This window comes from Mugil cephalus, chromosome 22 (genome assembly GCF_022458985.1).
Source record: "Mugil cephalus isolate CIBA_MC_2020 chromosome 22, CIBA_Mcephalus_1.1, whole genome shotgun sequence".
Classification (NCBI taxonomy): Eukaryota; Metazoa; Chordata; class Actinopteri; order Mugiliformes; family Mugilidae; genus Mugil; species Mugil cephalus.
The window spans coordinates 13,994,128-14,138,306 of record NC_061791.1 but is presented as its reverse complement, the minus strand read 5'-3'; the positions used below and the strand labels follow the sequence as shown (position 1 = coordinate 14,138,306).

General features: G+C 47.5%; 1 protein-coding gene across 8 annotated transcripts; it reads left to right on the top strand.

Annotated features, from left to right (window-relative positions):
* Positions 1 to 24,096: 24,096 nt before the first annotated feature.
* Positions 24,097 to 108,143, top strand: sox5 (SRY-box transcription factor 5). 8 transcript variants are annotated; one of them, XM_047574788.1, is made up of 15 exons: positions 24,097 to 24,351; positions 35,200 to 35,395; positions 42,764 to 42,986; positions 65,928 to 66,014; positions 71,165 to 71,337; positions 72,581 to 72,649; positions 80,159 to 80,282; positions 83,455 to 83,540; positions 90,343 to 90,507; positions 94,815 to 95,010; positions 99,477 to 99,652; positions 102,502 to 102,604; positions 103,093 to 103,266; positions 104,024 to 104,240; positions 104,592 to 108,143. In XM_047574788.1, exons 1-15 carry the CDS (start codon positions 24,275 to 24,277, stop codon positions 104,887 to 104,889), a joined length of 2,364 nt encoding a protein of 787 aa, XP_047430744.1. In that variant the 5' UTR covers positions 24,097 to 24,274; the 3' UTR covers positions 104,890 to 108,143. The 8 variants fall into 8 exon arrangements, with proteins under 8 accessions (XP_047430744.1, XP_047430747.1, XP_047430743.1 ...); XM_047574791.1 differs by having other exon boundaries at positions 80,156 to 80,282; positions 94,905 to 95,010; XM_047574787.1 differs by having other exon boundaries at positions 80,156 to 80,282; positions 99,480 to 99,652.
* The last annotated feature ends 36,036 nt before the right edge of the window (positions 108,144 to 144,179 follow it).

Below are 144,179 nucleotides of genomic sequence, written 5' to 3'. Positions count from 1 at the left end.
CTCCTCTCTTCTCCTCTCCTCTCCTTTCCCCTTTCTCCCTCAATCTGTCTCTGTGTTCAGTATGCAGTGCTGAGAGGGCATCATTACGGAGCCCGTATTTGAGTCATTTTGATTTAAGCAGCCAGACAATGGCCTGTTGATTGAAGCAACCAGAAGGCAGACAATAGGGTTCTATGCCACATAATGCGCCACCATTTTTTCTGAGCTCCCCGCTTTCAGAAAAGGGCCCCGGCTCTCCATTGTGCCTCTCCCGGAGGGAAAAAAACGGTGCTTGGGGAGGAGGAATATTTTCCCGTGGTATGTCATTATTTTGCAAATTTCTATTATCTCATCATGTTGTCTTCATTGTAATTGCAGCTAATTAGGAGGCTAGTTAGGAGCCCGGGCTTTGAGGCTGGCTCGGCTGCTGAAAGGAGCCCACCGATTATGGCCCCGACAAGAGAGGAAGCAGGAGAAAAGGGGAGATTAATGCTGTTACCCAGGAGACACTGGCTTCCATCTGCGGGGAACAATGCAGTTTTGTTTTCTCCGGGATCCTGCTCAGATCAACAGAATGGGCTAGCTCGAGCTCTGCTCTGCTTGGCGACAATGCCCAATTCTGTCTTACCGGGGCTCAGTCAGAACCCCCACCACCACCACCGCCACCGCCGCCGCCGCCGCCACCACCACATCCCTCCTTGTCCTCTCCTCACCAACCCCAGTCACTTCACCTTAACTCCCTCCTTCCCCCGTCGTTCTCGCCACCTTTCCTCCCCGGCTAAAAAGCTTAGCGCCCTCGGCGAGCCGGGCCAGCGCCAGTGACTGAGACCTCTCACACGCGCCTCCCACCCCCCACCCCAGTATCAGATGAAAGCGCCGCAGTGTGTGGATAGAGTTCCCAGGTTGCGGGAGGTCGTGCCCTTGTCACACATGGAGCTGCGAGGTTTTCCTCCCCAATCCCCGCCGAGCTCCAAAGCACTTAATGAAATAATATACTCTGTCGATTTTGCTCTTTCTTCTCCATCTCGCTCACCGCGCGGACCCTTCCCACCCCAGCCTGCCACCTCCTTCACCGAGCCGAGGCAGGCCCCTTGTCTTGGCCCCTAGACACCTTCTTTGCAAAGAGAGGAGGGTGGGTGGGGGGGACACAATGAAAGAGGGAGCCTAGTTTGGTACAGTACAAACACACGGAGGACAAGCAAGCTAAGAGAAATGAAAGGCCTTTGTCTGCCTTTGTTGGGAGGAGGGGGGGTGGGAGGGGGGTTAAGGACACTGAGACAGAGGGAGAACGAACACTTATGTTTGGAATGGAAAAGACACAGAGCGAGGAAGGAAATAGCAGGCTGGATCACATGACAGAGAGCATTGTGATCCTGAGCGAGAAAGGTTTTGGAGCGGAGCATCTCTCCATCTGGTCAAGGCAAAAAAAAGAAAAAAAAAGACAGATAGAAAAACAGACAGAGATGAAGAAAGAGGGAGCGACGCAGCGAGGGAGCAAGCGGAGACAGAATGAGAGAAAGTATTGAGTAAGTGCCAGTGACATCTGCTCCCGTGGGCACAACAATAAAACTCTCTCTAGATCAGCCTCACACCATATACGCTCGCACAATGCATCGGCCTCAGAGGCACAAATAAATATGTGCTCGTGTGAAAAAGGAAAAAAAAAAAAAAGAAAAAAAAAAGAGAATGCTCTTATGTTCGCGGAGTATGCCCACAAATCTGTTTAACGTTCACCTACACAAAATCTAAATTAGCTCGCTTAAAAAAAGACGAAGCGCTTTTCTCACATCGGAACTTGAACTTCACGGTGAATCGTTCCTTAGGTGCGTTTTTTAAAATCAGTGCACACCTTTTTTCAGGTTGAGGCCGTTTCATTTTCCTGCTTAAAGTTCCCGATCAGCGAATTCAGCGCGGGTTCGCATTTATCGTACCTCCGCCCTGGACTCCAGATGCTTGCTCAAACCTACTACGCGCTCCCGTTTCATTCCCGTTATTCACATGTTTCATGCAATCTGCACGCTTGTTCATAAACCTTTAGTCCAAACGGAAGAAAGTGTTGCGTGGTGTTGTAAGAAGCGGCCTACTTAAACATCTTGTTTGTTAGCAATTACCGCGCGACTCGCCTTGTTGATTCGACCCCTGCGAAATCCATACCGTAATGAGAAGTAAATAGCAGTTGTTTTTTAGTGAAGAATAAGAAAACCGTATGGCTCTGATATGTCGCCATATGAGCCCGAGCAGACATATAAAAATCTGAACATGGCAGCCGCGCGTCCTGTGATAACGAGCCAAAGAAACGCGGTCGCTACAATTAAACGTCTTCTCTTCCACGTAGCGTACAATGAAAGAAGTCCCCTATAAACGCTCGCCATTCACTCTGTCAGATAGGTTGCCTTTTGTACGCGACATGAGTGTTTTTGGACTCGAACCTCTTTTTGATTGGCCGGGAGATGATTGAAGAGAAGAAAAAAAAGGGGGGGATTTTGTGTGTTTTCCAGTCGGGCTTTTCAAAAAGTCAAATAGCCGGAAAGTTGCATGTACCTGCGTAAGAAAGAAAAGCAACAAAAACTTTAATCAAACGGCTTGAAATCCTAACAGATTCTGAAAGCGAGCAGACAAGGTAATTTGTGTTGTTTAGGGACCGCGGCGCACCCCTGCGCCATTTATCTTTGTGGGGGGAAAAAAAATTTCTCCCTGTTGCGTTTAATGTGTAGTCAAAGTGGAGAGGGCGAAACGCTACTCTCTAATTTTACATGTCATCTCCCTCCAAATCACTTCAAACGCGAGCCCCTTGCCAAAGATTTCCTCCCTTTTTCTCCTTGCCTTTTTCCTTTTCTCCCGCCTCTTTCTTTTGCGCCTTTGCTTGTTCCCCGAGTTGCCGTTGTCGCCGTCGCTTGGCGCCAGGAAATCGCGGGCATCTAAACAGCAGCGCACAATGTCGTTAAAAAAAAAAAATAAAAGCTCTAGAGTTTTACTTTCAGATGTCACTCCAATAGCACACATCTGCTACGTGCCGTGCATCTGCTAGGCTCTCCCCGTCTCAGAGAGCTGGGAGCGCTGATTGAACTGAAGACAGAAAACATCCTCATTATCGCGGGCAATGAGCGAGCTGGGCTCCCCAACAGCCCCTTTTAATGCATTCACTCAATTAACTGCAGCCCGGTATTGCGCTTAACGCACGCATGCAGATGCATGCGCGTACGTACGCATGTTGGCGCGAGAGAACTCCGCGCACATGCACGAGAAACGCATTGGCGCATGCTGCTTCGGTGCCAAATGCCGCTGTGTCATAAACAATGGCATTAAACAGCCATTGTGTCGGCGTCTTATTGAGAGGTATCTGCTCTCCAGTCAGTCTGTTCTGTGGCAGCAGCGGATCAGACTGAATCCTCCGCTCTAGAGGACTGATTTAACTAGAAAATGTTCCTCTTAACTGTCTATCTTCAGTTGATATGAAATACATATGTGCATTTTGAACAGTAAAGGTGTAGTTTATTAGAGCTTTTCTAGTAAAGGGCTTAAAAATGCAGCCAGTCACCAATGGAGCAACCTCTCCTTATTTGTATTATCGCATCCCCGCCCCGTCTTTCGACCGGAATTATACACCAATCAGACATAACATTATGACCAACTTCCTAATATTGTGTACTTCTTCCTTGTTGCCCCCAAAGCAGCCGTGACTCATCAGAGAATGGACATGGGCCTTCTGAGGGTGTCCCGTGGTGTCTGGCAACAGGATGTTTATTAGTGGGGGGCTTTGAGTTGAGGGGATGGGCCTCTGTGGATCAGGCTTGTTCCAGTGCATCCCACGCATACTTGATCAGTTTGGGATCTAGTGAGTTTGGTGGCCAGGTCAACACCTTGTGCTGTTTTTTTTTTTTGTTGTTGAGTTGTTCCTAAACCATTTTTTTGTGTGTGTCTGTGTCAGCAGTCATCACCACCGGGATGTATCTCATTGCTGTGGGGTGGGGGTTCCCGGTCTGGTCTAGGTAGGTGGTACATGTCTAAGTAACATCCACAATGACCCTAGGACCAATGCCAGGACATTGTGTCGTCATAACATGGTCAGTGTTATTCACTATGCTGGATAGATTGGTGTATAGTGTAAAGTAATGCTAAAGGAGACCATAACAGCTTTATGTCAGTTTATTCCCTTGTTTAGCCAACCTGACAATTGGAGGAGAAACTTACTTTGCACCAGTTTGGTACATGGATTAACTGTTAATGTGAATGATCTGATCCTCAACATTGCAAAATTTCATCCAAATTCTTCTCAAATGGCAAAATCACATAATCATTTCAACGGAAAACCAATGAGACAGACATGTCCACAGGGATGGGGAGTAGCTGATGATATTCGTTTAAGCCCTTGAAGCTAACATGAGCATATTATTGTTGACCAATATTAGAACTGGAACATGCAAAAGGCTCCTTTAAAAATGGTAATACCGAGGTAATACATTAAAAGAACCTCTGATGGTACCTTTTATCATTTGTATCTCAGATATTTAGCTGGCCTTTTTGTTGGAGCAATCGCCTTCATAGAACTAAACTAAAAAACAAAGTCTGCTCTGTAGGATGTTGTATTCTGGTGGCTGCATTTGAAACTATTTGTTTTGAGTTTTGGAGCTGTTGTCTTTGCTCTTAAGCTTCAGTTCAGCCCGTTCTATGCGTACAGAGCGTGCCTATAGCAGACAGGGTAAATAAAGAGATTTCGGTTTGTGGTTCAGATGCTCTTCTCTGCGATAGCTCTGCTTTGAGATTGAAGTTGATCCAACAGAGACGCAGTATTTTCTGTCAAGGAGACAAACCGCACCACTTTAAACACATCGGTCTCTTTGAGGTGATGTCAGCTTCTGAATACAAGCTGAGCAATCTGTGACAGCCGAGGAAATTTGGACTGGCGCAGAGGGTGGCCAATCAAATGTCACTAAACGACTTCCTCTCCAGTCGTTCTCCTGGCTACGCCTCAGCGTTTGTTAAATCCTGTCAGCACCTTTTATCATCAGGAATCTGTTCCAACTCAGTCCATCACGGCGCAGTGCTTCACAGTTGACCGGAGCCTTGGCTTCTCACCCTCACCTACTGACGCAGTGGTGATAAGTGGTAACTGTGGCAACCGTCTCCAGTGTCAGACTTTAATAGCCACATTTCTGAGCCTGTTGTCAGTTTCAAACAAAACCTTTTCCTCGTCCTCTGCTAATAGCAGCCCCTTGTCTGACTCAGTGTCACTACTCAGCACTGTCCCTTCACTCGCGCCAGTGTCTGCTGTTGGTGCATTTTGTGTGTATGTGTTTGTCCAGGAGTTCAAAAATTAGTACGCTGTTCAAATTCGAATGCTTAGTTGTCAAGTTGTTCCTGTAATTTTGATACCCTGTAATTCTTTGCCTTTGGAGACATGTGCCGCGTTCCATTTACCCCGGAGGTCTGAATTCAGAGCTGGGAATGACGTCACGCCCGAGTTACTGACGTTCCAGTTGCAGAAGTTGGAAAATGTAGCTTGGTGGAAGCTTTGTGTGTTCAGTATTTAATTTTTTTGAGTGCAAAGTGACATTAAAAATCTTGATATTAACTAATATTATTACTACAATGTTAAACTAAATTTAGAATATTCAACGTACACAAATTGTAAATCAAACAGATAACTTGAACAAACTCATGAACGATTTACCGTGATGAAATGTACAAGACCGCACGAGGTTGAAACTTAAAAAAATATTCAAAAGTTTTAAGTTTTAATAATAAAAATATTCTATTAATCACAGTTTGCCATGATGGTGATTCGCACTGTTTTACCAGGCTATTGTTTTTAGCCATTGTTCGTGCGACATGGGCTTATAGTTCCCATATCGTACACTATAACAGCATTTCAACGTATGTATGACGAAAAATACTGTCTGTACGACCGATTTAATGCAATCAGAAGTGCTACTAAACAGAATCATACAGGAGCTTCTAATTACTGTTTACACGCGGGGCGGCCATCTTGGTTCCAACTTCCAACTACAAATGGAACGCGCCATTAGCCGTTCTTTCTGAACCTGAATGCAGAATTCTGGCAATAGCTCTACTACTCCCTCCTCACAAAAATATCAAAGGCGCACTTCTAGATTAGGAAGGATTCGTAAAGAGGCGAGGGGTGGCAGAAGTGAGCAGGGAGGTGCCCCTATGCAGCCAGCTGAGTTTGAGTGTGTGTAAGTTGCATTAGCCGGCCGAGGTCGGCAGGGGTGAGGCCGTTCACCAGGTTAATGGCTACAGAATGAAGTGGGGCACGGTAATAGAGTGATAACAGCCCTGACGTCGAAAAAGAGGAGGGAGGGAGGAGAAGAGAAAGGACTTAAATGAAGGAGAAGGCAAGGAGGACGAATTTTATACACGATGTGAGATGCGATAAGGGGTCACAGAAAGAATGGTTTCGCTACCAATGGTCACCAACCAGGCGTCAAAATTAAAAGGAGGAATGCGATGGAGGAGGGAATCTGATAGACCGAAATCACCTGTGCTGTTTTTGAAATTTACGTATCTATGTGTCCGTGTAGCTGTCCGAACATTGTCCAGATTTGTCCAAAAATTCTCAGCACAGACTGGATCACAACTTGGGACATGATTGTCATCGTAAGCCACGGTGTCCTCACGTCTCCCCAACACGACAAGCGATACACTTAACAACATGTGTTTGTCCTTTATTGTGTGCGTGCAGACACACATTTTGAATTAAAAGTTAGCGATACCGAGCACTTTCCGTGACGTCCGCGGCTCGCCAAAGGTGGCTGTTTGCGCCTCAGTGCCGAACGCACACTGTTTATCCCCACTTTTAAAAACTAGGTGCATTTGAATGTTTGGATTTTTTCCTCCCTCATTACAGAGCGAGATTGATGGCGGAATAACTTATGCATACAAGACAAACAGTGCAACGAGCAAATTAGGCTTCACCTTATTGCCTTAAAGAGCAGCGAGATGCATTCCACATCAAGAAGAGCGACTTTTAATGATAAATTCAAATGTTTTTATGTAAATATCGTTCTATTTACATTACAAGTGAGTGGAACGAGTCCCCCGGTACGCAATTCATAACATAAGGTGAAGACAGATGAGAATCAGAACCTCTGGACGGGTTAAGTGATTAGATTCCTGCTCAAACGTGGCTATGTGTGTGTGTGCGTGTTTGTGTGTGTGTGTGGGTCCGTGTCCGTGGTCTAATGACTGCGCTGTCTGCAGAGAGTGGAACACAGGAGGGAATTAGTCGTCATTGCATATCAAAGGCTTAGCCATTAGAGACACAGGGTAGGGTCTTCCTAATGAGAGGGGTACCAGTGTGTGCTGGTGTGTGCGTAGTGCTCCAATGGGTCACAGTATATTCCTACTTACGCCGATCAGACATAACATTATGACCACCTTTCTAATGTTGCGTAGGTCTCTAAACGGTTCATCGGAGAATCGGCATGGGCCTTCTGAGGGTGTTTTGTGGTGTCTGGCAATAGAGCGTTGTTAGGGGGGGACCTTTGGGTTGGGGGTCAGGTGCATTCAATCCCACAGATACTTGATCAGTTTGGGATGTAGTGAATTTGGAGGCCAGGTGTGTGTTTTTCGTGTTTTTTTGAGTTGTTCCTAAGCCGTTTTTGTGCGCGTCAGGCCGCATCCTACCGCCGCCATCAAGGACAAGTCATTGCTGTGACGTGGGAGTAGCTGGTTTGGTCTAGGTGGGTGTCCAAGTAACATCCATACGAATGCCAGGTCCAAAAGTTTCCCCGCAGAACACCGAATTATCGCAAGATGGGCAATGATATTCACCTCTCCTGTCGGTGGTTTTAATGTTGTGGCTGATCGCTGCATACGCACACCTTTAAAAGTAGCATGCCATGTATATATGTGTGTATATATGTGATACATTGTTACACATGTTTAGAGATTCCCGTCACCAATCGACCTAATTCACAGAAACGCGGTGTATTTATGTACCTCACAGACATGTTCTCAGATGCAGACCAAGTCAGAGCTGCGCTGCCTTGCCAGCCCCTCTGGCAGGCCTCGCCGTGCCTCTCAGTGTGGCACGGCGTGGGCAGAGGTGCCAGTGAGATGCCAGGGCTTTGTGTTCCACTCCGACGCCAGCCATCGCACGTACACGGCACACAACGAGCCCGGGGACGCGGGGCTGGAGCGCCCACCTACACATCCATCTATACATACACGCATGCATACATTCACCCGTGTCCTCCCAGCTCTCTCTCTCTCTCTCCCATATGTCTTTACCTTGTGCCCTACCCCCACACCCCCCTTTTATTTCTCCGTGTAGATGTGTGCGTGCGCGAAGGCTGATTGCCGATGCCCTCTGTGCCATCTGCAGCAAACCCCCCCACCACCACCGCCGCCGCACACACACACCCATCCCACTCATCACAAGGGTGGGCTTAACCATCTGTGTGCCAGTGTGTTCCCACAGTGAGAACAGGGAGATTTAAGGGGGTTGTGGTGGTGGTGGTTGCCGCAGCAGACACACATGTGAAGATGTAAAACAAAAAAAAAAAAAAAACATGTGACATGTGAGCACACAACAACGTGCGGTGACGTGTCGTGTCATCCGCATCTTTCAGCGTAATTGGGTTGAATTTGAGCAAGTTCGAGCGTACGCCGCTGGAGTGCTGCTTTTAGGATTTAGCTGCGGCTTTGAAGGAGCTGTGGACCAGAGGGAGGGAGGGAAGGAGAGCAGGGGTCAAAGGTCAGAGCCTGATCGGAGTGATAGGATTCACACACGGAAGTGCTAAGAATTGCATCAGAGCATGGGTGGCTGTTATTTCACCCAGCAAATAAACATACAGTATAATGTACATGAATGTGGTTAAATTGATAGTTAATTATATTCATGTTTGTGGTGCGTTTAATGTCGTGGAAGATTTGGTGCAGCCTTTTTAGTTCGGTTAATTGGAGCTGGTGTGAAAGCAACGATGAAACTTTCAGCGCAGGCTAAACAGCTGGACCAACTTAGATCCAGCTTCTGGCCAAGAGTCGGTTAAACAGCACCATGTCATTTTTTTTTATAGCCTGGAAATTTGACTGTTAATGTCCGTGATTAGTTAATTTGAGCTTTCGCCACATCTCTCGTCAAACAAGTGATCCCAGAGAATACGAGCTGCAGTCAAGGCTGTCTTGCCTGTCAGTCACCCCGAGTTTGATTTCACCGCATGGGTCCGTGGAGCAGCGCTGGCGACGCGGGGATGGGAGTCGCCGCAAGTTTTCTAATCAATGAGTCACCTCTCAGCGCGAGCGACTTAAAGCCTCCAGCTCTGGGTGCGCTGGCAAAGGGCCAGGCCGCAACTTGAAAGCAGCGGTAGCCGCGCGACGTGAAAATGTATGTGTCATAAACTTATATGCGGCTGTGATAAGGAACGTTTGCCAGCTGCTGGAAAACTTTGACTGAGAAGAAACAAAGCCTTAGCTTTTTTTTTTTTTTAATAAATGGGCAGGCATTGGTAATGTTTCCTGTTGGTTCTAATGCGCAAAACAACAGCCACGAGACGGCAATGAGTGCTACGCGCTCAGCGGAGGCAGCCCCTTCATCTTCTTTTCTTCCTCCTCTTCGCTTTTAGAACCTGGCAAAACTTCTCCTCGAGCAAGTACAAAACGAATTGTCATTTCGGTCGGCCTTTTCTCATGCAGTACTCCACAACGCTCGCCTTAAACTCCACGTGCGAAAGCGGCCGCGTCCGCGCGCCAAGGTGTGAAAAGACTCCTGTTCTGGCTGGCTTCGAAATTCTAAATATTACTCATCCTTAAATCACCGCGCTCCGGTAAATAAACAATATGGACGCGATATGATTTTCAGACGCGGTTGCTTAAATGTGCCACATGCCTGTGGTTTGACGTCGGTCGAACCCAGAGCACGCAGACGCCTGGCCGTCCATTTACTCATTAAAGTATTCTCATGTAAATGGCTTCTATAAAGAGTTGTGGTGTGGTAATGGCGGAGTGTGTGTGCGAGCGCTCGTTCACGGAGGCCGCTCTGGTTTGTTAGATGTTTAGGAAGCTCACCACAACTGGAGTGGCTGTGGGCCAGCTGGCTGGTGGCTTTAAACCTCAAACACCACTGCTCTTGTTCTCCCATTTCCTTTTCTCTGATTTCTCAACTAGTTCATTCCCCCCCCCCTCACTCCCCTCCCCTCCCTACGTTCACTTTCTTTGTCCCCGTCTTAGTTTGGCATCTCGCTCGGCTTTCATGTCTTATCTCAAGCCGCCCTCCTCCCACCATCAAACGGGCGCACGCATCGCTAAACGCGCACGGTTGCAAAAATAACACCAAAAAAAAAACAAAAAAAAAAAGCAGGCATGATGTCAACACTCGTGCGCGTGTCCTCTTGCCCCCACCTGGCCCTCTGTAAACTGCACACACACGCACACTGACACACTTCTGTCTCTATTGTTCTTAATCACGGGCTTGATGGTGAAAAAATGGAAAGGAAAACTCTTAAACCTCACTCCCAGTCTGTGATAAGATTAGATTCATTTATCCTGCTGTGGCAAGAAAAAAAAAACTGGATTATTTAGTTTAAGAAAAAAAAAAAAGACAGAATTAAATTAAAACTAGTAGGCGTTATTGTTAAACGAGGAACATTGGAGGGCTTAAATATATAGGCTCAGCGTAGCCCTCAGGCAGTGGATATCTCTTCTCCTCTTGTTCTCGCCAATGGACTTAAAAGGCACATATAAACAAGCCTTCCAGGATCACAAAGCCTGTGTAGAAAATCAGAAAATCATTTCCTCTTCACTTTCCTCATGCTCTCTCTTTCCCTCTCTTTTTTTTTTTTTTTCTTCTTCTGTTCTCTCCGTCGTCCCCCTTCTCCCTTAGAGCAAGTACACAGGGGGCTGCCAGGCCGCATCAATCCAGGGCTGAGCTCGTGCCTTGACGTGGGGAAACACAAAGTGCAGAGATTTGGTGCATAAACATGTGCTCTTAAAAATAAAAAAAAAAAATAAAAAAAAAAAGACGGCTGCAGCGAGCAGGGAGAGAGGAACGTTGCCAAATCCCCCCATTCAGCATCAGACCCAAGGAGGCAACATCGTGACAGCTTTTGAGGTGGGGGAGAAAGTGTTCGGGGGTGAGGGGGGGGGTGAGTGGTGGATGGAAAAGAAAGGGAAGAGATAGCAACTGAGCGAGAGATTGTGATGGAGGAGGAGGGAGATGAAGAGGTTGAGAGGGAGAGAGAGAGAGAGAGAGAGAGAGAGAGAGAGAGAGAGAGAACATCCGCTCTTGGGGATAAAAACAAAGCTCAGGGAGTCTGTGAGTGATAATCTGCTGTATTTCCATATTTAAATCGTTCGCTGTTCCCTATCTGTGTGATAGAATGAGACCAGGGATCAACTCTTAGTTTGACCAGTTACATCTGTCACAGTGATTCATCTCTGGACCCTGTGGGCAGATAGAGTAAAACACTTTTCACTTTTTAAAATCCTTCACCTCCTCTATCCTCACTTATATACACTAAATAACTTCATTACTATCGTATCTCCATTGAGGTTAATTTCAGCATTGTTCCAATTTATTACAAGATGTATGTTTATATATACATATAGCCACACACACACATATATAGCTCTGGTAACGTGAAGTTACTCAAAAACCAACAGGTATCATTTGTGATAAAATCATAGCAGACAGTCTGTATAAATCTCTATGTCAGTGGAAAAAGGTGAAAATTCGCTCAAAACCGGTACTAATCTGAAAAACAATGAATATTTATGGTGATCATTTATGCAAAATGTATTTTAGAGGAAAGCAGGACGTCTCACTTGGAGAAAGGACTGCACAATTGTAGTCACCTGACTATTAAAAAAGCCACTCTAAGTCAGAAATCTACATCTAGATAACCCCAGTGCTAGCATTATTGCCATAGACACAATAGGGCCTCCACACAACACAAGAGGTCTTTAATGCTACTGATTGTGGGACCTGAAGGTGTAATTGTAATTAGCGTTATCAACTGCAAGAACCTTTCTCAGATCACATTCTTAATTTCAATGAAGCAAGGTGCACAATTGCCAGATAACGCTGGTCAAGATCTCCAGTTGTTTGTGATCCATGTAGCTATAGGTAGCACATATATTGTAATGATAGGGAGACCAGAACAGACCCCTGAGGGACCCCGCAAAAGGGACAAAGAAGGTCCTGAGCCAGATATTTTGGTCAGTCCATGTAAATGCAGCTAATCTTCAGTGTCAGTATCTTAATTTATCTTTTAATTGTCTGTGTGCTTGTGCATTCCCGTAGTTTTGCCTTTCCAGACAAAGACACCGAACCTCACATTGTTCCCATTGAGTGGGCCAACACTTTGGTGTGTGTGTGGGCGAATCTGAAGCTTTAGGTTGAAAGGTGTTACGTAAGTAGGTACAATCCATGTACCGTAGCATGGATGTCATGTAACTACATTGACTGACACCAAGCAGCCTGACTCTTGACCTTTAAAGGACATGTACAAAAGGAGAATGGCAGGAAAAAAAATACAAACATTGTTGCTAACATGCTACTGACAATTGTGGTAATCATTTCTGTATTTCTGCCATTCATTGAAGCACTGAAAGCCACAGCCTTGATGCTCACCCACTGCTTAGAACCAACAGACCCCCACCCCAGGTAGTTCATTCTTTGCAGTCTATTCTCTCGGCACATGGAGTTTAGTCAGCCAAAGCCTTTAGTGTGCTTTTAATTGAAGAGAAAGAAATGCTCAAGGAAAAGTTTCCATTGTCTGCGCTGCAGTGAGGTAACCGGACAATTGCAGCGTGCGCACTTGTGTATAAACACTTTTTGTGTCCGTGTACACACACAGATGTGTGTCTGCAAGATATCTGGTCATTTCTTTTTTTTTTTCTCTCTTCTTTCTTTTTTTTTTGTAAATCATTCACTTTCTATTTATCTTCCCAGGCTAGTGTTTCATTAACCCTGCTGTGTCACAGACTCCCTTTCATTCATTTCTTGCATTGTCTGCTCCAGCCGCTCGCTGTCTCACAGCACCGACGATTACTAATAAATAAGTGACACCAGAAACAGTCTATTTTCCCTCAGCCATAATTAACTGACTTGATGTTTCCAAGGAGAGGAGCTAATTAGGAATGAGTTAAGATTCGCACAAAGAGTACAGATCGTTAATTAATTTTCCACGCAGCCATTGTCGGCGAAGAAAACAGCTTTGTTTACAGTGCGATGTTTGCCACAGCGGTTAGGGAGCTGAGCTCACTCCAGGGGCATAGCAGGGAAAGGTCTGTAGCAAGCACATTGCATGTGCATTGCATGTCCAGTAACCTTGAGCTGAGGTAAAAAAAAACTTTGGCTGTCAAGACTGTGGGCAAGTCGGACAAATTCTGGACTGTGGTGTCAGTCAAGCGAGCTGTCGGATCGGTGAATCTGTTGCACGGCCCGTGTGCTCCTTAAAATGCACTCTCGGTGTACGGTAGATTGTTTTTTCCGAATTGACATCAGGGCTCAACACAGATGTAAAAGTAAACACGGAATTGTTTTGTCATTTAAAATGTTAAAGCTTTGTTTGTTTCGCATAGCTTTCGCAGGGGGGTGCCGTCTCTTTTGTAATCACGTTTCGGGATAAACATTAGAACCTGCCCGGAACAACCGCCAGTCAAACCTGCCACCGAGCAGCTACGGTGAAGCAGTTCCTCAGAGTTCCTCTGGTGTCTGAGGGGAAAAGCAGACTTTTAAAGAGCCATGTCTGTGAAGGAAGACACCTTAACCTCTTCCAGGTCATGGCATATACAAAAAAATAAAATAAAGCTGAAACAAGGGCGACTTAACTTTTAAGGTTTCTTATCCAAGCAGCTTCTTCAGTTCTAAATGACTGGTGGGGAGCTGGAGGAGACTGGACGTCCTGGCCATTACGAATTAGACTAACATTCATCGGTGCATTGATGCAGGATCGAAACAAGATACTTACCAATTACAGGTAAGTATCTGGCATTTACAGACCCCAGTCATGTGAGTTATGAGTTAAGTGGACATCGCACACAGATGTTCCTAATAAAAGCTCCGACTCCAATTCAAGTTGCTCTTGTTTCGGGTTTGTTTTTGAAAAGATTAGTTTGACATTTCTGGTCAGTGCTTATTCACTTTTTGCTGATAGTCAGATGAAAAGCTTGTTACCACATCAATGGGCCAAACAAGGAGTTGAAAGCAGAAGGTCATTAGCTTATTTTAGCACAAAGACAAGGGGGAACGCAACCGCTGTGGCTCTCTCCTGGGCTAAAATGTCCACTCGCTGCTAACGCTTGCTAATTTGTTAAACTATAAAAATGTGACTTTCTTGAGTCTCTTGTGGTTCCTTGCCAACATCGTGGTGGCAGCTGGACCACAGGAAATAAGCTGTTTCACCACAACAAGCATTCCTTTAAGGGGACGCCTCGATACTTTTAATTCTATCTACATCATCAGATACCATTGTGGTTGTTTTCTTTATTTGTTTGAAGTGACTTCTAATACTTCTGGTACTCCTATCTATCTCATCTCTGCCAGAATAAATTTCTCGCTATCAGATGCAGGTGGGAAGGATTAGAAGCCTTGGTCTAAATCAATTAGAACAAAAGAAGAAATGTTCACAAGGTTTTTGTCGAGACGTGACACGAAAATCGGGTCTCGCCGTTGCCCGGAGTGTGACACACATCAGCGTCCACACTCCCTCGCTGTGACTCCTCCAGACAATTATCTGCCCCGTTCACACACGGGCTCTGTCAGACATTACAGACTTTGTACGCGCTGTGATTTAACCGGGAGCGAGTTAATGTTTCTATTAGATAAACAAGAATCTGTATTTACTGTGTGTACTGTATTTACACTGCCGTCATCAGTGGACGCCGACACGTAAACAGCTGAGCATTTATTCTATGAAGATATGTTTTAAAAGTTTGTAATACAATTTTAATTTCATGATAGGGGACAAATTGCGGGGTAAAAATTTAATTATGTCTTTCAGAAGTATGCATTATACTCACACCTGGATCTCAGAAAACAGTAAACCTGGTTTATCGCTACTGACACCGCTTCAGTTATTCACTGGTAACAGAGAAACAGCAGCGTGTTTGTCCGTCTTTCTGGACTCCACCTGTTTACCTGCACGCATGTGTTCGCTTCTCCTTGCCACGCCGGGGCTGATGGGTTCGGGACGGTAAAAAAATGAGACGCGTACAGATAAAGAGAAAGGGCTGCTTGTAAAGTGTAAATGAACACGCACACGTCGACATCTATGTCACCGCATGTCGGTTCAAGTGCCGCCGGAGGAAAAAAAAGGTGTGTGCGTGTGTGTGTGTGAGTGTGTACGCGGATGACAGGGGCCTGAGCCCCTGCCTGTATTAAGAGGGCCCTGGCAGCAAGAGATAGTGGCTCTATCTTAATGGCTTCTGCCGCCTGCCACTCAGCCTTCAGACGGAGTCCTCTGCCTGCACGTGTCCTCCCACGATAAAGCCACTTCACAGGGGCTCTCCACGCTGGCCTCTCCTCTCTCCTCCTCTCCCTGAGAATGAGAATGAGAGAGAAGAAAAGATGGCAGAGGCACTGATATATGAGCTCACCCTGAGGCGGGCAGGGAGGAGGAAGGTGGGTTCACACGCCGCAGGTCTAAATGCTCAATTATCAATCTTTGATCGTATCGGAAAACACTTTGGAAAAATGACCTGGAAGATGCAACCCTGATATCCGTTACAACAATGTCAGTGGCATATATTTGCAGTATTTATAGACTTGATGATCTAACAATTTGACTTAAAGTGTCTCTTCAGACACCAGTCAGGTTTTCCGTCTAACTTTCTTTCCATTGACGTGTTTAAGCCGGCTACTGCCAAAGTTATTACTGTCTGGTGAATGACCTATGGTTTGCTCAGTCCGCTGTTATTCCACTGGTGGCTCATCCTGAGGGAGAAAAACAAATTGCTGGAACAGCAGGAGCAGTGGTACATAGTATCCAAACCTAAATGTTCCTCCCCAGAGTCATTCTGAGCCCGTTTGCATTATTGAATACTTATGAAATGCTGCATTCACACTGCACCGGCGGTACTTGCAAAACCGTCGGAGCAAGAGAGCAAAAAGTTCACGTCTGCTCAAATAAGCAGAGCAAATAAGTTATTGCAGCGTGTGCGCCTAAAATGCATTGCACTGAGTGCGCTGTAACTTTTCTCGATTGCCAGAACTGACTCACACACTTTTCTTCATTAAATGCCTAAATGCGGCCTGTGCAGCGAGAGTGGCAGTTGGAAAATAAAATCTCAAAACGCAGGTTAGATTATTGCGTACAGGTGAAGATACCGCTGCTTCTCTTTCGCCAGGCAGAAAGAACTGCAGGGAGGTTGTTTGTCCGTACGCCCCTTTCTTGTGATTGTGATATCCCAAAATACTACGAGGAAATTTATTCCGATTTGGCACAAACAGCCACTTTGACTCAAGGACGAACTGATTAGATTTTGGTTATCTGGACTTGCTGTGACCTCACATTTGCCTCAGAAATGCCTTGACGGACAGTCTTCCAAATTGGCACAGATGGTTACACATATTTTGCCATACTTCGAGAATTCATGCGCTAATTATAGTGATTATTATTATTATATTTTGCAGCAGTGTCTAGTGACGTTTCATTTTCCAGAAGCCATTATAAGGCTCTGCAAAAACACATTTATGAAACGCCTTCAAACTCTTCACTACAAAAGACTAGATGAATCTGTACACACAGGAACATACTGTAACTTGACTAGTTGGTTGACTAGTTTATTGTTGAACTTAGAAAAAGTAGGTGTCGGATTGAAGTATCCTGAGTGAAACATGAGTTGAGGTTGTTCTATCAGTCGCTGTTTCTGAAAAATACAATAGAATCAATCGTTTCTGTAACTGACAAGATATGCGGTTGTGTTCCAATGGGGTGGATGGACGGGTCAATAAAACATTGGGCTGTAATAATATTGATCACATTGTAACTATGATGACAAAGACCTGCCTTTAAAGAGCGGTTGCAGACAATGGTTTTGCTGACTGAGGAGTCGGAACGAGACGCCTCCATGTGTTATTATTTAACTCATGAACCCCCAAACACATTAAGTAGCTTAATGTAAAGAACTTGCTTCCTGGTTCAAGACCCAACTTTATAGCCTACATGGATGACAAGTGCTAGGGGTCATGTTCTGATGAAGACCAGATGATCAGGAGTCCCAAAACAGAAAACAGTCGAGAGATTGTTTGGTCATCTGTGGTTTCCAGGGTTAAGAAGAAGAAGAACATTCCTTTTCATGATATGCCAACTATGATGGGGTTAAATTTAAGGGAAAGTCTTTTCATTATGTGTATATATATATTTTTATATATTTATGTATAAAAATAACTTCAATTTCTGATCTGTGACCAGACAGAGATAAATTGTTGAATACTCTCATCTGTCATTCATAGACAGAATTAATGTCTGTGATAAAAGACTCACTTCTTCCTTCATAGGGATGGAACATCAACACCAGACATAAATTGTGCACTGCAGAATTGTCCAGCGAACGGTGTCGTACCAGTTTTAATGATCAATCACTGGTGTCAATCACTCGTTTATAACTAAATTGTTTCTGTTGTTCAGTGTGAATAGCTATGATTTCAAAAAAAGAAAAAGAAAAAAAAAAGAAAACTCCAAATTTTGGACTACCCTTTCCGAGAACTTTGGTTCCCAGCGACGCAGCTCAGCAATATTCAACAAACCCCACTCCTGCTCATTTTCCTCCGATTTAAATGCAAACTATGTCATTTCCAAGATGCGATCTTGCTCTTCCACAGAAAAACCCTCTTAGGTCCATAACTACTGATTTGTCACATTGTGTCCGATGTGTGTGTCGGTGCATTTGCATAATATGGTGTGTGAATGTTTGTGAAAATGTGTGGGTGATGTGTGTGACTATTTGTGTGTGTGTGTGTGTGTGTGTGTGTGTGTGTGCGTATATGTCTTCAGGCTTCGGGATTGTTTACTGCCGGTCTCTCCCTGCCCTTGCTCACGGTCGGCCCCTAATGCACTACAGCTGTTAGGGTCCCGACACAGGGGCCTCCCATCAACGCTTTCATTGTAATGGACTGTGTGTGTGTGTGCTGTGTGTAGATGCTTGCTCCTCCGTGTGTTTTTTCCTGTTTGTGGATGATTGTGCGTGTTTTTTGAGCATGAATACGTGTAGTTGCAGCATTGTAAATACTGGCTTTTTTTCTTCTTTTTTTTTTTATTTTTTCTGCGATAGTATATTTGGTTCAGTGATTGTGCTCTCTGCATCCTGTCTTCGCACAAAACGCTTTGTGATACTTTCTGTATTTCTCCGACACAAAAACAGAATTCATATTATGGACTCATGAATCACTCAAAAAGCCTCTTTTGGATCAGCCCAGGTGAAACACTCTGCTTTCATTTTCTTGTCTCTATTCTCTCAGTGAACACAATATGTTCCGGTGGCCTTGTTCAATCATATTCCTCAGTATGTTAACTGCCAGTTTAGGCTTACTCTTGGGAGGGTGGTTATTCTCGAAGAACCCTGCAATACCACACTTTTTTATATTTCTGCCTTTTAGCTATACGAGATTTGAGGCACCCTTGGTCAAAATTGCCTTACTTTTACCAAGGTCCTGTACTTTTATTAGCTTATTAGACCTATGGCTTATTCATAGATGTCGCCTGGAAGGGCCACACGGTACAAATTTTAAAGCTTTATGCAAAGTGTGACTTACCAAACCTTGCCGTAACAATCAGCAGCTGCCAAGCACTGTGAAGAGTAAAATATTTGATGCCCATAAAGAAAGAAAAGATAGCAAAGTGTCGTTGGGTAGCCTTGGTAGCTAACAGGAACGGGGGAGGTCCAGCTCAGGCCTGGAAAACAAAGGAATCTTTCTGAGAAGTAGTCATGAGAATGCTAGACAGAATAAATCAAGACGGCCACTTGACTACGAAATACCGTCAGAAAGATTTACCTGAGCCGCAGAATTGGTCGTGCATCAAGGCCCGCGCAAATGTGACCTTCATGGAAAAATCTGCTGTTGTGTCTTCATCACAAAATTTAGTTTACTTGCAAAAGAGCATCTAAACAAGCCTGAGGCATTTTGGACACAAATCTTGAGGTACCCAGACTTTTGCGTGGCACTATTTATGTCCTAAAAGATGCTTTATATGCAGCATGGCTTCCTTAGAAACCCTGACATCCGGCTGATTGATAGAAACTGCAGAAGAAACGTTTCTATGCATAGGGCTCAGGCAATAGGAACATTGATTGTTGCGCATTTGCATTATCTTCTACATCGTGTGCGTCTACTATAGAATCCATTGTCCAAGTCAGAATTAATCATGGCTAAGTTCATGGCAAGTAAACTCTCAAAGGCACTATCCATTGTGTGAATGGTAATGTCTTGAATATCTTTTCAAAATATGACAAACACAAGACTCGTCCCCATTCTCCCAGCTGTCTGCATGGGGGGGTGGTGGTGGTGGGGGGGGGTACGGGCAGGTCAGTGCTGCTCAGTTATGTTGACCGATTGCTGCCGACTGAGCTGCATAATGGAGAAATTAAGTTTCTGTAATGCACAAATGAGGTTATCATTGGTTTTGCAGCTGTTTACAGGGTCAAGGAGAGATGCCGTTTTCAATCGGGACTCAGTGTAGCCGGGAATGCGATTAGATTTAGCCCTTTCAGTGTATTCTCTCCATTTGACCATGGATTAAATTAGGTAAATAGAAAACAAATGCCACTGATTGTTGTTGACGTTGACATGTTCATATTGCTGTGTTACAGAGAGTGGGAGAGGGGAATGGGCATGGAAGTACTCTTTGTCTGTGTGTGGGCAGTTACATAGAATTCATATGTAGTTATTTAGATTCTAGTAAGCTAAAGGTGGTCATTGGTAACTGTATTTACAAAGTCTATTCAATAGCTTTGTGTGGATGTACTCTCTGTGTTTGGTGTGTGTCCAACACTGCTTCGAATACTTAATGAAGGATGCTTATATATAATATCCATCATGTCTTATGTGCAAATGAATAATGATCTTACATAAAAGCCTTGTTACATTGACTTATAGCCCTCGGTTCATCAAGCCATGGTCTTGTATAGGTCTGCAAAGAATAGGTCTACCAAGTCAGGGAAAAAAACCCAGATGATAAATTATTCTGTTATACGGCATTTGTACGGTACTTGCACCGAACAGCCTTCCCTCACCTCAAGGGGGAGCTCACTGGCCAGTACAGAGATTGCTTTCAGAGAAGACGTCACAAGTACATATCGGTGTGAGAAGACCTTGCGAGATTAAACTTTCAGTCAGATTTTAAGGCAGTACATTTACAAATAAAGTGCTGAGAGAAACTTGGATTTTAATGCACTTCAGTTGCACTTGGTTAAACCATATACTTAGGATTAAGAAGAAGGATTAGTACAGTCAAAAGCTAGCAATAAGTAAATAGCTAATAAATTAATTAATTAATGAGCCTACTGGTAAACTGTTTTTAACTGCTGTTTTGGTGGTTCAGATTGAGTTTTCGGTCTCAACAATTATTTATTGAATAATAACTTTGTGGGACCATTTTGTCATTACCGGGCTCATTTCTGATAGGCCGCTCAATTCTTTGAACATTAAGACCTTTAAAGGCTTGGATTTTGGATAAAGGTTACAATCAGGTTAGGGTTAGGATTTGTGACCCACGTCAAATGACCCGACAATCGACCTGGGATTTTGTCGACTCGGTTTGACTTCGATGTGAACAGGAGTACTGTGTGGACCTGCTACTTCACACGATGACGTTGATGTACCTGCCCGTCACATTCTAATTTTGTCACTGGATGGCCAGTCAGACATTGTAGAAGGAAGTTGTGGACTACTCCTGTAAGAGACCGATCTCTAAAGGGCAGAGATTTTTGTCCATCCTTTCCATCAAACAAAACAAATGTGTTGTTACACAGTTGTTAATGGAAGCACACCAGGGAATCTCCGCATGCACGGATGTGGTTATATGCAACTTATACAGCATTATGGCGCATTTTTTTTATCGATCATGCCAGCACACTGGTAAGACGTGAGATCTGCATCCATGGAGAAGAGGAGATTTGGCTACATGTATGAGAGGGAGGAAAAAACAGATCTGATAGTAGGAGGTCAGACCCAGGACTTCTGGCGATGTGAAAGCAAACCAGAGGGGGATCGATCCAGGTCTGAAAATCCCAGTATTTTCAACGTGAAAGGGGTATAAAATGCTAGGCGGCAACTAGTAAGCTGTGTTAAGTAAGTTTTAAGAACTTTCTGGGGAAGTGCACGTCAGGTTGCGCTGTAAGCTGCAATGTATGGTTTGGAGACATAGAAGTGTCTATTAACTTAGCTTAGTATAGGGATGCAGTAGAAGGACAGGAGTGCTGAGTGACCCTACCTGTTAGCAGCGGTCAATAGTAGGCTCAGCTATAACCCCCGTGAGCCCCCAGTTCCATCTTTCAGCGTATTGTTCAGAGTTAGAGTGGTGAAGAGGTGAAAGGTGGCGTAGAAGAAGTCTTTGAGGTCAGTCTCAAAACTGGGTATGAGTCCTCCCGCCGGTTCACCTGACCACGTCTTATCTTATACCTCCTCATTGGGTCGCGACACAGGAAGTGACATTCACTTCCTCAAGGCAGATCAGTCAAACCGAGTCTAGCACTCATGTCAGCATGGGGGACAAACCCACCAAAAACAAAGACCGTAAGATTAGGGTCCGGCTTAGTCACTTAGTTTAGTTAGTTGGTAGGTTGGACTAAAGGGTAAGGAATGCATTATGTCAGCGGAAGGTCCTCACAAAGACAGAAACCTTGTGAAGACTGTGTGATTGTACAGTAGGTGTCTGCTTTTCTACGCTAGGTACAGTGACAGGACCGCCCCCCCCCCTTCCTCTGTGTGTGTGTGTGTGTGTGTCAGTGTCTGAGCGTGTGTGTTAAAGTATCACAGAAGTGGCAGTCTGTCAGCTCCGCTTTTCTGTGCGCTCTCCAGAACAATAGCTGGATTGGCCGTGTGTGTGACACGTAGACCACACACTCTTAATAGTGACTGACAGCACTAAGGGCTGAAAGCAGCATGCACCGCTGACAGACACACACACACGCACGCCCTGTCGTACAGTACACACACCTGAGGACACAATGGGTGTGGTGGATCGGCGAAGGTTTCAGTCAAGTTGCGTGTGTGTATTGTGCGAGCGTGCGCGTTTGTGCGCGCGCTCGCTCGCTCAAGCGTGTGAGCCCCAGCATATGTTCTGCTGAAAGTGTTCAGCTGTCTTCTCGTGACAAAACTGCTCCACGTCGCGGAATCAAACGTCTGCCTCCCGCCGGATCAAAGCTAAAAGAAAAGGAAGTATAAATCACTCGAAGCTTTTATTGTGCGCCACCAGTCAAAAGCTTGGACACACTTTCCCGTCGAATCGAGTGAGACGCGCTTTTGACTGGTGTCTCGTCCCTGCTCTGTTCTGATCTGCTGGAGGATTAGCATTATCCACAAACATCATATTAGCTCTCATTCTATTTACCTAATGCTACAAAGCTTAGCATAACAAGGTTTAATAAAATAAGAAAATGAAGTGGATATAAGTGGATGGAGATTGTTGTCTCAAATAAGCCGGCATTACTGTTTTACACTTGTTGGAGTAATCAAATAACATTTATCTCAACATTGACAAAGTGGATATGAATTCAGGTTCATTAGATTAGATATTTGGCAAGTGGCCTTGGGGTTCAAATTTCCCTACAGAGACATTCATGTCAAAAAAAAAAAAAAAAATGTAATAACCACTAATAAGGTTGTTTTGGATACATTAGACAGCGTATTTAGCAGCACTAGTAGCTGAGGCACACACCACATGGCCACATGGCCTCCACGGTCATATTCCCAGGCGGATGTTACACTTTCTCCACGCATTTCACGTCTCTACTGTCTTTCACTTAAAAAAAAAAAAAAAAAAAAAGAATCTGCAACGCGATTAACCTTTTCAGACAGCCCTCCGGGGGAACTCGACAACCCCTGGGAGAGTACAAACGCCTCAACCTTGGGATACCTTATATTAATCTCGTTTCAAGGTTTGTTTTATATGCACTGCTCTGTTGCTTTATTCTGTTAGCATAGCCAATCATGTGAAAAGCATGATGTGTATCAAAGTTGAGCACAAAACGGCCTCACTTTGCTAACAGGGTGGAACCAAAGGGACAGTGAAAGAGGCTGGAACAACATAACTTAACCAATTAAGCACGGATGAGTCCGGGGCTTTGCTAGGGCTAATATGAAGCCTTAGAATGTTAGAAAGAGCGTTAGAAAGTTTTGTGGACGATCTGCGCAGAACCTGTTTGACTCACTGAATGGAAATGAGCACACAAGAAAGAATAATGCCAAATAATTTGTGCACGTCAATGTGGCGAATTTGTGACTTTTACCTCTTACATATGTTTTTTCTTTTTTTTTAAATGGAATATCCTGCATTACGAATGATATTTCTAACAAACCCGCAACAGAAAAGAAAAGCAGGATCATGTTTTTATGTGTGATTAAGTTGAAGTGTTCGTCTCCTGATTTAATGCAGAAGAATTTCTGTTTTTGGCGGCACGACCTCACAGTTTGTTGTTTGTTTTTTTGTTTGTTTTTTTATACAGTTGTCGTCTCATTTAGGTGTGTGCTGCGTGGCGCTGGCGGAGGTGGCGTGTTCCCGTTTGCGTGCCGTGCAGGTCAGCGCGGTTCGGTCATTAATTTGTAATTGTTGCATAATAAAGTGCGCGCGGGGCTCGTGGTGGTGGTGGTGGTGGTGGTCTCGGTCTCCTTGCTTCGGAGTGTGCGTCCGGTCGTCTGGTTGTGAGCGTGTGAACGCCAAGCGATGTGTGTGTGAGAGGTGGAGGGAGAGATGGAGCCGGGGAAGGGGGCAGCACTGCTGTGCGTTTACACCGAGGGAGTGATGAGCCCCGCTGGTCAAATAGCCCCTCCCCTCTCTGCACACACACACACACACACACACACACACACACACACACAAACACACACACAGCGGCTGTGAGGCTCTGCTGCTGGCCCTTTAAGAGCTGAGCCTAGATCTCACAGCTTACAGCGAGGGAGGGAGAAGAGGAGGGACGGAGGCAGAGAGAGAGAGAGAGAGCGAGAGAGAGAGGGAGAGGGAGGGTGTGAGGCTGGAAGTGTGTGAGTAGAGAGAGAGGGAGAGAGAGCTAGAGAGAGAGAGAATCAGCCGTGTGTGTGAGAGGTTGAAGGATCACTTCTATCCCGTCTTGTTTTGGGAGACTAACCTTGTTCATCTGAGCATTGTGGGACTGTTTTATGTTGTTGTTGTCGAGAGAGACGGACCCTTACTCCAGCATGCTCACTGAGCCTGAGCTACCTCAGGAGTGTAACAGGTACGTGACGCTTTCTCTCACACACACACACACACAGGCACGCACGCACACATTGCACATTACACATGACAGAGAGCGGGACACAGATTAATGTGCAGAGGAGGGCTGCGCGGAGGACGGGGGGCTGGAAAGTGGAAAGGTGCTCCGAATTCAGGACTCGGTCTGAGTGAGTGTGTGTGTGCGTGTGTGTGTTCAGCAACTGTCGGAGCGAGTCGGCTGAGTTTGAGTCTGGGGAGAGTGTGTGTGTGACAGAGATGGTGAGGGAGAGTTGATGATCAACTCCGAGCTTTAGTTAAGAGATATCATACGCAAAGCCGGGGCGAATCGAGCGTCGGTTTTTGTTTCGGAGCGTGTTTGTCCCAGCAGGGACAGAAGCGACTTTTCTCCCCCCCTTTACCTCCTCCTCCTCCTCCACCACCACCTCCACCTCCTCCTCCTTCTCCCTGTCTTTCCCGAAGTTGCGCTCATTCAGTACGATACCTATAAAGACAAACTGAGATAAACAGTTTTGGTGCGTGTCTGTGTGTGACAGAGAGAAGAGAAAAGAGAAAAAGAAAAAAAAAAAAGAAGAGAGAGGCTCAGAGAGAAGCGTGTGTCAGAACGTGTGATCTTCTCCTCACCATCTCATCTCCGCCGCTCACCACAACTTTATTTACTTCTGCTTTCTCTGCTCTATCAGTCCCCCCCCTTCGCTCTGACAGCGTAGAAAAACGATATCGCCGGCTCTGAAAAACTGTACAAACTAATCACAATTTCCAAGTGCCTCCTCTCCTCTCCCGCCGCTCTCGCTTGCATTTATTTCATTTCGTGCCTTAAATCCAAATCCAATACGCGCAAACCCTCCGTAATCCCGTCGTTGTTGTTGTTGTTATTTCTCCCCTTTTCTTGCCTTATGCTAATGTTAATCTCACTGTACTCTCGCCGTTTGTTTGCGCAGGCCCGCTCCGTTTCCGAGGTGCGAACCCTCTAACCTTGCCCTTTCGCGACACTGTCAACACAAGTGGCTTTCGCGTGTGGAATAATGGCTGTTTGATGCTAATGCGGCGAGAGACAGATTATGTTATAATACCCGACGTTTTAATACGAACACACACACACACACACACACACGGGGACTGGGCGCGCGCTCCCTTCTCCCTTCTCCCTTCTCCCTTCTCCCTTCGCCCGCTTGACTTTTATTGCATTAAAGTGCCGCTCTGTTTTGGCCCCCGATGAAACTAATCTTTTGTTCCGAGATAAACCGGGGTCGGCGGGGTGGGTTGAGGAGTGAGTGAGTGAGTGAGTGGTGGTGGTGGTGGAGTGTGAGGGGAGGCGGTGGTGGGGGAGGAGGAGGTTCGGGGGGCCCCCCTCGAATTAAGAACACATTTAGATGTGGCAAAAAAAAAAAAAAAAAAAAATGTGTTTTTAATAAACCTTTTCAATCCGGCAAAGTAAGTAGTTGAGGAGAGGAGGAGGAAGGGGGGAGAGAGGGCAAAAAAAAAAAAAAAAAAAAAGATAACAACAGCTAGGAGGAATTAAAAATTTAAAGGATTACACCGAAAAGCAGAATGTATGGAGATAAATGCAGGGATTACAATGACTTAGGAGGGGAGCGCTTAAAACTCTTGCTTTCCAGTAATGCACTCCATCACTGTGGCCGGGGTGTGTGCGAGAGCATGTGTTAGCGAGCGAGAAAGGGGTATCTTCCAGTCAGTGTTGTGTGTGTGTGCACTTGGTGTGTGTGTGTGTGTGTGTGTGTGTGTTCGCTGAGCGCCGGTGTCTCGGCGGAGTGGAGTGTGCGCGAGCTGCCAGTGCGTCTGTGTGCGCTCCAGCCTCGGCGGTTTACGATGCTCTCGGTTCCTGCGTCTCTGTAAGTGTCCGCTCGCCTCCTTCGCCCCATGCTTCTCCTTCTTCTTCTTCTTCTTCTTCTTCATCTCCTCACCACTTCCTCTTCTCACACTTTCCTGCACTTCTTCCTCTTCTTCTAAAAATTGTGCAGCGGTTAAAATTAACTTCAAGTCACTTTTTATCAGGCAATGAAGAAGAGTTTTTTGGCGGCGAGGGGAGGGAATCTTTACCGCAGCCTTTGGGTTAGTTCGCTGGGGTCATGCCCATCTCCATGAATCTAATTTTTTATCGAAGCCAAGGATCCCCCCCCCACCCACCCACCCCCTTTTTTTTGCCCGTCACGCTTTTGACGAAGCCGTAGTAATATTTTCTGATTTACAACATTTTCTGTTTTTCTTTTCCCCTTTATTGATTTAATTCCTTCCGGGGTTTATTTTTTTCTTTTCTCTTTTTTTTTTCTCTTTTTCGGGAGCGTTCTGCCGTGTAACAGAATTTCCAGGCGAAAGCTGCAAACAGTGGAAACAGACTGCCTTTCGTGAGCGCGGCCTCGGCGTGTGTTTGCGCAAACAGAAATATACACACACACACGCACACGGGACGAAAACAGGAGAAAGCCAAAGCAACCAAAACACAGAAGGAAAAAAAAAAAAAGAGGGGGAGAGAAAAATAGACATTTGAAGAAGATGGTGCTTCTGCTGCTGCTGCTGCTGCCGCCGCTGGTGTTGGAAAGATGAGGGGAAAGGGAACGGTGGGGTCGAGCTGACACATTCCTCGCCACCAGACGGGAGAAAGTGGGAGAGGGAGGTTTGCAGAAAAGTGCCAGGTGATGAAGCTGAAGGGGTGAAGGAGGAGGAGGAGGGGGACGGAGGAAGAGGGCTCTGTCGATGTGGTGTTAAGGCAGTGGTGGATTTTCACACCCCTCCATTTGTCCCCTTTATGGGGGTGTTTGTGTGCGTGTCAGCGCGGTTGGAGAAGGTTTGGAGGAGGAGGGGGGGAGGCAAAGTGTCAGCGGTGGGGACTGGACTGAGTTTGACTGGTGCAGACTGTTTCATTCGTAATTAAAAAAAAAATGAAATGTCTCCAGAGGTGGAAGCTTTTATTGACTTAAATGCGTTTTTTAAGTCGCTCTGACAGCTGTGGTGACCTTTCAGATTAAGAGCTGACAGTTATCATTTCATAGTAAAATGGGACGTGTTAAACTGGCCCTTTTGTTTTACTTTTCACACTTTTTAAAAAAAAAATTTTTTTTTTTTGCCTCTTTTACCGTGGCCCTGCTCCCTCCGCTAAATCCCAGTAAGTCTCGCGCCGCTGTTGCCAGAATATTTACCGGCTTTTACTCTGCGCTTATGGGCCGATGTGTAGTTTTTAAGGCCGGCGGGGCGATAACAACTTGCCTCCAATTGAAGTGAGCAGTGCTGCTTCCAGTGTAAGTGTCGCTGTACTTCATTTAAAAGGGCGAGATTAAAGTGGTGTGTGTGTGTGTGTGTGTGTGTGTGGGTTTGACGGAAAAGGGAGAATGTGTGCGTCTGAAGGGGAGAGAGTCGAGTAATTGAGTAGAATGTCCGTGCTCTGCAAACTAATGCTCCATTCTGCCCCTCTCCTCTTCCCCTGTGGCCCTGTCCCGGCCTCCCTCTCTCTCTCTCCCTGCTCGCCTTCCCTGCTCGCCCTCCGTCCCCCCACCACCACCACCTTGGACTGGAGGCCATTGTCTGGGCCATATTGTCTGTCCCCAGAGAGCCTTGATAACCGTGTCTCCATCCACGGAGCGAGAAGGAGGGGGCAAAAAAAAAAAAAAAGAAAGAAAGAAAAGGAAAGAAAGACAGAAAAATACCAGAGGAGAATGCTAAAGCCGCCCCCCCCTCTCCCCGACCCCCACCACCACCACCACCTCCTCCCCTTCCTCCCCACTTCCTCCCCTTTTCTCAGCACACTCCCACCCGCCCCTCCGACTCTCTCCCACCGCGACCTCCCACCCCGGTGCGATCAGCTGACCCTGTCCGATAGCCAATGGAAGACGGGAGGGGGTGGGTGGTGGGGGGATATTGGGCCGCATTTGTTCTTGTTGTTGTTGTTTATGGACGGGGGAGAAGGAGGAGGAGGAGGAGGTGGGGGGTCAAGGATAAAGGATAAAGGGAGAGGATGGAGTGATGAGGAGTCCTTTAGGATGTTAAAAGTGACTGGGGGAAGAGGGAGAGGAGAGCGTGCGCTGAGAGTCCCGCGGGGGGAAAAGTCGGCGGAGGTGTCCCTCCCGGGCTAACTAGAGTCTGGTCAGATGACGTGAGGTCACGGGGGGTCGGGGGTCAGGGGTCAGGCGGAGGTATTCCACCGTCAGCGGAGCAACGGAGGATTTGAGCGGCGAGGCCGCCGCTCTACGCACGTCCCCGTCGCTCTACTTGTCCCGCGGCCCTTCGGCTTCCATCTCCGCGGCCATCCATCACTCCAGGCAGCTTGTCTTACACCAGTCCCACCATGCTGCTCTCTCACACACACACACACACACACACACAACACACCCCGTTCACCATCCTTCCAATCTACAATAGGAGACAGTGTCAGGAGCTCGGAGCTCCCTCCCAGAGCGCCACAATGAAACCTCTGTCTTTCCAGGTAGCGCGGGAGGGAGGGAGGGAGGGATGATAGAGAGCGTTGAGGGGAGGTGAGGGTGAGGGTGTGGGGGGGGCACCATTTGGTTTGGACCGAGGTGGGAGAGTTTCAAAGTGCGGGACGAAAAGAAAGAAAGAAAGAAAGAAAGAGGCCAGCTGGGACTCACAGTGTGCGAGTGTATTTGTGTGTGTTGTCATTTATGTGAGAGAATGAGCTTGCATTTGTGTGTGTGTGTGTGTGTGTGTGTGTGTGTGTGTGTGTGGTTTACAGGGGCAGGCCAAGTCGCTGACAGTGAGACAAATGTCGGGACTCCTTTATGGATTGCTTAACAAACGCGGCACAAATAGTGGCCCCGGCCGCAACAATGGAAAAACACTGTCCCCTCGCTCAATAAACATTATGCGGCGTCCCCCCCCACCCACCCCACCACCACCACCACCACCACCCTCCCACCCCACTCGCAAAAACACCAGGGGAGCGGGGCCGCCGTCCACCGGATGCACTTTTCCTCTCTCCGTCTGTTTCTTTTCACCCCCCACTTCTCTCCCAGATCTGTCTCTCCGAGTCCCGTCTTCCTTTTTTTGTTTTTTTCTATAGGGAACCTCTCAAGACTTTCCCACGAGCTCAGATAGATGGATGGATGGATACATGGCTGGATAGATAGATGGATAAATAGATAGATTTCCTGTTCCCTTTCCTGTTCCGTGCTAAAAAGCCAGTAATGATCACATTGTCTGGTGACTCAGTGTTAAGAAATAAATAAAGGTCTTAAAGAGGAAACATGACAGGGAAAATGTGTGGAGTGATGCCTCCCCGGTGACTAAATCTTTGGGTGGATGAGAGACTGGCAGAGAAGGAGAGGAAAGGAGGGAGGTAGTCCCAGAGGCTACATGAGTTAGCCCACGTCTTCAGCTTCAACCCCCCTTTGCTCTCTCTCTCTCTCTCTCTCTCTCTCTGTCTACACACACACACACACACACACACACACAAAACACATGACTTTTTCTCCAAGCGTGTGTGTGTGATTAACAGCGGTGACATTAGGTTGTGTGTTATTGCCTTTTGTGGTTAAGCTGGACAGGAAACACGGCTCGGGCTGCCGGCCGCCGATTTAGGGCACCTCACAGAGGATGCTTTGTGTTTGCGAGGCTCGAGTGTGTGTGTGTGTGTGAGCGTGTGTGCGCGTAAGGGTGTGTCCGTGTGTGAGCGCATAGAGGCAGGACCTGTGTTCACATTTTCTCCCCGTTACGCACTGTTTACACCAGCCGAGAAAAAGCGATCGGGGCAAACGCAGCAGGCGTTTCTTTCTTTCTTACTTACTCACTTACTTTACTTTTTTTTTTTTTACAGCGTTTTACTTTAATTCAGGGAGAAAATTCGCGAACTTTTACGACGTCACGGTGCACTTACTCTCCGCTGAAGCAACTCTGTAAACTCTCTAATTTGGTTTTCCCCTGGATTCTGGACGTTATTTTCTCCTGGGACGCTTCCAGATTCAGTTATTATTTCGCAAACGCTGACGGGGGAGGCGAAGGCGAAAGTTCCCCGAAGTGCACCTGAACCTCGGTAATAATATTTAAAAGTAACCAAGGAAAAAAAAGGGGGAACACCGCTGACCTCCTCCGGGTCCTCCCTCCCTTTAATCCCTATCCCTCCATCTCAGCTTTTCCTCTTGTGTTGCTGCCCCACTCTTCCCACTGTTCAAAAGGACAGTCTATAAATAGATATTAGGCAATATCCTTAAGAGTCTGCTCGGAGGAAAAAGGGGAGAGAAGGAGGGAGAGAGCGGAGGGATGTAGCGGCATTCTTACAAACAGCTGATTGTGTAAAGAGGGAACAGTGAGTAAGACAACACCGAGGGGTTGAGGGACACGGAGAGGGAACGAGCAGCGGGACAGGAGATGTTAGAGGAAAAAAAAAAAAAAAAAGTTCAGTAGCGTGTGATGGACGGAGAGACAGAAGTAGAAAGAGATGGAGGAGCAGTTTTGAAAGCCCTTTATACAGGCGGGGAGGGCATAGTGGCAGTAAAGCGAGTGATAGCGCGACACGGTGGAAGCATTTGTTTAAATTCCTGCCTGAGGTGTCACGCGGATGTAAATGTTGCGGTCGCGGCAAGGCAAAAAAAAAAAAAAAAAAGAACGCCCTGGGCGCCTTATCTAAAAAGGCGCATTCCGCTCAACTATTTTTGATATGCCCTTCCATTCCCTTCGGAGAGCAATTTCAAAGATAGCTCGCGTCTTCCACGCAAATAGACCCGCACCTGAGTGACAGGCGGGCAGCTCTGAGCGCTCTTAAGGTGGCTGGAGGAAAAAAAAAAATAAAAGAAAAAAGAAAAACACACAAATGCCACTTTGACTCTTGACAGCGCTGTGGAATTAGCCTCTGCGCTTATTTTATATTTATTTTTTTATTTTTTTTCCGCCGCGGACGTCGGATTCGGTACCGGCCGCGTGGTTTCGTGCGGAAAAAAAATAAAAAATGGGCTGCGATTTAAAGGGAGGCGGCGTGTGCGCACGGAGGGAGCGCGCACACTTCACTGTGGAATTCTCCAGAGGAGGCTCCCACGCTCCCTGAAAGCTTGTTCTGAGTAGAGGAGTTAACAAGAGCAGTTAGCACCATGATTATGTTAGCAGCCAGACACACACAGCGAAGGAGCCAGGCGTGTGTGTGTGTGTGTGTGTGTGACATTTCTGTGATGGCTGCTTTGTCTTTCCCCTCACTCTTCACCGAAGCTTAAACAAATCTTTGTCCCCGTTTAGCTTAATTTATTTGAAAAGTGTGCGTTCCGCTCGCGTGCCCGTAAGCCCGCTGTGTTTAAATTTGTGTGTGTGTGTGTGTGTGTGTGAGCTCGCCGCCGCTGCTGACGTGCCAACCTGAAATGGACTCGTTGCTTACACTGAGCGATGGCCAGGAGACGGTTAACCACCGCTGATGGCGATTATTCGGCCGGTTAATGGACGTCCGCTCCTGTCCGATTAGTGACTTAGCGGCTGTGGACATATGTGATATGAGAGGGACTTAGTCGAGGAGCCGCTAATCGTCAAAAAGCCAAGGGGAAGTGGCGCTCTAATCTCAGCTTAGCACTCTCACCGTGTGTTGTGTGTGTTGGGGCGGAGGGGCGGTGCGGTGGCAGGGCGGGGGGGTTCTGCAGCAGAGTTTCGGAGAACGATTACCCGATCTGCACATCAAAAATACGCACAACACGCGTGGCGCTGAGATGCAGTCGCCGCGCCGCTTTGTAGGAAAGGGAAGGCCCCGGTTATGCTAATGTTGGCTAATTAAGACCTGGACGACCCCGCCGATTTAGCAACAAAAAAAAAAAACTCGTCTTCTTTGGGTCCTTTGCGCGACTTCCGCGCTCCCGGGGCGGCCTCCACCAAAAACTTTAAATGAAGTAGCCGGCGTAACCTGCAACGCCCCGCTGTGCGCCAATTGTGTAGTAATTCGACTTCAAAGGAGAAACGGGGAGGCGGGGGGGGAGAGAGGGGGGGATTTTACAGCCCCGGAGAGGAGCTGCGAACGGCCTCCCCATTCATGGACACCCACCTCTGAGGAAGCGGTGGCGGAGTCGCGGATGGGGATGGGCAAAGAGGAGGTGGACTTTTTATTTTTATTAGATTTTTTTTTAAGGGAGAAGAAGAGAGAACGACGGCGTGACACGTTTGCCGCAGAGAGTGAAGTCCTCTCCTTTTTTTTTTTGGATGCTTGTGTCATCCTCGGTGTTAATGTGTAACTGCTCTTGTCTGTGCGTTGCCAAGCCCGTCCAGATACTGCGTGTCAGTGCGGCTACTGTGGCCGAACGACGCACAATAAAATGTTAAAAACCGGAATAAATCCTCCCCTCCCCTCCCCTTTGCCTTCGGAGATGTCTCCGCGGCCGACCTCAGGTCTGTGTTTGGGGTCACGGCTGAACGGAGGTGTGCGCAGGAAACAAGGGGAGGTGTGTGTGTGTGTGTGTGTGTCTCAGACAAAAGGCCTTAGTGTGAGAGAGTGAAAGGAGGTAAAGTAAACAGGCAGCGATGAAGACAGACCTGCAGTGTTCAGGCCTCTGTTCTATGTATGCGTGTGTGTGTGTGTGTGTGTTAGTGTGTGTTAGTGTGCCGCGTGGCTCAAAAGCCCTGCAGTTTGTACAGCTGGGCCTGCCGCTTGCATTGGATGGTGTGTGAAACAACACAGCCTCAAACACACACACACATACACTGTCATGCAACATTCTGCTCAATCATTAAAACGTAACAATCATAAACCTCACCCCAACCCAGTTCTAATTATAATATCAGCTGGGATGCGCCGATAGAGGCGCGGTGCGCGCCGCCTTATCTCTTGGTTGTCATCGGAAAACAAATACAAAATCTCGAGCGGTCATTTACGGCCTCGCTTTTTCGCTGAGCAAGACGGAGCGCCCAGGACAGAGAGATAAAGGAGTCAGCTGCAGGTACACATTCCTGCCGATTCCTAGAACCGCCCGTGCACGTGTGTGTGTGTGCGCGCGGGTGTGTGTGTGTTTATGCGTGGGGGGTGCACATGTCTCTGTACACACTGTCCCTCGTAAAGAGAGAAAAAAAAAAAAAAACACGTGCACGAAAGCAACATTATTGTAACGGCTGTAGTGAGCGGAACCGCGGCTGGAACTTTTTGGTTTTTCTCTAACTTAATGTGAAGCACTACACGAGCAGCTCACGAGCGGATGAAACTCAATTTTTTTTTCTTACTTTTGTGTTCCTTAAAACATTTTCGAAGCGAATGACTCTCAGCCGTATGGTAATTATAACACTAATTTGCAAATTGGCTTAAATCATTAGATTATCTATGAGATCTACAAATGTTACAGGCAAAATCTTCCTAAAACCATTAAAGGTGATTAAATTATATCACGTTTTTTTTTTTCTATAAAATTTAGTTTTTAGTTTTTAAAATTTAATTTCCGCCGTGACCTCCCCCTGGACGCGATGAAGCCCGTCGCGGCGCGGCGCTCTCCTCGCCGCCTCGCAGCGAAGCGCCACTCAGTATTGTTTGCCTTTCCACTGTCATAAGGTAAATAAGCGGTGAATTAGTGGCGGGGGCCGCTCCTAGGAACAATGCCAGATGTACAGTCCGGAGGAAATCCAATAGAGTCAAGGGTGTAATCAGTTTACCGGAGACGAGCGGGGAAGAGAGGGGAGGAATTCGAGGGGGAGGAGGAGGAGGAGAGGGGGGAGGAGGCATGGCGATGTAAAGCGGCTTGTTAAATCGAAGGGGGTTGAAAATAATTAGAGGAAGTAGGCGCCTGTTGCTTACTTCTTGTTCCCCCCCCTTACTCCTCTTCCCATCACCCTCCCCCTTCGAGCCCTCGCAGACGCCGCATCCCTCCGCCCGCACCTCCATCCCTCCATCCCTGTCATGTGTTGCCTCTGTGCGGCTGAGCGTTAGCAGCCTATTACCCAGGGTCATAGTTGCAGTGGCTTCAAGGCTGACAAGTGCATCTGAAAGCACTCAGGCGACGCTGAGAACCACATTAAATTCTATTATTGCCGCGTAGTCACTGCATCCCTATTCAGCTGAAGTACAGGGAGGCAAATTTACCTTGTGAGAGACAGAGTTCACCTAATAGATGTGGCTTTATATCCTTACCTTCTTTTCAAGGGAACAAAGCCACGGTAACAAATTCAAACAGCGGGGCTGTCTTGTTGCTGGCTCTTTTTTTTTTTTCCTTCTTCTTTTTTCTCTCCCCTCCAGTTCCTCTATTGTCCAGAGGTTTTCATAAACACATTTTATTGTCACCGCACACACTGCTCTCACTCCCTGTCTCTTTCTCTTCTTTTTTTGCACACCCCCCTCTCCCCCACCTCCACCTAGCCGCTCTACGTTTTTCTCTGAAAGCCCATTGTCAAGGCATGGTCATTTCCTCCACAATGCCGGTGCAAGCGGGCTCCATTTGCGGTAATGGCCCCGTCTTTTGGTAACGCGAACGCTGAATGGCCCCCATGGTAAACATACTGTAAGACCTTAGAGTGTGTTTGAAGGTCTGCCAAGAAGCTGGGTGCTCAAAAAAAAAAAAAAAAAAAAAAAAGAACGACTGAAGGGGATATTGTGAGGAGGTGCTCGGTCGTCTGCGCGCGGGCAGAGTGTGCGACAAAAACAGAAACTTGTCCAAAGGAAACAGAAGCGAGGGAACTGGTGCAGGTTGATGAGATGAATGGGATCTGGTGAACGCCTGTCGGGGGAGCTTAAATATATCTTCATGCCACCGTGTTGGAGTGAAACACGCGGCAAAGTTGGATGGGGACACCTTCCTGATTTTTACCTCCCGCACTTCCCGGCGCCCTCGCGCCTCCAGTTGTTGCGCTTCGTGTACCATCTTCTGAACGCTGCTCACTCTTCCTCCTGTCTCCCCTCCCCTCCCTCCCCTGTCCTCCCGTCTCCCATTTCTTTTTCCAGGATGTCTTCCAAGCGACCAGCCTCTCCATATGGGGGGACAGATGGAGAGGTAACCATGGCAACCAGCAGACAGCGAATGGAGGATGAGGAGAGCGAGGGACTGGGCGGTGTCATCCACCTCCCCCTGGCCTCCTACTGCGGCAAGGTGTCCCCCCGCTCGCCCCCCAACCGCAACCTGGACAGCCCCCCCAACACGGTAAGGGCTGCCGTCGCCGTCGCCGTCCGAGCTGGTTTGTTGCTGTTCCGGGCGAGAGAAGTGCCACCCTCTGGGTGGCGGCGGGCCGAGTCAGGGTTACGCTATGACCCAGGTGTACCCAAAAAAAAAAAAAAAATGTTTGTGAAGCTTTTGTTTTTTGTTTTTTTTTTTGATTCTTGCTAACTCTTAGCTTCACGAAGGTTACGGCATTCGTTTTAAAAAGCTGAGACAGCTGTTGATTTCATTTCGCAGGTTGTTTAAATTGGTGGTGTTTAATTCGGCCCAGTCTGACGGCACATTCTCCGAAGCGAAACCAGCTGAATTGCAACTTTTCTGACGCCCTGAAAGTCATGCGCGGCCGTCATCGGGTTATATTTAGCGCGCCGTCGCGTTACAACGCGTTCATTTTGCTAGTGTATGTAATGAACTGGCAACGCGAGTAGCGTGCAACGCGACTGTTTAGCTGTTGTCACTCACAATCAAATGGCGGTTAATCTGTTTAGAAACGATGAACGCTTCTTAGAACTCATTTCAAATGATCTTTTTTTTTTTATCCAAGGAACGCGGCGATGCGGCTGCTAGCGGCTAACGTAGCTCACGCTGGATGGTGCTATAGTTTATATATAAAAAATATATAAATAGAGGCAAATTAAAAAATGAATGGAAACCAAAGAATATGTAGCAGAACAGGGAGCAACAGTATGATCGGGCCTGGCTAAGACGTGGAGTCAGTTATCTGTGTTGAATCAGCCATTATCAACGGCCTATCCCTCATTTCTAGATCTCCATTGGCTTTCTGCCCTTGGTGTTGCTTCGCTCAAGTGTAGTCTACCCCCGTTTTCGTGTGTGTGTGTGTGTGTGTGTGTGTGTGTTTGAGAAGCCCGGGGAAGAAGGAGAAAGACCTCAAAGGCGCAGACCCCAGATCAGAGTATAATCACGGTAATCCTCACCTCCAGCCTTGTAAAGAGTCTCTCAGCACAGAGGGGAAGTTCCGTCCCGAAACGCGGCCTTCTTAACTCCCTCGACCTTGTGCCTCCTGCCTCCTGAAATCAAATGTGTTTTTTTTATTTTTTTTGTGAAAAATAATTAGCGCCGTGTTGCTTTCGTGGAACCCCTTGTCTTTTCTGCTCAAGTGAACAGATTTGTGTTCCTTTCGCGTACCGAACGAACACACGCACGGTCCGGATCTTGAACTTCGCCGACGGTGACGGAAACATAAAAAAAAACAAAAAAACACCTCCATCCACAATGAGGGACCGAAATGTGCGGATAGTTACTCAGTGATTGACGGGAGACATGAAAAGAGACAGGATCCTTAAAAAAAAAGGAAGAAATTGACTTTCTCTGCCGGTGAAAAACAGTTTGGCGCTCTGAGCTGTTATTTGTTTTTTTTTTGTTTTTTTTTTCCACGGTGAGAAAAAAAAAAAAGAAGAAGGTTCAAGGCTACCGTTCGGGTGCGCACGTGTTTTTCGCTTTCATGCGCGCGCCACCAGCCGTCGCCTCGAGCCCGTTTGATGCACAGTTGCGTGACTGCAAAATGTGAGCCATTGGAGTGACTCATGTTCTTGGGGATGAAGTGTGACATTGTGTGTGTGTGTGTGTGTGCGTGTGTGTGGCGGCGCCGAATGTATGTATGGCGCCCTGTGTTTTGTGCCGTCGAGTCGCGTCTCCCGTGGGATTGGTGTTAAATATCGGGATGGGTCGGCTGACGCGAGCTAAAAACGGGGTTTCGTTTTTTTATTTTTTTTTTATTTTTTTTAAGGTGACTCTTTCCCTCTGACTCATTACACATCGTACACACGTGGTGTGACTTACAGGCCGCGTTCAGATTACGTGACCGCGTATGGAATGACGTGTCACCGCTGTACATACATTATTTCTTATCTAGTTCAGGCAGCAAAAGGCAAATGAGCGCCGCTTTACCTTCTCCCAGGCCCTCACCTTAATACACACCTGTTCGCAGCAGTAACTCCGTAGAGCAGAGATTCACCGCTGACCTTTCCCCCTCCCTGTGCGCCGACAATAAACTCTCGCGTGCTGTAAAACAATGAAACGCCGCGTAGGAGCCGTAATGGAAAGCTAATTTCGTAATTAGCCGGCTGATTAGCCCGCGGGCCGCTCCCACGGTGGACTCTGCATGTGTGGCAGGTGCCCACTGTAAACCAAAGTCCTGGGACCACGGGGGAACACCGCACGCACGCGCGCCAGCGCACGCTCTCTTATCCTGCGCGGGTTATCTCTAACCTGATGAGGACACAAATAAAACAGAAATATATGTCCTCCTTAAGTTTTTATATGTCCAAAATAACAACTGGTAACGTGATGCGGATTATGAAGTCAGCGTGTGTCTGACGGAGGGGAATTGAGGTTTATGCGCCTGCCTGCTTGTTGTAAGGTGTGTGTTATTTGGGAAGGGGGGGAAAAGGAGGTTTAGAACGAGGTGGGGGAGGGGAGGGGGTGCGTTTGAGGGCAGTCATCGTAAAGTGATAGGGGGAAGTTAATGGCGACCGGTTGACTTGGAAGTGAGGCAGCAGGGGACGGCGGAGGGAGGGAGGGAGGGGTGGGAGCTTTACAGCTTTATCTTGTCGTGGTGAATTAACACGGTGGCGGAGAAGCGCCCGGCTACACACTGACCTCTTCATTCCGCCTGCCTGTTCGGCTTTGGCTCGGGCGCTTTACCTGCCCAGCTCCAGCTGCACAGAATGAAAACAGTACTTTATAAAAAGCCTGAAAGGTGTTTCACTTCTTTTTTTTTTTTTTTTTATAGCAACAACCCAGGCGCAGGAAAAGCTCCGCTCGTAATGGTTTGCAAATGAATGCAGTTTAGCTAAAAGGTTGTTCTGTTGCAGTCCTCAGTGAGCAGCGGGCCCCCCCGATTGGCTGTAGCTTGGCTCGAGGTCGACCAATCGGCACGCGGATCCAGCTGCGAAGTTATGAAGAGGTTCACTGGTCCCGATGTCAGAATTTCGCAACCAAGTCCAAGAAAAACGTCGAATCATCGCACACGTTTTTTGTTTTTTTTCTAAATCTCGCTTTCGCCTTGATCTTTTCAATATTTACGTTCGCGGAGCAGCGAATAAAAATAAACAAAATGTTTTCGCGTCGAGCATAGGCGAGCGTCTTCTCTCGCCAGCGGACGAACGCTAATTATTTCATAAACGGGCGCGATCTAAAGCTAAGGCTCCTCGTTCAACAGCCCCCCTCCAACGGGCCTCCCCTCTTCTTCCCTCCTTCTCCTTCTTCTTTTTTTTTGTGTTTTTTTTTTCCCCCTCCCTGCGCAAATCGCATGTGTGATTGCTCGGGCGCGCGCCTGTTTATTTGTGTGTGTGTGTGTGTGTGTGTGTGTGTGTGTGTGTGTGTTCATGTGAATTTGACAGATTTTTAACACAGCCACTGAGCAGTCTTGAGACGCGGTGGTCACACTTAATTTCTCATGCCAGTGATGCACTAATGAATCAACACACGCTCGCCTGTCAACAGTGAGGGGTCGCGGTAAAATTCACTGGCGTGCATTCGCGACAAACTGCTATTTAAAATACGGAAAATACAGCTGCGCGTTTTTAGATAAGGAGGAGGGCGCGTGCGTAATTCCTTTTAGACAATAAGCGAAATAGACAATTTGGGGACACTTAAATTTGGGATTATCTCAGTGTAAATGTTTTTTTTTTTTTTTTTTTTCGTCCTTATTTCGGGGTCAATTGTACAGTTCAGGAATGTTGTTGGAACGCGAGGAGTAAAGTGCGTTTGCATCGCTTGTCCCAGGCCTCAGGGACCCCCAAAGTAAAAACTGACAGAGTCTGTGTTTAGCCGTGGCATGTAAAGGGATTTGCTTCGTGTGTGTGTGTGTGTGTGTGTGTGTGTGTTGTTGGCAGTGTATCGGAGGCGTGTTGAGCGTATATATTTTGGAGGCTGGCAGCCCCCACCCCTTCTCGCCCCTCTCGGCGACATTCTCTTTTAGCCGAGCAGCTGTTTCCAGTTCTTGCCGCTGCCACATTGTCCACGCCAGGCATCAAATGCTGTTTTCCACCCGTGCACCTTGCTCACCTCCAGACGTGTCGAGGCCAGAAAGAAGGGGAGTTTGTTCTGTCGGGCAAAAGGGGAGGAGGATGGGAGGAGGGGGGGGGGGGGAATTAAAAAAAAAAAAAAAAAAAATCTGAACAGCAGCATCTGTGCTGGCATTAGGAAAAAAAATAGCATTTGGATTTTTTCCCCCCTCTCTCTCTCTCTCTCTCTTTTTTTATATATATATATATATTTGGCAAGAGTTAAGTGTTTTTAAACCAACCTCCCCTCACAGATGAGCTTAAGAAGACAAAAGTTGTTTAATTCGGTTCCATTGCAGAGGCAGTAAAAGGATAAAGAGAGTGAGGCGCAATTTTTACTTTGTTCCAGTCATTTGGAAGAGAATTGACATCTGCAAACTAAAGGCAGAACCGCCCACACTGCCAGCCTGCCACATCCAGTGCGTATAAATACATATATGCAGACACTCACACGTTTGCACACACACACACACACACACCTACAGGCTATGTGCACTCGCGGTGTCACACGTATATGCACAGAAATGGCAAAAAAAAAAAAAAAACACACACATGCACCCAGACATTTACAGTAGCCAGAATTTCTGTTTGTGCTCATGAATAAATGCATGTTGATGAGAAAAGTTCTGCAACCTGCGCCGCTCACGGGGAGGAGAGGAGCGCGGCGCGGCGTGGCCGGGCGGCGCCGCGCTCGACGGTGGAGAATTTCTCGTTTTTGATCCCTCTGTTTTTGGCCAAGCGAGGCCCGTGGATTAAACGCGGCATAAGCCATTTAAGTTGCCTTCGGGATCCCTGCCTGTCTTGTCTGTCTTGTCTGAGCTCGCACATAAATGATGTCTAATAATGTACGGGGGTCTTTGAAGGAGCCACGGCTCCCTGCTAGTTCCCCTTTGATCGGGAAATGACCTTCATTGTTGGACGCGGCGAGATGACATCTCCCTGGCAGCTTCTCCACGGAGCGAGGAGATCCGACAACCCCTCACCCCACACACACACACACACACACACACACACACACACACACACTTCCATCTCCCTCCCATATTCTTGTTCTGTTTGTTTTGTTTGCGCGACATCTCTCTCGAAAGAAAGAGTGCGGCTGTTTTAAGTAGGCGCTGGATTAGATAAATGGGATGTGACAGGTGTGACCGCTGCCTTCAAGATGCCTGCCTTCCTCCTGCTCTCTCTTTTCCCCTCATATCTCTCCGTCAACTCTCTCGCTCTCTCGCTCTCTCTCGTTTCCTCTAATAAAGCCCCTCTCTTTATTTCTTCTCCTTCTTTCTTTCCTCCTCTCCTCGCCGCGTTGCATTTGCATGCCGTTCGAACGCCGCTGACGCAACTCGGAAACGGCAAATCCGCTCGTTTTGAAGTGCGAATTTCCCTAATCTGGAGGGCAGGAGGGGGAAGCGAGGGAAGGGAGGAAAAGTGATAATGGTCGGCCGTACCTCTCATACAGAGTTTGGCCCCTCACCACGCCAATATTGAAAGCTTACACCTGGTCGTTTTCTTCTCTTCAAAAGTACTTTTGGGCGACTTCACCTCAGGGTTTTCTTCCTGCTCAGACACTTTGTGTTTGTTAATGCTTTCGACCTGTGATTCAGGAAGGAATCGGGACTCTTCTAGATCCTGGGTGACTTCATTGTGGACTGTGATCTAAGGATGAAGTTCCACTTCCACCAGCAGCCTGCGAGTTAATGATTAGGAACAAAAACAATCCCCTCCTTAATACGCCATGATTAATGTAGCTGCAGCGTGCTGCCTCCCCCCCGCGCGCTCACACCCACACGCAGGGCCCGACCCTTCACCGTGGATCCCAGGTGGCACGCCACATACTGTAGTGAGATTAGCCAAAGATTAACCCCGTGGACCATTGACCCTCCCGTCTGCAAAGAGCTGAGCTGACAGACCTGTTGGCTGATTGACTCACTGACTCATTTTCTTTCTGTAATTAAACAGCAGGCCACGCGCCCCCGGCGCACCTGAGCGTGAGTCGAAGCGGGAGCGCAGCGCTCGCGTCCCGCGTTTACAGTTACACGTCCGTGCGCCCGGTAACACGCAAAGAGAGGAAGGGGCGACGTTTGCTCGGAGCTCGGGAGCCGACCGCGTCCTCCCTCTCGGTGTCACCGTTAATTGGGCTGAGCCGGCCTTGAGCCGGCCGCGCAAGCAAACACGGGTTTTACCGGGTCACAGATTAAGACGCTGAAAGTTACTTACGACTCATCCATTCTAACGTAACAGTCCTGCTCTAATTACCGCGTCGGCCGCTGTGATGCTCAGTTCCCCTGGTTTGAGAAAGATTGTAATTCATTTTGGAAGATGTGGTCTGTGGCAGCCCGGCCCGCAGACTAAAATAGGATTCTCAGAATAATAGAAACTCATGTCGATACGACACAATACAGTTTGATGGCAGTGCAGTATAAATGGTCGATTCTACCGTGTTTCTCAGTCTCTTATTATATTAGTTTCGACAAATGCTGAATACTCTAACCTTCGTGAAGCTACGATTTAGTGCAGGACTGTTATGTTTGAATGTTTTTATTTTCACCAGTGTACCTAATGAACTGGGAAGTTATTTTTTTGTAGACTACATTCCTGATTTCCAAAGGTCATTAAACTAAACTCATAAAACTCATAATTATTCATTAAGCCAGGCTGCCATAACGAGCTTTACTTTAAGCCACTGTACACATTATATTTTGTTGCCATCCTTCTGATTGTCGCGTCTTTCTTTTACATTTCCCCGCTCAGCCCTCCCATAAGTTTATGGAAATGATTTGACAAACCTCCAGAGCTTTGTTATTTCAAAAGGAATGCATTTTTTTTCTTTTTTTTTTTTTTCAAATGTTGCCGTTTGATGGAGTTGCATCCTCAGCGTTAATCGTCCCCGAATCTTGGGGACGAGGAGTGAAAGCGGCGCCGAAACTCGGGCCTCGGTTCCTCGGTGCTCCGCCGTTGGACGTCCCTCAAAGGGAGCCACGGAAAAAGGCTTTGTAACGAAGAGTTAGCGTGACACTTAAGAGTGGGCGCCGAGTCCTTTCATTGCCGTTTCATGTGCTCGTTCTGTCAAGTACCTCCAAGTCCGTTTAAATGCAGATTCCAGAGGATGTGCGAGAGAGAAAGTAGAAGTATGCCCTAAGTTGGGATAACTGGCCGGGGATGAAGGTTGTTGCGTTGGGGTGTAAGAAGGGGAGATAAGGAAATAAGGATGGAGATAATGAGTGGGTTTACACCAGCCCCTCCCCGGTCTCCTCCTTTATGTCTTAAAGTTTAGGTGATTTCTGAAACCGACGGCTGATCAGTTTCTGCTTGTCTCTACTCCTTCCAGGAGCACGATGGCACTAAGGGGATCTCACTGAGTCCTTACCCCCAGCACAATGCTACCTCACCGGGCAAAGAAGAGGGCGGAGGCGGGGGTCGTCCCTGCAGCGACGGGGGCTCGGCCGCGGGCACCCTAGGAACCCCCGAGAGGCGTAAGGGCAGCCTGGCAGACGTGGTGGACACACTGAAGCAGCGCAAGATGGAGGAGCTGATCAAAAACGAGCCAGAAGGTCAGTGACGAAAGGAGACGTGTGATCTCCAAGTCCTCTCCGTTTCCCCGGCTCCACACTTTTATCACACTTTTGTCCTGTCTCTTTCTTTCTTTCTGTCTGTCTGCCTCGTAGTCTCCGTGTCTATCTCACTCTTTCCCCCCTGTTATGAGCCCACTCACATTCAGATGAGAGGCGAGCCTTTGTTTTTTCCAGCATACAGACAGACAGCATCAGCTGCTTGGGTCTATTGTCCACCATGCTTTGCATATTTATCACAACCTGACAAATAAGATGTGTGTGTGTGTGTGTGCGTGTGTGTATGCTTGAGCGTGTGAAAAGCCTGTAATCACTCTTGGATCTAGTAACAACTCTCAGTCTATTCCCAGCTTTATTTTCGAGGTACATTAAAAAAGCTAAATAATCAGCGAGGGTTAAATGCTTTTCCCCTTTCCTGCTAATATTGTAACCTCTAGGCTAAGCCCTCAGATAAAGATTTCACACGCTGTTGAGGAAGCTAAACTAGAGTCTTGCCCAGGGCCTGCATAGCTTAGCTCGATTAGCCCCCACATGTCGTTCTCAAATTTAGCCTGGGGCTAACAGTTGGAGTCAAGAAAAGAGATAAAATTAGCCCGTGGCCGCCGCTAATTTCCACCGGGCAGATAAATGGCAGCTTAAGTCGCTATGAAATGCATGTAATAGTGATAATGTGATACGGATGTCACTAACAGGTGTCCGTCTGCTTTAAGAGGATGGGACGGTATAAATAACACGGGTCATTGGTGTGCTGCAGAGGGATGCTGGTGTCTGCTTTTAAAGCCGTCCCTGAGGCTAGTTGTGGTCTCCTGACTTGCTCTAGAGCAAGCACTTAATCAAAACAGATGAATGGTCTTCAAATGGAAAAATGTTGGGCCCGGTCCAAAATGGATCTACTGTAAAGAATACAGACGCATTAAAACAACAAAAATAAAAAAGACAGACTTAAAGATCGACGGATATGGATTTTTTAAGGCCGATACCGATATTTGGAGCCGATACTGCTAACCAAAAACATGAATATTTATTGAACTCAAAGAATATTTAAAGCTCTTATGCATCCAAAAAAAAAATAAAAAATAGGTAAAAAGTGGTAGAGCACAAGCAGGGGCGATTCCAGGGTCCTTCTCAGCCATGTATGGTTAGCTTATAGGCAGAATTTCTCTTACACCTTGGCTTTAACGTCAACACATATTCCCACCAAAAGCTTAACAACAGCACACCAGCTCCAATCTAAACTGTGAACAGTGGTTGATTGACAACCTACACTATTAGTTTGCCAGAGAGAGAAAAAAAAAACGTCAGCTAGCAAACTCCTACTCCTACAACAACAACAGTAAAAGTTAGGACTGTTGCTAGTGACTGTAATGTGTTGGTGATGAGTGATTAAGTAAATACCATAAATCTTTGTTTGGTAACAGTTAAAAAAAAAAAAAAAAATTCAGGGGCTACAATCATTTTCCAGCTTCCAGCTGCATGTGCTCTGTTAGTGGGGGAGGGGTCATGTATGGGCTGCACGGGCCAGTGCCAGTAAAAAAAATGCAAATATCGCCCCGATATATCAGCCGATCTGTAGACAGACTTGAAGGGCACACATTCACCCGAACTACGGAAGTATGGAAATGATGTCAGAGGGAGAAGTTTTGGCAGCAGGATGCTAAGTTTACTCAGACCTCAGTCAAATAAGACCCTGCCAAACTGCACAAGATCAGACTTACCTCAACCGGGATCTGATAGCACTTGGGCTGAAGGTCAAGTCTTTTACAACCAAGCGGACCTCTTAAGCGAATACGTTCTAAAACAACCACCGCATCTTCTTATATTCACCTCCAAACTTTTCCTTTTACCGTCCAAACTTTCGCATTCAAACATCCCCGAACGCGCAGGCCCCGTTCCCAGACGACGCCGAGCCCGAAAAGGTGAAAGAACAGCGCAGCAGGGCAGCGTGCGTTCGCCTTTAAGTGTAGGTGCGCCGTGTGCGTGTTTGTGTTCCCTCAGCACATCAACAGGCTTTCATTTCAAGCAGCGATGTGCTAAACTTATTTTCCAGGCTTTTCTGTAAGGTTTTCAAAGCGGCGGAGGCTGCTGGTCAGCTCTCACCGTCTGGTTGTTTTTATTCCAGTCGATAGAGAGGCCTGTTGTGGCACATTTTACGCACAAAAAAAAAAAAAAAAGAAGAAAAAACTGGACTGTTTGTCGAGCCGAGCTGTAATTGAGGTGTGTTTTGGGTTGTTCGCTGCTTCACTGGACCTCATGAACCGGCTGCACAGGAAAAAAACAACAATAATGGATCTTTATGAGTCAGCCAGTGCAGAGTGAGAGAGTGGAGGGAGGGAGGGAGGAAAGAGTGAGGAGGAAAAAGACGGGAGGTGAAGGAAAGGAAAGTGGAGGAGAGAAAGAGCAGTGTCTTCACAGACCCCATTAGCACAGTGCCACGGTGGTGCGGCATCCAAACCAACCCGGAGCATTATCTGGCCCTACGTTTAAATGAAACGCGCTAACAAAAGGCCCCAGCGCCTCCAGACCCAGCACACACACACACACACACACACACACAAAACCCAGGCCAAGCAAAAGAGAAAGGAAGAAAGAAAAGAGAGTAAAAGAAGAAAAGAGGAGCTGAGAAAAGATGAAGAGAGGCAGAGGGAAATGGAGAGAGGGGAGGGGGGGGGGGGGGGGGGGGGGGGGGGGGGGCGATGAGGGGCGGTATTGAACGCGAGATAGAAATCCCTTTTCTGTGCCCGGCTAGCTATTGTTTGGCTGTGTGGCTCACAAAGGCCATTAGCAGCAAACAGCAGGTTGGGATGAAAATTTAATGAAGGCTTTAATCATTATGAAAGGCCCGGAATATTACTGCTCCCTCTGTCTCCCTCTTCCTCTTAGACGCTCATGCGCCGCTGCTTCCAGCTGGATCAATGATACGCGCGCGCACATTTCGGCGTAAGAACATTAACACCGGGAGGGATGCGAGCGAGGGGGCCAAAGACACAAAATGGGTCAGAAAGCGATAAACATCTCGAAAAACTGGAGAGGGAAGCTCGACGTATCGAAGGCTGGCTCAGAGCTAGACATCACACACACACACACATGCGCGAGCGCGGTCACACACACGCTCCTTAACTTTGAAAGATTTAGTTTTAGTGTCTGTGGCTAGTGTTGCTCTACTTAGGCGAGATGAATGGAGAGCGGTAGATACTAGGTCAGTGGGCGTGCTGCTGAAGCCTTTTGGGAGCGTGTACACTTGTGTATTTGCATATGTACTTGAGACGCGCGTTGTTTTGTGTGTGTTAGGGAGAGGGTGCGCGCGCGCGAGCGAAGGTGCTCGCCTCTAATAAATGACTCGCCGGGTTGTCCCCCATGGCCCGGCCCGACCATGCTCCGCCGCTCTCCCGCTCTCGCCATTCATCTCCTGGCTCTCTCCGACCGGCCACCTGCTACCCGGGAGATCCACCCCGACTCTCCGGCAGAAACGCACGCGCGCCGTCAGTGTGTGTGTGTGTGTGTTCGTGTGTTCGGCGCAGAGAGAGAGGCCGCCGGGGCGAGGGGCCCGTGCTGGAGTGTGCGCGCGTGTCATTACGCGGAGTAATGAGAGCGGAGAGCTGGGGGGGGGGGGGGGGCGCCGGGTCGAGAGGAGAGCCGGGGCTAAAACCAAGTGCACGCACCTGGGTGACTCTGAAGACACACACACCTGGATGGCTGGCTCGGGCTCGCCATTTAACCCCTCGCGACCCCTGTGGCACAGAGGAAGACCCGGTGATAATCTATTAGCTCAGCAGTGGGAAAACACCTAGATAGATAGATAGATAGATAGATAGATAGATAGAGTCTGTAAAATAAGGAAAGAAAATGAAGGAAATTAAAAAGGAGAGGAAACATCACTAAATGGGGCACAGATGTTCCTCTCGGCCCCTGGAGTGGCGCCTCCACTGCCCTGGACTTTCACCAGACACTCATTCCTCCTCTCTCCTCCTCTCCTCTCTCCTCTCCTCTCCTCTCCCCTCTCGTCTCGCTGCATGGCAGCTCTGACTGTAAGTGGCTTCGCGCATTAAGTGCCAGCTGAGCTCCGTCTCCGGAACCCGTCTGTTGACCCTCTGCTACCCAGCCGCAGCTACCCGTCACCAGGGCTCTGCCGCCTCTGGGACGTTTTATGGCTTCGTCCGCTGCCGCGCGGCCGCCTCAGCTGCGACCCGCGGAATAAACAAGAGATTCTCGGCGAGGCGAGGGCCTTTTCTGAGCGCGCGTGCTTTCTGACCGAGCGTATTTTTTTTTTAGTTTTCATGATGCATCACTCGGTGTGCGATGTGTAAGCCCGGCAGTTGCTGTAGAGCGTTAGGACTTCGGAAAAACAAGAAAATCTGATTTCAAGAATTAAATCCTTAGCGAACAGCATTTTTTTTCCCCCTCAGTTTCTTGATGTTCTGAAACTTTTCACACTCAGATTTGTCCTTAAAGTTTCTATATCACATCATTTTATCTAAATATGGTTTAAAAAAGACAAACGTATCCAAAATATATTAAAAAAAGAAGTCGATTAGGCTTTCTAAAAAGTCAAATACTGCAGGTTAAATTAGGTCCATGAGGACAAAAGTTGCATGATGGACGTGAAGACAGTAGGAGGGTAAATACATCCCATGTTTCCTGAATTAATAAGGTCAGACGCGGACGTCCCCGGCGCGCTAATTGATTGATTTTTGACCTCCGCCTGCTAACTGAGCGAACCGCAGTCCGAGTAATAACTCCGCCCCTGATTACGCGTCTTCGGTGTCCGTCGCATCATCGGGGTCAGCAGGCGGCAACATTGCGGCACCTCTGGGGTCAGGCCCCTTTTTCGCCGCCGCGTTTTATGGCTTTCAATTCGGACGCACGTGCGGGGAAACGAGAGACGGGGCCGGACGGCTGCGTGCACGCCGGACGACGACGACGACGACGTTCACGGCCGCGCGCGCAACCTCGGGGGTCGGCCGAAACGGGCGTTTCACGGCTGAGCGTGCTCTCCGCTCCGGGGCACCGGTTTCCGTACTGAAAATGCCAACTCAGTGACGGATGCACACACACACACACACACACACACACACATACAAACACACGGCACTTCATCTACTTTCAAGGCATGGAGGGAACGCAGGGGTTGCTTTTAGAGAGCATTGAGGCATTTTATAGGACAGCACTTAGGCGAGGCCATTGTGCCACACAAGCACACGGTGGCCGGAGCTCCCTCACGCCTCTGTACACTCCAATGGGTGACAATGGGAAGGGCGGATACATTCTGCCAAGAAGAAGGAGAGACAGAATGAAAGGGATAAAAAAAAAAAAAAAAAAAAATGCAGAAGAAGTGGAGGGATCGAGGCAGTCTCTCGTTCATCCGTCCATCAGCCCTCCAACCTCCCCCTCCTCCTCCTCCTCCTCTTCACTTTGCTTAATCCTTCTTCTTCTTCTCTGGTATCTCGGAGGGAGGGAGGGAGGGAGGGAGAGGGGGAGGTGGGGGTATGTCAAACACGCACACACACACATATGCACACACACTATAAACATCAACAATGACATATACAGCCCTCGCGAGTCATCACATGGACCTCCGACTTTTAAGCACAGATCCCTGAGGGGAATTTGTGGACTACACACACACACACACACACACACACTCGAGCGCACACACAGCAGCAGGTTCACAGCCCTAGCGTGGGAGCGGGCGAACGTCTTTATGTGATTTCCACCCTTTGTTGGTAATTAGTTAGTTGTATAAATTAACATGAAGTGCAGCAGGACTCTCACCGCCATTGTTTGCCGCGATTATTCTTCTCACTCTGGGAAAAAAGGGAAAGGCAAGTGAAATGAAACAGAAGGGGAGGTTGAAAGAGAGAATTGTTGTTGTTGTTTTTTTTTGTTTCCCACTATTTTATTCACTAAAAGCAAAGAGATGAAGCGAGAAAAAGGGGAGGAAGAAAAAAAAATGTGTCCTCCTGTTCGCCAATTAAAGAGCTTGAAAGTGCGCGGCCGGCGTTCGAACTTCCCGTCACCCTCGCGGAGCCGGCTCTGCCTTGAACCCTGGCGGTGTGTGTGTTTTTTGTTTTTTTGATTTTTTTTTTTAACAATTTCGCCGCTGATTCCGTGACCCGGCAGAGGAAGAGAAAGCCGTCAGCGGTCAAATTCAGACATTGTTCGGACGGCATCGTTTCGCTTCCTTTTTTTTTTTTTTTTTTTTTTTTAATTTCTCCTTCTTCCCAGTTATCCGGGTGTCATTGTGTCAGTTAACTTCACAGCGTTTGTTGCGGAGGCGACGGGAGGTGGGGGGGGGGAGGACGAGAAAAAAAAAAAAAAATCATCATGGACATGGCTCACAATTCAAATCGAGTCAATTCGGACTTCTTTTTTTTTTTTTTTTTTTTTCCTTTTTCCTCATTCTTCTTTCCCATTCGTGGCATGAGAATCAGGCAACGTCATGGGGCGAACCTGAGGCCTATTGTGGGCCTGGCCATTGTTGGCTTGATGAAAGGCGCATTCAAGTCACTTTTCTTATTGAATTGTTTCGCGTCCGCTTTTCAACGTCGCATTCTCTCTCCAGCCTTGTGCGAGACAATCGGTGGGGATGAAACTCCTTTCGGGCCATTCTTCCCGGTCCAGATGAGCGATATTAAGGAGATGAATGGCGCGAGTGTGTGCGTGGGTGCGCGCCGTGCCTGTGTGTGTCCGTGCGTTCGCGTTTTTTTTTTTTTTTTTTGGCGAAGAGGGGGGGGCAGTGCCCCAGCTTTTGTCCGATACATGAGCATAAAGGGGCTTAGACAGAAGGGAGAGGGTCCTGTGGTTTTTCTGAAGGTGTGTGTGTGTCCGTGTGTGTTATTGGCCCCCCCGGTGTGGCATTAAGTTAAGGACAAAGGCTGGAGGTTCATGAATCAGACGGAGCTTCCATGGCTTAGCTGTTGTCGGCCGCTCGCGCTCTGACCGTCTTACAGTGCGGTGTGTGCGCGTGCAAGCGTTTGCGTGTCGCTACCTGGCGACCAGGTGGGCAGCTGAGGTGTTGTGTTTTTCATCGGTGCGTTTCACAAGCACTATATGTTTGTGTTTCTGTGTGAGTCAGACTGTCCCGCATAAAGGCCTCCTGTCACCGACTCCCAAATATTAGACAGGCCCCAGTGTGTTGGCATCCGCCCATTCACTTCCATTCAGCATCATGTCCCATGACCAAATCAGTGGAATCCATGATTTATCTATTCAGCTTTCTCATAAACTCTCTTCATTTGCACAGCCCCGGTTGTTGTTTTCCTCCCTTTTCTGTTATGTTCCTTTCTTGGTCTTTTCTCCCATTCCCATGGAGCGTCGGAGGAATGTTTTTATGCTGCAAAATGGCTGCAAGATTAATGAGTTTTGTGCAGAGTGCGCTGACTTCCATTTGTCCCTCAATTGCTTTATCAAAGGGATATGAAATGCAGAGAAAAATCTCAAAACTTTTCATTGAGGCACTTAAGCAACAAAACCACTCCGAGAAACACTGTGGGAAAAAAAAGCAATTGATGTTTGGAGTTCAACCAGTTTTCAAAAGGCCGGATGACTGCACCCTCCAACACTTATTTTATTTTTGTGTTTGTTTTTTTGTTTTTTTTTTACTTCGCAAGAAGAATTGTCAAGTTAGCCAATAACTTCAACAATCTTCCATTAAGTAGTTTACTGACATACCAGCAGTTACTTTGTGAGTAGGTGGATGTTGCATTTTGGAATGAAATGCTTGGTTTCTCTTCTTGACACCGTGCCACGGCGAAATATAAAAAGGTGTCGCGTCGCTGCAAGGTTTCCAGACGTTGCCGCCAACATGCGGATTTCATAGCTGCGTGCGCGCGAGCAAGCGAAGGCGTTCCTGAGTTAACTTTAAATGACTGGCGGAATAGGTTCGAGAAGTTGCTCGACACTGATGCGTTTGTGGCCTGTGATGATCAGCTGTGGTATTTGTGCTTGAAATGACTTGAAATGTGCAGTATGTGAGTGTGAGAATAAGATCACTTCGATACGTACTCTGTATCACGGGGTCGGTGACCCCTAGGGGGCCCCCTGAGGCACTGCAGGGGGCGTCGCAAAATCTTTGGTTGATTAGACATTTTTTATAAAATTTTGAAATTTTCCCCCACAAATTTAAAATTTTCAGTACGGATTAATATGAATCCAACACATTTTAGTAAAGTGATAAGGTACAGGTCTTCAACAGGGGGTTGGTGACCCCTAGGGGGTCTGCGCAGGCACTGCAGGAGGCGTCGCAAAATCTTTGGTTGATTAGACATTTTTTATATAATTTTGAAATTTTCCCACACAAATTTAAAATTTTCAATAACCATTAATATGAATCCAACATATTTCAGTAAGGGGATGAGATATAGGTCTTCAACAGGGGGTCTGTGACCCCTGGGGGGTCCGTGGAGGCACTGCAGGGGGGTCGCAGAAACTTTGGTTGATTAGACATTTTTTATTAAATTTTTAAATTTTCCCCCACAAATTAAAAATTTTCAGTACGCATTAACATGAATCCAACATATTTTAGTAAAGGGATATCTTAACATTGAATGCAAAATGATAATAATACTGTATAAATAGCACTAGCTCGAGTTTAATATAGAACACATATAATAGGTGGGGGGTCCCTACTTAATCTCATCAGTCCTTGGCCTGAAAAACGTTGAAGACCCTGCTCTGCATGAATGAAAGTACACCATTGCTCATTGCCTGCTAAATATCTGAAACAATATACCTTATGGTGTATTGTGTCGAAATAAAATTTCAAAAATGTCATTGTACACTTTAACCCCTGCTTCATACATATGAAGATATTAGAGTTTCATTTCACATGTCAGTTACACAGAGGAAACCAGCACAAAAAAATAAATAAATCTGGATGTAACAAGATGCTCTCTAAATCGTACAAATCAGCCGGGCTAAACACCAGGCATGGCAAGACGAGCTAATTTCCTGGCACCTCCGGTTTAAAGTGAGATTGATTCCACCCGTTTTATGAGGCGTGCATCTGCACTAATCTTCGTTCATGCACATGCTTGAACTCGCTTATGTTTGCTTGTGACCCACATAGAGGTCCCGTACTGCAGGTGCACGTCTACGCCTTCGTGGCACCTTCGTGGCAGCGTGTAAGCTTACTGCCGGCTATAATGTACTTTAAATAGCCTGTAAGTAATCTCTGTGATAGAGCTTATTAGCCGCGACTGTTTTTTGCAAGAGAATACTTACAGCGTATACTATTTTTATATACTTTACACACATACACACACATATATATACAGGCCTGTCTGGAATTCCACATGCCTCATGTTAATATATAAATATATAGGAGGAAGAGACTGCACTCTTCTGTATAATCCATGTAAGCTTGTGTACAAAGTAGCTCAATCTGCTTACTGCAATTTCACATCTCGGCTTCGACACATGTGAAAGCATCAGAGCTGTAGTCCCACATCACCCATGTCAGCAGCGTCCAGCGCAGGATTTCAGGCCTGACATGGATGTAGGGGGGCTTTAACAGCCTGATTAGAGGCATGGAGTTGGTGTGCGCCACCGCCGCTGAGCTCTTGTTAGAATGCGAATAAAAACATATACGGTACAGTGGGGTTGACACCACGCGCGCGGTGACGAACGCCCGCCCGGCTGACCCGATCGAGGAGTCACAGCTCCCCGATGATGAATCCGGGGCGGCGAGTGGACGCGTGCCAGCGATCCGCGTAATCGCCTACCACCCACCCGCCCCCGCCGTCCCCACTCCTTCCTATACGGCGGATGCTAAGGTGGTGCAGCTTTTTAGCGCTTGAGTCACCGAGTCAGTCATTCGGCAGTCGACGCGGCGGGGCCGCTCCGCCGGTGTGACGTCTGCTCGGGCGGCCGGGGAGCCAGTCAGTCATCCGGTCCCTCGGCCGCGTCAGCGCGTCAGGCTTTGAAGCCGCGGGGTCTTTATTAATTAACCTCTGGCTGCCCCGGGGCGGAGGGCGGTGCTCGCAGATGAAGTGGTGGTGTCTGTGTTGTCAGCCTCAGGGTTCGCGACCCGAGCCCACAGCGCGACCCCGGCCTTATTTGAGCCAGATGTTGGGAGACAAGCATCTCACCCCCCCCCCCCTCTCTTCCTCAGCTGCGTTCCCTTCCTCCTCCGCTGCCGCTCGGCTCGGCCGGGCTCCGATGCTCTCTGCCTGCGCTCCTCTGCCGGCTTCTCCTCTTTTCTCGCCATCCGTCTCTCTCCTTCTCTTTCTGTTTCCCAGTAGGATCCATCCATTCACCTCTCCCCTCCCCTCCCTCTGTTGTCACCCCTCCCTGCTCGTTTGGCCCACTGCCCCTTTCCGCTTCGCTCAAGGGAAAGAGTGCAGCGTGTGTGTGTGTTGCCTGGCAGCGTGCCCGCTCTCATCGTCTTCTCCCCATCCACTCAGTTTTTTTTTTTTTTTGCCTCATCTCTCCCTCTCATCCCTTCCTTTCCATCCATCCCATCCTCTAGTTTCCTCTCTGCCACCTCCGTCTTATCTCTCTCTCTTTCTACCTCCCCCCATTGTCCCCATCACTCTCTCCACCTGCTTCTAATCACTCCCCATCCACCCTGCATCCATTCATACTTCTCTCTCCCTCTCGCTCTGTCTCTCATCTCCCCTCCCTCCCTCTCCATCCTCCCTCCCTCCCTCCCTCGTCTCTTCCTCGGCTGGGCTCAGGAGCAGTGAACAGGTGTTGTCTCCTTTTGATTTGGGTGCGTTCGGATTAATGCTGTCAGCTCAGCTGTTAAAACAACTGCCACCGCCAGATGCCAGTCAGTTTGGGGCTGGAGTTGTCACCTACACACAAACTCGCGCGCGCGCACACACACACGCACACACACACGCACACATTCAAACATCCAGACACACTCAGATGGAAGCGTGCGCACACGGGCTAACACACAAACACTTGGCCTCCTGGCTCATTGTAATACTGACAAAGCAAATCAGCTGTTGTGTGCCTCTCTTGTCTGTAACCCAGGTGTGTGTTGCTGTAGGCTTTCCAGAACATCACTGGGTATATGACATGTCACTACAGTGATCATTAATACAGTCAGTTGCACGCAGCCCGTTTGTCTTAATTATTGAAGCTCGTAGAAGTTCTGTATTATTTTTTTGATTTTGCAAAGTTTAAGCGTTGAGGAGATGTTTTTATTTTATATTCAGGTTAAATTGTTAATTGTTACATGGATTTCCATATAAAGCATAGGTCTTCAACAGGGGGTTCGCAACCCCTAGGGGGTCCATGGAAGTGCGGCAGTGAGGTCGCAAAATATTTGGTTGATTAGACACTTTTTTATTTATTTTTTTTTATTTCCCCCCACAAATATATATTTATAAATAAATAGACACTAGGCTGAGTTTAATATAGAACACATATAGTAGGTAGGTGGGTCCCTACTTAATCTGTCCTTCAGTCTGAGGGTCCTTGGCCTGAAAAACATTGAAGACCCTGATATAAAAACTAATATTTAACGGAAAATTTACATCATGAAGCGGGAGCACAGAGTTTGAATGATGAGGGCGTTTCGTAGACAGAAAATACGACTCCGTGCAGTCCCCTAACCTCACAGGGTAATCTTGACTCCCTGAGCGGTTGCTACAATTCTTCTGGTTTGCATCACTTTGAAGCGAAAGGAGCCCGCTAGATTAAATACTTCCATTTGTCACTCAGGGATGGTGAAGATTTACAATTCTTTTGACTAGTTCACTAAATACTTAAGCAGCTGTTTGGGAAAACATCATGAAAAACGCTAGTCACAGATCTCAAACCGTACTTCTCAGATCTGTCAAATCTGAAACGTGTACAAATATTTAACAGATATTGTTCAAATTTTGAATAGCACGCTTGTTAAAAAGAAAAAGTCCAATTTCCAGCACGTTTTTAATGGACAACAATGGGTTTAGTTGAGTATTTATTGAGCAAACCTCCAGTGAGGCTGCCTCTATTAGCTCGGGCTGCAACCGTGTTTGCAAAACTCTCCATTCCTAAGGCGACGCATTATTCCCACGTCCCCCACCCCTCCCTCACCCCGCTCACTCGTTCCTTTCTTTCCTCCAAGTCGCTCCGTCCCGCGGCCGCTCCGGAGGCTCTTTCCCGCTCATCCCTACCTGCTTTATTTTCAGACCAAACTTTCGCCTCGTAAGTGCGAGGCCTGCGCGTGTTTGATGTCTGCATGCGTCACCGTCTTTCTGGCAGTGGACGCCCCCTCCCCCCTCCCTTCCCTCCTCCCACGCTCCTTTCCCGCCCGACAGCCGCTTTAAATTTAGAAAGCGGCTCCTTGTTGAAAATTTGTGAGTAAAGTGATGATTAACTATGAATATCAATGACCAGCGGTGTGCGAGTGGCGCGTAGCGGCGCTATTTGAGGCGGCTTCAGATGTGGGTAGAGTCTCCAGTCACAGAGCTTCGGAGGGAGCGTCCCTCGCACGCTTTTTCTTCCTCCCTCTTTTTAAATTGAACTCATGTTTGTTCGCGAGCTTCGCTAGAGGCCGGAGAGTCTTGTGATTGTAGTTCAAGGAGTCGTCGCCGAGACACTGGACACTTGTTTGTCGGGTCGGTTCGCCTGACGCGCTCCCGCGCCCGGAAAAAGAGCACGCGCCCCAACGCGCTCTCTAACATTGAGCCCTCTGTGCGCGCCCTGCCCTAAACCGACGGCTCGGTTTACTTTGCGGGAAACACGGGCCAAGCGCAGCGTTCGCGGACCCCTCTCCGCGGGCCCGCCATCTGAACCGTATTTCACTGCGGATCCCGCCCTCCATTTTGTTGGTTTGCTGAATTACACTAATAAGGTTATTTCCAAGGTTATCATACCCCGCTGTAGTCTCCAGTCTCCGCCGAGCCAAACGTAGTTAAGACAATTAGCCCTCTCAAAGAGTCATGGGTGTCCTGCCGGAGGAACGGTGGAAGGAGGAGGAGGAGGAAGAAGAAGAAGAGGTCAAACGCAGAAAGGAATGTTTTATAGACGCGGGAACTCTACAAAGGGTGGCAATAAAAAAGATATTTACCAATAAAGTTAATTCGAAGTGACACAATTCACATGTTCCGATAAAGGCACGAGTGATGTGGTTAACGCAGGCTTGATCTAATAAAAGACAGACCAGAATATGTTAACAGAAGAGCAGGCCTAATTTGATAAACATCCTAAATCATTCATTAGTTACTGTAATTATTAATTATTTCCAGTGGATAGCTTAATCTGTGTTTTGCCAGATATGCCACTCTGTTTTAGGCCGAGAACAGTCTGAAATTTGAGAGCGCTGAGTTGCAGGAGTCGGGCCGCTCCGAGGTCCGTGTGGCGCTTTGACTTAAAGCTAACGTCTCTTTTTTTTTTTGGAAGGGATTATCTAGCGTCGAAGTATGTGTATTGAAATGACAGATTTTCTCAAAAGTGATCTTCGCGTCTTAGTGAATCCCAAGTGGTCACAGAAATCGCTGGAAACAGATTAGAATTTAGCGATCAGAATCAACCAGCTTTCTCCTACAATTCCCAGAATGCAACTCAGACTGCCTTACAAACCCTGCACTTGCAATTTGTTACACTATAAAGCCTCGTCATTACACACATATATATGTGTGTGTGTGTATCAGTTTCTCTTCTTGCCAGTCGCTCCTCAGTTTGTTGTTAGTGGATGCTCCAAACTCTGGTTGCCTAGGTAACCCCCTTGTATATTTCCCAACCAGCAGTGTGTAATAATGTGATCATAAAATCATTGCTGGTGAGCGGACAGTTGGTATCGCGCTCTGTTGAAAAATAAAATGCCACCCGCGACCACTGGTCCGGAAACCGTCACACTTGCGATTAGCTGAACTGCAGTTCGCCCGTTTCGCCGCTCCTCCCCCGTGCGCGTTCGCTTCAGTCTCAAGGTAACCTTAATTAAATTATGACATTTATTGTATTATAAGCTGGAAAGCCCCGTTCTCCTTACGAGCCGCGTTACACTCCTCATGCTGAAGTGCCGCGAGCATCTTCCCAACAAACAGGGCTCTGATACCAAGAGCCCCGGTTTGACTTTTGGCCGACCGGACTTTTATTGCATCTCATCAGCTTTCCCCTATTCCGCTTAATGCGCGTCTCGACACGGTGCATCATCAATTAGCATCAGGCGTTATTGACGGGGCTTTTCTCATCAACTGGTCGAACCTTCCTTTTTTTTCTTTTTTTTTTCCCCCCTCGCCTAAGAACGACGCAGGCCTTGCCAGGAAAACTCGGGCGTAGGGAAAGATTTACAAGGAGAGACACTGAATGAATAATGGGAGCGCGGTGACAGGTCAGCCACGCAAACAGTCAGCCCGAATCAAAACGCACACATGCTAGTCAGCAGAACATTCCAGCGTTGTTTGGACTGTTGTTGCCACCGGTGTAATGGTTCTCACATGTCTGTCGCCCTGTCTTTGAGCGGCACGCTGGGACAATGCGGGCTATTCTTGAGACTTTTCGCAGCGCGCTCCGTCTGAAGCCGGTCGACGGGCAGATGGAACAAGCGTTCACACATCGAGGGGGGAGGCAAAAAAAAAAAAAAAGGGACGGATACCGAGGCTCCGGCAGACGACAGAAGCGCGTCGACGCCGTTAGCCGGAATGGGCGGGCCCTTCCTCCTCCTCCTCCTCCTCCTGCGCCACTCTAAAGCCAAGCCAGCTGTCAATCAAGGGGCCGACACGGGGCCAAAACTATGATAGCATCAGAAATAACAGTCTTCACCCGTCAGCCTTCCGAGCACAAACACACACACAAACACACACATACACACGCAGAGGAGGTTAAAGTCGCGGCTCAGCGCTGTTTGAATAGGCTTCCAACATGCAAAACAGCATTAGTGTGTCAGGAGTGTCTTGCTGTTCTGTCTGTCTCTCTGTCATTGCTTTGACAGGCAGACGAAAAATGTCATGACTCGCAAGAGAAAACGCCGCTGCGAGTGTGTGCGTGCGCGCGCGCGCCTCTCTCCGTCTGTCTACGGCGCAGTTAATGCGTGGGTCCGTTCCCCCTTCCACACACACACACACACACACACACACACACACACACACACACGGCAGGCCCGACGCACAACGTCTTCTTTTGTTGTCACGTTAAAGTGATGCAATAAAGCTGTGCGGTGACAAGGACGGCCCCGGGGGCTGCCGCGGTGACAGAGGCGCTGAGTGCGCGCGCGTGTGTGTGATGCGTGGAGTGGAGACAAGAGCACTGAAGAGGGGTTATTGCCACGAGACAGATTGCAAGTGTCATTTTCCATTACAGCAGCCTGAGTGTGTACGACACACACACACACACGCACACACACACCGGTGCACATGCCTTGGCCCACTTTAACAGGATGCTTTTGACAGGGAGAGATGTGCATTAGAAGAGCGGCGGCGCCCCCGACTCTTTAACCCTCTCCTCCTCCCAGGTTGTGACACAAACACGCGTACGCTCCGTTTCTTTTCTTTTTTTTTTTGTTCCTCTATTGATTCGTCCGCCCTTATCTGATTGGTCGGCTCTGGGTTTTTTTCCCATTAAACTTTTCGCGAGTAACGCAAATTGCGTTTGGGTTAGCAAGAAAGCAAATCGTCGCTGAAAACCTAATTTCGGCGATTTACGCGGTTAAGTTGAAAGATTACATCGCGATCCCTCTCTGACCTCTGAAAATCTACAAACGGAGGAGGGGGGGGGGGTTTCCTTTGACACCATGAGAACAAAAAACAAAAAAAAAAAAAACAGGTCTGTATATTTGTCAGAGCAGCTGTTCTGTTCCGAGCGCGAATACATTTCAGATACAGCGTGACCTATTGTTGCGCGCGGACCTCTATTATCTATTCAAAAGTCTCTCGTGAAGGCTGTGTTTGTTAAGCGGGCAATTAGCGGGCGGTATTTGGGGGTTATCAGCGCCACGGTTGACACTCGGTCTCTTCAGCCTGTGAAGTATGAGGCAGTAAAATGAAAATGGGATCCGTGTTCGGTCCCACAGCTTGGCCCTAATAAGGCGCGGTGGCAGCGGCTATCAGGGCCCGGGCTGAATTGGTCCGCAGCGGATTCAAATGTCTAGATGCTATCAAGCAGCATTTAATGATAATGGAGGTCACCGAGGCAATTGGGAAAATGCAGTGTGCGCGCACGCGTGTGTGTGTGTGTGTGTGTGTGAAAGGAACGTTTCTCCGTCTCCCGCAAAAAGAAAAAAAAAAAAACAAACAAAAAAAAACACACACACCGCATTAAGATAGCATCGCTAATTTCACCAGCTCGGCACAAAAACAACACGCAGAGGAGGGAGGAGAGGAAGGAGAAAAGGGAGAGAGAAAAAAAAACACGCACGCAACACACAAATGAGACAACAAGGAAAGTTTCTCTGCGACTTTCTCGAATGTCGCTCCAGATTTTGCCCTTCATCGTTCTTTCACAATGTCGCGCCCTCTCCGCTGCTATTTCTGACTGCCAGTGTGTGGATCTGGCTCGCTGAGATTTCATGCCAGTGTAAAAATTGGCTGAGGGTTTGGTTCAAATCAAATTGGACATAAGCACCCACAACACCATCTGTTATGGAAAGGCAGTGGAGTGAAGGGCAGAACTCTGTATTCAGATAAATGGATTTTCAATTTATTAAATTGTTGACTGACACCCTTGTAAATGTTCGCTTTATGTGCAGCGGCCTATTCTTAGAGCGTCGCGTTTAATGGAAACATGTTGCCATACGTCCATGCTATCCCTAATATTAGAAGGAGGGAGAAGGAGGAAAAAAAAGAGAGGGTGCATCTGTTGTTTGGTGTGAGTTGTATCTCTGCTTTTTATGTTTTTGACAGCACGGCCGGCTCGCTTTTTATTTTTTTCCTTTTTTTTTTAATTTTTTTTTTAACTAAAACTTTAAGTAGACTAAAATAAAACCTCCTCCCCGGCCTGACTTCAGGTGTTTTGGCAAGTGGTATTGTGTGTTTTCCGTTAACAGGTGTGTCGCCCCTAAAATGGAGACTCGGCTGCGATTGTCACAGTTCTTTAGGGGAGGACCATATGTCCCACCACCCCCCAAAAAAAATAAAAACTTAATTTTACAAGGTGGATCACAGTCTCTCAGAAGTCGATGTCATGCTGCTCGGTGTGTGCGAGTGTGTGCCAGACACTTTCAGTTTTGTCTGTGTGTGTGTGTATGCGACGGTGTCCCCCTAGCCTAGCTTAGCCTAGCCTAGCGGTCTGGGTGTTTATTAATAACTAAAGTTGGAGCAGCTTCTGAATGAAAAGTCGCCTTGGACGCGGAGGCCGACCGGGGACAGTCCACACGCGGTCTTCCTCGATCCTCTGCTGCAGTGGGAGTGCTGAGAGGGGGTTAGAAAGTGAGGAGGAGTGTGAGGAGGAGGGATTTTTAGTGTTTACACAGAGGCCCGGCCGCCGCAGCAACTGTTGCCAAGCGCCGTTCTCCCCAACAACAAGCCAGTAATTGGTACTTTTAGCAGCTAACCTTGCGGAGGTGGTGGTGTGAGGTGGGCTTGGACAAAAAGCTTTTTGATACATCTCCCTCTCCATCTCTCAAGCCGCCGTATAGCCGCATAGTGCCCCTTCTTCTTCTTCTTTTTTTTTTTTTTTCCCTTCCTCCCCATAATCTTGGCACGGCCCTCGCCGCTTTGGAACGATTGGCCCGTCTTTAGAAGGAATCGATGAAAATGTGTCCAGACACATGGCCCAGCTCAACCAGACATGAATTGATCATCAAAATATCAACATCATCATTTCGTAATGGAGCGCGGTTGGCCGTGCCGGCGCGAGGGGAGCGGCCCGGGCTGAGGAGCCGCGGCGCCGCGAGGGTGTGAATAAGTGAGGAGCCGTACTCCAAATTTCCGCCCCTCTGAAGTTCCTTTGAACGCATCCGTGGCGCGGTGGATCCGGCGCGTTAAAGTTGGATCGTTTTACGTCTGAAAGATTCAGTTTGCTCGTAGCATTAAATAGTAACGCTACCTCTCCCCTTCTCCTATTAAATAAAACTCTTCAGTGTGGTTCTGATGTTTCAGGTGAAATATTAAGACGGGCAGCTTGTGTAAAAATAGTTGAGCGCAGCTTGAGCATTTCCTTTTTTAATCATGAGTCTAGTGCAGGTGTGCCTCTCAGACTGGAGCCCATTAGTCTTTCTATTACAGTGCATGACCCAGATTACCGGGTAAACGCTTCGCCCTGACATTTTTATTTATTTATTTCATTATTTTTTTTTATTATTATTTTGTTTGAAATCGTCGTGACTAACCGCGTTCGTTAACATGCGAAAACTTTCCGAGGCTTCGCATCGACTCCGATACATCAGAGCCATAAATCCGCGGGGCGATTCCGATCTCCTCCCTTTAATTCGGTTTTCGATAACCTCGTTAAGGTGTCGCTGATTTATGCTGATGTGGTTACGGCCTAATCCGCGGGTGACATGTGAACGTACAGCCTCCGTCTGTGTCATGGCCGCCGGCTCGCGTGTCGCCCTTACTCTCTCTCTCTCTCTCTCTGCTTCTCCTTCCTGCCATCTCAATACTTCAGTGTTCAGGGTGGCAGTCTTAGACAAACTCCACCAGTGCTTGTATAATTGCTTATTCAATGCTGACCCCTGCTCAGTTTGGGAGGGGGGAGCAGAGGAGGAGGAGGAGGAGAAAGAAGAAGAAGAAGACGGGAAAGGCGGGGAGGGAGGGGGTGAGTAGCTGGAGCCTCCCTGTTGCTGCCAAGGCCTGAGTCAATGTGGAGCCTGTTTTTCGGGATATAAGCGCCGGCCACGGGTCCCAAGCCAGGGCCCTTTCCTGTGGGCCCTCCTCCTCCTCCTCCTCCTCGTCTTCGTTCTCCTCCTTCATCCTCCACCCTCCTCTGAGCCCGGCTGGGCCTGGCGCTGGCACAGAGGCCCCTTTGTTGTGTACCCAAGGGCCCGGGCTCTCTGTCTCTCTCTCTCTCTCTCTCTCTCTCTCTCTCTCTCTCTCTCTCTCTCTCTTTCCACAGAACAACTCCTCCTCCTCCACCTCCACCGCCCCGCGCTCCCCTTTTCCTCTGAAAAAAAAAAAGTCTTCACAAATATGAGATAATAGGAAAAATAGCGCTGGCTGCTTGTGGTGACTCAGGGAGAAACGTCTGAGTGAAAAATAGAAAGTGAGAGAGAGAGATGGTATTGTTTGTGAGGTTGGTCAGAGTCTCCTCCCATCTCTCTCTCTCTCTCTCCCTCCTTCCCTCCTTCTCTCATTCTCTCTCCAGCAGCTTCCAAACCAAAAGCTTACTGTGGATCCAAAAGCCGGATGGGGGCTCGCTGTAACACACACACACACACACACACACACACACAGTTTCCCTCTCCGTCTCTCTCGGCAGGTGGACGGGGTTGTTTTGGCTCGGCTGCAGGGCAGCAGCTTGACTCCGTTTGAGCCAATGAGCCAAAATAATAGCCGCCGATTCCAGGGTTATTGTCAGCGTTTTCCTCCCCTCTGCTTTTCCCAGAATCCCTCACAGCCACGCGGGATCCGAATCAGAACATCACCCTCCGATGAATTTGTGCGCTTACGCATGAAAATACAGCGGCGGGGTTTTTATTTTTTTATTTTTTTTACGGTCAAAGCCGAGGCAGTGTGGATTTTGTAGCTGCTCCGACCTCTCTGATCAATCGCAGGGACACGCAACGTCTCAAAGGCGACTAATAGGGATTAAAAAATAAATAAAAATGACCTCATGCTGGGGTTTTATTCCACGTAAACACAGCTTTATTGCGTTTCAGCCACCTTTGAGGCGGCGTCAAATCTTTACATCCTCCCGGAAAACAGTGCAGCTTTTTTTTTCTCATGAGGTAGACGGGCATCCTCCCCTCGCCCTCGGCTCGCAGCACCCCGCCCCGCAAATATGCGGCCCACGCCCCTGCGTAGGCACCGACCTCCACCCGCTTACCTCACACAACGCTAACACACACACACACACTTCCACACACACCGGGCAAAAGTGTTGCGCCGTTCCACTTTATCGCGCGGTCTTTGGCCCCAATTAGCCAGTGGCGGCGGCGGCGGAGCTGGACGTTTCCAGCTGTTGAGAAGTCTTAGGTTTTATAAATGAGAGGGAGCGCTTGAAATATCGCAGGGCGCCGCTCGCACAAGTCAGGTGCATTTTAACATTTTTTGAATAAAGCTGAGGGAGCTTGGCTATAGTTGTAGGCACTAACGCATGCTGGGAAAGCTAACGCACGGGAGGATGATGTTTTTCATGAGGTGTCCAAACGCACCTTTTAACTGACTCACACGACCCGCGCTTGTGTGGAGTACGTTTGTATTTTATCACGGGTGACAGTGGAGGTTCACTTCTCGCAGCGTTCACATCGATCAGCCTCTTCTCTTCTCTTCTCTTCTCTTCTCTTCTCTTCTCTTCTCTTCTCTTCTCTTCTCTTCTCTTCTCTCCTCTCCTCTTCTCTTCTCTCCTCTCCTCTCCTCTTCCTCCCCCTAAGCCCCCTCCTGCCCATTTCCGCGCATTTTGCCATCCGCCGCACAATGAAAGAGCCTCTTGGCTTTTATTAATAGTTAAAGTGGCCCCGGCCTGTCACTGGGGACAATGGCTGCAGCCCTGTTAATAAATAAAAATAATAACTAGGAGATGGAGACAGAGAGGGAGTGCAATGGAAAGAGAACAGGCGACACTGCCATTTGTTGTTCCCTCTCACTTGTCAAAGCTCTTTGGCTTAAAAGCCCCTGTCATTGTTGAGGGAGGGGGGGTGGAGGGGGGCCGGCTGAGGAGGTGTGGGGGGGTGGGGGGCGAGAGACGGAGAGAGAGAGAGAGAGAGAGAGAAAGAGGCAGAGAGAGGGAGCGCCAGGGGCTAATAGCACCTGTTGGGGTGATGGTGAGACAGCTGTCACGAGGGGGGGAAAAACACGGGAGTACACTCTTTCTTCTGCTCCTTCTACGCATGTTTTCTTTCACTCCTCCCTGTTTTTGCAAAAGAATCTCCATCCATGCCAGTTCTCTCCTCCTCCTCCTCCTCCTCATACCTCCATCCCACTGCTAACCGATTCCCCGAAGACTACGGCGGCCCCTGACAGAAAGCACTAGGGCACATCAGGGACGTCGGCTTTCTGGATAAGTGGCTCGGGGTGCAAGGACAGACCAGGACAAGGACAGGAAGGAAGAGAAAAGGAAAGAAAAAAAAAAAAGAAAGAAAAAAAAAGTGAGACTTCTTGGACCGGCTGGAACTTCAGCATTGATCTCTTGGCTGAGAGCGTGAATGTGTCCCTATTGTGATCAGCGGGGCGTGAACGCTCTCGCCTTGGAGCCAGAGGAAAGGACCTGATTCAGGCCTCAGGGGAGGCCAGAGGAGAACACACACACATACACAGACACAGACACACACACACAAACCGAAGTACAGTACAGTATGTAGGACACGCTGCAGTGCTTTGTGTGTGTGTGTGTGCGAAGGGAGCGTGCGCCTCTTTCGCGCGTTATCATGTGTCGCTTTAAATCCCGAAAATCTCCAGCCGGTTTCTCGTTCCTGCAGCTCCACTCCGCCGCAGACAGAGGAAATATAGAGGGATGAAGAGGAAAGAAAGAAGTTTTTTTTTTTTTTTTCGGATGACAAGCAAAAGTACTTAAGATTTGTTGTGGCGGTGTGGCAGATACGTTGTGTGTGCGCGCGCGCGTGCGTCCGCGTCTCTTTTAGAAGCAAAGCAGAAGCATTAAGCGGTTTCGACTCAACACACACCGGACATCTCTCTCCCGCTCTCTCCCTCTGTGGAAAGCATTAAAACATGTGTGTGTGTGTGTGTGTGTGTAGGCTACATGTGTGTTTGTTTGTGCGAGCAAGCTGTCTCATACCAGAAAGATTAAGATTTTTTTTTTTCTCTTCTTCCTTAAATCAGTCTCGTCGTTGCGGAAAGAAGAAAAATAATCCGGTGGGGACGAACAAACTTTTTTGCCTGCTGTCAGCAAGTCGGAGCGTGTGTGTTAGTGTGTGTGTGTGAGCTCGCTCGAGTGTGTTTTGCTGGTGTTTGTGCACTCGAGTGTGCGTGTTTGCGTTGGCTGATAGGGTTAATCTCCCCACTCAAAGTGTAAAACCCCTTTCCTTAGCTAGGCCTCGCATCCCCAAGTGCAGATGGCTCCCGGTAAATAAACCGCTCCCTGTCTCTGCCTCTTCCCTTGCTTCCCACTTTCTTTGTCCAATCGTTTCAACCCCCCACCCCACCCACACCCACCTTTGTTCGCGTCAATAACAGTCAACAGGGTGACGCCTGTGGGCTGATGGCGGCGGCGGCGGCGGCGGCGGCGTCCCTGTGTACGTTCATGCGCCTGGGTGCGCTTTCTCCCGGGCCCGTACATGTGCGCACATCCAGGATCTCTCTCCTCGCTCGCCTGCGTGACATTTCCATTTCCCCCGCCGCGTGCGCGTCTGCATCTGTGCGCGAGTGCGACCGTAGTTAGCAATTAGCGAGTGTGTGTGTGCGCACGTGTGTGGCCGTGCAGGGGTGTGTGTGTGTGTGTGTGTGTGTGTCTGTGTGTGTGTGTGGTGTGTTGAAAACAAAGCGGCTAGCTGATAATGTGTCCATTGTGGCGGGTGCATTAAGGCCCTCTTTGTCTCAGGGCCCACAGGGCTAATGATTCTCTAGCAGCAGGTGAGAGGGAAAAAAGCCTCTCTCTTTCTGTCTCCCTCTCTCCTCCACTTGTCTCCCTCTTTATCTTGCGTCGCCTCCTCTCTCGCTCCCTTCCCTTTTGCTCACTTGTTTTTGTTTTTCAGATTTCCTCCCTTTTCGATTATCAGCTCCTCTCTCTCTCTCTCTCCCTCTCTCCCCCCTCGCTCTGCCTCTCTCTCCTGCTGATGCGGCCATTAGGCTGAGCTGCCGCTGCCTTTATTACAGCAAATGGACTTTAAATGAGCTTTATTGTCATGTTGGCCAGCCAACTGAATCCCTCTCTCTCTCCCTCTCCTCTGCACCCACCCCTCTCCCCTCCTCCTCCCCCCTCCCCCCCTCCCCTAAACAGAGGCCCCCAGCATTGAGAGGCTGTTGTCAAAGGACTGGAAGGATAAACTTTTGGCCATGGGCTCAGGGCACATCGGAGAAATTAAAGGTATGGTACAACGAAATGAAGCCAGAACCAAACTTTAGTCAGCTTTAAAAAAAAAAAAGATAAATCATTAACCCTTTAAGACCTTCTACCTGCGCATAAAAAAAAAAAAAAGCATGCGGTATTTGAATTACCGTAACTCACCGATAGACAGAATTAGAAGTGTGGCTGGCTTTCTGGGGGGAAAAAAAGGCTGCCATTACGGTAATGGTGATGCAGGTTGGGGAGACACAGGAAGAGAGAGTTGTTTGGAGGAATTTGTTGGTAAAAACCAAGTTAATTAGTTGTCACGAAGGTCTCCCAGACAAAAGCACAGCCTCCCAGCGTTCAGTCACACTTTTTGACAACTTTATCAACCATTCTGAGTTACGGTAATTCAAACGTCGCCCGCTTTAACGGATCGCCGGCGATCTGTTCACCTGAAACTCAAGATAATTCCCTCACACCACTGCGAGTTAGCGGTTAACTGGAATCTAAGGCCGCCTCCATTAAAGGTTTTAAGCGAAGTAAAGCGAAATCAGTGGAGTTGGATGTAAATGAACCGAGCGCCGAGCTGTTCCCCCCTCCCTTCCCCTTCGCCTGGTGCGTTTGACCAACACGTCAGAAAGTTAACGACATCTCCTCTGGTCCGTCGGCTCCGCGTTAATCTGAGTGTTAATCGCCCGTTTCACCCACGCCGACCCTTCTGATCACCCGAGGCCGAGGCCGGCCCGACGGAGCGGAGGAGGGAGGGGGGACAGGGCAAAGAGTGGCACAAAGAGGGGAACAAGAGAGCTGTGGTGTGAACACGCGGGTCCAGGAATCAACCAGAGAGAAAGGAAATGAAAAAAAATAATCAAAAAAAGAGATGTGAGAGAAGCAGAGAGTGGCTATTATTCCCTGTAACTCCGGGGCAAAGCCGTCGTTCTCCTCCAGTAATTGAGCTTCATTAGGAGGCAAAAGCAATATGTAATCAAAGAGCCTCGCGGAGCGGCGTGGCCATCGAGAGGGGGGCTCCATTGATCAAACCCCCTTTTTCCCAGCTCCCCGCCGCGCTGACATTTCTGCGCAGGGGGCGTCCCGCTTGGCGCACCACGCACCGGCAGCTGGGGGAGGCGGGGAGGGGGGCAGCATACGTGTAGAAGGAGTGCTCGGATGTATGCTCACGTCCGTTTGTGTGTTACGTAACGACATGCAAGTGTAAATGTAAAGAAGAAAAAAAGTAAAACTAGAAATGAACAGAAAGGCTTTGCTGCACACCGGTTCGAGTGTGTGTGTGCGCGTCGGCGCATCCCTTGACGTTTTTTCTTCTTTTTTTTTTTTCTCTCCCCATCGAATTCCATTGAAGAGCTTTTTGCGGGGAACAAAGTGATTCGGAGCCGCCGCCTCCCGCTCCGTCGGCCTTATTGAGAAGAGACGCTGGTAAAAGGCCCCATGCGGTTCACACGGCGGAACACACACATACAATTATGGAAGTCGTCGCACTAGAACAAATATCCCCACGGTGCGGTGTCATTAGCGGCGGCTCTGCCGCGCCGGAACGTGAGCGGTGGCAGGAAAGGCGGTTAATCTCTTGAACCCTCGGTTTTTACCTTTAATTTGCCCCCCTCCTCGCACTTCCTTACACACCGCACGACATTTTTACATATGCACTGTCAGTTTGTTAAGCACTTCATTAAAGCCCTGTTGCGCACATATATGTTCAGTTCTTATATAATTTTCTATTAATCCTCTTCCTCTTTCTGTAACGTTAAAGTAACAGTGCTGCGCTAAATCTTACCTTCTTTCCAATCTGTTGATTCCACATTCTGGAGGCTCTCCTTCGCAGCGCCGCTGAATCGCATTGTGTTGCACTGACACAACCCCAGTTCGGTAAAATAAAAGAAACACTTTAATGTTTAATTCAATTCGGCTCAACAGCACCGCAAATTACATCCCGACCAGTGATCACACAGCCGAATTACCTCCTCTCAGACGCCGCCTCGACACAAAACCGAACATCATAACAGTCGTGACGCTGGGATTCAGAATTAGATTAGGGCGCGTTCGTTTTCGGCGCGGTTTTAGTGCACCTCATAAACTGGCGAGGGAGATTCCTCAGTTCCCAGATCTCGCAGTTTGCACACACACACACACACACACACACAACCTGTTAGGAACAGTCTGAATCTTTAAGGTGAAGAGTTCCTGGCTGTGTGTCGTCGCTCGAGGGAACTAAGGGAAGCAAACTGTAGAACAGACTCTGTTATAACCTGACGTTCAGTTTAAGACGACTCACTGTAGAGGCCTCACTCTTCCCTCATTGTGCTCTGTGTATTGTTGCGTCGTGTGGAGCAGCAGCAGCAGCAGCAGCAGCAGTGAGTTATTTTCTGTTGGGTTACAAATCACGTAGCCAAACAAATCAAGTAAAGTTGAGCTACGGGAACAATGAGGTTACTACTTACTAACCAAGCATGTACTTTAATGAAACCTTAATTCCGTTACCTTGATTCTATTAACTAACGCGATTATTTAATCGCGTTATCGTGCCCATGTAGATATGCTTATTAACAATGTGCCCCACATCCCATGTGACATTTCCTTTCTTTTTTTCCTCCCCCCGCGTCTCCTCTTCTCCCTTTCATCCTCCTCGCATCATCCCCGCGTCCTCTCCCCTTCCCCTCGTCGCTCGGCCCGTCTCCTCTCCCCTCTCCCGGAGTTATCAGGGGCGGCCGTGGTCATTAATTAGCGCGGCCGACGCAGTGACAAGTATTACATTGTTACAAATTGGTTAATTACCCCACGTGTGTGTGTGTGTGTGTGTTTAGAGAGAGAGAGGGAGGAGGCGTTTGTTCGGCGGGGTTTGCAGGTGAGCGCTCGGGCCGCAGCGATCCGCCTGAGGAGGAATGTGTGTGAACCGGCGGAGGAAACCAGTTATCGATCCGCCTGCCTGCCTCGCAGCAGCTGAGGAAACAAGCCGACGCCGGCGTGATTTATGGGGCCACCGCGGAAATTCTCAAAGTCTCGAGTTGTGGGCGCAGGGAGAGGCGGGACGCGGGACGAGGCGCGCGAGAGGTTCTAGATCTCAGCCCGAGAATTGTGTTGTTTTCCTGCTTTCTGATAAAAGATCAACAGCTGAGAAGGGGGGGGATTTTGAGCAGCTTGTAGTAAAAAGGAGGAGGTGGAACGCTCTCGATTCTCCCGGCCTCTGGCTCGGCCGAAGGAATGTCCTTCCACCCCGGCACGCACGCTTCCACGCTGTCTGGCGGAGAAGCTCTCGGTTTTACTGTGTTTGCGTTTGTGCGTGGATGTGAGTGTGTGTGTGTGTGTGTGTGTGAAGGGAGGGTTAACTCCCAACAAGAAACCCCTCCAAAAAAAGACTCCTTTGATCCATCGTTTCACCTTTGCAACCCCCCCTTTGCCTTTTTTTTTTTTTTTTTTTTTTTTTTGCCCCTTTCCTCCGCTCCCCCTCCCCCTCGCCATTTGAACAGGCTAACGTTTTTAACACAAGGCTCTTTCTTGTCTTGGTCAGCTTTGGCTACACACACACACACACACACCACACACACACACACACACTTTCTGGCTCTACAAAGGTGGGTCTGTGAGTTAGGACAGCGGCGTGTTTATTTTTCCAGCGGCCAGCGCTCCCGACAGTTGCCTTTATTGTTCATTGTTGGCGGATGGATGGAGTGCGGGGGGAAGTGGAGGAGGAGGAGGCGGAGGAGGAGGAGGAGAAGTGGGGGCGAGGGTGGTCGGTGGGCAGCGGCGGAGGCGGTCGGGTGGCGGGGGGGCTGGGCCGGGTGAAGTGGCAGCTACCAACAGGGAGGACAAATGGATGGCTCTCACCTTCTGGAGCGGTCAAAGGGCAGGTCACTCCCTCCGTCTCTTCTTCTCCTCCTTGTGACTTCCCCCTTTCATCTCCCGTTGCGTTCCTCTTCCTCCTCTTCCTGACTTCCTCCTCTCTCTCCCTCTTTTCTGCTCTTCCTCATCTGGTTTGACTGGCGCAGGAATGCGGCCCTGTTAAAGGTAGCAGCTGAAGAACAATGGGGGATTGTGCGACTCCGCACACGCGCACACTCACGCGCACGCACACACACGCACACACACACACACACACACACACACAACAAAGGCATGTGGGCAAACATCGGTACATATGACCAGACATGAGCACACACACTCGTGCTGATTGTGCCTCGCTGTGCCTCTCTCTAACTACATCCTGTTGAATGATTTAGGCCTTGTGTGGGAGTGTGTGTAAACGTGGATGTGTGTGAGTGTGCGTGTGTGTGTAATGGAGCTGGTATGTCAGGATCTAAGGAGTCAGAGGTCAGGCCATGCTAAATGTGAGCAGGAGGTCTGCTGACTGCAGGGTAAACACAGACCAGACACACTCTCCTTCGCCCTCTTTTTTTTTTTTTTTCTTTCCTTCTCCTCTCTCCCTTTTTCTCACAAGCACAAACGCAGCTCTGTATCCGACGGAGCAGTCTCCGCATTTACCCACAATCCAACGTGCGAACGCTAAAAGTTTAGTTTCCAAACCCCGCCGACAGGTCTCGCTTCTTTTCCGACCTACGATTCCGATGTAGCGCTGTGTTTTCCGCTGCTCCCCCCCCCCTCCCCGCTTACAGAGGCTCCCCGAGCCAGATTTATTTTCTTCGTCTCAATAAGGCAGTAAAAGCAATGATGGATGTGACTTGATTAATCACTTCTGGCCCCTTTGTGCCCAGGAAAAACGAGTCAACATCTGGTTTTACAGCTCGGCAGCGCGCAAACACTCTTTACCCGGGCGCATCGTCCGTCGGCGTGCCCCCTCCCTGCCGCTCAAAGCCCCTGACCGGCCGTATATTAAGTCAGCCAACAAGCCATGGATAGCTTCACTCTGTTTTATTGTTCTTTCCGCCTTCGGTCCTCTCCTTCATGCCTCTGACCTCTGACTTCACCCCCACCGCCCTCAGCGGCCTTTGCCTGTTGCATTAACGTCTTTCCAGCGTGCGTCGCTGTTGCAGAAACTTACTTGCAGTTTGGTCGGGAGCCGAACAGAGAATCATTTTAATCGCGCCGGAATTTGAGACATCAACTTTTTCCCCTTTTAAGCGGTGGTCAGGTTTCGCGGCGTAACCCTAGCTGAGCCTCGCAGCCCTCGTCGAAGCGCCACCACGTAACCTCTCGCCCCTCCTCCCCCTCTCCAGGTACCCCGGACAGCCTGGCGGAGAAGGAGCGCCAGCTAATGGGCATGATCGGCCAGTTGAGCAGCCTGAGGGAGCAGCTCCTGGCGGCCCACGAGGAGCAGAAGAAGCTGGCCGCCTCGCAGATGGAGAAGCAGAGGCAGCAGATGGAGCTGGCCAAGCAGCAGCAGGACCAGGTACGGGAGCACGCTGCATGCGAAGGGCCTCGTTTGGAAGCGCTGCTGCGCTCTCTACGCGCAGGTTCTGCAGCCACCTCATAAAAGCCGCGTTTCACAGGATACGCTTCTAACACTGTTTATCATTAATCCACAAAACGAACTGCGTTTCGCCAGTAGTCGGGAAGTAAGGCACACAGTGGATGGCGGATTTGGAAATTACGAGCACCACAAACGGTCATCTTAAATCCTCGAAACGCGGCGAATCACAAAAGATCCTCTAACCTCTTCGTCACAAACACATCTCATATAATGTTCAGGCAGCCAGAGACATGCGCCTTTGGCAGCTTGAACACAGGGACCCGGCGCAGGAATCAGCCGAGGGTATGTAATGTTGGAGCGGATGTAACAGAGACACACACACACACGCACGCTTACACTTTTACACACACTCGTAGCTCCCGAGGCGAGAGGCAGCCAGGTATTTGCATACAGAAGGGTTTCCCTTTTTGTTGTGCCTCTTTTTTTTTTTTTTTTTCCCTGCTCCTGGAAAGCTTGGGACACACACACACACACACACACACACAACACAGCGGCTCTCAGGAATACAGCTGTAAGGACAAATCACCTGTGACAAACACAGTGGCTTACAGTGCCCCCGGCCGCGTCCCACAGGGTGAATGAGTCACTGTGAGAGGGTTTATGCCTGCGAATGCTGCGCAGGTCTGTGTCTCCACTCCGCTCCGATGAGCTGGAGAAGTATAGAAATGATTTTAATCGAGTTACTTTAATCAGATGTATCATGTGCATTATATCCTCTCTTTTAATGCGATAGTATTTATTTTAACGCCCGTTTTATAGAGTCGCATCATTCATCCAATCAAAACCCCCTCAAGAGATGCGCAGGCTAACGAGCTAAAAAGGAAACTTCTTACGTTTGTAATTGAGGAAAGCGAATCGTGTGCGGCTTCTGTGTCGACCCCGCCGACAGTTTCCTCGCGCGCAAGTTCATTCAGAGGCTCGTGTGCGCGGCGGTAAGTGTGTCGCCGTGACTCTGTTGAGTCCAGATGAGATGAGCTTTTTAATATTTCATACCGGGGCATCGACCCTCTGCCGTGCAACTGGGGCCTCGGAGACCTGCAGATGTGTCGCATCTCCCGCAGGGCCGGCGTGCACACACGCACACACACACACTCCACACACACATACACACACTCGTACTGTATGCCCGCTCTGAAATACACGTTGTGTGCTCTGTCCTCAGATTGCCCGGCAACAGCAGCAGCTTCTGCAGCAGCAACACAAAATCAACCTCCTGCAGCAACAAATCCAGGTGAGGCCGGATTGTGTGTGTCTGTGTGTGTGTGTGTCCATCTGTGTGTATTCCGCTGAGTGTCTGTGTATGGTCCACAAAAGCAATTTTGTGATTGTTGCAGCTTTTCTTTACTCAGTCATCAGCATTTGGGGTCTGAATCAACGCCGGCTCCTAACAGAGGTCCCTCCTCTCGCACACGAACACACTAACACACACACACACACACACACACACACACATGCACTCTACCTGTGTAATCATTTCAGATTGGTCAGTCTGCTTGGAAAAATCAAAAGTACCGTGTCTGCAAGTGCAGCATTTATTATATGAATCAAACTTTGCGCGTCAGCCGCGTCAGTGTTCTTAACGCAGTCGTTAAGAACACTGGAGGGGTTTATTCCATTGCGGCTGTAAGTGAAAAGGTGTTTGTTTTGTTTTGTTTTTCGCGGACAGAACAGTAGATTGTCAAGTGCAACAGCGAATCCAGACGAGGGAACTCACTAAATGTTTCAGTTTCTTCTCAAAGAACGAAAGCCGTTCTTCTTAGAAGCATGAAACTTATAGGTGCATACTTTATGACACATGACGTGCTAATTAAATGCTCCCACGTGACACATTTACCGTTATTAAGCACGTAAAGACGCAAACATGCCTCTTGAGTCATCCCTTTATCAAGAACTGCAAGTGCGCCTTTGCTTTTTAATCAATATCATTGTGTGCGATGTAAAAGGGATCCTTAAACGAAGCGAAATAAAGCCGCGGGGTAACTGAGACGTCCCCACGAACCCTTTCGCTCGACAAAATGAGCGCGTCTGTACTGCCGCGCGTCGCTTAAAAAAATGGAGGGTATTGTACTTTTGGGCGCTCACACTGAAGCCTCTATTTTGGCCCAGGTGGCTTGGACCGAATAGCCCGGGCCTTTGTAAAGGCAGATGACACTGAGTTTTAAGCTGAGAAAGCCGGCCTTTGTATCATAAAGAGACACCCTGTCCAAGAAAGAACACACACACACACACACAAACACACACATTCGCCTTCCCCCCCGAGAGTTTAGCCATACTCGGTTTGTGTGATAAGAGACCTTGTGATAGCATGTGTGTGGGACGTGTGTCTGTGCGGGTCCGCGGTTCCTTGTAAAGCAGCTGTGTTTGTTTGCTTTGTGCGAGCAAAAAATTCGGAATTGTTCGCGTTTTGTCCCTTTGACAAAAAAAAAAAAAAAAAAAAAAAAGACAGAGAGAGCACATGTTTGTGTCTGAGGATTTCTCTGTGCCTTCCCGATGTTCTTTCGCCCGTATGTGCGCGCGCGCGCGTGTGTGTGTGCGTCCGCCACAGCTGTGTGTGTTAAGCTATAAACACGTCCGCTCATGATTCACTCCCTCACGACCCCGCCGAGACAAAGCTCTCTTTTCCCATGACTTTGCAACCTTTTCCCAAACAAGCGTCTCTCCATTGAACGGGCCCCAACAATAGTTTCTCACAAGCAGGGGCAGCTGTAGGCGAGCCTCGTTAAGAGAGGGACGCAATCAACAGGGGCTCATCGCGGGAGCACAAAAACGCGTTCATTCACGTATGTATCGCACACATCAAAGTGCAAAAAAAAAAACATAACACAAAAATATACGCCTTCAGTGGGCCGCTCGCGCGCAAACCCACACCGCCGGCCGTCGCAGAGAGCGCTGCACTCTCGCCTGATGATCAAACACACACTCATCATCAAAGACTTGGTCGAGAAATACACTGCTTAATCATTCATGAAGAGATTGTCCGCACAATCCCACAATACAATGGCCTGCCAGAGAGAGGGCACCAGGTTGTGTGTGTGTTGGTGTGTGTGTGCGCGTCCGTGTGTTTTGTGTCTGTATGATAAGCCCCTTGTGATTGCATTTCCCCCTAACGAGGCTGAGTTCAGCTGTCCCTTCGTTTGTGTGTGCGTTTGCGCGCGCGTGTGTGCGTCTGCGTCCTTGGCTTTGTTGGGCCCAAACCCCCAAAGGCCTGTGAAGAATGCTTTCAACCGTCCACTTGGAAGAGGTGATGAAATGAAACGAATAATCAAGCTCATGAAAAAGAGAGGAGAGTGACACACATCCTTCATGAAAGGAGGACAAATTATTTATTGTCCTCGTGTCCGGTTTCCTATTTTTTTATTTATTTCCTTTTTTTTTTATTCAGCTCGCCCCGAAACCCCAATCAAGCTAGCAAACACGCGCATTCGCTATTTGGGCCGACGGCGAACACGGCGCGAGGAAGTTCGCTCGCGGAGACGGGCGTTGACGGCGACGCAGGCTGATGATGCGCGGCGCGATCGACGCGCCTTCGTTGTGTAGACGCTCATTAGTGTTCAGAAGTCAGTGGTTCGCTGTGTTCTCGCTCCCACTAATTGATTCTACCTGAAATGGTCGGTGATTTAGCTTCAATTAGGATCCATTAATCTCAACCCCCCACCACACACATACATATGTTTACTGTACATGTACTTACACACGCGTTCTGTCTTAACAATGTTTTCTTTCGTGAATTTAACCGTTACCTCCATCCTGACTGAAAACGCTAACAAATCTGACCTTAACTCATCCTTATAATGAGCCCCGACAAACCTAAATTTCAAATTTCACCTAAACTCAAATCCTGACTGAACTCATCCCGACCGTGTATAGTAAGGACAATTAAAAGGGGCCGTTAGTCCACAAAACTTTGTGTTTCTTCCGAGGGTATAACCCAGCTTGCTCTCCCAAGAATTCCCAAACAGGAACAAGTGTGTGCACATAAAGACGCACACACTCATACACACACTCACACACACACACGCTTACCCCCTGCTAGGGGCCTTCTTGTTAAGCTAGAAGGGGTGAGCACATTTTCACAAACTTCCCTTTACTCTCCCTCTCGCCTCGTCTCGTTCTAATTAAACGACTTGTCTCCGAGGCTCCCCCCGGTGTTGCCGGGGACGACTGTTGCCGCCCGCGCGGGGGAGGGGGACAGGGGACGAGGGACGAGTGGGGGGGGGCGCGCGACAGGGATGAAAGGAGCTCACCTGCCGAGCGGCTCGGGGCTTTACCTTGAGACGACGCGCGCGTTTCCAGGCGAGGAGCGAGACGCGGCTGCGCGGCGCACGTTTGAAAACAGAGGGATGAGGGATGAGCGGACGCGAGTGTGTCCTGCCTAATGAATCGAAAGTCACTCAACCAAACACTCTCGAGTGCCCTGTAGGGCCACCTCCGCGCGCCGTCTTTTCATCTCATCAGGAACGGGAGACGCTGCAGGTCAGAGGCGGACGGGGAATGAGGAGAAAGAAGCGCGGATATCAGAAAATGAGTAAAGCCGCCTGATGCTGTGACCGGTTTAAAGGAGGGGCCGCGGCGGCTGCTAACAAGGTCTCCATTAAGGCCACCGTGCGCCCGCAACTCAGCCGCACCGGTTTTTCAGCAGGCACAAGCGCGGCCGCCGTCTGTGTTTTCATTCTGTCGGAAGGAGGGAGAGTGAAAACACACCTTTTCACACGCGCCCCGTGCGCCGCATACATGCACATAACACACCTCTGTGTGCTTTGCATAGGAGCAGCTAACCCAATTGCCTGTGTAATTGTTTAATCACCCCCATTACACCGCAGCCAGTCTAATTTGTGTTTTCTTTGTACACACACATTCACTCATAAGCTGGACGGCGACCAGCCTTTCCCTCAGAGACCCACCCTCTCGCACAATGCCTTCTACCTATTCTCCTGCAGCCCATCCCACCGCCACCTCGTCCTGCCCCTAGCGCCCCCGCAGCAGACTGTCCTAATAGCCCCCCTTCCCCCCCGCCCCCCGTCCCCGGAAAGTTAATGGACTAATATTAAAAGAGCTATTTCCCTCCTTCTCTCTTCTCGCTCAAATTAATTATTGGTTCTATCGCCCGCGCGTCCCCTCTTCAGCAATAGGTCATCCAGGTCTTGCATTAATTGCCGGAGCATATGGTCGCCAACAGATTTTTAGCTGTGGGACTCGCACTTTAGCGGGGGCTATTTTTTCGCGCGCTCAGATGCGAGCCATATTGTGCGGCGCTGGCAGCCATTGTTCGGCGCATTAACTTCATAGAGCTAATTACTCCCCAATAATAACTTTACCTTGGAGTTTTTAGCGCGCCGCGTGCCAACCAACCTGTTTCGCACCCCATATGTTAATTAGCGGCCACATCTTCATTATGCCGCAGCGGCGCTTTAAGTTCAAGCTGTGCCGCCTGGCGCGTGGCGAACGCAGCCTCGACTCGCTGCCAATTATCCAACTCTTGCCCCCCCCCCCCCACCCTCCCCTCGTCTCTCTTCCGCTCCTTCCCCCCCCTCCCCGGTTCGTTCTGTTCTGTCTATCTATCTGCTGTTTATTTCCAGAGAGGTTGTCTCGCCAGGGCGAGCCGTCGACTTCCCTCCTTCTTCCCGACCTCTTTAACCTAGAGAAAGTTTTCCAGAAAAAAAGTTTTGCGATCGCTCCTCACGTGCACGCGATCCTCGTAGTAACGTTCTTTGTTTTGGGTTCAGTTATCACTGATTAGAGGATTTTTCTTTTCCAGTCGAGTTCCACTTTTTGTTTGCTTCAGGTTTCTTTTTCGGAAGCGGAGGAGGGGTTCGCAGATAAAAAAGCCCCTTATTCTCCACGTCAGCAGCCTACAGTAGCGGCAGTGTGATGTTTTGTCTGAGCGTATCGTAGGTTTTCATGTTCGCTTTGGGCCTGATGTGAAAAAGGAGCTGGCGAGTGCATTATTCCCCAAAGTGCCCGCCGTTTCAGATGTGCCTTTTCCTTTATGTGGGATCTGGAGTTTGTCTGATAGATCTGGCCCGGCTCTCCCTTTCTTTTTCTGGCTCTCTCATCCTTAACTTTCTCTCGCTGGCTGTTCTTTTCCTTCTGTCAATTCGTCTCTTTGTCTCTGATTCTTAGTCCCTCTCCTTCTTCTTCTTTGCCGTTCAAAGTTTACATTATGATCACAAGGCCGACACTCACACAGAGAGCTCATGATTCACTTTGGGGTATTGCATTATTGTATATTGCATTATTGTATATTCAATATTAGGAGAAATATTAGATTAAGTCATCCATCGTAAACAGGATGGAATGCGCAGATCAAGGAGACTGATCTGCTCCGCCGTCACATGACCTCCTCCTAACCCCCCGCCCTCCACCCGCTCATCACTCCATACACACACACACACACACACACACACACATACACAAACACAGGCGTGTTTCTGGACTTTCTCGTTTCCCGTGTCATCCTGAACTTACCCCGACCCACGTTTTCTGCCTTTTGTGTGCGCCTCACCTTCTGGAGGTCAGTGTGTGTGTGTGTGTGCCAGCGATCACGCTAGGCTAGCCGCGCTGCTCATCAGCTCAGCAGCTGTTACGCACGCATCTAACTCGGCTACTGTAGCGGCAGCATATGGGAGGGAATGAGGCCCCATAAAACGGCCTCTCTCATCCCCTCTATGTGGTCGTCTCTTTCTGGTTCCTCATATTCCTATCTTATTTCGGTCACTCGTGCAACAGTTCTGTCGGCTGATTTCCATTTGAAAAGAAAGTGTCTGTGTACAGTATGTATGTTTTACAGCTGCCACAAACATATCTGTGTCCTCTTCTCTCTTCTTGTTTCCTCCCCTCTCCTCCCTCCGGTACATTACAGTGTAGCGAGCCAGCTCTAGTCCAGCATATGTCCAATTAGGCCTGAAAGGCAAAGCAGAACTGTTCTGTCTGTGATTCGTCCCCGCGGGGGTCCTGTCCGAGCATAGCGCTGGAACGCCTTCCCCTTCTGATCGCGCGGCGCAGGCGGCGAGACGGTTTATGGTTAACCAAAATGGTGGGGTAATTATTGTTTTTGGTGCAAGGGGAGGTGGGGAGGGAGGGGGGGCGACAGGAGCCGCTTGAAGAGAGCGCTATTCCCCTTGCGCTGTGATAGTTTGATTACAGTGCTGCTGGCTGCCTGCATGCCGACACACAGGAGCAGGAGCAGGAGGAGGAGGGGGAGGAGGAGGAGAGGGGGGGGCGGGGGCTCACTCGCACAGAAACACACACATAGGTATTAACCGTACGCTATAAAAGCGCTGTTAGCACTGAGTGACAGCAGCCCTCTCTCTTTTCTCTATTTACCTGTCTCGAGCACTAACCACTTCAAGTGCCCACGTCGCCGAGATATTACCTGATTGTACCGTGGCACCGCCGCCATCCGCGTGATTGTGCAGCCATTTCCAGCCATTTCCATCCTTCCAGATCAATTTTGCACATCAGACGGCTTTTACCTGCCCATTATCCTATTCAGCCATTACCTCTCTGGTTAAGAGAGGAGGAGAAGAAGAAGAAGAAGAGGGAGAAAGACGAGCCGCGGGGATGAATCAGAGTGCTTCGCGGCCAGACGAGTGCAGGTCAAAGACCTAAAGACCCCGGCAGGAATTTGATCTAAAGGGCCACTCTGACAATTTGCGTTAACTTGTCTTTTTTTTTTTTTTTTTTAAATCTGCTTCTGGTTAAAAAAAAAAACAAAGTATGCTCAAGGAAGGGCAGGAGAATGGAAGCAGATTTGTTAAGTAAGTGATCTCATTGCAGGACCTGACTTCTCCTTTTCTTCCAGCACAGTGTAGGCGCAGCATTGTTGTATTGTTGCCATCCCCAAAGACTCAAAAGCAGAACTGGTGGCCAGTGAAAACACCACAGTGTATCTTTCTAGAAAAACAAGTTGAATAATGAAACCGAGAGGACCTGATACGCTTACGGAGCGAATGGGTCCCAGTAGAATATTGTGAGTCCTGCTTTACTCTACGCTAGTGCACTAAAATATTTGTTTTATTCAAAGTTTTTTGGAAAATTGGGCTCCTTCACTGTCTCCTCTGCGTTCGGTGGGACGACATCCGTACATTCCTCCTTCTCTCACCTTTTCCCTCTCTTCCTCACTTCCTCCCCTCTCGTCTTCTCCTGTCTCTCCTCTCAAACTGTCAGTCAGTCCATCACACACACAAGTCTTTGTGTGTTGTTTTTGGCAGAACGCTGTTTAGTGCAACCATCTGTCTCCTACTCCTCTCTCTCTCTCTCTCATTCTCTCTGTGTCTCCCTCTCTTCTTCTCTCCCTCCTTCTCTCTCTCTCTCTCTCTCCTGTCGTCCCTGCCAAAGTCACCCATCGGAGGAGCTTTTTTTTTTTTTTTTTTCTTCTCCGCGTCTCCTTTTAAAATCCTGGAAACCTTATGAAGTCGCGTGGCTCTCTGCCGACGGGCGCGCACGCGGGGTTGTGTCTGTGTGAGCGTGCGTTGTGGTGGTGGTTTGATGCGGGGAGGAGGGACAGGACGTTATCTTCCAAATAAAAGGAAAAGGCCAGCTGTTGCTGGAGTTTTCCTGAACTGTCCACATGACTTATTTTTGAAAATTGGAAACCTGAGTCTTAATGTATGCGTTGGTGAGGACTGAACGTGCACACAGGTACTAATGTTCACATCTTATCGTTACTTCCTCCTTCTCCCCCCTTTACCTAATTTTACCCCCTCCTCCCTCCATCCCCCCTCCCCTCCTTCATCAGCAGGTCCAGGGCCAACTCCCGCCGCTGATGATTCCCGTCTTTCCTCCGGACCAGCGGACCCTGGCGGCGGCTGCGGCCCAGCAGGGCTTCCTGATGCCCCCTGGCTTCAACTACAAGCCTGGCTGCAGTGAGTGACGTCCACACACACACACACACACACACACATTCATAAATAGGTGCAACTCTCAGAGTGAAAGTAACTTTTATGTGTGATGTTTCACATGTTTTTCACCAAGCAAAGGTAGAGTCCGACCGCTTTCCCACACAAGGAGCCTGGTTGTTTCCCAAAAGACGAGCTCGCCCCTACAACAACATCTCCCTCTTAATAGAAAAACCAGTCCAAATACACCCTTCCTGTTTACACTCTTAATCTCTCTCTCTGTATCTCTCCCTCTCTCCCTCTCAGTCCTTTTGGCTCCTTCCTTTTGTCTTGTCTATTTTTTGATGTATAAAAGAAACAAAATGAAGGCGTCCTGCAGGACATGTTTTTTTTTTTTTTTTTTTGGCGATCACGCTCCGGCTGTGTGGCAATGTGTTGTTTACCATGATAGAGAGAGAGATAGAGACACACACAGAGAGAGAGAGAGAGAGAGAGAGAAAGGGAGGTTGGTGCTTGCCAGGGGATGCTGGGAATAAATGCACCGTGGGGGGGTTAGCAGAAGGGGGGGGGGGGGGGTGGTAATGTGACCTGCCCCAGGTTCTCCTCACATTAACACGGGACGCAGCCAGAACATGCTTCCAACACAGCCCACACGCACACACACACACACACACACACACAAATGTCCAGACAGCCAGAGATTGCTTTGTGATATCGCAAACACACACACACACACATAAAAAAAACTCAAATATGTAAGCGCGTGCACGAGCTCGTGCACGCTCAGTCCCCCTCCTCCCCCTTCCTCCCCCCTCCTCCCCCCACCTCCCCACTTAGAGTTTCACAGCTTCCCAAACAAGTCCATTCCATTTTAATTAGTGCCATCTTCACCCACGCCCACTGCCCACGTAAATACCCTGTCAAGTAGTGGGCTTGTCTTTTCACTGCCTCAGCCAACTCCAACCGGACTGGCACGCTGCAGCGGGGGCCACGCCGCCCCTGAGAAAACTCTCTGGCAACTTTCAAAGTTGCGGCGCGCTGATGCAGTTTGGCGCTGCGGCTCTAAATAGGACATGTGTAGCATTGTGCTCTGACATATTCTCACGGCACTCCGCAGCATTGAAGATATGAATAGATTTCGTCTGAACAGTATGGACCTCTGTGCGCGACAGTGGCCGCCTTGTTTTTTTCGGCGCTTTGAACAGTAATGCAATTTGATATTGACACACGCACGCTACGACTTAGGATCCAGACACGGTTGTAATTTTCTGAAAATGCTGATTTTGAAAACGGATTTTCCATTTTCCTCTTTTTTTTTTCTCCCCCCCCCATCTGTTAGGCTATAAATAAAGCCAGAGCAGGCATGAAACCGGTGCGTAGCTCATGCCTCAGTCACTGAAGACGAGGTTAAAGCTTTAATTCGCCACTTAACGTCTTATTTGGTAATGAGGCCGTAATGAATTTAAAGAGACATTCCAGAGATCTTGCATCTCGCACTCGCGGAGTTGCCTGACTCATAAGACGTAAATCGGCTAATTTTCCGCCTCTAGTTGTTTAAATTGGCGGAGTGTCCCTTTAAGAATTTTAAAAATGCGGAACTGTGCACAAAATTACAACACTGATGGTGTTTTTTTTTTTTTTTTTCTCCCCCTCGATCCGTCCCCCCCCCCTCTTCCGTGTGTCTGTCGGTGAGAAATCTCAGCCTCGTCCGCCGAGGTCGCTGTCCCCAAGCCAAGAGCAACATGTTTGCTTTTCTCCGTCCTTCTCCCTTTTGTTACGGCGACCCTCAGGAGGAGCATAAATATCCACTGGGCTCATGTTTGTCTAGGGAGCAAGGAGAAAAGACCAATCTCCTAGAATACACAGTCCTGAAATAATTCTTTAATCCCTCCTGCCCTCCCTCCCCACTGGAGAGAAGAATGTCTCAGCTTTGCTTTCAGTTGCTTTTTTTTAATTTTTTTTTTTTATAAAGAGCCAAGTTATATGGGAAAATATGTTAGAAGGAAAGTCTGGCTTATGCCAAGCAATGCGACGCGTGCACGCGCGGATTTGGCACGCGCACACTCGTGAGAGGTTAGCGATGCAGCCGAGAGGCAAAGTTCGGGTCAGAAATGCGAGGTCAGGCCCTGAGAACTTTCTCGAGTTTCCTCCGCAAGGAGGTGGTTTAAATACCGGAAAAGCGAGACCTGCTCCACGTCCCGTACACTTCAGCTGGCGGGCTCGTTCAGATGCAAATCGGGGCTGTGAGGCAACCTGTTTATGCAATGCGATCGTAATTAAACACAGTGTCTCCCCCCTCCCTTCCCCTGGTCCCTTCCCCTCATCCTTGACATTTCTGTCCCTTCTTTTCTCTCACTCTCTCCGAGTAATTACAGCACAGCCTATCTACACCTACTAACTAGTAATCCGTCCCTTTCTCCCGCGTTTTGTCCAACTCGGGCCTCTCGGACAGGAGGGGGGGTGACGAGAGAGGGAGATGGACTGGAGGGAAAGACAAGAGCGATGGGTGGAGAGTGACTTGTAAAGTCAGAGAGATGACAACAACAAGACGGGGGGGGAGAAAAAGTGGGAGAAAAAGGGAGCACTGAAAGCAGCACTCTACCCACAAAGCGGGAGAACAGACAGTTGCGGGTGGGGAGAAGAGGTGGGAGGTGGAGGGGGGGGAGCAGCAATCGGCAGTCGCGGCTCTTAATTACGGCGCTGGGGCCGGCTTTATCAGAATCCCTTCACCTCGCTGCTCTTTGTCAGGGGGTATTAAGGAGGAGGACATACAATCAGGCTTTTCATTAGGGCCCTACCGGCAGCGCACACAAAGGACGGCTTTAACAGCTGCAGAAAGGGACTCAGGTGGTGGTGGTGGCGGCGGCGGCGGGGGCGAGAGGAGGAGGGAGGGAGGGAGGGGGCGACGCGGGTGAGGCGAGAGAGGGATGAAGGTGGGATGAGAGGGAAGAGGAAAAACAAGGGGATGAGGGGAAAGGGAGAGGGGAGGGCTGAGGATGAAGAGGAGGAAGGGGAGATGGGGACGTGGGTAGAGGAAGGGCAAGAAAAAGGATTAAAAAGAGAAAGAGAATAGAGGAGGAGGGGGAGTGTACATATTACAGACTTGGATTAAGTGCAACCAGCCACTTTTTTAAAAATTTTTTATTTTTATTTCACATTAACATAACATGCGACGCTGCGTCTGTCTTCTCTTCTTCAGGTGACCCCTACCCTCTGCAGCTCATCCCCACAACGATGGCCGCCGCCGCCGCCGCCACGCCAGGCCTGGGACCCCTGCAGCTCCAGGTAAGGACACCACACCACACCACACCACGCACAGCTGCCCACCGAGCGAAAACAAGACCGCAAACACAGCCACGAGGGGCGCGGCTGTCACTCTCGGCCCGTTCGCGGACACTGAATCAATCCCTCGGAAATGTGGGTTCAAAAAATCACACAGGGCTGACAAATGCAACATTAGCCCCCACTCCCCACCGGCTTTGCCGTGGAATAGGAAGCGGATGGGTGGATGCTTGTGAAGTGCTGCTGATGTGGGGGGAGAGGGGTCAGGCATGTTCAGATCAGATCGACTGCCGGGAGTCATCTGTGGTGCTGAAGACGCGTCCGTCTCCTTTAACAGCGGAGAGGCATCCGCACCTTTAAAATTCAGATGATCAGGGTTTTGCCGTTTTTTCCCCCCAAGCCCCTGAACACACCAAGAGGGAAACGTTCTGACAGATAAAATATGTTTGGATGAATTAACTGAGTTATGCCTCTCAAATATAATTTTCTGAACATTAAGGTGATTTAGTTGGTTAGTTTAGTGATTTTTTTAAAAAAAATTAAAATAACAATTAACATGATACGCTCACATTAACGTGCAGGCGCCCGTGCTATCGATAAACCGCGTGCTCTGCCGCCTTCTCGTAAATCTCGAGAAGTAAGAAAGCAGAGCAGACACGGCGGCAAAGCAGGAGGAGAGGTGGAAAACATAAAACGGGAGGCAACATCTGTTACCTCAGTTAGAAAGAGGACGAGTCTTGTTCTTTTCCTGTCTGCGTATGTACAACAAGGCGGCCTGTCATTCGGCCCCCCCCCCACATCACTATGTCTAAAACACACATGACTAAATCTCACATACCTCCACTCAGATCCCCCCCCTCGCGGGCATCCTCCTCTCGGTTGCGCCACCTCTGCCTCCTTCACATACATTATCATAAAACACAACGCACTCACACACAGACGCGTGCATCTGGGAGAAACAGCTGCATTGACACAAATATTTCCATGTGTATAAAGACATTTTCACACTAGGAGAATGATGGGAAAATACGGGTTAAAGGTTAGGCCGAGTGCGTGTAATACATTTGCACCTGTCAGCCAAACGTGCCCCCCTCCCCCATATACTACGGGCCGTGTAGCCCCGCTGCCGTCACTGCTTTCATTATTACTCACTAACTCTACATCTAACTGTCCATATGTTCCACTGTGTTCGGGCTCAAAATCTCCAGTTGAACAGCTTTGTCCACCTTGCAACTGGATTTGTTTTAGCAGCGGGGAGGGGGTAGCAAGTGCAAAAATCCTCCCAGAAAAACACACACTCGCGCGCTGGCACAAACACACACACGCACAGTTGCGCGTCGAGATTAAGGCTTTGTCGGAAAGGAGCGGATTTGCCCCGGCTAACACGGGTACAGATGTCTCAATGTGGAGATGGATTTCCTTTGGGATCCGTCTCCGCGGCGCCCTCATTTGATAAGGAGGTGTTTCTGTCGCCGAGACGAGACGTGACAGTTAGCCCGGGCACCGGGTCGCCACGGCAACGCAGAGGTTCGGCGGAGAGGACGCGAGTGAACCTGCTCGGCTGAGACAGACATGCATGTGGATAGAGGCAGAAAATGCAACATTTTCAGATGCAAAAAGCGACGCACACAGCTGCATTTAAGAGAACGACGGAACATATTTCAATATGGAGACACACACCTAGTGTAATCATTTGAGAACGCACAAGGTTTGGCTTAAATGTTTCCTTGTTGCTCTTATGTCCCACACACCGAGGACTATCAGGTTGAAAGGTTCAAAAAGCGTAAGATGCTGTAAGTCCAGAGTTCAAGACTCACACTCATGTCGCACTCTCAGTACTTCAGACAAGCTTCAATAGACTCGTTTGGGAAACTGGTACAAAGGCACTAACGTCCAGACACATCGTCATTCACACCCCTTGGACACCTTTGCATGTCTATAATGGTCCTTTAATCTGCACGATTAAAGGACCCTCTACACTGATTTACATACGCGTTGAAGATGTTTAGGAGAATTGTCAAACTGAAGCTGACTTTCTGTCTCTGCTGAGAAGCTCCAAAAAAATTAATATAAAATCCCAGTTTGTGTCTCTAAACCACCGTACCCCCACTAGCTGAGATAGACTACCGGATAAAAAATTTCATTGTCGAAAGCATGAGGCAGAATAACTCATAAACTACAAAATGCCACAATTGTATTTTAAGGCAGAGTTAAACTGGACTTGATGTGTCAAACTAGTGAACTAGAATAAAACAGATACAGATTCACAAACCATGATATGAGCTAATAAGACAAGTTCTGATGAAGTGCATTTATCCACCGGATTTGGAACTTATTAGAGGATCTTGGTTTTACACCATAATGCGCATCACAGTCCTTTTTTTTCAGTCTCTTCGTTTGACTTCTATGTGCTCCACTATGTGCTCTGTAGACATTAAGCAAGTTTGGAATAATGCATTTTGCCCCGGTTGCGCCGCGTAAAAACCGTACACATGGAAAGGAAGGAGACTACGAAAAAGCTCTCAAAAGCACAGCTTTGACTTGAGTGCTGTTCTTAGGAAAGGAAATGTATTAATCTCAATGATTTAAAGCTTTTTCTATGTCTGAAACGTCCTCCATAGAAATAAATCAACAGAGTAGCTCTTCTAGTCAATGGGAGCTTAACACAGAATCCTCTGCAGAAGGTTTTTAAGGCAATGGAGGCTTTGGAGTGTACAAGGTTGGCATTTAGCATCTTAATCTGTGGGATGAGTGTGACATTGTGCATTAGAGCATTTTAATCTGGCTCCCCATTGACCCTTGATATCATTGATACCATCCGCATCACACAAATGGACCGAGAAGGACAGACAGAGAGCTGAAAAATGAAAAGAAAAATCCACTTATCCAGGCAAGAGAGAGAGGGAGAGATTGGCGATAACGATGAAAAGGCAGAAGTACCAGAGGATGATCAGTTAAAAGGATAAACAGGGAGAAAAAGAGAGCTGGGGGGGGGGAGGGGGAGGAGGAGGGCGGTGGAGGTAAGTAGAGGAGAAAAAGTGTGGATGTGTGACAGAGAATAAAAAAAAAGCTCGTGTGCGGCGCGGTATAAAGAGGGTCAATGGCGTGGGTCAGGCATCATATGGAGAGGCAGATGTTGGAACATATTGTCCTGGATTACCGCACTGTACACCGGAGACATAGATGGACGAACAACGGACGCGCAAGCGGAGGAGAGGAGGGGGGGAGACAGATGAGAGGGGGTAAACGAGAAATCAATTGAGAAACTCGTTTCTCCAGAAAAACCTTATCTGGAAGGGGGGAAGATAGCGAGACGTTTTCTCAGACTCGGGAATTGGCTCAGCGTCGGTATCGCCTCCTCGTCCTTATAGGGAAATATTTGCGACGGCGACACAAGATCAGTGAGAGATCAATGGGCAGCACAGATGGGACCAAACCACTTCTGGACACAATGAATGGAAGTCCATATAGTCATTGGAGAAAAATGTACTTCAAATTAACTTAATTTTATTTCTAAATTCTTATGAAATTCCAGAATAAAGTGCTTTTTGGTGCTTTTATTCTCTTCTTTTCAAGACTTTAAAAGAAAAGACAAAATAACCCAAATACGTTGAGATATGTTTGCAGTCAAAAATCTATTGTACTCACACAACTAAGGTTCAAAAACCACGTCTCAGTCTCGCAATCAGTCTGTTTTAGAGGGTTTTTTTGTCTTTAAGGACCCAAACTCCCCACCAGTGAAAAAAAAACAAAAAAAAAAACACACGGTCAGACAGACAGATAGAGAAGAATCCATTAAAATCCATACAATGCTCCCTGTGTCCGCGAAGACAATAGAGCTCAGGCGGCTCTGAGGCGCCGCTAACTCCGGCAACAAAGCTCGGGCGAGCTCATAATCTGACTAAAGCTGCAGATTATTGACCAGGATCCGCACACAAACACGCTCAGATCCCCGCTGACTAAGATGACAGGAAAAACCAGCACAACAAGAGAATGGACGCAGCTCATTGTGTGTCGGTCAACACGCGCACACACACACACACACACACACGTAGGCGAGCAATGTCAATAGTACTAATACCAAACAATCAGCCCACGTCTTGAGCCGGAGAACACCGATAGATAGTGTCACCTTTTCACCCCGTCAATAGAGATCAGGCTGCTTACGCACAAACATCCATGATGGCGGGCGGGGAGGAGGAGGGGTCACGTGACTCGCGCTGACCGCTAGACGCAAACATATGTAGATATTGCCGGTCTCAGGTTATAGGGGATTAGGAACAGAAGGAGCGAAGAGCAGGTCTTAGCGGATGCACACACACACACACACACACACACACACACACAAATCAACCGTATCCCGAGCTAGTGAGTGACATTTCAAATTCCTTCGTCTCAGCCTGCGACTACAATTGTAGTTCACTGTATGTGTATGTGTGTATGTGTGTGAGTGAGTGTGTGTGGCCACGGCTGTGTGTGCGTTCGCTCCTCCAGTCACCCCAGGGGGCTCCGCGCTGTCACTTCCTGTTTGTTGACATCCATGTCGTTGTGGCGACGCTCTGGGCGCGCTCCACAGCGCCTCTGCCCTCTGCGCCGCGTATGTATGTGTGTGTGTGTTTGTTTGTGTGTGTGTGCGTGTGTGCGTGGCGGTGCTCGTCGGCCTATTGAGCCGGCTTTGAGTGACGGGAGCTGGCCTTGTAATGGAACTCAATTCACTCCGCAAATAAAGAGGCCTTTGAACCACTGGTCCGAATATGGCAGGGAGGACACACACACACACACACACACACACACCGCCTGTGGTCCACTCGCCGCGGGGGGGTTTGGCTAGTGGAAAAGGGGAGGTGGATGGATGTGGTGGAGTGGGGGGCGTTCATGCTCGGCTGCACCCCCTCCTCCTCCCCCTCCACCCGTTCCTTTCCAGGAGCCACAGTGCAGCTAATTGAAGAGAAATAAGCGAGCGGCGGCCGATCTGATCTCAGCGAGGCCGGCCCCTCGATGCCGCGTCCTCGTAACTCATGGCTGATCACCTGCTGACATCCTGCAGCAGCAGCAGCAGCACACGGCGCGCACCTCAATCATCAGCCCTCCCCTTGGCGTTTACTCCGCAACAGATGCTGGCACTCTGGGTTTAAACAAATGAAACGGCACCGAGAGATGGGACGAATCTGTACTTAGTTATTACAGGACAAATGTTCAGTTTAGTATTTTTGAAACTTCGGAGCGGATTATTATAGTTGGTAATGAAACAATAAGGCGGAAGACACCTGTAAGGCGTCGACCGTAGAAAAATCACAGTTTTACTTGATTTGCTAATTCGTTAAAAGCAAAAGAACTAGATCAGAAACTGCAGTTGCACTGTTGGACAGTGAATATTGTCGCAGCCACATGTGAGTGACAGTCAGAGACGTTTTTGCCGACAGTTTAACGTCTCATTTTGTGCAACAAATAAAAAAAAAAAAAAGAGATAAATGTCTTTATTTAAGATAGCGGAGGAGGAGGAGGAGCTAACGTGGCTGTGGAGGGAGATAGAGAGGGAGATGGAGAGAGAAATAGCAGTGACAGCATCTCTTCCTTGTCCATTTGCATAAACCAGCCTTTGTTTGACGCCGGTGGCCGGCAGCCAAGCCCCGACAGAAGGACGGAAGTTAAACTCAAAAAAGAAAAAAGAAGAAAAAAGAAAAGAGAAAAAAAAAAAGGATGGTCCGCTTCCAGAAAAATATTCCACCAGAAATAAATAATAACAATTATAACTATTCAGAAAACAACACATCAGTTACTTCTCGCGAAAAAACAACCGCCCGGTTCCTCATCAGAGGACGGGATGACAATTCGAGGGACGCACAAGACAGGCGTCTTCTCGGAGATTTGTATTAGCCGACATGAAAGTAAGGGAGCTGTGCAGGATGATTTTGAGGAGGATGATAGAGAGGCAGAAAGAGGCGTTTATGAATATTGAAGCTGCGTCCAAGTTGTGAATATTACGCTGTGTCTGTTGCTGTGGAAATACCAGCCAGAGACTGTTTTGTGTGATACAATGGTATTGCATAAATATCCCAGAGTATGTTCACACCATAGCAGCTCACACCATAATGCTTTTATTTAATTGGAAATTAATTAAATACATAAATAAGAATAGGGAAAACAGTTTTTTTTTTTTTTTTTGGTTCGCACCGCAGTTATTGAATCGATTTATCTTTATTTCGGGACGGTTTTTACAGCGTACGCTTTTGCGTCTTATCGACGATGCGCCGAACAGCATCACAGGGCCACAAGACACTTCTGGCATGTCCCATCTGGCTTCACAAATTTCTCTCCGCTTCCTCCTCCTCCGTCGTCACTTTTTTTTTTTTTTTTTCACCTTGAGCAAGAGCCGGGCTCTCCGGCGTGACCTCGATAGCCGGAATGTTTGCCTTTTTCTCCCACGATGCACCTGGAGGGGACATGGCCATCTCTGGGCCTGTCAGAGAGGCTGTTAGCGCTTCTCCCAAGGGGTGAGGGAGGGAGGGAGGGAGGGAGGGTGACAGTGGAGATGTCCCTCTCTATCTCTCTCTGTCACACAAACAGAGGCCGGGCCACTAATGGCCTCTTCTTCCAGAGCTTTTTAGCCGGCTCCTTTTTTTTTTTCTTTTTTGTTCGCTCTCAAGTATTCATTTATTCATGTCAACCCTTTCTTCTCCTTTCTCCTCCCCTCTCTTTCACCCTCTCTCCCGTCCCTTTCTCGCTGTCCCCACCTACCCCCATCCCCAACTCTCGTCCCTCCGTCCCTCCGTCTTCTGTCCACCTGTCCGTCCTGACTGTGCAGCAGTTGTACGCCGCTCAGCTGGCGGCCATGCAGGTCTCACCCGGGGCCAAGCAGCACGGAGGCAGCCTCCCACCCCAGGCCAACCTGGGCACACACTCCCCACCCACCAACACACACTCGCAGAGTGACAAGGGCCGCAGCTCCCCTCAGACGAACAAGTCCAAGGTAAGGAGGACGTGTCCTGCGTGTGTGCATGTTTTTTTTTGTGTTTCCAACTGTTTGGGTGTGAGAGCCTGCTCACAAAGCTGCTTGATTAATATTACCAATTTATTTACCAAGAAATCTGTCTTTCCATAAAATAAAAAAAATTGGACTCATATATATATATTAGTTTGGCAGCTTAATTGTTTGTGAAACTGTACACCTTCTAGTGCCGCCACACAGACAGAGGTGGCGAAGTGTTTCCTGCACGAGTCTGTGTTCCCCTGCGTTGCATGGTTGGAAAATGTGACTCCCAGTTCGAAAACGTGTCCCGGGCGGCGATCGGCTCCTCCGTGCTCGCACCTCGGCGCAACTTCGGGGGGGGGGGGGGGGGGGGCCGACGAAGCCCCGCGAGGCGCCTCAGATCAAACAGGCCGACTTTATCGCCAAACTCCAGCTGGTGTCGGGGATGCATCGGCGTTTCTGTCGTTTTCTCGGCTGGCTGCCCAATAGGGGTGAAGGGAGGCCTTGTGTCCATCCAAGTGGAACTCTATGAATAACTGGTCGGCCGTTTGGGGCCCACCCACGTACACAGACACACACACACACCTCCGTCCACCCTGTGACCCCCCACAAGTGCAGTGGTCAATAACAAATAAAAACACGGGATCAGATTCGTCCAACAATAGGAGTCTATCAAAAACCTATAGAGTTCGTATAAAGTTTCCCAAATCTCCTTCCTTTTCTTTGCTTCCATCTTCGCTTCTTGTTCACCCCCCTTCGTCAAAGCTCGATGTTGACCCCAGAGCTTGCCCCCCTGCTTCTTGTCCATCAGGCCCTCCCCATATGTCCATCTTCCCCAAACACACACACACACACACACTACTGACACATGTCACACTCATCGTATTACCATATATATGGAGTTGGGCCGACGGGCAAGTGCTGTGGCCTGTGGTGGGAGGAAAGTGGTGAGTCTTAATGGGCCTCCCCAGTTCAGCGGGAGCGGCCGGGTGGGGAGTGGGCCGACGCGGGACCCCGACCGTCCCCGTGGAGATAAAGTTTCTTTCTTTCCTCCCGTTTTGATTTCTTTCCGTCGAGCCCGGCCGCTGAAATGCCCCCGCTCGCTCCGCCCGCCGCTGTTTCCCGTCCCTGGCTCCCTCTCCGGTCTGGTGGCATGTATATTTCAGAGGCGTTCTCCACCCCACCTCCCCCTCCGTGGGCTCCGTCTGAGGTCTCTAGTCGTTTAGAGGCCCACGGCCCGCCTCTGCTCACAGCTGTTTGGACTCAGGCGCACACCGCTTAAGTGCTTTACCCTCAGGTGAGACACGGGCGCGCGCGTTCACAAATGCACACACACACAGTCGGGTGTAGAACAAGGCAGCGACTAGAAGTCATCCAGGCCTCCTCACACACGCACAAATCACTGCAGCTTTCTCATGCATACGGACTCACACAACAGTGCAAATGATGCGCCATATGCAGCCCGTCCGCTCACATGCGTAATATACACGCAGTGGTCAAAAGTATCATAAAGTGTTGTATTTAATGAGACATAACATTAGTCTACCTCAGCTGATCTGCTTTTCTGATCACACGTCAATCGCACATTAATTGATAAGAGTAATCTAAAGTATTTAATCAGAATGTGTTCTAATCATTTAGAAGGAGACATCTAGACTTGACTTGAGCTCCACCGCAGTGAATCTCCTCTCAGCGCCGAGACGTCAGGCCTGTTCCCATTAAAGCAAACAATGGTGGCTGTTCCCTCCGAACGCAGACGATTTGAAAGTGTGAAGTGCGCTTCCGCGTTCGAGGAGTTAGCTTGAGTCCTTGCCACGCGAGAGACGAGTGTCACGTCCGCCCGCTCCGCGTCGGCTGCCGTCTAATAGAATTCGATATGACAATATAATTACGTACCGAGCGGCCGCCGGCGGCTGCGAGGGAAAATGAGGGGACGGATGAGAGGGAGGCGCGTTTAAAAGGTCTCGACATGGCCACAGTAACACACACACACGCACGTGCACCTACACACACGGGAGCCCCGACTGCGATGGACGGCAGCGGCGCGAACGCTAGTCCTGTTAATTGAACCGTCAGCTTTCGTCGTGATAAGATGCAGAACCCTGATGTTGCTTTCGCGTGTCGGCGTCCGCAGGAGAGGAGCGCAGCCCACACACACACACACACACACACACACACACGAGCTTTATCTCTCCCCTTCTGCTTCCTCTCCATCTCTCTGTGTCCCTCTGGCTCTCGCTGTCACTCTGCATGTTTTCTGTCTCAAAGCTGGAGACTGTTTCATCAGCCAAGAGAGACACAAAAGCAATTGTATTAATTCAAGATTCCAAGCCTTTGAGAGGCTTTAGAGGCCTCACGCACATACGCGCGCGCGCGCACACACGAACGCGCTGTCATGAGATTTAGAGCTTGTTGAACAATGTCTCGCAATGACACACACACACACACACACACACACACACATAAACAAGTCGGTCCAAGCCTCTCAGCTCCACTGTCTAAACTAATTCCTCCACACTGGCATAATGCAGGTTGGCCACCTTCCCACCGCAGGATTTGGCTTGGCGCGGAGAGGAAACTCCCCCATCCACTGTACAAGAGGCGGAGGCATTATCTATTTGTAATAAATATTCAAACGCGTTCGCAGCCAAAGCCCACCATAATATGGGTCAGGATTGAGAAGATCCCGCTCAGTTTCCTCCTTTCTCTTCTCTTCTTCTCCGGCCCATTGTCTCACTGAAGGCATCTTTGGGGGTCCTCCGTCTATTTAGAAAGACCCCCCTAATGAAGGACAATCCGGTTAGGCCTCATCACGCACGCAAACTGGTGATCGCACACACACACACACACACACACACACACACACACACACACACATGCGTGCATCGGGCGCGTACGCATGCAGGGGCTTAATTGGAAGGGCTTAATTGAGTTGTGAGGGGCTCATAAGGCTTAGCGCGACTCAAGGAGTGGGAATCAGGGAAAGTCGGCCTTAATGAGTGAATGCGCCACACACACGTACACACGGCACTTTCTCTCCTTTTTGGATCCCACTGTATAACCGACGCCGCCGAAGCAGCAATTAGACTAATGACCAGAAAATAAAGGCGAATAATGTCTCTTTTCTGTTGTGAGGTCTGTAACGGATCCCTACCTGGAAAGCTGTGAAAGTTCGCTTCTGTTCTGCTTTAGAATTTTTTTTGTTTTTTAAAAACGTAAACAAACACATTGTGTGTCTTTAACTGGCCCGGCCCATTAAGCTGTCCCTCGCCCCACGTCGCGTCTGGCTTTTAATTGCGCCGTTTTAATTACGCGGAGTGGCGCGCGTGCATCTGGCCCCTCCGCGATCTAATTCCTCCCTTCCTGTCATGTGACCCTCCGAGGTTCCCCTTGATTGGATTAGGCCGTCGGCGGGGGTGTTGTCGCCGTGACGGTTAACGTGATAACGTTGCCACATGCCGGTTTACTCGACGGCCGGGGTTACGGCTGCGTGCGGGCCGGTGAGGCGCCGCGGACGAACGAGATAGCACCTACGCGGATCAACAATGTGTCCCTCAAAAGAAAAAAAAAGAAAAAATGCTTCGAAGCTGTATCGATTGTCTGCGGGGTCTGTGAGCGTGTGCAGTGCTGCCGTTCCCTGCGCATATTCGCAACCATGAAGGCCCCCCCGCCCCCCCCCGTTTCTAATGGACCAAATACACATCGAAGTGACAGACAGCCCTCTGTTCCGTTCGCCGCTTGATACGCTGAGGCGCCGTCTCCAGACCCTCACACGCTCTGAGGACCGTCTGAAGGAGGTGTCGTCCTCCGCGAGAGGCGGAGGGAGGCGTCTGCCGTAGCTTTCGAGAAACGGTTTCAAGGTGTCTGTCCCCCTCGTGCGCCGTCGGCCTCGTCGCTGGCCTCGCTCGGAGCGTGTCGAGGAAGCGGCATCACAGTGCATGTTTACAGGAGCCTGCATGCGGCCGTGTGCACGAGCATGTGCCCCGTCTGAAAGGGCTGTCTCTGGAAGTCCGTGATTTTGCATGTGAATGTCAGTGGTTTGAGCCCCAAAGACGTCAATATATATAAATATATATATGCATATATTCTCTGTACGTGCTGTTGGTTTGTTTGCTTATCACGAGCCGTTTGACGACGGGCAGTGGCATGCACCTTGTCGTCCGTCCCGCCAGGCTTGCCTCAGATTGCTGTGCATGGTCTCCCCGTTTGGTCGAAAGCCTCCGTTTGCGAGTGGTCTCGTTGAGGGAGTCAACCAAATTGCTACGGTGGTCACAGCAGGCGAAACTGTGCTGTTTTGGTTTTTGCAGGACAGTGAGGGTGCACAGCCACTGAACCTGTCGGCCAAGCCTAAGGCATCCGAGAGCAAGTCACCCAACTCCCCCCCAACTTCCCCACAGGTTCCCGCTGCTGCTGCTGCGACCAAGCTGGGTCCCGCCGGCTCCATGAAGCACAGCATTGCCCCCTCCAGCATTGGAGGACCACCGACCAGAGTCAGCTCAATAGGTAAGTGGATTTAAGCGCACATCACACACTCGCATATACATAAAAATATATATAATAAAAGTCTAATCAACCAAAGATTTTACAACCTTCCCTTTAAAGACCTGTGACTTATGCTCTTGCCTCTGCAGTCCTAGCTGGCCTCTTAGGTTGTTGCACAGTGACGTATCCCTCCAACAGTCTCTTATTTGGGAGCGGAGCCAAAAGTGTGCACGCTTGTTACTCAAAATAACTGTGAAGAGCAAATTAGATCAGCAAAGTCAGTTTTGGTGAATGTTTCTTTAACCCAGAGGTTTGTTTTAAAGCTGATGGGTAATTAATTCGGTCATATAAACAATGGCTAACACTGCGGGAACAAGAGCGAAGTTGACCGTAATACAAACCACAGCGTTTCACATACACACGCCTACGACAATAACACGCGGAACGGGGAGGGGAAAAAAAAAAAAAAAAAACATGTAAGTGCGTGCTTATTAAATAGCAGACGCACACTCATATGAAAAGCCTTCGCAAATTGTTCCCTAATGACAATGAACATCTCTAAAGAAAGCAGTAATAACTCTGTTAGCAGTGGCGACGGAGACAGAAATAGTGCTTTTCCTCGCAGTGGTGCCATTGTTTCCAGTGCCAGTGCCATAATCATGCCCGGCCATATGCACACGTACATGAAATATGACATAAATGAATCACTATTTTGTACTCTTAATCCATTTTTCACGCAACACTGATAGTTCAAATATTACACATATGTAACAGGCTATAATTAGTGTGTTTGTGTTTTTCCTGCGTGACGCTATTTGCCCACGGGCTGCTTTATTGTTATGTGTTTATTAGTGACTGAAAGAGACAGAGAGAGGGTGAAGGAGGGAAGGAGAGAGGGAGAGAGAGGGGGAGAGATGGGGATTAGCACTTTTTTTTTTTTTTTTTTTTTTTTTTCTCCCGTGCACTGAAGCGGGGGAATAATAAAGAGAGGAGTGCATGACAGACAGGAGGTATCACCAATGAGATTAGACAAGCCTCTTACATGAGCCAGGACAGCGCAAACACCCAGCATTAATGACACAATGACAGCACACTCTCAAGCGCTCGCTCAGACGCACACAAAGACTCCGCACACGCACGCAAACACAATCCCCACCTCCTCCTCCTCTTCCCAAGCAAAAGGCAGTTAGTCATTTTTTTTTTTTTTTTTTTTTTCCCCGACTTCCTGGCTAATCTCACTGTTTTTCAACAAATCGGCGGATTTAATATCAGATTAGTGGATTTTCAGTCCCAGATGTTTTTGTTGGGAAAAATGGATTACAGTGTTTAAAGTTTGTGTGTGATCCCCCCGCTGAATTATTTGCGCGTGGAGTTTTGTTGCAGCTCGCGGCCCCATCTGTTGCCGCTGCGTTCAGCCGATCACCGGCGCGTTTGTTATTCCGGTCCGTAGTCCTGTTAGGGCTCCTGCTGGAAGTTCATACGGGGTGGAAAGTACTCGAAAGTAAAAAAAAATAAATAAATAAAAGTTGCGTCCGTCAGTGTACACAGAATTATATTCTACATACACACTTTCTTTTACACCTTAAATAAAATGAAATGGACCTTGTCACCTTGGACCTTGTTTTTCTGCTTCACATATTATAAAATAAGCTGCAATACTTTGCTAGTTTTACCTTTAACCCTTAAACTGGCATCGTAACCACACAGTTCATCTTTTTTGTAGTAGTAGTAGACAATAAAATGCGTAATTTCTCATTTTGAAGCTGTTTTCTAACCATTTAATTTGTGAGATACACAAATTTGCCCATGTGTGAACACATTATAAATATACAAATCTGTGGCTTTTATACTTTTTGATCTATAGTGCTTTTGAACAAGGTCCATAGCTCGACAACATACATCATACAGCTTCAGTATTTATAATGTATCAATCTTTACAATCGTGTGAACATTTTAATAATGATATGCCAAAACACTCAGTTTGCAGATATAGATTAAAAATAAATGATATTTAATCGTGATTAATCGCATTTCATAGTGTGGGAAGTCAAAGAGTTAAGGTGATTGATAGATTTATTTAAAAAAAATATATATATGATGCTTTTCCAAAAACAGTTAATGAGATGTATCACAAATTATAACATTGCATGTAGACTGATGGAGATTTCAGAGTCAGTTTCATATTATATTCTGTGACTCCTAGAGGTGCATCAAAAAGGTCTAAGTCAGTGGGTCTGTGCAAAATAATCTAATATCCTCTCACAGCTAGAGAACATGAGATCTAATGGTTTAGTTGTGGAAATATTTTGCTGAGACTGAAAAGCTTCGGATCTGTTTGCTCCTATTCTCTTATAACCTTCAGCCCATAGGTCTTCAACAGGGGGTCTGCGACCCCTAGGGGGTCCACAACGGCACTGCAGGGGGGTCTCAAAATCTTTGGTTGATTAGACATTTTTATATATTTTTAAATTTCCCCCCACACATTAAAATTTCTTTAAATACACATTAACATGAATCCAACATATTGTAGTAACGGGATAAGGGATAGATTAATATTGAATACAAAATGATTAATAATGTGTTTTTATGAGTAGCAGTAGTCTGAGTTTAATACAGAACACATATAGTAGGTACGGGGTCCCTACTTAATCTCTCCATCAGTTTGGGGTCATTGACCTGAAGTATCCCAGACCTCAAATATCATACACTGCCCTCAAAAACCCATCCAACTTCTTAAAAGTTGTCCAACTCAACCTTGCGTAGCACTTACCCCGTACTGTGTCGTATATAAATATGAAGCATTTTACCCAAAAAAAAAAAGCCTCAGTATTGAGAACATGATCACTTGGATTCACCGTGAGTGAATACGCATCCAAGTGAAAGCTGTTTGTCTCTGCTAACTTTTCCACATCGCACCTTCCCTTTCCTTTTTGACACCCACCGACCTTAAAGGCATGTTTCTCCCACTCCATCTGCCCATCCATCTACTCATCCCGAACCAAAGTGATGGGCTGTCAACGTCTGTAACTTCCACCACCATCACACATTTGCGTGTGTGTGTGTGTGTGTGTCCCTGTCATAAACTACTGCAGTTCCCCCTGACCTCTCCGTGTTTTTTTTTTTTTGTGTGCGTGTGTGTGGTCACAAATGCATTTGCGCCTGTCAGAAAAAACTTGTGTGATTAGAGGGAGAGAGAGAGGAAGAGGGAGAGAAAGAGATACCCCCACCACACACACACAAACGCACATCCCTTCTATCTGGGTCACATTCACTTCTGTCTGGATGGTTGGCATTGCTGTCAGTTTAAGCGACACACACAATCATGTGTGCAAGAATATCTATCTGTCCCCTCCCTCGCTTTTGACTCCAGATTAAAATTGACTGCCATCCGATTCCATCGCCCTCTCCCTCCCTCTCTCTTTTCTCGCTCTTCTCTCCCCCCCCCACACACACACCGCCCACAACCACACCACCCTTTTTTTTTTTTTTTTTTTTTTGGCCCCGCTCGCATCCAGATTTTCCGGTTATGACTTCTGAAAGAGTTCACGGCTCTGTCATTACCAATCTGAAGCTGGTAATCTGGCCTGAGATGGCATTAGCGGCGCGGATTAGCGCAGATAAAGGCCTCATAAGCCAGCCGCCGCTCTTTGTTAAGAACTAACCCGGCTGATAGAGAGGGGCGATAGCGCTGCGCACACCCTCGCTCGCGCTCACACACAAAACGCAGGCAGAGCCAGATGCCTCATCGGCGACTAAGCCGCAGAAATAATACAAATAATAGGCGGCGAGGAGGAGGAGGGAGGGAGGAGATCTGATCTTTGGTTGTCAGCAGAGCAGATGTTCTCAACTGGGGGAAATTAGCAAGACTTTTTTATCCGTAATAAGAGTCATCTGGTCACCTCTCTTCAAAGTGGAGCTGTAAGAGCCGGGGCGGGCCGTCAGATGTGCGCGCGGTAATGTGACTTAAGGAAGATGTTGTGAGCGGTGGCGTGACTGCGGCTGTGGTGTTTGTGCGCGTTTAAAGGCTGATGGCAGGTGGGGAGGCGGTGGGCAGCTTGTAGCGAGGCTGGCCAGCGGCACGCTCTGACTCACATTTCCCGGCTCAACAGTCAAGTGGTCAGTGTGTGTGTGTGTGTGTGTGTCTCAGAGAGAGTGACACACACCCGTGCACATGGCAGACTCCCTTTAACAAGTGTATGTTAATGTCTTTACCTCATGGTTCAGGAGAAGATTTATTCCGCATGGAAGCCTCCTGCCAACATCCCAAAAATAAACACACACACTCGTATTAATGCTCATCCAAGCTCTGCTGAAAAGGCAAATTGATATATTAAATTCCCCTTTAATATTATTTCATTTTTCTCTATTTGTGTTCGACACAGACACGCGACGTGACGTTTTTTTCCACCCTCTGCCACCCAAATTAACTCTGTCCGGGTCTTTTTTTTTTTGTGTTTGTTTGTTTTTTTTTGGTGCGTGCGCCTCAGCAGACTTGCTGTCATCGCTGTCCTCGACAGCCTACCTGAACGACCACGAGGCCGTGACCAAGGCCTTCGCCGAGGCCCGGCAGATGAAGGAGCAGCTGAAGAGGGAGCAGCAGGTCCTGGACGCGAAGGTGGCGGCCGTCAGCAACCTCAGCCTCAACAACGGCCGCTCGGACAAGGTAAAACAGCCTCACGTGTCCTGCTCCCATTTACGACAGATGAATTTTCCTTCAAATAAATATTACTGTCATAATGACACAAGTTTGCACTTTGACCAAAATTTATTAAAGAACGCTTCCCAGAAAAAACAGGGTTTCAAAAAACATCTGCTAAACTATTAATTGTGTGTATTTTTACGACAAAGGATTCCCACTCACAGGTCTAAACATACGCAGCCTCTTATAAATAAATACAAATTAGTGCATTTGATCTCAGAAGAGAAAAAAAAAAGAAAAAAAAAAGAAATAATGATTCTAAATTCTTGGGACCAAATGCACAAATCCTCCCAAAGTCATCACAGGCTGTACCGTCTCATTGTCGGCGTGTAATAATTTGTCTTGCCATATGCCATCCCTGCCGCACCATGTAGGAGGTAAATCGGCGCACAATGCGCTCGCTGAAATGTGCTGAAGCTAAACAGGGCCAGATAAGGTAAAACCAGAGGCATCTCGGAGGTAATGAGTGTGTCTGCGAGGCGCACTGCGGGGCTGTGTGTGTGTGTGTGTGTGTGTGTGTGTGTGTGTGTGTGTGTGTGTGTGTTTTTGCGGCAGAGCCGAGTGTCAAGGAGACGGTAATGTGAAATGACGGCGCCGGCTCCTCGGCAGCGTGGCTAAATTGTGGTTATTTGTTAAACACACTGGGAGTCAGCTGGTGCACACACACACACAAACACACACACGTAAACACACGCTTACATGCAGGGGAACGGTTCTTGGAGCATCTGCACCGCTGACATTCAACAGCTCTATCTGTCTCTTCAGTCAAACCCACACTGATCTCTGTATTCAGCCAGGTTTACAAACACACTGAGACAAAGTACTGACACTGCTACTGTATTATACAAATATATATGAAATAGCCAGTGAATCGTGGAAATGTAATTTTATTTATTTTATAATTTTAGCAGAAGCGTTCAAATTCTTTACCGGCCCAACAGATGATACTAAAATACTAGATGGATGTAATTTTATTTGTTAATTTTGAACATTTCTTGTTAAATCAGTGGCCGTAATGCAAAAATAATTCTGTTAAATGAGGTGAAAATTTTTATTGTGATTTTTATTTTCACCACCAATTATGACGATGGAAATAAGGAGTTATTCACGTTATTTTTCTTTTATTAAAAGATTTCACATTTTTCCAGGTAAAACCAACCGTATGAATAGATGTTTTCTGATTTGGGTGTGCAGCGTCCGTACGATAATCTTTTTTTTTTTTTTTCAATAATATGTCTAAAAATATTCGTTTATTTAAAAAGAACCGTCCTCCTCCTCCTCCTACTCCCTCGCGCTGACTCGCGCTCCCTTGGCCCTTTGGCTTTGTGCTGCGCGAGTGTGAAGCCGGCGAGCTCTTTACAACGGTGTCATCCCTGACACACTCGGAGGATTAGTTTTGTCGCTACTTTGTGTCTTGGCTCCAGTGTCAGCCATTCAATCCACTTTTCTCATGTACCGCACCGGGGCTTAATGTCAGACTAGGCTGTCATTCTGTTCATCTCTGCCTCGAACACACACACACTCGCGCTGTACGGCAGCTCATTTAATCTAAAAATCTGATCGTTTTTATCTGTGCTCTTTCACTTCATCCGTGGAGGTCTCAATGAAGCATTCATGTCTCTAAATTGAGGAAAATTCCTGAAATATTTTTAATTTATTAAAAAAAAAAAAAAACGACTAAATAATTCTAATTATTTGGTGAATCTTTATAAACAGACAAAAAATTAATTTTTTTTCAATGGTTTGCAAAACAAAGAAAAGAAAACTTTTTTTTTTTTTACTGCGTGTCTGCGGCTTTTATTCCCTCGCTGTCTATTTATTCCAATCTGGGGGGGAAATTATCTCTAACAATTAAACTCTATTGGTCTAAAAACAGAGAAAATGCATTTCATTATCGCTCTGCCCTCCCCCCATCCAGACAGCCAGCGCGCCGGGGTCACGTGTAAATGGAGAGGGACACTTTTTGGAAGGTTGTTTGAGAAGACGGCGGTGTTTTGGGTAGCTAATCGTATAATTAAACTGTAAAACGTTGGCGCTGGAGCCCTGCGCCGCGGCGCGTGTGTGCGCGCGAGCGTTCGTCCGCAGTCAAGTTCCAGTGCCGAGTGCGCCGGCTGCTTGCATTAAGCATGTAAATGCTCAGTAAATCAGCCTTTTATTGGTTGTAATAAATACCCAGGGGGCCGCGCGGCGTGGCCTCGCTCTCGTCCGCGCCGCACTCTCTCGTTCTCTCTCTCTCTAATGCGTCGACCCTCGGGGGCCTCTGCAAGAGAGAGGCAAGCCGCGGCACTCCACTCTCGCAGGTGGCTGCCAGGAGTCGCTACACACACACACACACACACACACACACACACACACACAGAATACGCAGCGTGCACACAAAGCGGTAAACATCCAAATATGACTAAATGTAATCCTCGCGCATCCAAACGTACACACAGATGTGTTTTCAAGCATGCACTCAAACAATTTGACGCCGACATTAACATTTCCACGAACCGACACTGAAGTGATGCAAAGCACAAACTGTCTGTCCGCTCAAATCACCGCCGCTGTTTGTCTCTGCGCGGCTCTTTCGCCGAGAGACTGATTCAGTTCAATTGTTACAATTTGTCGCCGTTTCACGTCTCGGGGTCGAGAGAGTCGATCATCTGAAATTAACAATGAACGCGGGCGGAACAGGACCCGGCCGGGCATCGCTACGGGCTCCATTCAGTCGACCGCTCGCTCCTTCATTCAGTCATTCATTGGTGTTTCTCACGGCCGCTGACTCAGCCACTGACCGACTGCAACTGTGAACTGTTTGTGTTGTTTAGGACAAGGCCGCCTTGGAGAGTCTGAGTCAACAGCTGAAGCAGCAGGCGGAGGACAAGTTCAGCCACGCCATGCTGGACTTCACCATGAGCGGAGACTCTGACGGTAGGGAAACACACGCTGACACACACACACACACACACTGTGCACGGAGGCATCAAGGAGACAGAAAGTGTGTGTTTTTTTTGAATGGAAGATGACTAAATATCATATTTTAGGAGCTGATTTTTAATACGTCTCAATCTGTTAATGTTCCCATTAGGGTTTGAGGACTTGACGATACGATACGTATCACGATACTTTAGTCGCGATACGATACTTTATCGCGATATATTTCGATATTCTACATAGTTCACTGAGAAATTTTAAATGCAGCTTAAAATACCCGTCATATACATATAGGTGACAGTGATGATTCATTGGACAAAAAAAACAATATTAATCAAAATGATCCATTTCCAATTTAATGCACTTGTACAGAAAAAGTGGTGGTGGAGGAGCGGAAGTCGTTCAAGATCAGTATTTTTCCCCACCCCTGTTTTCCATGTATGCGGCCTCTCCTAACTCTCTCAACCCTGCGTCTACCTCCCCAGGTTCCCCCAGCGTGTCAGACTCCAGGATATTCCGAGAGGCCCGGGGCCGGACCACCACCGAGCCGCACATCAAGCGGCCGATGAACGCCTTCATGGTCTGGGCCAAGGACGAGAGGCGAAAGATCCTCCAGGCCTTCCCCGACATGCACAACTCCAACATCAGCAAGATCCTCGGTAAAATACCCCTCAGCGAGCGGAAGACTTTTTCTCGAACGCGCACCGCACCGGCGGTGGTTTCCTTTTCCGAGCGGTGGTATTGTGCAAGCGGCTGTTAATGAACGGCTGGGGAGAGCACGGCTCCGACAAATGATGATATAATTCATTATGCATTAAACAAGCAGCGCGAGGCCGCCTGACATTTCCCCCAGACCGCCGGGATCGGCCCTGACATTTTAAAGAGCTCCTAAGCGTTTTATAACACAGGGAAATCTGGTTTTAATAAGCTCTCCTCTCTCTCTCTCTGTTTCTCTCTCGATTGCTAACAGATCGCAGAACACAGAGAGAGAGGGAGAGGGGGAGAGGGAGAGAACGGCCGAGTGCTGACAGCTTTTACCCATTAAACATACAGTAGTCAAGTGCAAATTCAGACCAGATATGAAACACACAGGGGAAGACGCGCGCTCAAGATTACACCCACACTCACACATGCTGGGGCCCGACATAGAGCCCAAAGATGACAGCAGGTTATGTGGAGTCCTCATTAGTCCAGATGAGGACCTGTCGTCCCCGCTGCGCTCCTCATTAACCCCCTTTTCTCTTTCCGGGTGCAGCGCGCAGCATTACCTCCGTGTCTTTAGCGGATGTGGAAGTCAGCATACGTGCCCTGTTCTTATAGAATCAGAAGCCGTTCTAACAGTCTATCTTTTTTGTTTCCGCTCATTGAATCTTTGTTACCGTTAGTAGTGATTAACCTTCCTCCTCCTCTCTCCAGGCTCGCGCTGGAAAGCCATGACCAACCTGGAGAAGCAGCCGTACTACGAGGAGCAGGCTCGCCTCAGCAAGCAGCACCTGGAGAAGTACCCGGACTACAAGTACAAGCCGCGGCCCAAACGCACCTGCCTGGTGGACGGCAAGAAGCTGCGCATCGGCGAGTACAAGGCCATCATGAGGTCCCGCAGGCAGGAGATGAGACAATACTTCAGCGTGGGGTGAGTGGTGACGCTGCAGTCAGAGACGTGACGCTCGCAAGACACCGATGTACATCTTTTCAACGTTATTTGTCCTTCAACACATTTTTTTCATTATTTCCCTTTTCACTTTGTGTCTATTTAGTAGACGGGTGTCAGGAACTTTCTTTTTACGGTATTTTAATAAAAGAATAGTTCACCATATTTGGATATTTCTTGGATACTTCCTGTTCCCAGTCTTTATGCTAAGCTAAGCTAAGCTAAACATATTTCCCAGCATGTGGAGTCGTTCCCTTCAGGGTTTGAAGTGTCATGTGAACGTGTCTCCGGATTTCCCGTGTCCTCAAACGCGTCTCCCCCTGTGCTCCGCAGGCAGCAGGGCCAGATGCCCCTGTCCTCCGCGGGCGTCGTCTACCCCGGAGCCCTGTCCATGGCGGGGATGCCGTCGCCCCAGATGCCCTCGGAGCACTCCAGCATGTCCAGCAGCCCCGAGCCCAACGCCAACCACCACCCGAACCCCCACATGCCCGGCCTGAAGGGCGACGAGCCGCGGATCAAGGAGGAGGAGCTGCGGTTAGACGACAGCAACGGCGACGTGTACGACGACTTCGACTACGAGGACGAGGAGGCGGACTACGCCAGCGACAACGACAACCACATCACCCAATAGGACGGCGCCCGCCGCTGCCGCTGCCGCTGCCGCCGCCGCCGCCGCCGCCTGCTTTGAAGCCAATCACCGCTGGTAAATCTCACCAAACCCCCCGAACCCACCAATCAGGAAGAAAACTCTCTCTTTTGCCAATCACCTGAAGAACCAGTCTCACAAAAAAACTGCCACCCGTCCTCGTCCCCTCCTCCCGACTAACCCGGACTCTTCTAACAGAGCCACCCCCCCCCCCCCCCCTCCCCCTCCGCCCCCCCCTCCTCCCACTGGAGTCCTGATACCAGCATCTGATCAATCAACTGAAGCACAGGACCTGTCACTCACACTGACTGTTACACAAACTGGAGTCTGGGAGGAAGAGACGACCGAGCCGGTTCTGAAGCTTGCTGAGGAATATTCGAGTACTACTGCAAGAGTCTTGAGTGAAACGCCACGACTGAGGAGAACTGAAAAAAAAAAGAAACACACAAAAAAAAAAAAAAAAAAAAAAGTCCCCCCTCAGAGCGCAAACCTTTTAGTCCTGTTTGTAGGAGCGGAGACGTTTTAAAAAAATGAACCCTGAAACAGTGGACCTGTCAAAGGCCAACACAAAGACGACACTTTAAGACGGCGGACCTGTTTATTATCAAGAGACACTTTTAAACAAACAGCTTTTTTTGTTCTTTGGTTCTATAATATTCTCACTCAGGTACACGGTGCCAATAAGTGGCTTGTGAATGTGATTTGTTGTTTTTTGTGCTACAAGTTTGAATAATAATAGAAAAAAGAGACATTTCTTTTTTCCCCTTTTGTTGTAAAGCACCTGAAGGACATCAGACGTTTATTTTTAACTGAAAGATATCTTTTCTTCAACCTCGCAGCGTGCTGTCAGTGGTCCCCCCCCCCACACCCGACCCCCTTCCCTCTCCTTTTTTTTCTGTGTTTTTGTGCTGCCCCCCTACCCCCTAGACAGAATCCCAACGGGACGGTCCAGCCGGGACGGACCAGCGCGGCAGCGTCCCACTTCGAGTTGGTTTTCCGGGGGGTGTAGGGGGGCAAAGGGGGGTCATCAGCGGAGTCTCAGAAGTGAAAGCACTGTGTCACGAGACAATCCAGCAGTTTTCTTCTCGCTCCGCCCCCCTGCCCCCACCTCCCGTCCACCTCGATCTCATCCAGGGCGAAACATCCCGTCAGCTCGAAACACCCGGCGGTGTGAGCGTGTGCGTGTCTGCAGCGTGTGCGCTCGTGTATTTTCTTTCTTTTTAAGTACAAGCTAAAAAAAAAACAATTCTCAAAAACACACAAAAAGAAAAAAAAAAGTCTTGCATACAGAAAGACAGGCAACTGATGCTGCTGCTGTTATTCACCGCGTAACGCGCGCACGCACACTCGCAGCCGCCGTCCCGTCCTTCGGTGCCCCCCCCCCCCCCCCCCCCATCCATCCCTCTCCCCCCGCTCCCTCCAATCAACGTCGTCCTGCTGTACGCCAGTGGGCGGAGCCGAGGTGAAGTCAGCCAGTCAGTGTTTCTGTTTGTATTTGAATACTGTATTTTATTATTTCTCTTCAAACTGCCTCTAGTCTAATAATATTATTAACAATAATTATAAGGATGGTCAGCATTTCCTAAGTTTTAGTAAGTTATGTACAGTATAATTTATTTTTCTCCTCTTTATTGGGTTTTTATGACCATATGAAACTATGACAGTCAATGAAGCATTATTCTATTTAGCTGGTAGGTATTTAGATCTAAACAAAAGTTGTCATTTTACCTTGCTTTGCTTCTTCTTCTTTTTTTTTTTCTTTTTTGGTTCCCCCCCTTCCCCTTTCTCGTTTTGTATTAATCCGCGTGGGCGACAGTGAGCTGGACGGACAGACTCGACGCCAGGACCCTTCTTCTTCTTCTTCTTCTTCTTTTTTTACCCCCACGTCTAAACCCATTTCTAAGAAGCACTCAGACTCTGTGCAGTCAGAGAAGAAGAAGAACATGATTTTTTTTTTTTATTGTTATTATAATTTTATTTGTAATAATTATCATAAATGTATAATGTGAAGTTCCCTCTCTTTTATTATTTTTTATTTTTTTGGATATCAGTTTTTCTGTGAACAAAGAGACCCGTCCCCGTTTACTAGTTTGGCCGCCTCACCGAGACGCGGTGGAACATCTCTGGCGTGGATCCACACACACACACACACGCACGCACACACACACACACACACACGAAACACACGCATAAACACAATCACACATTTGAAACGAAGAGATTATCGTGACAACCAAACAAATCCTATGCTGTCCTTTTTTTTTTTTTCTGTTTTATGAAATCTAGGATTCTAGATTTAAAATCCTGTACATATGTTTTTGTGATAGCAGTGATTTTCTTAATTTTTCTTTTGAAATCATAGGAAAGCAGTGTTTACCGTGATCCGCCGAGAATGTTCCACTGTGCGCGTGCGTGCGTAGTGTGTGTGCGTGCGTGCGTGGGCGTGAGATGACCAGACGTATCTACAGTATCTTTAACATCAGGAGCCCTTTGCTTTGTTTGAGCTCCACGCGATGCAAACCGGAGCCATGACTACTCTTCAGGTGTCACATAGTGATCCCCCTACAATCATTCTCGCTATAGATGTTTGCCACATAATGAGCTTCTGGGTCTTAATTTTCTTGCTGTATAGTCACCCCTGTTATCACACAGTTGTTTAACCCGATGCTGGAGAGAGGGGACTAAGTGGATTGATCCATTTTTTTATTTTTTTTTTATCAGGGGAGGGGGTGGGTGGGGCATTAAGATATCAATCATCCCTGCTGGCAAGGTCTGTCCCCATATCAAGACAATGAAAATGATGATGATGATGATGATATTATTTAAGACAATCAAAAGTCACGAGTGGAGCTCAAAACAAAGTAAGAATTATTACAAGTTAACAAAAAAAAAATATCTTACCATCTCAACTTGAAAAATCAAGAAAGATAATTATGTAAATATAACATAGAGTTATAGATTTATATTTTGTTCATAACACAGTGTAATATAAGTTGTATATTTCTTTTTTTTTTCCTCTCCCTACTGTCTCTTTTATTGATGTTATCCATGCCACAAGAAAAAGCAAGAGTCGCAGCGCTCTCACAAAAAAAATGAAGAAAAATATCAAAGAAATAAAAGAAAAACAGGAAAAAAAAAATAAGCCGTGGGCTGCCACCACCATCTGTTCTAAGTTCACTTTTTTTCAGTATTACTGCCAGACAAGGCTCTAATAAAGACAGCAATGTGTTCAGTAAAAACTTGTGCTGGTCCTGGTCACTTCTTTTTTTTTTTTCTTCTTCTTTCTTTCTTTCCTCTTCGCACACATTCACACACAAAAAAAAAAAATAAACACGCTAATATACGTCTTCATTTTCCGGACGACAACAAGGATGAATGAAGATGGGAACGCGCCCGTGTTTTCGTTTTTAGACCCTGACCTCTGCGACACCGTGGCGGCGGCGAACGCGCCACCTAAACGGTCCAATCATCTCCACGACGGCGCGTTAATTGCGCCGCGTCCACCTCCCTGCGCCCCCCAATCAGAGGGCCGGCTGGGAGGCGTGGACAAGAACCATGGCCCGTTAGCAACCTGATAACCTAATTAAGCACAACGAGAGAGGAGAAGAAGAGAAGGAGGAGGGTGGCGAGTGATGAAATGTGCACATGTGCAGTCTAAAAAAGAAAAGAAGAAGCTGTGTACTCTGTCTCCCTGTGTCCCCCCTCCCGTTCAAAGGGCTTGGATGCCAGCCGCTGTCGCCAGTTTAAAAGCAAATCTTTAATTGATGCAGGGCTTAAGGACGTCTAGGATGTTCATGCCTTCACTTTAAAGGGTTAAAAGAAAAAAAAACACAACAACACAAAACCCCACTCAGCGCCCCCATTAAAACGTTGTCCCCATCTGTGTCCATATGTTCCACAGTCAGCCCCCACCGCCCCGGTCCGACGCTCGGCGCATAAACACGGCTAAATGCACTCCGAGGAGATGGCTTTACGTGCTCCGCTAATTACCATAGCTTCACACCAAAAAAAAAAAAAAAAGCCTTTTGATGCAATAAAGAGGCAGGATGGGGGCAGAGTCGCAACTCCTACAGTAAGTGAAGGACTCGGTTGTTCTGGGGGCATTGTGAATTTTTCAGAAGCAGCCCGGAGGTAAAAAACCTGAGAAAAGGTTTATGTGTGAATAGTTGAGGAGCAGAAAGGGGATTCAGATCTTTCTTCTTCTTTTTTTCTCTATCTTTTTTTTTTTTTTTTTTTATTGTCAGCAGTTACGGGAGACGCTGGGGGAAGCAAAGCAAGCGGTGGCTCCTAGATGAAATCGCACACGCGTACCCGCGCGCCCTAAGGTGTACTGCACGAGTTAGCTCAGCTTAAACCGCGTTTATCCAGCGGCTGCTCCCGTCACAGGAGACGAGGCCGACGAGGGGAAACTATTACAATGGGCACATATTTACATTTGAATGCTTGTTAATATGATTTCGTTTGCTCTGACTTTTCTTCTTCCAGCTTTGCAGCCTATAGATCAGTTAAAAACTTCGACGCGAGCCCGGTCGGCTGAGAGTGCGGCCCCCCGCTCCCCGCGCCGGCTCGGTGAAATATGCAGTTTTCGACCGTGGGTGTTTGGAAATTGAGTGAAAACGATGTCACATTAATGATTTAAAGTCGGTAATAGGATGTGCTGTGACGCTGAGCCGCCAGCTAAGCTGAGTTTAAGGCTCCGGCGTTAATGTATTCATGAGGAGGAGGATTATACAGAGACAAGAGCAGCTAGAGAGCTGAGTGCAGCACAGCAGCCAGGGCCAACAGGCCTGCTAGATATTATATATAACTACATTTATGCTGCACTAGTACACATCTCACAATGAACAAGGGAAGGACTGCACGCGCGCGGTGAAAAACGCTAAAGGTGAATGATGCTAGATTTAGACTGGGCTAGTTTAAATGTTGCTTCTTAATGAAAAAGCTTCGCAGTTTGACGAAGAAGCTCCTGCAGACGACAATACTGATTCAACAGATACACCTCTGTTAATTATCTCGAGGTGTGACCTGTTCAGATCCAAAGAAAACACAGTTTACGCACAAACTATTTCTTTTGTTTCGTTAGGACAATGTTATCCATGTTGTTCTAGCCGCGAACACAGTTTCAAAAACATTCTATATTAATTGTCGCTCCAGACCCAGATATTAGTGCAAATCTACCCGCGCTGATTCTTCTTCTTTCATCTTTGATTCTGGCAGCCCCGCTAATCCCCGGTCTAACATACTAATGTTACACTCAAACTGCAGCATCATTAACCACACCCCCTGCAAAAATATATGGATATATATATATATATTATACCAATCATGTAAGTATAATATAAAAAAAAAAGATTCTTAGCGAGTCAAGTGATTAAGCTGCAGTATTTTCTTCCAAATATTTCATCAGTCTTCTCTGGGTTTCTACAAATAAAAAAGTGAAATAAGAGACGAGGCCGTGCGCCTGGCTGTTAATATTAGGTGGCTGATGCATTAAGAGTCCATAAAATAATCCCATATCAGAAAGTGCCTGCACTCAAACCATAAAAACCGGGCGACGTGATGCTGAGACGCAAAATAAAACATAGGCGTGCAAGCATATGGTGCATTAAATATATTTTTTCTTTCATCATTTTGGCAGATGGCCACACAGTTACTTTATTTGCCATGATTTGAGCGCGCGGAGTTTTGCAGCAGCGCTAATGTGCGACATTTCACATGAGGAACATATCGCGGCGTCGCACGACGACAGCCCCGCACACCGTCTCTGGGTACAAACACGACAAATTATGTTCTACCAGTCGCGTCGGGCATCTGTTGTTTCTGGAGGGGAGAAGGGTTGAGTCGACGCTAGTGGAGCCTCAGCGCGGCTGGGAGGCTTGGAGGGAGCGTGGCCCCGTGGACGAAGGACCACCAGGGGCCTCAGCCGCAGACTTCATCCGCTTCCCTCCGTCGGGTGTCGGTGAGCGGGGTAATCGGCGCGACGCGAGGCACGCGCAGACAAAGCGGCGTCTGCGTTTGAACGACGGCCCTAATGTGACAGATCTGAGAGCGGCGGCGTGTGAGGGACAGGCGTGGCGCGCGGCGGGACAGCGAGGGCCCGCGGGGCTGATCCCCGATCGGGGGCCGGGAAACTGGCTCAACGCCCCTGAAACGTCGCCCCCCCCTCCGCTCCCCTCTTCTCTGCACCGCCGCCGCTGTCTGGTGAAACACGGGCTCCGTCAGCGGTAGCAGCTGGCCTACTTTCACCTCTCTCTCCCTGTCTGCCTCCACCAAAATGTTCGCTTCCCTCGCGTCTATCCGCCTCTGCCTGCTGGGCTGCTGCGTCGTCTGTGGCTTTCTCAATGATTTGCGCCCGTTTCTCCGTTCATTCACAAGACTTCCCGCCTGTTTAGGCCTGGATTTAGTCCCCGGGGTTCACCTTTGACCTCAGTGATCAGTTTTTCTTCCTGAAGAATTATCATGAGCTAAAACTTAACATTTCGTGTTAGGGAACATCCAGTTTCTTTTTATTTTTTATATTTCCTGCAACACGTTATGATAAAAATGGGTTTAAAATAAGGATAATGGTGGCGGCACTAATTAAAAGTAGTAGAGGTGATGGATCAGATGTTAACGTGTAGGAGGACCAATCACGCAACAGCCTCATAACTTTTCATATTAAAGTTGCAAACATGACGTTCGCGGAGCAGCAATATCAAAGCGAGATAAAGAAGCCTGTGGGCGCTTTAACGTCACTCCGCGAAATATATATATTATTTGAGACATGGAGATAAAAAAAAAATAAATAAAAAAAATCCTGTAAAACTGTTATTTTCTCTCCCCATCAACACCCTAATGCACACATGCAAATATTATGCTAATGGTATGTTAATTGGTGGAGTAGCTGCAAAGCAGCCCTGCTGTTCAAATGACTGGTGAGAAAATAGGTGGGGTCAGTCGCAAGCTGTAAAAGCAGCTCCAACACAAATAAACAAAACCCTCGGGGATTAACAGAACAAGGGCCAGTGATAAACGGATGAGACGAGAGGCAGGGAATACAACAGGCGGCAAGAGAGGGGACAAGGGAATCGGCTCAGGATGTGGAAATACCGAGGAGCAGAGGGGCAGGAGGGGCGAGTTAAAGGGTGAGGGGGGTTTGTTGGGAGGATACGGGGATTAAAGGGGACGGGATGAGAAAAGGGACAAATAAGTAAAAGGAGAACATTAAAAAAAAACAGGTGTAAATAAAATTATGGAGAACTGAGAAGAGAACAAGAAGGGAGTGAAAGTTTTTACAAGTAGAAGGAATCAGAGATAGCATCCTCATTGTCCTGATAGATATATACGTGAAAGCAGACAGACTGACACTTCTCCAGGGCTCTGGTTTTTTGTCTTCACGTGTTATCCCTGGTGGACGGTGGATTAGCCCCCGTCAGCACCAGCCAACTGAAGGATGCTAAAACGTACATTTCACCGCAAAAGCCTCTCCGGATAACTTCAGTCAGACTGCGCCGTAGTCCTGATAACCGTGTTCCTGTAGTCCTGCTGTGAGTTGGCTGAAACACTTGGAAAGCTCCACGTTGCTCCTGACTAATCGTCGCTTCGCTTGACTAACATGGTTGCGCGCACACACACACTGATGATGGTGATCTGGCCCCGGTTTCCCCGATCATCCTGACATCTGCAACAACAAATGTTAGTAACAGTGCTTCCTGTATGAAGGTGAACGGGACTCATTCATGGTTTCCGTGCAGCGATCGTGGCCTTCGACTTTTTTTTCTTTCTTTTTTTCCCTCCTCAGATGGTAAAGTGAGGGTGAGTGTGTGGGAGTGCAGCACACACAGTGTATGTGCTCAGAAGGTGACACCGCACTCATAGGTGTGATTAATTAAGTGTAATGCTCTTGACCCGCAGTAAACCACAGTAAAATTGTTCATTTAACATATCACTTCATTATGTAAATGAACTGCACTTACAGCATATAGGGCTTTCCTGCCATAGCGCGCTAAATCATAAAGCTAGAATTTGCCGCCCATTAACACGCAACGAGGATGACAGGGCTGCTGGGCAGGTTTGTAGGATTAAGGCTGATCTCTTAGCAAGAATGTAGTCTTAATTCTTATGTTTTCATCCAGAATGGACAAACTGGAGACTGGTGCTGGTAGGAACTGGTGGAGAGAAGGATCCTGTGCTTTTCAAGTCACCTCACTCAGGATTGAGGGGGTCCAAAGGGTTTCTGTGTAGATCTCTGGAGGGAAGGGGGAGTCCAGGAGGGTAAGGGTGTCCCAGTAGAGTTAAGTCGGAGATAGGGAAAGTCCAGTCCTTCTTAGGGCGGAACTCATCAATTCTTCTTCAGCACATACATGCATGTGGGCATTCCCTAAATATGAATGAGACCATCACCAGGGCCCAGACTCAGGTCATGGTACCGAGCCCAGAAAACCACCACAGCCATAGGGCACTACAACGCTACAGCCACGGCACACATGGCCGAGAAGACACCGAAGATCCCAGGTACCTGCAAACTCATGAGGACATCCAACATATTCTGTGGAGCATCGTCCTAAAAGTATGTGAAGGTTCAAATAGTCTCAGTCATAAGTAGAAGTTGCATACAAGTCACGTATGCGACAAGTCACGTTTTCAGCATGAGGACAACTCACGTGTAATACCATGCAGTGACACAAACACAAACAATAATGGAGTAGTGGTTAGACGTGCAGCTTGGAGGCTGAAGGGTCAGAGGTCTGTTCCCGGGCGTAGGGATAAAAAAAAAAACAAAAACAAAAAGACTTGAAGTCTCCAAGTTGAGACTTTGAAGCAAAACCAGTAAGTCTGGCGAGTTGAAGAAGTTGGTCACACAGTGTAACTTTATAACTGCTCTCAGACTCAGATTCTTCAACGGCAAATTCTTCCTGCAGGATTGTGCAGATTGTGTGATTGTTATTTGTGCTTTAGATGGTAACTGAAGCGAAACAACCATCAAATAACGTCACTGCTTTGATTTCCCTAACGCCGCTCCCTCTCTTCATTCGCTTTAGCTCGCTGACCTCTGCTTCCTCTCTCTTGCCTGTCGAGCCAGGAAGAGGGGGTTGTGCAACAGCCGCTGTCAACTGTTGCTTAGTGTACCTTTATGGGCACAAAAGTATAACGGCAGCTTTTAGGAAGCCTGCTCTCTACATGGAAATACTCCCCGTCCCCCCCTGTTGCAACGTATAATTGTTTGGAGTATTGAGACCTGTGAAACATTACAGTACACACACCCTAAATGATTAAGGCACCCTGTCGTTTTCTTATGAATCTGTCAGGGGCTTTATAGCGCCAGGCCTCGAGTGCCTCTGGTCCTTTCCTGTGTGTGGTGTAATGTGTAAGAGCTCAGCGGGCCCTGGCAGGAACAACACTATTTGGAAACTGTCAGTGTCCGCTCCATGCCAACCAGCCACAAGATACCACTCCCCAACCCCCCCCCCTTCTCTTTTCTGAAAAACATCCCCTCTGGAGCCCCCATGGCTGCCAGCTTCTCAGACAGCCCACCGCTGACCCCTTCAGGCCAGGAAACTGTTGTGAAGCCAAGGAGCCAAAGAGCCCAGGGGCCTCGCTTTCCCCCTCCAGACTCTAAGATGGCCGTGTTGGCTGCTCACTCGGGCCTGGGAAGGAAAAGGCAGAGAGCGCTCAAGTTTGCATTTTTAATTCGATCGCCCCGTCACTTCACTTTGCTCCAAGATTAAAAAGCCCACTTATTCCATCTCGCTTTTTTGTTTTTTTCATTGTGACAAGGATTCCCCGGCACGCAACGCTCCCTCCAGACGGCAATGTGGACGCCACGAGCCATGCAGCAGACAGCCATGTGTCCTGACAGTTGACTTTGAATCACAGTTGAGAACAACTTGATTTTGCCAGCTTTGTTGGCTCTGTTTGTTTTTCTATTTTTTGCGTGTTTTTTTTTTTAGAGGAGGTTGAACAAGGTTGCGCGAAAAAAAAAACAACAACAACAACAACTGCCCTCTCGATGGTCGTCACATATTTGTCCTCCTCTGTTTCGGCGTCCTCTCTGATTGCAACCAAATATGACCAGTTGGCTGCGTCTCTCCGCCTCTGGGCCCTGTGCGGAATTGTTAAGACTTTTCATTTTGGGACAAATCCAGGACAAATCCAGCCGCAGTATGTTTGAGAGAGGAAGGAAAACACAGAGGAAAAAAAGAAAGACGGGAAGGGACGGCGGAGGGAATCGGGGGTTTAGAGTTTCAACTTGGGACAGCTGCTGCATCACGGGGGTCAGAGGGATTTCCTGGGTGGAGGTGTTCTAATGGCTCGGTGTTAATATGAATTCATAGATGACCCATTAGCGCCCTCGGCTAACCCACCTCCCTCCTCTTCCTCTGTCCCAACCATAATGGCCCTGGCTCTGGTCTCTAGTCTGCATGTAGCGGATATAGCCTGGATTTATTCCGATGTTCCCAGGGATTACACCCTCAGTGAGCTCTGTATTATGAGTAGATTTAGACCCATAACTCCGGAAGATAAGGGCGGATTGGGGCGATTGTTTAAACGGCTTGTGTTAGCCATCATCATATGTGTGCGTGCGTGTGTGTGTGTGTGCAAGGATGTGTGAGAGGAAGAGAAAGATTCAGGACAATAAAATGCGCAGGGCATTGATGTTCATTGAAATTCCAATCCAATCTCATTCACAATACGAACCCCTATTCCGAAACGTTTTTAAATGAATTCAGATGAATGCTTTATGCAACCAAAATGCTTTCTGGATAATGAAAAGCTTTTGGTTGCATTAATCAAAAGGGAAATTCCAACGATTATGCACGATTCCGGCAATTTATTTTCACCTCACCAGTTTGGTTCCAACTATTTTTACAGAAGGAAACTGATTACAAAATATTAGAGAGCACAATGAGAGCAAATTATGCTTCTAATGGTTGTTTGAAAATGTTAATAACGTGTGTTTTTGAGGAAAGGTGGCTGACAGCTTTGAATCTGAGTCAGGCCAGTGAGTTAAAGCGAGTCGTAAATTGTCCCGCGAAACTGAAGCGACGGAGAACGCTGCACACACGCAGTCGTCCCCGACGTCCCGTCGCGTCCCGGACATAAATCTGAGGCTCCGACAAACTGCTGCTCGGCAGCATGTGAGAGCTGTGGCGCTGCGGTCGGGGCCGAGCAGCGAGCGGAGCGTCCCCCGCGGTGAGGCTCTTTACAAGGCCTCGGGGACGAGCAGGAGACCACACCGACCACAAAACACAGCTCCATAAACAGACCGGAGGCCTGTGGGATAACTTCACTGTCGGTGATGAAGTCTCAGGCCGACACAGCGCAGAGGAACATTTTGACATCGGCTCCAAAGTCAAGTCCACAAAAACTGCCAAGTAATTCTCACCTTACAACAGAAGTTGTGATTCAAAGCTTCTCTCCTTAGCAACAGTAATCCTCCATCAGGGTCAGGTCAGAGACTGGTTTATGTTTAATCAGCCAGGAAATACATTTCACCTCAGTGTCAAACTTAAACACATTGCTCACATAATAAAGATCATAACTCATTTTGCTTAATGTAGATTTGGAGGTCGCTTTTCTCTTTTTTATAATGTGACCTGGTTGAGAACCTTGTAGGTCCATCACATCACATATATTGAAAAAGGCCCGAAACAGGATTAAATGACGTATGATGTTCTCCACTTTAAACTTTCCGCCTTAAAGTGCTGTTTTCCTCTTTCAGTTGCACAGTTTGAAGTGGAAGCGGAAAAATCATGGTAGAAAGCACCGTCACGTTTCCACAGAAGCTTTGAAACACAAATATAACTCAAATACAAATGCAACAGTGGTGAAATATTTAAAAACAGTTCAACAGTTCAAACTTATATGAAAGAAGAAGTATAATTTTGATGAATTTCGGTTAATAAATGGGGCTTTTTAATTGTGATGTTACACCTTCGACCAACCCGGGTATTGTATAAAAGTTATAACTCTTTTTCTGAAGGTAAAATAAATCAATGTCCTCACTTTAAATAACTTTAATAAAAGGTCCTTTATATAAAATAAACTCTTTGCCGTCATTGGTGCTTAACACACACTGTCACTGGAAGCATCGGCTGCACTCGTACTGGAGTAAAATACCAGCAGAGTACAGTAACGGCCCCAATCACTGGGCCATTTGTCTTTCTCCGTCCTTGCCAATCAATCAGTCTCGAAACGCAGCAGCGGCCCAGCGAGCGTCTCCCTCCAGTATTGTGCCAAGCTGTCAATTTACAGACAGAAGTACGTCGGCTCTAAAATGTTCCAATAAATAAACATTACTGTGCAAGAGGACGGCTCTCTCGGCCTGTGTGCGTGCGCGCGCGCTCGCAAAGTGTGTGTTGCCAGATCAGCAGCCTACATTCAGACAGCGACAGACAGACATTATGTAGCCGTGTCACACACAGAGAGAGGGAGAGAAGAACATCTCTGCTTGTTATTCAGCTTATGGATTATGTTCTGTTTAAATGACATCTCTTCAGCTCTGCGAAAACAACTTTAAAGGCCCCCCCCCTCCCCTCCAACCACCAATCCTCCTGCCTCCCAAGCCTTATTTATTTATATATTTTATCATGAAACATATTTCGTCAAAGTTCTTCCAAAAATAAACGCGGTCACAGTGACACGGAGCTCGGCCAGCAGACAGGAAGTCCGCTAATCCTCTCCAGCCACAGGTCAGAGGTCAACCTCTCGACGCTAAAAAAGAAAATCTCCTTTGTTTTAGCGTTTTCATGCAACGATTGTTAGCTTTAAACTTGTTCCGTCTCTCCTTTCAGATCCTCGCCGAAATGCCCCCAGACGGGTGTAATTGGTGTGCGGGGACGGCTCTCACAAATAACTGTAATTACCAGAAATGACTTGTTGCATGAAAACAGTCACGCGTGTCATTTTCTGTTCTGAATGCGGCGGTCAGATGTCGGCGGAACTCTGAGCAACAGCACTTTGCAACTCATTTTTAGCACATTAAAGCTCATTGTTTCCAGTCGCGCTGAACTCTTCACACGCCGGCGCGAAGTGAACTTCTGAGTGTTTTTCGAAAAGAGGGGTCAGCAGCCCCCTCTCCGATAATGATAATGCGCGGCGTGCGGCGAGACTGCGGACGGACGGGCGGGCGGGCGGGCGGGCGTGCGCACGTCGACGCACACGGGAGTCATCGTTTCACTTGCGCCCTTTGAAGTCCTCAAACATCATGAAGCGTTCGCAGTCTAATTATATGCATTTCTCTCGGTGTTCTCCCACTTCTGTCCCGGCTGCGAATCGAGAAAAACAAAACAAACACCAGGAAAGCGTAAAAAAAAAAAAAAAAAAGAAGACGAGACCGCGTGGAGAGAAGCAAATACGGAAGAGGAGGATGTGCGCTGACAGTTGGTATGTCCGCCTCTCTTAGGGTCATTAACAAAGACATACCCTCGCTGCCCAAAGATGATCTCCGAGCTGCAGGGGAGCTTGAACCAGGACCAAGACTCGTCAACTGGCCCCGGCCCCCCCACCCCACCCCGGGTGGTGAGGGCGAGCTGGGATACCGCCCCCTCAGGAACCCCCCACCCCCCACCCCCCACTCCCCTGTTGAACCTCCACCGAGACGCCCGGAGGTGTTTTGTCAGTATTTTTCACTCGACTGTGTGAATTTATGTGCGAATAAAAAAAAAGCAACCCCGGGCTGCGAGGCCTCTCCAACCATGTCTGTCTTCTTGTTAAATAAATCTAAAAGTGTCTTTTCACCGAGAGCAATAAAGAAACATTAAATCAAAGACAAACTCTCACTCGGAGGGAACAAATGAGTAAAAGGCAATCTGGGGAACAAGCTGTAAGTGTGCGTGCGTGTGTGTGTGTGTTAGGACAACTGCTCCTGTGTGCGAACGCGTGTGTCTGCTGTCGCTGCTCAAACAGTTCGAAGTGATACAGTTTTATTTGGTGTGTGTGTGTGTGTCAGTGTAACAAGAACATAATCTATAGGAGGGTGCAAGGTGTGTGTCTGTGCATGTGGGCGGGCGACGGCTTGTGCCTTCGAGTTTGTGTGTTTTATTTATTTATTTTCCCGTGAATGCTAAGAAGGGAAATAAAATACACTTAAAGAATATGTGTGTGTGTGTGTGTGTGTGTGCACAGAGGAGCATCATGTGACGTGTCCCCGTTTCTGCACGGTGCTCCTTCCTTCCCCTGCTTCCACCCTCCACCGCAAATCTTCGGTGGTGGCGGCGGCGGCGGCGGCAGCAGCGGCGGCGGTGGCGGCGGTGACATTTGGGAGCAATTTTGAAGTGCGCCCGCAAAGGTTGTCAAGGGATTAATCTCATCTCACGCTGGGGCGCAGAAAAAAACGGCTTCCTCCAAGAATTAAACACAATTTACCCATCAAGACAAGTCTTTCAGGATGGGAGACAAGCATAAATAATATCTCCTCGGTCCAGATTCGCTAATTTACAAGCTTAGCATCTCCAAATGTTATTAGCGGGAGTGACGAGGTTACCAGAAGGCGCTGTAGGGAATGATTTGTTATCCGGGCGAGCAGCAGCTGCAGCGAAAAAGGCTGCGTGCTGGAGAGCTCGGATAGAAAGAGAGACATACCTGACACCCACTGCCTCACCCCTCCTTCCCACGACACCCGGGACTGCACACACCTCAGGCTGGCAGATAGTAAACTTGGCATCTCTCAAGCTAATGTTCTTTTCCACTCCTCTCATTCTCATTTGCTTTCAGTCTCCCCTTTCTCCATCTCTCTCTCCCTCTCTCTCTCTCTCTTATTGCCGTTTATTCTCTCTGTTTTCCCTCCGCTCCTCTCCCTCTGTTTCACTCTTTCTCTCCCACTTGCTCTTGAGGCTCGAAAACATCAAATAGAACATTTGGGCAACCGTTGTCATCTTGGCAAGTGTTGAAGTAGCTCTCGTCTGCAATGGTGGGAAAAAAAAAAAGAAGAAGAAGAAGGAGGAGAAGGGAGAGACGTAGAGGAGGAAGTTAGCTTTTTTAGATACTCGGCGGCTCTCGGCGTATCAGTCAAAGCGAATACAGATGTCTCTATGCCTCATCCAAAAATATGTTCGCCTCCTCTAAAGATCTGTATCGGCGTCTCTCCGCTCGGTCACCGTCAATCACGCGCAGCCCCGAGTTCTCCCGGCCAAGTTTAGCAGAATTCGCCACGATTAACTTTTGTAAATAACCAGGTGCCTCCCGAATTTGGATGCTGCACCTTGTCTAAGCTGACAAGGAGCTAACACCCTCAATCTGACGCCGCCGTTGTTTGAGATGGATCATTCGCCGCGTGTGTGTGTGCGTGCCTTTGTGTAGGTGTGCATGCGCGAGTGTGTGTGTGCGCGAGCGCGCGCGTTTTAAGGGAGAGTATTTTGATCTGCGCTGGCTGTTTATCTTGCTGAAACAGGAGTCTCCCGTCACTCCAGACCCTTTCTGATCCTGACAGATGAGTTCAACCCCAGCCCGCAGCCTCCGAGGGGAGACAGAGAAAAGCAAAAGAGGAGGTGGAGGGGACGGGAGGGGGGGGTGGTGGTGGGGTGGGGGAGGTGGGGGAGGGAGAAAGAAACAGATGGATATAGGAAAACAGAAATAGTAGAGGAAGTGAGCGCGAAGAAAGAGACGCGCACAGAGGTGGAGAAAGAGGAGAAGACAGACAGAAAGGGAGAGGAGTGGAGGAGAACAGAGAGGGCGCTTAGCTTCACCTGCCAGTCTGTGTTAGCGAGGATGAGCCAGAGTTCCCTGCTTCTGGAAGCTTAGTGTCAAAGGTGGGACTGCGGGGCTCGGTCTGACGTGTGTGTGTGTGTGTGTGTGTGTGTGTGTGTGTGTGTGTAGGGGCATGCGTCTATGTGCCCAGTAGGGGTTCCCCTGCACGTCCCCACTTCTCACCTCTCCACTAACACTCCTCACATCACTTCGCCCTCTTTCCCTCTTTTTTTTTTGCCGTCACTCAGAGGTTGGGGAGTTGAGAGACGGGCGTGTGTGTGTGTGTGTGTGTGTGTGTGTGTGTGTGTGTGTGTGTGTGTGTGTGTGTGTGGATGTTAACATGTTAGGCTCAGACAAACCACAGCAGAGGACTCTGATCTCTGCCAGACTAATTGGATGATACAACTGCGCCTTGTTTTTTGACAATGTTCTTCTTTAAATATATATATATTTATGTATATATAGATTTCTACATTATTTTCTCCAGTTGGAGAAATATTACAGGAGTTTAACTGTTCTCAAATTCAAAGAGTTACCACATAAATATTTGAAGAAAAAGAGGGTCAGTTTGTACCTATGATGAATAGTATCTAATCTTAATGCTTAAAGCTTAATGCTGACTCATATTGTCATTTTAAATAGTATTTTCTATACATTTCAAAAAAGAAAAAGGGCCAATAATTCATGCTTAAATATCTAACGATGACTTTTCAGCTCTTCAGATATAAATGCCTTAAATCAATGACTCCCAACCTTTTTCCACTCAGGGCCCACTTTTAAGTCTGAAAAATTTTCTTGATCCACATCTGATCCCATAAATTCGGCCATATAATGTGTTCTCACAGCACTTTTTTTTTTTTTTTTTTTATAGAAGATTGAACATATAGGACTGAACTGAAAACAGTTGGAAGCTCCACAGTCACCAACACAGCAACTGTAACATGTTGCAACACCTTCAGTGTTACAGTTTTCAAGGAGCTGTCCACACACACACACACACACACACACACTCAATTATTCAAGGAGCTGTCCATCAGCACCACACAGATATCACAAATGACAAGCAAGGTGCTGTCTGTAACAGGCCAATTAACAAATAATTCATGAGTAACGGTGTCCTCCAACAATAGAGAAATGCGTTCTCATATATAACAATCTGACATCCACTATCAGGTACAAACAATATCCAAATATCAAAAGAAGCCCATTAAGAAGTCCATTAAATCGATAGGCTTACAAATAAACACAAACCCGACGTAAAGATGATGTGAATTCTGCTCAGGTCTAGCCAGATGAAACTTCAATTTAAGCAAAAGCAATAACATCAAAGGAGCAAATTAAAACGTTGAACTCTTACTTATGGCTTGTTCCTTTTAAAATAAAAACTGCAGTGGGTCATATTAAGGTGTCATGGTGTTTCACACACAAAGTCGCAGAACAAAACCAAAACCCAAATATCGAATGAAATGATTTGGTGGCCCACTTGCAATACCTTCACGGCCCACCAGGAGCCGCGGTCCACAGGTTGGGAATCACTGCTCCAGACCATGCTTCCTGTCAGGCTGGGTTTCAGACGGGACGTTGTAAAGCATCTTGAGACATTTAGTACTGTAACTGTATCAAAATAAAACTGAAATGAACTGAATTGAATTTAACTCAGACATAAGTGGCTAAGTTCCAGGTACCAGTTGACGAGTCGCCAGCTAGTGTCTTAGAAGTGAAATTGCAGAATTGCTGCATAAACTGCTGTCAAGCTAATTTTTTCTTCTTTTTTTTGTGAACAGTTGCCCATTTATACATATATACAGCTATATATATATATAGCTGGCCACTCAATGCTTGCTCTCCTTTTAGCTCTGATTTTGGTTCCCTCCAGCTCTGGAGAGAGACAGCAGACACTTCAGGAGCTAAATGCTCCAACTTTTCCATTGAGTTTTTATTGTCGTGTTTAAATGGCTGCCTGACAGTGATGGGTAAAGCCCAGTGGAAAACCAAAACTAAAAGTCAGAGTCTAGAGGCAGATTCTAATGGTATTTTAAAAAGTGGAAATCTTAAATCGTCGTTGGATTCCCTCTGGGATTGTTCAAGTATCTTTCCAGTCAAATATGGCAGTGGGGAGAAACATGACATTTGATATGTTATTACCGCGACACCTGCATTAGTCACGTCTTCCTCCCTGCTTCTGATTGGCCTCGGCTTCCTTAAAAACTGAAGTGTGTGCCTTGTGAGCCAGTCGGTGGGTTTCTCGCCAGACGGACAAAAAAGACAAAAACGTGGCCTTTAATTGGCGTCTTTTCACATTTGCGGCATATAACAGCACTATTATTGTCACCTTATTATTTTAACTACAGTATTATCCACCACTCTCACCTTAGATGCATTCAGTTGGCCACTCTTCTTTTTTTGATATTTTTTTTTAATCAGCGGCCTTTTGTACCTCTGTCATGAAACGGTATTGTGCTACAGTCTGATATTTATTGTGAGGTTTTGTGCAGCCACTGGTTGTTTGATGAGCAGGTCTTGGTAATTACTCTAAATCCATCTGCTGTTCCACGAGCTCTTGTAGCCTATAGCAAGCTTTACTCATATGAATTCATTGATCCATTGAAAACGGTAACGTTTCTGGCTGATGACCTAAACTGAATCTCCGAATTGTAGCTAGAACTTTTGTGACCTGCAAATGGTGAGAGTTTATGTGATTTAATAAGAGACTCAGCAGGACTCAGATTTAATAAGTGGGATGTGAATTTGATGAAATTATAACAAACTCCAACCACTTTTTTTCGTCTTCTCCTGCCTCCAATTGCTCTCAACCTCCTCCAAAAATAAAACCTGTAAGTCAACTGGTGGTTTGTAATAAGGAAGTGACTCACCTGGAAACAATAAGCCCTGGAAAATCCAGCTGTAGCCCCATTTAGGTAAGCTGGCCGTACCCCAAATTAAAGGGCCTATTATTTCTATTGAAAAAAAATACATTTAATTAGTGTCTTTTCACTTTCAGCGGGCAACTAGAGCTCTATTATTGTAGCATTATTATTTTGCCCATTATCCGCCACTCGCACCTCGTATGTGTTGCATTCAGCGAGCCCAGAAAGGTTGAACGAATCACCGCTGGAGGACAAAAAAATCAAACAATCACACCTCTTAGACCCTGGTGTGTCCATTCCTGCCTATAGAGCCTTTAATGCTCAGGTTGTGAGGCCTGTTCTTCCCTTTCAAACCATATGCTCCTTTCACCATTTGCCTTTTCTTCATTTCTTTTGCGTGAGCGCTCATTTATGCCTCCGCTTTGTCACACTTTCATCCTATAGTCTAATATGTTGTTCGTGGTACAAAAGGTGATGCAGAGAGTTAAAGACAATGCCTGTGATCATTGAGACCTTAAACAGAGACTAGAAGTTACTCATATTTACCAAGTACTTGCTACCTGCCTGGCAAGCTGTCTCACTAAATGACAAAATGCAAAAACTGTCATGTTGTGACTTGGTACAATGTGTTAAGCCAGGGGTCGGCAACCTTCAACACTCAAAGAGCCATTTGGATCCGTTTCCCACAGAAAACACTGGGAGCCACAAAACCCCTTTGACATCTAAAATTAAGATAACACTGCATATATCGTTTTTACCTCTATGCTAGGCCTATAGTGTGTTGCATTTATGAAATGAAAGATCTGCTACAGAGAAAACGAAATTGCATTTATGTAACGTAACAGGTATTTATCCACGGTTGTCTTACCTGGGGTCGAAAAGTCCGATAAATAGCGGGCTGGACCTGCCGGCGGGTGTCGCACGTCGGCAGTTGTGACGTATATTTTGAGCGACAAAAAAAAATTAAATACATTTTATTTTAATGTTAAAACATCACCATCAATTCAAATTTAGAATTATATTTAAAAAACTAACGCACTAAAATAAAAATACATTTGAATTAAATACTCGATAGCAACTACTAAATGTGTTGCAATGCACTGTGGGAGTTCAGTGTTTTTTGATGTTACAACCGTGAGTGTGGTGTGGCATTTAGTGTCATTCAGTTGTTGTGTAGCTCTCGCTCGTTCACTGATGAGTGGTATTTGCCGCTATTCTGAGGCAGTTAGCGTAAAAAAGTGAGCGGCTTTGATTAGCGTCCTTGCCCCGCACCGCTCGCCACAGAGAGTCGCAACAGAGGAACGAAAGAGCCGCATGCGGCTCCGGAGCCGACCCTTGTGTCTATACAGCGGGTGCACCAACTAGTCATTTTTTAAATATGCATTTACCAATTTTGTTATTTTACTGCCAGTGAATATATTATCGGTTAATTTGTTTAACCAACCTTCCACTGTAAAAGTTTTGCACTGAAGATCTCAAAGCTTCCACTAGACCCCTTCACGGTTTGTAAACAATGTGACGTCTTTTGAGGGGCGGGGCTTAACTGGAAGCATAAGATCACAAACAGTATAGTTTGTTATATACTCATATTTTATAGAATAAAAACTTGACTCTGACTGATGGGACTACATTCACCGACCGCTACACTCACACTGGATACTAGATGGACGATTTGACCAAAGGAGGACACCGAGGGGACGAAGTCTTTATCAAGTGAAGCCTCTCCAACAAAGGTATTATAAGAAGTAAGTCGAAACACTGTGGAGGGTAACGTAGTAAATGCAACTTCTGCTTGGACACCCCTGAAACACACAACTAACGTAGCGTTAGCTCACGGTTAGCGTTAGCATTAGCATATAATAAGAATTCCCCAAATAATGGTTAACTTACTAATGTAATTTCAGTCACGATTTAGTCTATCCTATAACGTTTCCAGGCTGAAATTGATGATGCATTACATATTAATCTGACCTGATATGAAGTGTGCTTGTTGTTGATAATTGTCTCACTCCAACCCTTTCTTTTAATCTCCAAAGCCAAACCAAAGTTGGGCCGGTATGTAAAAATACATCGACACAACATTTTTATGGTTGAAAGCGACAGTGTTCGTCTCAAACTTTCCTCTATTTTGCCTCCAGTTAACATTGTGACGTCACAGTGACGTAGGCCATGAAGGGGTCTGTAGAGCTCCACCGCCATATTGGCAGGAAAGCACACTCCTTTAATAACTATTCGTCTGACAACTGTGAGCAGCTAACCAATTAAGGCCAGAATATTGTGGGACAAGCAAAGGGAAAATCGTTTTATAGGATCCCCAAAGATCCTGCAACATGGCAGATTACTGCAATAAAACGCACAAGAAGCAGAAAACAGAGCGGTGAGACCCCTCAAGAAACAGAATTTACTTGTATAGTGCTCACTTTCTATCAGGGACAGAATCCAGCACTTTCCAAGCGTATTGTCTTATTTATTTAGCATGATTTTAATACGACCAACAGATTTCTTTTCATAAAGGCAAATTAGGCTAATGTTTATAACATGGATTACAAAGGGATGTTGCTCATTCAGCAATAAAACTACTCACAATGAGAAAGAAATTCGAGATTAAACAGTGACTTGTTATTGTGATTAAGTCACTGTACACGGTGCAATACACTTGTATAATAAATAAAAATAAAATAATAATTTATATGTTGTGGTGCATTTAGACATTATTTTAAACAGTGTTGACATCACAGAAGATCAGCACATAACAGAGACTTTTTAGCTCTGTGATTAGCTTGTTACATTATCCTGCTGTTATGACAAAGAGACACTGTTTTTAGTTGAAAAACTCCAAAACTGGATGTGTACCAGGAAGCCTGACTGCGTCCATTTGGACACATCAAGGCTCTCGTATGCTTTCAGTGCCTCTCCAGAGTAGAAAGAATGAAAGTTAATGAGGTATTTCAATGTATCCGGATACTGCAGGTCAGTAACACTGTCCACGCCGGCTGGTTTAATGCTCAAAAAAGCACACCTGGGGAATGATCTGTCGAGTTTTGTCTTGTACCGGTCATCTTGTGTCTGTTTAAAGTGCAGTAAACTCTGACGGCCTGAAATCGGCCGTTCATTTTTCCTCGACTTTTCCTGCCAATATGGCGGCGTCAGCGAAAAATGTGACATGACGCCCGGAGCTTTATTCTTGATCACATACATACACACAGCTATGCAGAGACCTAAGACCCGCTCACGTATCCATTTAAAATGTCACATTTTCACAGTAAAACCAATTAAAGACAAAATAGCACATTAAAAAAAACAATAACAAAACAATGTTAATAAAAACACAGTATATGTTTAGTAGTCAGCTGGTTGGATACAAACAGTTCATCAACTGTTTGAAAAGACCAAACATCTCAAACTTCATCCTTCATGAAGCATGACATGACAAACTGCTAACACAGATATATGAAAAAAAAAATAGAAAGTTTAAAAAGTTGAAATCACTTTAAAGATAAATTAAGTTAAAAAAAATGTCTATCTAATCTATCTACTTCCATTGTGTCTGTACAGTTTGGCGTCTACTACTTCAGGCCTTCCCTCTGCTACTTTTTTAAGATTTTATTTGGCAAAAAAGTGACTCAACTTTTGCTTCCGTGCACCACCACACGGCTCCCTCACCTTCCTCACTGTCGCCGGACCTCCAGCTGAACCCCTCCACCACCTCCTCTTCAACCCCTGCCCGCCCCTGTGACTGACAAACCCCCCCTCCCCATCACCACCTCTCCAAATCATTTCATACCTCTACCCTCCCACGCAGACTTCTTCCTCGCTCATTTCCCTCCGTCAAGTCACGGAGGGGGCGGGTTGGCGGCGGCGGGGTGGGGGGGTGGGGGGGGGCACTGGTGCCCGAGGCTCCGCGGTGCGCTATCTCCTTCTTGCACACACACACACACACACACACACACACACACACACCAGTGCCCAGGCCACCGCCACCTCTGCAGCACAGGGCCATCTGTAGAGCCTCGGTGTGTCGGTGCTGCGAGCCAAGTCACCTTGCAGTCGCACGACTACTTTTACCTTCTGCAGGCTTTGCGCACACACACACAGACACACACACCTTCAATTAGCTACACAGTCAGCAGCAATGTGTGGCTTTGTGTGGAGGTAGGAGGCTTTTTTTTCCCTGCGTGTGTAGGTGTGAAAGTGTGTTCTGAAGGAGACACTGTAGCAGGAGTGCACAAACACGAGGGGCCAATGTGATTTCAGCCTGTCTATTGAACCGGCGTAATTGGGAGCATGACCAGCGGTGTATCTACTGGAATGCTATATGTCAGACTAACCGCTTTTAGTGGCTTCTCTCTTTCCCTTTTCTCTCCCGTTCACTCTTTCATCGCGGCCCCACCGCTTTACATCGCTCGGATATCACCTCCCGCCCCTGCATCCACGTGCGCCTCCTGAATGGCGATGGAAGCTCATTCTTTTTTTTTTTTCCTCCTTCTTCTTCTTCTTCTTCTTCTTCTCACCCTCGCCGCGACTGGAGAGAACGCACCCGCGAGGGTCAGGCCCCCGACCTCGACCCGACCTGGCCCGCGGCGAGGGAAAAACAGGTCTTTGTGTTGCCTTGTAAGCGGGATCTGAAGCTTCTCCCACTCAGCGGCGCGGAGGGACCTTGACTCCGGCCTCTCGTTGTCTCCCGCGTCAACCTAAACGGGACCTGAAAATGCAGAATAGGCTGAAGTTGAAAAGAATGCCGCGCCGGAACGCGCTGATCGCCAAATAGGCCAAATTGTCTGAAAGCACCCCTCCTACAAGGTGTTTGTTCGCATTCTTTTATTTTATTAGAGGGCTTGCTTCTTGAAAAAGAAAAAAAAAAAAAAAAAAAAAACAGTCTTGTAAAAATTAGACCTTTACGGAGAGGTAGCTCAGAAAAGCTTACCACCTAATCCACTTAGAAACCCTGCCCTCCAGTCTTTTCTACCTTTTTCTACCGTTTACCTCAACCACCTCTCTCTCTCTATCTCTTTCCTTTCTCAAACTCAAATCTGTCTCAGTTCTTTTTTTTCAATCTTTTTTTTTTTTTTTGGTGCTTTCTTCTTTTTTTCTTCTTCTTTTTTCCCTTTCTCTCTCTCTCTTTCGGCTGCTCCCTCTCAGATCCGCGGCGGATGGAGCGAGGACTGCGGGGCCACGGAGCGGAGGCTGCGAAAATCTCGCCACACTTTTAATGACTTTTAATGAGATTCATAAAACATGCAGAAACTTGCGGAAAAAGGGAGAGCGTGAGAGAGAGAGGGAGAGGGAGAGACGGAGGGAAGGCAGCACCGCCCGCCACCAAGCTGACAGCGAGCAGGCTTGACATTTGGCCCCTCGTAATTAGGGAAGTGCCAGATTCCGTCCCACTAAATCTCAGCTCAAAAATCATTATTCGCGACGGTGTTGACTCCGCAGTGTCCGACCCGCTTAAGCCCTCCCCGGTGCTTTTTTGTCCCCCCCCCCCCAACCACCACCACCACCCACCACCACCACCCCCTCCTTCCTCCTTTCTCCCCCGTAAATATTGCAGCCAAAATTACATTACAGTTTTGCGCTTGCCTCCCCCTTAATTGCTTGCCCTCCAAACACAATCTGCTTTGGCAATACATAAGATGGTATGTGAGTTAACAGCGACAGTGAGTTGGCAGCGAGGCGGCTGAGCGGCGGTCTGTGAAAAAAAGGGAGCACTAAGACGAGGAGATAAAGTGTGGAGGAGAGCTGGAGAGGAGCTGATCACACACAGACAAGCTGGGGAGCAGCAGACAGATGCCACGAGAGCACGGCTGTCATCCGCGCAGCTAGGACGAAAGGGAGGAGAGAGGCAGGGGAGGCCGGGACGGAGTGAGGCGGAGGAGGAGGAGGAGGAAGGGAAGGGAAGGGAAGGGGTGAGGTAAAAGGGAGAAAGAGAAGGATGGGAATGAGTCGAAGGGAGGTGGAGCGCGGCAGATCGGGAAACAATGAGAAAGAAAAAGTTTCGAGTGCAGGGAAAGCAGAGGGTAGCCGGCGCTGTGTCGCCGCTCAAGTGTGAAGTGAGTCATTTTCTCTTTCTGTTTCCAATTGTCTAAAAATGCACTCTTGCAAACGTGACACAACAACCCAGTCTTCTGAGAAACGGGCTTTTGCTCACCCAAAGCGCCGCATGTGTGGTACGGCGATAGTGTAATAGCGTTAGCTGATATTTAAAAAAAGTATCTTTAAAAAGAAAAGATGAAACATGATAGGGCCTGATCGGGAGGCCTCAATACATATATATATATATATATATATATATATACATATACATATATATATATATATATATATATATATATATACACATATATATATATATACATATACATATATATATATACATATATACATATATATATATATATATATATATATCAGTTCTGTGCACATTCACATCCCTGGGTCACCAATTCAAATCTGAAGCATTCTGCAAAAAAGCCTCAACGTGTAGCGTCACAACGCAATATCTTTAGCGACAAGGAGAACGCAGGAGTCCAGCAACAGATGGTGTGACCCCCGCGGAGCCCTGATCTCAACATCGCCGAGACAGAAGCTCCGGGAGACACTCGAGACGACGAGCTACCTATAAAAGCGAGGGGCTGAAGTCAGCTCAAAGACCTAATTTGGTTTTCCCTTGAATTTAAGGTAATTTTTTTTACAGTCAGAATTCTTGCTCGCTGCCAATTAAATTAGCCAGTTCTAATTAAATAGCAGCAAACAAAAACAATACAAACTTTTACTGAGCACACTGAGCACACTGAGCCACGCGTGGCGACTTTAAGCCGGAGAGAGGCTCCTTAAGGCAACGTGCATCATTTACATGCTCTTCGATAACCAGTGTGTTCCTGAGGGGATCATAACTGACACTAAATCTTAATGAGATGCAGTAACTGTGAATCTGCTGTGGCGAAAAATCTGCTCATCACTTCATCTCCTATGTACTTCTTTTTTCTTTTTTCTTTTTTACTTCTTGCCAAGGGATTGAGTGATCACCCTTTCTTTCATCTTAATATGTAGGAAAATATGTTAAAGAAATGGTAAAGTAAGGAGGTCAGAACAAGATACCGTAGTGTAACACTAATCGTATGTCTTTCGACCTAAACGTATATATTTCAGTCGGGCGCATTTGAGAAGAGATTAAAGCTGCCACTGACCCCAGCTTTTATTTTGAAATGCTAAACCATGTCAAGTTTGTTTCAGTTCATCACTTAGCATCTTTTGATCCAGGAAAAAAAAAAAAAAAAGACAGTAGCGTGATTTGTTTTAAGCCTTAGCAGTCAATCATTTTGCATCAGAATTAAAAGAAAACACACTTCTCAGATGTACTTAAAGCACAGGCTAATACCACCCAACGCTCATCATCTTATCACGCACACAAAAAAAAAAAAGAACTGCCACAAGCTCCTCTCCCCCCTCACCCCCCAACACTTTAAGAGAAGTTTAGACAAAGTTCTCTCCTTTTCCTTGCGCTCGGGGGCTCGTGTCTGGCGGAGCGGGCCCATCACAAAGCGTCAGCTAATCTGGGAGATGGCGGAGAGGGGACATGGGTTTGACAGGGGCTCGCTTACTCCATAAGCCTGCCATTAACGCTAATCCCTGCGGGTGACGAGCAGAGGAGGGGCAGCGGCGAGCAGGGAGGGACGCGACAGGCTGTAAATATCAATAATAAATAGGAAACGTGGCGGAATTAGCCCCCCCCCCCTCTGCCCAGTTTCTCCGCCACACCCTGATCCCAACCCAGTTTGGCCCCCCCAACGTCTCCCCCCTCTTTTATCTCGCAGGGATTGAGCTGGAGTTAATCTCGCTAGCCGCTATGACAGTCAATTAGCAGGGAAGAATGCGGCTGGACTCAAGATGCAGGAAAGTGAACGTACGGGTGGGAGGGGGGGTTCACGGGGTGCGTGTATGTGTCGGTGAGTTTGGTACCGAAGGGGTGTGTGTGTCTGCGGAGAGATGTTCCACAATGACAACTATCTCTCTGTCCGCCCCCCTGGAGAGCAGATGGGATACGAGCCTGCCAATGAGACAAGAAGAAAGAGTGGTGTGTGTGCGTGTGCGTAAGTGTGTCAGTCATGCATATGCACGCACACATGCATCATGGCACTTTTTTTTTCTTCCTCTTTTTTTTTTTTTTTTTTTTTTCCTGTGCATTAAGTGCAACAGTGTCTTCCCATAGTTTCCACAGTTATACGGATCATCCGGAGACAGTCTGGTGAGCTGATAAGTTGTGCGCTCTCTCAAACGCCCGCTTTGTTGTGACGTGGCGCCTATAGGCTCAATGTAGAGGATGCGAAGGCTAACGAATGTTAGCAGTTCGTTTCTGCTTTTAAAAGTTTGAATATTTGTCCGTAAGACGTAACTGTACAACCACGTTATTTATTATTTGAAGTACAGCGTCACTCACCTGACTGATCTTGGTCACATTGTGTTGCAGAAATCGCTGCTACACTTCTGCATTTGCAGGTAATTTAGCTGAACGCCGAACAGGAACAAGCGTCTCCTGGAATTGGCCTGTGAATTTAAAATACGTTGCAATGGCGCTCCGGGGCTGCTGCTGCTGCTGCTGCTGCTGCTGCGGTTTTGTTTGTTTCCCACACTTTTGAGGTAATCTAGTGATCAATAGCAACCGAGCGAATGATCTAACGGCAACAGATGGGTGGTTTTGGTGTCTGTGTTTCTCATTATTGCGCGGATAAGTTTGCCAACAGGGGGAAAAAAAAATCTTTGCACTTGAGATATGAGAACAAAGGAAAGGTATGTGGTGACTGAACAGATGTTTTGCTGATTAATCAATGGTTTGTTTTATAATGTGAGAAAAAAAAAGAAAGAGCCTATTATCATGTTCCGCGCGCCTCGGCGCTATCTTCGGTTTTCTTTTGTAGATTTTCACTTTGCTCATTGATGAGGTGAAGCTAAAAGTGGTCACATTTTATGTTGAGGTATAATAAAATTGTTAAATGGCCAGCCGCTCCAGCGCTGATTAGATTAAAGCTATAAAAAGAAAGTAACATACATCTGGATGGAACCCAGCTCACATCCCATCTGAGGAATTAAACTAACATTGACGTCCATCAACTCTCTCGTCGTATTTTACCTTTTAGTTCGCTAGCGAAATAAACAGCCGCAAGCAGAGCCCGCGTCCGTCTGGACCTCGAGACCCAGGTGCCCTGAACCCGAATGAGAGGCTAAACCGGGCCCCTGGATGCCCCCAGATAGCCTCCCCGCCCCCCCACCCACCCATCCCTTGAATGCCTCTCCCAGGGTAGAGCAATTCCGGAGGCCAGCCCGGCACGGTCCAAGACCGGGGCCTGAGTCGGCCCAGGGGACCAGGACAATAGCCAAGAATGTGTTCACATGGTAATGCGATCAACATCAAATCTAACGAGACCAGATTTAAGGTCTTTTTGTTTATTTATGGTGCTTTTCGAAAGTTATGAAGGCGCACGTACTCTCATGCCCATAAACCCTGCTGAACTGTGCGCGAACGGAGCCGCACACACACAGACACACACACACAGGAGCAGCAGCAGCAGCTGCACAAGTCTTTGGGTGAGTGCACATCTGTTAGACTGGCTTAGTACAGTGAAACTGGCTGCTGACAGCAAATGTTTTCACTCAAGCCCACATCGTGAGCTATCATATGGAGGCTGCTGCGCGGGGAAGAGGGCATATTCATTTATGCTCCCTCTCTCTGTCATGCAAACTCCTTCAGCCCGCTTCTGGTCTTCCCTTCAACCCCCACCCACCGCAGGGGCCGCCGCGCCGACCGGCAAGTTAAATCAACGCTCACCTCCAGCAGCTGAAATATTTGAAATAAACGCTTTGCCCAGGTCTCCCTTTAAAACCCACCTATTTCCAGAGGGGAGAGTGGAGGTCGAGGCCACATGCCTCTATCATCCGCCACCAAAGCGTCGGCCGTAATAGCCTCTCTTCTCCTCTAATAATCCAAGTGAATGGCTGCTATAATAGAAAGGCATGTTTTGATGGAGCTAACATGTGGATTGATGCGACTGCATGGAGGATTTGAAACAGAGCCCTTCCAGCGGAGCCAGAGATTGTTTGTGTAGGCAGCAGATGAAAAATAGACGTAATGATTGGAACAACATGATCTGACCCTCCACCTTTCGGCCCTTTCGTGCTTGTGTCTGCTCAGGGGAAGCATTCAGTGCGGTGACATCCGATTGTATGATTACTCAGAAAGCAGGGTTGCATGTTGAAGGGTGCGGTTGTCCAATGGTAGGTGCGGACGTTTAACGTTAACACCTGTAGACGTCTAGTTGGTGGGCAACAAACAGGTCTTTAGTTTGAGGTTGAATGAGCACACACACACACACAGACACACACACACATGGGCAAACACCCACGTGGCTGCCAAGTCCAAGCCAGACCCAAGCCAAGACTCTGTGTTTAGAACAAGAAAAACACTTTGTTTACGCTTTAGGGCCCTTCGCTGCTCAACCAGCGAAAGAGGGAAATCAACTCATCTCTGGTTCCCTAGCCACTGCAGCGTCGTCAACAGATGAAGTCAGCATCTCACACCCAACAGATGGGGCGCGGGGAACAGCAGCCTACTTTACCAAATGGAACCTTTCTTTTCCCTGTCTCCCAATCTACTTAATCAACGCTCGTCGCCCGCAGAGGAAGCCCCCGGAGCGGCGGCGCTGAAGGTGAGGAAAGTTGGCCATCCGAGGCGAGCGCTCTTTACAGATCGGCGGCATCAAAAAAACGCGTCATTCGTTGCTCAAAAAGAGGCGCGTTTTCTCTGAAATAATCCCGCGGGGCTCGGTGGAAGTGCATCCGCGGCGGGAGACGTTTAATATCAGATGCCGCTTATTGGAAACCGCCTTGCCTTGGCGAGATCAGAGCATCCAGATGATAAGGACACGCCCACCTAAACGCCCTCAATTCAGATGAACAAACAACTCTGGCTCCAGAGGAAAAGCACACACGCACACACAATCTATTTATTTATTTTTTATCATTTATCCTTTAAGTCGTCTGTTTTTTTGTCCATATAATTCCTTTATTCTTCACACCCAAATCAAGTGCCTCTGTGCGCGGCAGATAAATAGGAATTCCAAACTCCAATGGTTCATTTGTCATGGTGTGAATTCCAAGAGTGGAATCTAGAAATAGCTCGAGTGTTCAAGCGCGGTTGTTGCCTGGGGCTCGGTGGCATGTAGGAGGCTTTGGTGATATTTGCTTTTTGCATATTTTCTACTAGGGGGCTTTTTTGGAAGGGAGATATGCACTTTTCCCATTGCAAACATTGCAAAAAAAAAAAAAAACAGAGAAAAGATTTTTTTTGTGTGTGTGTTCTGAGCTGCACGTTGTAGGAGGCTATGCCCATAATTTTGGTATGACATTACAGTTTTAATTGAATTGAATACAATTTATTCTTAAGAAAACTTTTAATTAATTGCCATATGGACAGATTGCGGAGTAGTGGCCTCCATGATATTCCCTTGGGGACATTTGCTGCATAATTAAGAATATGAACTGTAATGACATAGTGAGATTTAATGGAAACTTGCAGTCTAAATAGGCGACGTTGGAAAGCCATTATTACCCAGTCACACAGGGCTTTATAGTGTTCTCAAGGGACAGTGGTTTCCCCTGAGTGGAACCCTGGAAAACATAAAACCCAGGAGAATGAGTAAGGAGGAAATGAAGTAGGAAAGGAAGAAAGGAATGACAGTACTTCCTCTATTGGGCTAAGTTTAAGGATGAGTTCATCATTTTTGTCACAAGATAATCACGAGTCTAAACATGGTCAATCGCTAGGCCACAGAAAGGAAGCAACTCTGCCTCCTCACACATTTAGCCTCAGCTTTGAATACTCAGTTTGACTCATTACATCTTAGATAACTATATTATATATTCACTAACCTTACTCACCTCACTTACTTGGTCATAGCTGTGTTTAATCTTGACTAAGAACCAGCTGGTCCTTAGCCTTCATGCTTATCGATTCCCCTTATTGATTCTTTTCGCGCCAAATCTTTACGTCGACGCACGTTATTCACAAACCTCATGACGCTCACGTGACAACAAGGAAGACGAGATGGTGGAGAAAATGAAACGGTTGAACTTATGCAACTTATGCGGCAACGTAATTTAAAGCAATGACGACAACACCACGAACATGTTGAAGTATTTGTAGACAACGCATGGCATTAAATACAGAGAGTGCCATGTTTTTGACAATCTCCGGTCAACAAGACTCAGCAGAGCAGTGCTAGTGATTTCCTATTTGTTTAGAAACTCTACAAATTTCTGTTTGTTAACACGAAACCACGAATGCCTACTTTTTCTAAACCAAAAATTCGAAGGAGGAATTGATAAGGGAATCGATAAAGAATTGGTTCACTAAGCAGAAACGATAATCGCATCGGTATCAATAAAATCCTATCAATGCCCATCCATAATCTTAGCATTCATTTGCATGATTAGAAAATGCATTAAAACAACCACAGCCTTATTTTGTGCCTTCTTGGGTGAAGTGATACTCTAGATATTCATGTCCAAAATGTCTGGAACGTCTGATCTTTGGCCGGCCATCGACTTCCATCATTTCTGAAAATGTCTCTTGAGATCCGACTACAAGGACGTGAATATCACAAGAAGAGGATGTTCACATGGACTCTAGTTCCCCACTAAGGCTGACAGTTCAGCAAGTAAAAGGAAATAGGAAGTAGTGTATACCAAGTGCTTGGCGTTCAAGTGGTGACATCAAGGCTGCTGCTAGACAAACATTGGCATGTGACGGTTCATCAACAACAGTCAGTTAGCTTATGTGTTGGAAATGCAAAGGCATAACATGAAAGAGAAAGACACTTGACAGGATGTTGAATAGATGTTTAATAAGAAAGGTTTGCTATTTTTCATTAATGAGATGGGACAGGACTAAGATGTTATCTGAATATTGGACATTCAAAATACATGATATTTTCGTACATTCTGTCTTTTAAAAAGCGTGTCCCAATTGTTAAATGGGATAAAGGGTGTTTGTCAGTCTGATATCATTCAGTTCTTCTTCTTCTTCTTGGATTTTTGTGAGTTTTAACACGATATTACTGCTTTCTGCAGGTTATGCTTACCTCAGGCACTTAACAGAAGCCTACCATAACCAAGATTAGCATCCTGTCTCAAGCCTTGCGACTACCATAGACTGTATAAAGACTAGGTGGGAAGAATACAGCATTTGTCTCCATCATAGCAAGCAAGCTAACTATAGGGTTACGTGAGTTTCATCTAAATGCTTTTCCAGTTGCTGTTTTTACTAACACATATTTAAACAGCACACAGTAGAGTCTCTAATGGGTTAGCATTTAGCAAACTAAAACTGTCCACAAACGTAGTTCCTAGAATAATTATACAGTTTACCATTCTAGTTGTAAGCCTTCAATTTATTGTTTATATTTGAAATGTTATTTTGCTTAATATATGGTCACCCTTAATGGTTTTGCCTCATAATGTTTGTACTTGAATTACCATAAGAGTAGTCCTCTAAAATGCACTGGCGCACAAATTTCTCAACCATATGTGTTAGGTGTCACAGGTATATTCACTTTAAAGTTTTCAGAAAATACATTTTCTGTTTTGTCGGCTGTTGATATATAAAATAGCTGCCAAAAAAAAAAAAAAAAAAACGTGTGCTGTTAGTTGCAGTTTTGTTTAACGTAGTAAATAAATGTTTTTAATTACCTTTTTTTTTGTTGTGTGTATTCTGAGCTGCATGATGTAGGAGGCTATGCCGATTATTAAAGTTTTCAGTTAATTCAATTGAAATCAAACTGTAACTATGAAACTATGGAAATGCATCTAAGGCCAATGAGCATTTTTATCTGAAGACTGACTGTCAAAGTTAACGCTGCACTGAAGGCAGAGTGCATGTTAAGAAGAGTGCTACATATTTTAGCTTGCAAAGGTGCCTAGCTAGCTTAGCAAGAACATTACTTTCCACATCCTATTTATGGTAACTAGGGCAACTATTTGTATTGGTTTACAATATTTCCAGCCAGGGAGACAGCTGTCACGTCTGGAACAAAATTATGACAAAACGACAGCTTAGCAGGGAGCAGTCGGTTAGCTTAATGTAGGAAACGCAAAGGCATCATGGAGGCGCGAGACCATTGGGAATATTAATATTTTCCTCAGACATATTATACAACTGTGAAGGTAATTCTACAGGGTTGAATTATAATCTGTTATCTTACCTTTCACTTTTGAAAGCATCAGCGGTTTTCAGGAAAAAAAAAATATTCAGCCACAAGGTCACAAATACCAGAAGAACTTGTCGTACTTGAAGGCAGCAGTCATTCTTAGGCCTTCTTGTGGCTTTTACCTGTTCTGATGAACTACTGGACCTAATGGTGATCTAAAAGTCCGTGGCTACAATAGTGCTTGTACAATCATTGCAATCTCCTCTATAAAACTGAGTTGTACCAGAAAAATAAACATCCTAACCTAGCTTGAACATATTGTTCACAGGGGAATTTCTAAGACAGAAAGGAGAAGTGAAGAAATTCTAAAATTTCTAAAAGGTATAAAAACATGTGCTTTTTGGACTCGGTTTAGTTCAGTAATTAAGGCAGCCATCTTGTACTTATGCGAGTACTTGCTACTGCCGACGGGATGCCTTGTTCTAAACTCTTATTTACCGTTTGATTCCCATGAAACGAACATTGTGCGCAGCTAGTTCTAAGTGAACCAAACATGAATGTCCACAATGGCTCGGAGCTCAATTCAACAGTGTTTTGTGCGGGATCTTCAATTGTTGTGGAGCACTAATAACACGGGAGAATGTAGCAGGATGAGGCAGCTGCAGTCAAGGTAAACTATTCGCCGCGAACAACGCACTGCAAAATAGAGAATTCCTCCATTGTCGGCGCTTAGTGAGCAAACAAAACAAAGAAGGGGAGAACAAGTAAAGCAAAGATGTAAAAAGCCTGCCGCGCCAAAGAATGTGGAACTGAGAGAAGGGAGTCGGAGAAAAGAAAGACTGAGAAGGAAGAAAGTGAAAGAGGGCATCGGGGGAGCCAAGGAGAGGGTAAATACGGAGGCCAGATAACAAGAAAACAAAGGCAAAGAGAAGAAAATCAAAAAAAAAAAGTATGTGTGTGTGTGTGTGTGTGGGAAAAGGAGAGGAATGAAAGGAAGGAAAGGCACAGTTAGCCGCCCGCAGAACAGAACAAACTCATTTACAGAGCAGTGCCAGACTTGAAAACAATTATCTGCCATCTCCGTTGCCTCTGTAGAAGAGTAGCCTGTTTTGTGGGGCTCTTTGTTTTTCTCAAGGACATATTCATTATTTCAGATGAGACCCATTTGAGTCTAAATAAAGACTTTCTCTCCTCTCTGTCAGATTCACTGGTGCTGTGATGTTGCATCTGAGGGGATGTGAAAACACGTTTGAAAAGGAGTCTGATGAAAGCACTTCTATGCCAGTAATGCATGTTCATTAACTTTAAATTCTCTTTTATTATTTCCACCTCCTCTTCACATTTGGGTGCTAATATTTGTGTTTTTGTGTTTTGCTGTGTTTTCACGGTGTTTGAGAGAGAGAGACGGGAAAAACTCAAGCAAGCGGCGGAACATCTTCCCGTTAACGGCAGTTTCGTCCGAGCGGGCCGCGTCGACTTGCGTGCGTGTGAGGGACACAGAGAGAGGCCGCCACTAATCACATCCAGACAAAAGACACCTCTGACAAACAGCAGACGGGGCGCCAGAAGCCTTTCGTGACTCACACCGGACACACATTTGCAGAAAGTGTTATCCCCCTCTCCCCGGATGAGAAGTTTTCGACGTGGCAAGAAATAATCCTCCGTTGTGTTTGCAGCCTCCTTGTTTCCCACCTGAGGTCACGGCGCCAAACACAGACGGAATCAAACTGACACGGGAAAATAACCGAGCCAGCTCCGGGTCCCATCTCACCTGCTCGGGAGGTTGTCTCGTCTCCGCCGAAGGACGTCTGCGCGTGGAAATGAAAGGGGGAGGTTACGGAGACAAACGCGCGCGGGGCGCGCACGCGCACACGAGAACACAACACACTTCAAATGGCCTTCGAGAGTCCCGCATTCCACATTTAACTGGAAGCCAAAGAAAGTCCACCAAACAGCACCCTCCAAAGTAAACTTCTCACTGCGGCAAGCCAGCCAATCGCGCGTTGAGGCCAGGTCTCAGGGGCCCCGCCCTTCAGAAAAAGGCACAGATAACCTATTGTTGGTGCTCAAACATCGGCCCGACACACACACACACACACACACACACACATACATGACCTCGCGCACAAAAACACACATTCACAGCAAGTATTACTCGAGAAACCAGCTGTAAACATGTTTTGTAAAAAACAAACAAAACAAAAAAAAAAGCTGGACCCCGAGTGTGCAGCAGGTACAGCGAGTGTTTTCACAGCTATTTAATCCCAAATATCGTTACGTGCATTGAGAAACTAATGGAAACTAATGGATCAGAGGTAAAAGCAGAGCACAGAAAGACGGTAAGAAAGGGGCATGTAAGAGGGTAAAAAAAAAAATAAAATAAAGGTATCCTTGGCAACTAGTTAAACAAACGTGATGCCGCATCACGCGGGGATGTGTTCTCTCGGCCCCGTGCTCGCTTTTAGGGTGCAAGGGAGACTATTGAGAGATAAATCTGCATTCTTTCCGTTCACGCGCGTTAACGCGAGCTGACGTTTGCGCTGTAACATCAAAAATGACAGCCGGTCTCGCGAGCCCGTGTGGGAAATTTGACGACTTTGATCTGAGCCCGTTTGACTGCAGTTCGTGTCAAGATGAGGACAAAGGGCAGGAAATTAAAAAGAGGGGAGTGGAGGAGGAGGAGGGGGTTAATTTTGATTTCCACAGCAATTGTATTAAATTTTCAGACGCAATTAAACAGTAAACATTTCTTCAGCACCGAAAGACAAAATCGTAGTTGCAGCTATTTCAGTCCCCCACCCCACCCCACCCACCCCTCCATATTTCACATAATTTAGGGCATTTGTTTTTGTTGCGGCACTCGGTTTTTTAATGTTTTAAAGCACGATTTAAACTCTCACGCTCTGAAATAAATAAATGTGTCTGAATCCAATCTGGATTAAAAACATTATAATTGTGAGCATTTATCCCCGAAAATCCACAGCTGAATTTTTAAGAGGATGTGAGCACTAGTTTTTATTTAACGCAAACACACACAGGGGGGACATCTGTGCTGAACGCTGACCAAATCCGCGGCGACTTTGCTCACAATACAATTTTGTTGGAAGTGTTAGAATTTGTTTCAAGTTGATGGCACAGCCTCCATTTTGAGTTGACTTTGATATCATTCTGCGAACAGTGAAATGTCTGGATAAGTGTTGCGTTTAGGCCAGCCATCTGTACCATCTCCAACTCCAAAGCCGTTAGATGCAGAGCGCCCTCGAAAATTGGAGGGGGGAAGAGACGCGGCGGCGTTTTGAGTGGTTCACTGCTGGCATCTACTGGAGGAACGGGAAAATTCCAGGGGCCGACTGCAGCCCGGCGGACCCTCGCGCTGCAACTCGCAGAGGTTTTTTTTCCTCCCTTCTCCCTGCCTTCCCCTTCCAAAACAGATGAGTGACTCCGCGGATGAGGCATCGCCTCTCGATTCCGGCATCACGCATGCATGCCACGAATAGCACGCGTGATGCAGTTTGGCAAACGCACGAGCCGCGTTAAATGGAATACATATGATTAAAGCGCTTTATGATGAAGCATACTTTCTAGTGAGCTGGAAAAGTAAAAAAAAAAAAAAAGAAGAAGAAAAAAGTGGTTGATGAATCACAGTGCATTACATAAGGGACATTTGTCTGACTCTGAAAAAGCAGCTGAAATATGCAGTGATTTTTAACACTTTTCCAAAATGTCCTTCATCTCTATATCGCCACTTACGCCCCATCAGCCTCAAACTATATCTGATAAACATGGGTTTGTCGAGAGAAAGCGAGGCAGGGGAGATGGCTTTCTTTAAACTGCCAATTTTAGCAGTTTTTATCAACCTGATAATAAGTTTACTTCTTTTTTTTTTTAATGGTAGATGGTCAACATTTTTTTTTTTTTAAACCAGTGTGTTAAAAAATGTTCGGTCTGGATGCTGCCTGTCAGGACATCACGGGCTGGGACGACGAGCATGTGCAAATGAGAAGGAAAAATTTTAAGACAGTAGTGTAAATTTAGAATTACGGGATTCATCATGCAGTTAAACTTCAGTAATTCAGATTGTAGATTTGCGTTTGGGAAATGATGCACACAAATAATTAAAACGTCTTTACATGCTGCTGCTGCAAACGCTTCTCTCTCTCACGTCTGAAGAGTATGTTTCTTGCGGAGGCACGACAGAGAAATAAAAGTTATACTAAACACGTTAAAAGACCATAATAATAATAATTATATGACGGAGCGTCAGGTGAGTCGACCGTCCCTGCGCTGTGCAGCCATGCCGGCTGAGGAATAGATCAATTTCAGAGTCACAGAGTTAGGTGGAAAATGGGAAATTAGATTACTATTGTCTCTCCTCCTTCATTTTTATGCCCATGCGTGTTTGCATATGTTCATGTGTGACTTGGGAAATCACTTTTCATCGCGGGGAGAGAGCGGCGACGCAAAACAAAAATAAATAAATAAAAACAATAAAAAAAATGTAAAAAAAAAGATCTCCTGTGTGAGCGAATTACTGTCATTTTTCGCCGAGAACAATCCTCGTCTAATTCTCGTAATTGTTGCCTCATAATATGACACATTCATATCGGCGAAGGCATTCAGCGCCGGTCTGCTCGGGGTGCTGCGGATTGAGTTAGAGGGTTCATTCATTACAATGAGGAACAAAGCGATCCCCTATCTGTTTCAGACATTTCGCTCTTTATGATGAGCGCGGCTCTGAGGTTGACAGAGAATTCACGCAGACAATGTGTCGCTTTGAGACGCGTCAAGAGCTCCACAATGAGATCCTGTGTTGCTGATCACTTTGAAAGGGAGGGAGAGGGAGGCAGAAGCAAACTCCAGACAAAAGGGATTGTCTTGATTATTTGTCTGCCGGCGATGTTGGGAGCATATTATGAGCGGCGATGGCTTCGAGGATAACAGTGATTGAGATTAGGCCCCGCTGAGAAAGAGAAAGAGGGGGCGAGAAGGAGAAGGGAAGAAGAGCGGAGAATGGATGTGACTAGACTAGAAGAGAGCCCTGTGATAACTGCCAGCCAACAGCCTGTTTGATCCTGAGGGATGGCAGAGGGATGTAAGGCGTTTGAAGCTGACAATCCCTTTGTGATGATAACACATGTTTTTCAGTGCGCGCGCTGATCCTCCCTCTCCTATTGTATTATGGGCAGCAGACGGCAGCTGCCTGGGCATTGTAGCGCTGCCGCTAATCTGAAACAATATCTTTAGGCCCAGCGTGGTTATGAGCAGCTGTCGGCATTGTGGGAAGCGCCGCTAATCTGCTTCAGTATCTTTAGCCCCTCGTTTAGCTCTTTGATCCTCTCCCATTATGCCTCCCTTTCCATCACAACGAGTGACTGAGCTTGGCAAAGCTGTGCTGGAATGTTGGATAGAGAGCAGAAAAGCGAGAGAGATGGAGGAAAAAAACAACAAAAAAAAAAAACACACAGTGCTCCCATCAGAAGCTCGCCTGTTAACAGATGTTTCTTACCGTTTTTCCATGTGTGTCTCTCTCTGCGCCTTTACACCTGTCACAGCGAGTCGCAGGAGACACGGGGGGAGACAGACAGCCGAGACAGAGAGACACGGGTCCTTTAAAAATACGACGGGAAGAAGGTATTAAATCATGCCATTAAATCTCGCAAACCCTTCATTTGTGTTCTCCACCGCGCCATTCGGGCGTTCACCCAAAGGTTGAGGTTAGGAGGACGCTTTTGATTCCCCCGCACAGATCCTGGTTTAAAGCCCAATCTCTGCCTCCTCCTACGGTTCAAAGACATGCAAGGTACGCGGATGACACACGGGAGTGAATCAGTGGCGCTTGGTGCAAACCACAGTCACGGTTACGAGTCATAGTCAGATGGACTTTTGGGTCAAACGGGAGCAGCTACACCTTCCGCCGAAACCGTCTGTTGTGTGGTAAATCACGGAAGAACTTGTTAGATCACTGACGAAACTCCAGCCTTGGAAAGTACATACTGTATATACGTTTATGCTGCAGCAGAGATCACACATCTATATTTGGCGAATAAGTCGCAAGGTACCGAAAACAAGTGTCTTCTTCTTCTCATGGAATCATGACTCCACAACGGGAACTTCCTCGGGGGAGCTTTCAATGGACGTCGTCTTTGACATTAACTTCTGAATTTTTTACAAGAAAAAAATCAAGAGAAATTCAATTTCCGTTTTTCTTTTTTCTAGTGATTTACAGCTTTTAAAGTTTGTTACACTGCACGGAGACATAATTGAGTCATAATACATCAGCCTATAGCCCTGGGTGTCCTGAATCTGTAGAGGTGTTGGACTTCGCTGTGCACAGAAAAATGAGACCACAGTGAGCAAAAATGTGACAAGCGCCAAAAACGGCCCAAAATGGCTTGGGATTCAGAGGGTTAACTCCTGCATTTTCCTACATCTTGACCAAAGATTTGCTTTAAAACACATACAAGACTATGACCAATTCAGCCAGGTTTAGCAGATATGCTCAACATCTACGTGAAAAGGAATTACCCTGTTAGGGAACCAGATGAGC

What these genes read in the sequence shown, in the direction of transcription:
- sox5 (XM_047574786.1), top strand. Translation starts at nt 24,275, where the DNA reads ATGTTGTTGTTGTCGAGAGAGACGGACCCTTACTCCAGCATGCTCACT. An exon ending in CTACCTCAGGAGTGTAACAG is followed by an intron (nt 24,352 to 35,199) that starts GTACGTGACGCT and finishes TTCTTTTTCCAG; the next exon opens with GATGTCTTCCAAGCGACCAG. An exon ending in GATCAAAAACGAGCCAGAAG is followed by an intron (nt 42,987 to 65,927) that starts GTCAGTGACGAA and finishes TCCCCTAAACAG; the next exon opens with AGGCCCCCAGCATTGAGAGG.